Genomic DNA, 142,177 nt, shown 5'->3' on the forward strand with positions numbered 1-142,177 from the left:
GTTTTAGAGAACATTTTTGTTCATAGTTTGGAAGAAAAACTTTGAAATATATCTGAAGAGGGCTTCCTACTAGGTTTCTCTAGGGATTTTGTTTGGGTTTCTGTTGGAGTGTTTGGACACTTTTAAGGGATTTCCAGTCCATACATCACCAAAACAATATTCTCAACACAAAGTTGGTCTTGTTGCTAGTGTGGGTTGGGCTCTGCCAGAACCGCTCTTTGTCTCCAGTCCTGTTTGTGGTGAGCATGGACAGCTTTTAAAGGCATAAAGAAAAGTGTTGGGTTAAAGAAACCCAGGGTCTCCTTGTAGATGATGATGTCACTCTGTTGCCGTATTCCTATCATGACATTCAGTTTACATTGGATCGGTTTGGAGCTCAATCCGAAATGTTCTAACACCAGAGATTCCCTGTGAACTTTTGGCCTCTGGGAATCTCTCACTGTGATCATCAGTGTAATGTGACCCAAAAATCCAGTTTCGTGTCACAAAGAACTGAATGTGCTGACCAAGAAACGAGCCTCTGCTCCAAAATCAGCTCCTCAAGGATAGAAATCTAAACCAGCTGTTGACCATGTTGGTCTGATGGCTTGCTACCATGGTTACTGGTGCAGTACACAAAGAGGGACTTAACCTCAAATCAAGAGCTAGAAGGAAACTGGGACACAGTTGGACGTTTCAACAGGACAGACTGAAAATCTGCAGCTCTTATGCTGAAGCGACAGAAATTTGCTGTGTACAAACCCTGTTGAGACACATAAGTGTCGGGTTGAATGACTAGTGTGTAAGTTGCTTGCACACCTTTTTTCCTAGCCCGAATAATGGGCTAGGAAAAAAATGGGCTACATAGCTGCCATATGGGCTACATGGCCCTATGGCAGCTATGTAGGTTTAATGTGTGATGGCTTTAACGGGTATCTTAGACCAATATCTTTAGAAATGTTTGAGTTTATGTTGTGAGTAGCTATTTAAGACTTAACTGCTTAATTGCTTTTCCAATATTGGTGGTTAAGCATTTAATCGTAACGAAGTAGAATAAAGGGAACATGCTGCGGCCTAGTCCAATTGCTCATGCAGTGTATAGAAAATTCACACGACTTGGCACCAGCCAAATTGAGTTGGTTGGTCAGATTCAAAACGTTAAAAGTTTTAGTGAAACCCCAACTCTGGCCCTAATTCAAAGAGATTTGAGAACTTTTGGTCAAAACCGCACAAAAGGTAGGAGCGTATGACTTAGAGCAAGCTTTTTACATGTCAGGTTAAGTTCTCAAGACATAAACCGCCATTTATCGTTTAATAATTTCTTCCACAAACAATTTAAATAAAAAAACCTGAAACAGAAAAAACAACCTATTTAATGTGCCTGAGGCTCAGCGTGCATTATAAAACCAGAGCCCAGTTTTCTTAATGATTATGTCCGCTGTTTGTTCACTTTATGAACTAACATGTACAAACTGAATTTAATAACTCTATTACATGGTGGCTGCTGTTTTCCATGCTCATAAAGCGGTCATTATCTACCGCCAGTGTTTGCTGACTTAGCCCACTTTATTGGAAGGAGGCACGGCTTAAGGTCTGGCAGGAATGAACCACGGCTGTTAAAAGTGCGCCTTTTATTTCCCTGCTGAACAATAATCACAAACTGGACTCTCCTCGGCCGGAGTCCACGCTGGTGTTGATGACAACACACTGATTCACTCTCCGCATTTGGCTGAACCTCTTTAACCATCTTGTGATCTCTTAAATTGGGGAGCGTGATATAAATGTTACATTTCTGAGCTCTACATCATGTTATAATGTCACTACCTCATTAAACATGCCTGGAGTGTTGCTTTGACTCATTCATGCATGATTGAGAAATCCTTGAATTTGTCACCTTCGCGGCTGGTCATACGATGCACCACTTATTCCCGCAAAGCTCCGCCTTTGAGCTTCCGTCTCCAGCCGAGCTCCCCCAGACTAGCGGCAGCAGCAATTAGCAAACACCTGGTGGAGCTGTGCATCTTCTCAGCTTACCATACAAAACTACAACGTCCCTAAATGTGGTTGGAAACAGCATCAATGGACATCTTAGAGAAGCATCGTTGGGATGAAGCAATGAAGGGGGAATGTCGGAAATGGAGATGATTTTTTGACATAGCCACCAGCCACCATACGATCCTGCAAGGATAAGCGGATATAGACGACGGACAGATGGGCGGACTTTACAGTCAATGTTTTGAGGTGGAAAGGTATTGCGCATCATCCTAAAAATGCTTGGTGACTTTTCCAACAACGGAAGTGTTGATATTTCTATTCAAATCAGTTTATAGCTAGCAACAAGGACTCAAGGAGCAGCACAAAGCAAACAGGTCCGGATTATGTCCAGACATAAGTCCAGATTCAAAATTAGTGACATACACACAAATTCAGTCCTAATTATGGCAGTCTACAGTCAGGTAACTAAAGGAAGGACTAATGGATTAAAGTACAGCGACATTCTTCACAGTAATCTGAAGACGGAACCGAATTGGATTTTCCAGCAAAAGATTGGTGCCTAACACACAGAAGTGGAAACTCCGATCTGGTTTCAGAGAGCAAAAAGAAACCCATTAGGCTGACCCGGTCAGTCAACGGACTGGAACCCAAATGCAAATCTATGTAAAGAACTGACTAAAGAGCATGGAAGAGGCAACAGAACCTTCAGAACTTGAGAAGAGATTATGTGGACGAAAAGGTCAAAATCACACCCGACCAGATCAGCTTCTCTAAAATCTTGAAGTTGTTATCCACTAGTCAGAATGTTTAATAACTGATGCTACTTAGGATTGTCATGTATTACACATTAATTTCTGGACTAGATTGTGTGGATTTATTATATGAAATCCTTATATTTCTTAAATTGTTTTGCCGTTTCGGTCAGTCATATCGCAATAGGATAAATAGAAATATATGTGAAAAAGTTTACTGTTACAAACTGAAGATCAGCCTTTCCGCTCTTAAATTCATAATAATAACCAAATATACATAAGAAACTTTCTAGGAGAGTGACAGGTGAAAGGGGTGCCCCGTGCCCCCCACCGTCCCTGGTGTCTGTAGTTCTTTTTAAACGGCCCTGCTGAAACCTCACAGCTCCTCGTCGGGGGCGGGGGGCCTCGCGGTGACTGTGGGCCCCCACCCCCTCATCCCTCTCTCCCCCCGGCTCCTCCTGCGCTCGCCCCGGCACCAATTGTTGACAAAAGACGCTGCGAGACGGAGCCGTGGAAGGCCGGAGCCGGTGCTGGTGAGTCGGTCTCCCCGTTAACTCGATTCTCTGATGTTTTTTTTTTTTTGTTGTTTTTTTTTTGAGCTCCCTCCGAGCAGAGTGGGATCCCTGCGCGATGCAAACCCGCCGTGGAAGGAGGAGTCCGGGCGGGCTGCTTTGTGTCCACGGCGGAGGAGCCGACCGTTAGCCGGAGTGTTAATGCGGGGTCGGTCCCCTCCTCCCCGCCGCTTACCGCCCCCCCTCCCCTCCGTGTGATCCGGTATCATATGATGTTCATTTCAGTCTGCAGCCTGGGGCAGATTGTGACAGCTTTCCGTCTCTCTTTGTGCCTTTGTGTGTGTCCCCCCCTCTCCGGAAGGTGTGGCCGAGGTGATTCGGAGTCGGTCGGACCTCGCAGCAGCAGCAGCAGCGGCGGCGGCAGCAGCAGCAGCAGCAGGCCGGTGTGGAGCGGACTACCCCAGCACCTCCTTCACTTCTCATCACCGCCACCTTTTCCTCCCCGTGAAAACACTCCCGTGACCGGAATCGTGTAGACAAAAGCGGAGACCGGAGATGGATCAGCCGCTGTGAGTGGAAGCGCCGGAGGAAGCGGCGGCGGCGGCCTTGTGCGGGTCTATTCATCCCGGGAATGGTGTGAACTGAGACGGGAAGGCAGTCTGGATCTGACCGGGGACTCGTCGTTTCCCCGGAGCCTCCGCGGCTCCAAGCCGCGGCCCGAGCCCTCCAAAATGGGGAAGTGTGACGGCAGATGCACGCTGTTGGTGATCTGTTCACTGCAGCTGGTAAGTGAGCGTGCTTTGATACAGAGCCGGTCCAAGGCTGAATGGGGCCCTGGGCACATGTTATTGCCAACTCTAATCTCGACTAATGTTCCTTTACTTGCACTCGAGTTTAAATCCCTGCAGTTCTCCAAATTACATTTAATTTACACCAGATGTATTGACTCTTTAAACTCTCACAAAAAATAAACAATAGTAGGAAAATCTCATACTTTAAAAACAGTTTGTTCGATGCTTTGACAAAAATAGCTAAATATTGATATTGTTACTGTAATTTGTAAAATTTGATATTTTTACAGAAACTGTTCAACAATATAGAGTTTAAATTTTTGCTTTTACTATTTAATTTGATGTTAAATCAGGTATAAAACACATACTGACCCATATTATCATTTCATATTTACATTATTTACTGTATAACTCTGTTAGGCTGTTTTTTTTTTCAAGGACATGAAATTTTAAAAACGTTTCATGTTCCAAAATCATCCTAACATTAAGAGTTTGCATTTCACGAGGAAACTCTTTCTTGAAAGTTCACGCAGACGTCTTTGAATTTTGGGTAACAGTTGTACTTAAATCCTCCACTAGAGGGCATAAAACAAGTGCATCATTTGATGCAGAAGCTTTTTGAGGAAAATTACTTAAAAAGAAAAAGAAAAAAGAAACAGAGGTCTCAAATTCATCCATCAAAATGGATATATTTTTGTATTAATATTCTTTACTGTTGTCTTAGTTTAATTAGTCATAGTTTAATTAGGTTTTCTGTTTTCAAGGCAGAAAACATATAGAGTGAAACCAGCTGGTTTACTTCTGCTACATTAATAGGTTCCATGTGCATTTTAAAACTTGTCACGATGTAACTACACTGATTTACATGTAATATTTTACATTAAGGACCAGAAGTTTTGTTTTGCATAATTAGCACTGATATATCCCCCTCATTTGGGAGCCCTAAGCAGCTGCTCAGTTCACTTTTTGCCTTGGGTCGGCTCTGTTTTAATACATGCGTGTGTTTGTGTGTCCACAGCTGAGACTGCCTCTCTAACCACCAAGATATAATTAGAGCGGCGTGCTACAGACACACACATTGTAATCAGACATTTTTGTCTAGCCTCCCTGTACAGTCACACACACACACACACACACACACACACACACACACACACACACACACACACACACACACACACACACACACACACACACACACACACACACACACACACACACACACGGCTTTGAGCTGCAGCTGCTGGGGCGCCATCCCACATTACAGGCGAGGCTGTGGTTCCCTGAAGGAGAGGGAACAGGGTAACCTGTGCATGCTGGTGTCAGCAAAATCATGTGAATCTTTAGAAGGACTCGCACATGAATGTACGGGACCCTGAACGGAATATAATTAGGGGCCCGACTTCCTGTTAAGGTCACTCCATACCATAAAAAGTGTCCAAGATCTCATTTTTGTCTGTGTTGTCCATCTTAACACTAGTTTCACATTTCCTTAGTAGACCAATAACAAAACTGGTGGCGTTGACTTCAGAATTCATTCGATTTATTGTTCCTGTTGTTTTGTTGCTTTATTTTGGATATTTAGAATGTTTTCTAGTTCCAGTATTTAAATGTTCATTGAAATTTAAGATTTATTGATGTTTGAGAAAGTGTTGTATTATTCTTCCATTGTTACTATCGTATTAGTTGGAAATTGCCTCAAAACAACAGTATTATCTTTTATTGTTGTGGGAAAACGTATTGTTTGGCAAAATTTGTTGTTGTGACAGGCCTACTTGTTTGGCAAGTAAATATTCAATTTGGCAAGACGTTGCCATTTTAATTGGTCGTAATAGAAAACTGTCATTCATGGAAACAAATGCATGTATAAATGAAAAACGAAATTACTTGAAATATCATTAATATTTAAAGCTTGTTTAGAAATCAGCCTCATTCTTGATAAACATTCTACACATTTCAGGTCTTCAGAGCTCAGATATCTTCAGCGCCTCCTACTGGCCTGGGGCAGCAGTGTAGCTCGTCTACATGAACAATGGGCAAATTAAACTGGCTTATAGTCACAGTGACATATATACACTCCAGCGCCTGTTGATGCATAATCAACACATACCCTGCATCACTTTAGAAGCACTTTGATGCCATCTAGTGGTTGAAGTTGTGATAAATTCTGCCTAATTTAACTAATTTACACACTGCATAAACTTTTTGATGAATTTAGAATCTGTGTGACAGCAAAAGCGTTTTTTAGTTTTTATGCAATTCAGGTAGTAAAAAGTTAAGACATCCCTTTTATAATGTTTAATAAGTACGACATGGTGTGAGTGCGCCTAGCAGCCTCGTTAGAGCTGCTCATTGTGGCCATTGTTTGCTGTGCCGATGAGTTTTTGTGCAGCAGAGGGATTTGGCCCATAGATTCTCATTAGTTTGGCCCAGCTATTTCTTTTTTTTTTTTTTGTAAGGGGTGGTCCTTTTTACAGTCACTGGACTGGCTGGTGCTCCAGGCAGTTTCCATGGTAACAGCTGCGGCAGCCTCGAGTATGTGTGTCCCTGTCACTCAGTGCGTGTGTGATACCTTGATTAAGTGAGGACGCTTTATGTCCCTGCGTGCTTTTGATCATGCCTCCTCTGACAGGCCTTTGTGTGTGTGCATCTGAAACCTCCGTAGGTGGCGGCCCTCCAGAGGCAGGTGTTTGACTTTCTGGGCTACCAGTGGGCTCCCATCCTGGCCAACTTCCTGCACATTATGGCCGTCATCCTGGGCATGTTTGGCACTGTGCAGTTTCGCTTCAGATACCTCATTTTTGTGAGTGCCACGTACCCCCGACCCTGCCAGCATTCCACATTCCTGTCACTGAACTGATTTAATTTCATAAAAGCACTTTTGATTGGATCTTTCTGGCAGTATGCAGTATGGCTGGTCCTGTGGGTTGGATGGAACTCCTTCATTATTTGTTTCTACCTGGAAGTAGGAAACCTGTCACAGGTAAACATATTTGGTTCCATGTGTTACTCTAATAAAAACCTATTTTATTACTTTTTATATTAAAAAAATTGAGATTTACATCACTTGTTTTAAATCAGTTTTTCAGGTGAAAAAAAATCCTATAGAGTTCAGATTATGTGCTATGTCAAGAAACCGAAAGTCCTTTGAAAAAGCGAGATAATTAGGATAGAAAAAAATGAGCAGAGCTTGTGTTACAACTGTTTCACCATTCAGCATCACTGTCATGACACCAGAAAATAATCAGTATCAGTAATGCTTCGGTCCATAATGGATGAGTTGGGCCAGCCTCCAGCATCGCTGTTGTGATTTCCATAAATAATCGTTCATCTCAAAATTCAATATATTTTTTTAAATTTTTTATCTCCTCTAGAAATAGTTGCAATTCTACCAGGATAAATTTAATCAGTCTGCTATGAACATAAAACTCGATGAGAACTCATCCTGAATGACTAAAACCAGGATAGAAATTTCTGTCAACTAATGACACGAGACAAAAATGTAGTCGAAAATAATTTTAGTTGTTTTGAAAATCTGAACGAGTTGGAAAAAATAGCCAACAAGATTTAATCTTGGGCAGTAGATGGTGAATTATGTGATACCCATATGTCTTTAGCAGCAACATGATACTTGCCTAGACAGTATAAATTTGATAATTGCATTTATTTCATTCAGGTCAAACGATCCTACTGGTGATGCTCTATATCCACTTTTGAAATTTGGCAATTTCAGGTTTTGAATGGGCACAGTTTAACTTAAAATTTCAGAGTCGCTCCACTTTTACACTTTCTAATTTAATAAAGAACGTAGTCTGTCTTTTGTAAACGATGGTTTGCTGTGTAGCTTTAAGATTTCTTTCTCGCATAGAAATTGCGCCTAAGTAAATACGACTTAGAGCATGTTCAAAGGTGTCAGACCTCTTCTCCCGGTGTTTAAAAGTCTGTTACATCTGAAGACTGATTGATGCGCTTTATGTTGTGTGGCGAAACATCGCTGACCAATCAGATGCTTTCCAGGACAGGGACTTTCTCATGACTTTCAACACGTCCCTCCATCGTTCGTGGTGGATGGAGCACGGCCCCGGCTGCCTCGTGACGCCAGTGCTGGACTCTCGGATGGCCCCCGACGACCACCACGTCATCACGGTGTCCGGATGTCTCCTCGACTACCAGTACATCGAGGTGTTGAGCTCGGCCATCCAGATCCTTTTGGCTGTAAGTGCCTCGAAACGAAGAGTTTCTAATAAAGTTTGCCTCAGAACCCGTTATTGTTATTTTTCGAAGAACACCGCACCAAAACGTGCAATCTGACCGGAACGTTTTCGACTTCTCAACAGCTCTTCGGCTTCGTGTACGCCTGCTACGTGAGCAAAGTCTTCCAGGATGACGAGGACAGCTGTGAGTGCTCTCCGAGGGTCTGCCAGTGTCGGTTTTGGGTGTGAGAGATGCCGTCTAGTTGTCTTCTCTTGCGTGAGTCATGCTTAGAGATCTCAGTGTTCAGGATTCCCTCCGGGTGAGCTGAGCTCCCCGTCTGTGGGCAGCATTGTGTGGGCTGGAGTACTCCCACCGCCACAGCGGCTGTCTGTCGGGCCGCCCATCTGTGGTTCTGGCGGGCCTTTCTCATCAGAGTTTAATTCTCGCTCGTCCTCGATATTGCATTTTATATGGCTGTTGGTAAATGACCGCATTATCCTCATGAGCAATTATGACTCATTTATGAGTTGCAGTGCAATGAAAAACATTATATAGTCTGTTTGGTCAGGTTTAATGGTTCCTCTGGTAAATCACTTCAAAGGGGAACAGACCTAACTCTATTAGCTACTCTTGAATAAAGGAGAGAATGAAGAAAACACCTCTCGAGGAAAGCAAATGTGCGACGACCTGCTAATCTAATCGCCTTGTTTGAGTGGAATGCTCTCTCATCTTTCCCATTTTGATAAGTTACAGTTTCTCCGGGGACATAGAGGTCCATTTGTCTGAGACACTCTTAAAAATGGAAAAGGCTATAGAACATTCCGGTAATGTTGTGAGGCAGGTACCGATAGTTAGAGGGTCAATCAGCATGTTTCAAAATCTCTGGATCTTTGGCAAGCCAGGCTGGCGGTAGACCAAACGTCTTCCTGTCATCAGGGTCCCGAAGCAGGGTGGTAAAAGAGGTGAAAAACTCCTCAGCTGTAGAAAAACAAACAAACAAAAAAAGCATTTTCTGGTCACAAAATCAACAACCATCCATTTAAAGGCCTCTGTGCAACAACAGCAGATGTTGTTGTAAATCCAAGACACAGTCAGATGAATTCATAAACTCTTATTTTTATAGATTCGATTCAGATTAAACTAGAACACTTGATGATATTGATGTTATAGTTCTCTTCTTTTCATTATTTATCTTTTCTTGCCTTTTCAAGTTGATTTTATTGGTGGATTTGACTCGTACGGCTATCAGCCGCCCCAGAAGTCCTCTCATCTGCAGCTACAGCCTCTTTACACGTGAGTCACAAAGTATTCACACACGTTGAAGTTCACTCATGTTTTGTCACAGTACAACCAAAAACAGCAATGAATTTTATTGGCATTAATGAATAACTAACTATCACAATGGAGTCCATAATTGTGAAACAGAGGGAAAGATAAGAATGTATTGGTATTATTACGCCTCTTTTGTTCTGTTCTGCCTGAATAAGAGCTCAGTTCAATCAATCTCTTTCTGAATTCATTAACAGAGATGTGCAATCTCAGTATAAATCCAGTTGTACTGCGAAGGCATCAGTGATGTAATAGCGAACATTGGACAACGTCATGGGAATAAAGATGTGGAGAAGTTTCAGAACCATTTTAGCATATTCATTTATTAGAGTGGTCTAGTCAAAGTCCAGCCATCACTGCAGCAAAAGGTTGCTCTCCAACCTATTGACATAAAAAGGAAAAATGCAAATGAAGATTAGAGTTTAATGGATTCTATCAAATAAATTAAAAAACAATGTAATATTTTTCCTCCAGAAATAAGTTATGAACATATAAATAGAAAAAGTTGTATTTCTTATGTCAAAGGGAATTATTTCTAATTCTGACTATGATCTTATCCTCTCCTCCTCCCAGGGCTGGTTAAGTGTCAGTAGCGCCCCCTTGAGGCCCGAGCCTGAAGTTGTCACTGTGGATGGAAAGAAAGAAGCGGCAGGTTGCCCACCACCCCACCCCTGATTACACTCACTCGTTTGTGTCGCAGTTTACCCAAGGAGCGGACCTTTGACCCCAGAGAGGAGAGACAGTGTGAGCATGTTTGCGTGTGTGTTTTGTGTCCGAGGAAGGAAAACTGAAGTCAGCCCTGAAACGAACGTTGCAGAGCTCAGGGACGAACCAGCGGTTCCCGGTGGGAGTGGAGCGGGAGGGAATTCGGAGAAGATTCACTCAAAACTGCCAGCTCTGAGCGCTTCCTCTCGAGTCGACGTGTGCGCGTGTGCGTGCGTGTGTGATACGATTGCGCAGCTCCGAGCTGGTGCTTCGTGGTTGTACTCTGGACTCTGCAACCACGCTGCGCCCTTCTGCGTTTGTTTGACTTCTTTGTTGGGGTGAATGCTCCTCTGTGTGTGTGGATGTTTTTGGAGGGGCGGAGCCACGCGATAGACCGAGGCACAGCTCGTATCTGTTGTCGTTTTAGAGTGTGACGTTAAAGCTAGAGCAGTCCTGCAGTTTCCTCCTCCCAAAGCCGTCTCTCTTTCCTCCCATGCCGCTCCAGCTGCACACCTCAGGCCCGTAGGAGAGGCCATCGAAACCACGACTCCTTAAAGGATCAAGCTCGCATTAATCAGTGTTTGTTCTGGTGCAGAAGAACTAAACAAACAAGCAATTAGAGTGTTAAGTCTGTCGTGCAATAATCTCACACATTTTGGACCGTAATGCAGCTGTTGGACAGTAATCCCTCCATGCGATGTCCTGATAATAAAAAGGTGCCAATTTCTGTTTTGTTTCCAGGAATATCTGTGGGGCATGTGTTCAGATCAGATGGCTTTGGGATGAGGCATTAGTGTGTATTTTTATTTTTATTTGTTGGGGTGGGAAGTAGTACTGTGCATGTAAATAACCAGCCGATGATTGTTTTGTTGGTTCTATTTGCAGAAGAAGAAGAAGAAAAAAAGAGGGTCACATTATGGAGGGTGTGGGAGGGATGACAGCAAATTTGTTTTGCTTTGTACCTGTTTCTCTTCTTCTCTCTTTTTGTATATATCATGTTGCCTTGTTTTAGCCAGTTTGCAGTATTCCTCCTTGTTGCATCAGGAAGACATCGAGTCCGAGCAGCTCGCTCATCGACTCTCATCCGAACGTGAGGGCGAAGGAGACTTTAGAGTCTTTTTTTTTTTTCTTTTCGATAATAAATGTGACAGAAAGTGAGAATAAAGGAGACGGGTATGAGGTGCAGATCTCAACGGGTGTAAAGTAAAGTTTGAAATAATAAAAGTACACTTTCTATTTCAAATGTGACTTCTGTCGTCATCTGCAGACACGTTTGTCTCACTGAGAGTGTCTAAATTTTGAATAAACCGAGCGCTGTCACGACTGGCTTTGTTTCTCTGCATCCCGTTTCACTTCAGTTGTTTGTTCCTGTCGGCCTTGAAAATCTCCAGCGTTCAGGGGAATGGCTCTTAAAGAGACGGCGCACCGGGAAATGTGGGAGCCGTTCCTGCAAATACACTCAAGAATTTAAAGATTTTTTTTCACTTAACAACATCAACGGCTCAGTCCTTTCTCGTGTCCCAGTCTCTTAAAATTGGGATTACTTTAATATTATTAAGCACCACAAATTAGAAAATACTGTTTTCATAGCATAATTTTTTTTCACCCTCACAGACACTATTGTTTAATGTAGTTTCATAAATATCAGCATAAAACCCCCCAAAAATAAGTATAAGAAATGGGAGCAGGAGAATTTTTTGTTTCTTTTTTGCAATTTTATAACCATAAAAAGGTGGATTTTATTGAATTGTGGTTCCACATGCATGTTTTTGGACTTGGTTTGGATGTGTACCGACACATGCAAACATGCAAACAGCATGAAGGAGGCATCAAAGCTCTAAATCATCCTGCTGCACAGCAGTTGTGTTCCTGTTTCACTGCTCTCACAGAAAGACTATGCAAACATAAAAAAAAAGAAAAAATCCTAAAATATCTTGTCTGATGGATTACTCCAGTGGCACATAACTGTAATAAAATAACAAAATGTGCACGGTCTTGCAAAAGCTGTAAATGTCTTTTCAGATGAATCTACACATTTGATCCTGATTTCAGTTCTGAACTCTGATCAGACCAATGCACAACTTCAATTTTCCTCCAATTATGATGGGATGTTGACGGATTAAATCTCTTTATATCCAGTTTATTCAGTTTTCTAACTGAAGCCTCTACATGGCCTCTTCTCAAACCCTTCCTGTGATTATTGTGCCTCAGAGTCAACCACCTCCTGTCTTAACGACTTTGTTTTATGTCTGTCTCGACATGGCTCTCCACCAGACCTCCCTCCACAAAAAATGTTAATCTGTTTGAGTTTGTTGTTTTTTTCTGATGAAATACAAAAAGTAACTTAACATATTAAAAAAGAAAAATGAAACAGCTAGGTGGGTGGATGTTTCTGGGAGGTTATGACACTATAAATGTATGCATTGCAAAGAGAAACAAAGGAAAAATAATCATAATTAAAAAAAAAAAATCTCTAATCTTATTATCTCCATAAATTATAGAAGGTGGTCTCTGCCTGCCCCTCTTGCCCATTCCTCCTTTTTTTATGTTTATGTCCTCCATAAACATAAAGCTCATAGATAATAAATCTGGCCTTACGTTTTACCCTGTAATTACATAAATGTAATCTGGTGTGCAGTTCTTTCCACCACGAGTTAAGCCTGAACTGTTTACTTATTTATCGCCCACCAGAGTGTAGTAAATGATGTGTAATCTTCTGTTTCCACGCTATTTATATGACTCATTACTCTCGTTTTGACTATGTCTATCCATGGCGTAGAGCAAACAAGCTGACCCAAAAGTGCCCATGTTCCTCTAAAAGGTAACCCAATTAACGGGGAATGTTTTGCATCCGCATTACATCATCCACACACTGTCAGCACTCTGTCACTCTCTGCATGCGTATGTGTGTGTGTGTGTGTGTGTGTGTGTGTGTCTGGGTGGACGTTGGCACATTCCCAAATGCCCCGCCGGGGGTCTCTTTGTTTCATTATTTATTTATTCTCCGAGTCACTCCCGCTCTCTTTTCCCCGCCGTCCCTCCACATTCCCGGGATGTGGCGGGGACGGCCGTGCGGTGAGGCGCGGGTGCGGCGCGGTGCGGCGCGCCGCCGCCATGGGCTGCGCGCACCCCGTTGCCGTGGAGACCCGGTTGCTTTGTGTATCCGCCACATCGAGACGTTTTTCCGCCCAGCAAACCCGGGAATGACACCAACATCCTCTCCATAATTCTTATTGGTGATTCCCTGATATCAATGGCAAAATCTTAAGTCAGTATTTGCTACGGTATTTTCTATCGAATGAATTGGTGTTTATTAATTTTCTGGGATTTATTTATTTATTTTTTTTTTACCGGAACAGCAGCAAGTGGGGCAAATCTTTACCACGAGCAGCTTTGTGAATGGGGTTAAAAACAACACCTTAACAAAATACGGCAAACAATAGCAGCAGACAAGACAGTGGGGCTTAACAAAGGGACCGAGCGATGTGAACCCTCCCTCTCAACTCTGTGGGAGGCTATGGCAAGCTAATTTATCATATAAATGGGAAGACTTTTTTTCTTCTTTTTCTTTTTTCTTTTTTTTTTTTTTTTGCCAATATTCATCTTTTCCTGGACAAATGAAAGAAAATTTCAGGCATGCAGGATTTTTTTTTTTTACATTGAAGATAATTTACATGTTTGTCACAGACCAAATTGATTTCACTTTTTTTTTTTTTATTCTGTGTAATGCCAACACGTTCCTTGAAGTGCATTATTGTTATTTCGGATATCTAAAACAGAATCACCATCAGGAGAGATTAATGAACCCCTCTTCATGACTCAGTCGCATTGTTTTTTAACACATATAATGAAACACATTTAATATTCCGTTTACTTAATTTTGAATATAACATAGCAAAAGATTTTACTAAGGAATTTACACTACTGCAAAGCAGTGACGTGGTGCTATAAACTCTACCAAAAGGGGGCGGTAATGCGCCATGTTGGGAGATCCGCCACAGAGTCTGAGTGGATTCTTGTTTTAAACACATAAGGAAAAAGATAATAATAGTGATTATAGACTAAATAGTTCCGTCTGAAATGATATTTCCTTTTGAGAAACTTATTTCTTGTGTGAGTATTCTATAAACGGAGTGGGGATCATACTTATGGTATAAGAAATCACCTTTTCACCCTCATCAAATAGCAATTACTTAGACTTAGACTTGTACTTTATTGATCCCTTGGGAAGACTCCCTCAGGAAATTAAAGTTACCAGCAGCTTACAGGCAAAAAAGTGGCACACAGTGCGCAAAATACAAAAGAATACAAAAAATACAAATTAAATACAAAGGTACACAGTAAATGTAATGAGAATATAAATTCAAAACAAAGAATATAAATACAACACAAAAGAAAATATAGGAATTTGGCAGATAGATTGACCAGTGATATTGCACTGTATGGTTTGGCCTGATAAGTGTGAATATTTGCAGAAAAATATTCCACACCAACATCTGCCTGGTAGGCGAATTCAATTGCAGGCGAATTGAATAAGTCATTCAGCTCGCTGGGCCTGTTCTTCTTGGGCACTTCCCTTAGCTGCAGGCTGAGGTTGAAGATCCGCTGTAGTGGCTCTCCCAGTTCAGCAGCGCAGGTCTTCAGCAGCCTTGGACACACCTGGTCCGGCCCTGCTGCTTTCCTGGGCTTGCGCTTCCTCAGCTATTCTCTGACCTGGTCTGTGGTGATGTGGGGCGGAGATTGTGCTGAGGTGTGCGGGGGGTTGTCAGTGTTATGTTGCCTGGGGGGAGGTGTGTGGTAAGGAGCAAAGGTGGCTGCAGTGAGAGAGGGGGTTGGGGAGGCATGGACTGGTTGAACCTGTTGAAGAAGTTGTTCAGTTCGTTTGCCCTCTCCATTGTTCCCTCAACGACTCTGGTCTTTGTGTTGAGGCCAGTGATGGTCCTCACACCTTCCCAGACCTCCCTCATGTTGTTCTCTCTCAGCTTCTGCTCCACCTTTCTCCTGTAGCTGTCTTTTGCTTCCCTCACACACTTCTTCACCTCGTGCTGTGCTGCCTTCATGGCCTCCCTGTCTCCTCTCCTGAAGGCAGCCTTCTTCTTGTTGAGGACAGTTTTGACTTCCCGCGTTAGTGAAAAAATAAAAATAAAAACATGACATAAAAGCGGTATGTATGTCTGGAAAGCATGGATAGATGAAGCAGAACTGAAATAAGAAGAAACATTTTAGATATCTGTCATACATCTGCCATGGTAACTGAATAAACTGTATTTTTTAAATTCATTTATTTTATTTTATTTTATTTCATTCTTATTTATTTTATGCAAAAATGAAGAGCAAAACTTAACAATAATAGATGTTTCAACATTCAAAAAGACAACTACTGACACACTTGATCATTTAATACGGCCATCATATCCAAAGCTAATCGTTTTTCCAGGCACTTTGCTGCAATTTGATGCTGTGAATATTTCCACATCGGGCAGTAATGAGCCTGATTTGTTTGCCACTGTGAGGCTTTCAGAGGTTCATCGTTCTTACTAATAGTGACATAAGAAACAGCTTTCTGTTGTCCTCACGTTTTTTTTTCAGCCACATCACAAGCATAAAAATGACATTATGCTTTACCAGCCTGCTTGAAAGCTGTGTGTGCACTAATATGAAGCAAAACAAAACCAAACAAATTAGTAATATAACACAATTATTCAACAGTAGTTTTGTTTGAAATGCCTGTAGTTCAACTTTGAATAACTAAACATTTGACTGTCACTATCCGGTATACATTTATAACAGGTTAAATAAAAATGTCACACATCAGATGCCATAACAGAAAGAAAAACTATTTTTAAAACATACAAAGTGATATTATGGATTGTAAATAGATTTAATTTTTTTAAAAATAAATACATCTTTTATTTTTTATCAAACTCACAAAATTTTCTATGTGCCAGCTCTTTTGAAGCACAAATTGAGGTCACCGACTTTTCTTAAAGCCTTAAATTATTATTTTTTAAATTATGTTTTCCTCCAACTTCCTCAAATTTTTTCCCCCCATTTGCCATTAGTCATGTACTTTAAACCACAAAAGTATTATTAATTCATCATTCATATTTAAAGCACAATTTCAGACGTTTGATTAGATACTGCTATGGCTTGCCATACAGGCGCAATGAGCCGTACGCTCCCTCTCATCCCTTCCCGTCATGCGGCGCTGCTGCCTGCTCCTCCGTCGTGCCGCCATGTTGTCGGAGTGAAAGCCCGGGGTGTCAGAGAGAAACTGGGGCCGAAATCCGCGACCATCCACCCTCTCCGCCGGTAGGTATCGCTTTGACTCGCTCCCGCGTTTCTCCAGACTTTAGTTATCGACGCCCCGATGCCGATATTGCAGCTTTAGAGGGCCAGGAAGTGGCGAAATAAGAGGATTTTGTGAAGCTGGAGCGGCAGTGCACCTTTCTGCTGCCTGGCTCCTTCCTCCCCTTGTGTCGGTCTTCCGCTACAGTCAGTTTTCGGGCCTTTGTTAGCATCCGCGTCAGCTTTATCTACCCAGACAACTGGGTCGCCAGACACGTAAAGCCCCTCGGCTGTTTGTCTATAACAGCATTATGAAGCCGTGAGGCTGCCGAGGCTGCTAAAATCATCGGTAGAAGCCCGTGTTTGCAGCCGGTCGGAGCTTGCAACGGGAGGCCGTGTTATTGTTGGTAGGCACGGGCAGCGAACCCTCCGTACCTCGCGGATAACCGACGCGAGCGAAAGGCCAGTGCATGAAGAGGGAAACCCTGGAAAGCGTGAAGCTTTTTCAGCCTGCATCCACGGTTTCTGTTTGGTCGGAGTGTGTGCCGGGATGGCCTGTGTGTGGAGGTATCTGTTGTTAGCCGCAGGTCGGGATTGTCACACCCCTGTCTGTGCCCGGAATGCGGTGGATCGAGCCCCGGGTTATTGAGCGACCGACCCCGCTGCGCTCGGGGAGACTGCCCGTTTCCGGGCGCCGAGGTGAACCGAGAGCACAGCGAGCAGTGTGCGCTGGATTTCCGGGTGTTTAGAGAACTGGATTGAAGAGCTAGCATTTCCTTGTTGCTGAATGAAGAGTGCAACAGGAAAACAAAGGCTGCTCTCGGTTTGTGAATGACCGGTTGGCAGACTGGTTTTGTTTTTAGCTGCTGGAGGTGTTCAGCTGGTTTGCGGCTAGATGTGTGAGGGTGATTTTTAGGTTGTGTGAGCTGTTTAGAGGACCCACAGTGTCAGACAGGCTCACACAAAGGTAATTACTATATATGGATGAGTTTAAACAGGACTGCTCGCCACTTCTTCTTGGCCTGTTGGGACACTAATGTGAGATTAGAGCCTGTTGGATAAGGAGAGGCTGTAAAACACAAATTCTGCTCCTACTGGTGGACACGGCTAATGCTGTCATGACCTGTACAGCACCTTGCAAGAGTAGCCACACCGCTTCACCTTTTTCACATTTTGTTATAGTTCAAATATCAGTTTTATCTAATTTTATCGGGATTTTGTATGTCAGACCGACGCAAAGTAGTGCACAACTGCTAATTGACTTAGAACAGGCACTTAAAAATTGTGAATGATGTATCTTGCTTGTACAGTAGGGGATAAACAAGCAATGTACAGTGATGACATCACTTAGAATAAACACATAATGAATGTCACCAAATGCACTGCAATCGCAGTCACAGCTTGGCACTTAAACAGTAAGCGAACATTTACTGCAGTTCTGGCAGTTCTTCACTTGGGATAGCAAAGTATTATTTACAGTTGTGTGGCCGTACTGTGTCGAAGCAGTTTTCTGGGGTTTGTTTTGACCAGCTTAAAAACGTTTGACCGCTGTTCCACTCAAAAAAAATAAATAAAATACCTCCAGCTCAGTCATCTGTGAAGATGAATTTTCCAATCTTACCAAAAATTTTGGATTGGATTTGAGTCTTGGTTCGATCGGAGCCACTACGTCGTAACTCCGGCTCTATGTTTCGGATTTGGTGAACCTTTGCCCCCGACATCGAGTCTTTGAAGTCTCTTCCAGGTTTTATTGTTCATACTGTATTTAGCTACATCCATCTTCCCATCTGCCCTCGCCACTTTGCTTGTACTTGCTGAAAAACTACATCTCCACTAAGGCTGCACAGAACACCTCAGCTAAATCATAATAGGGATGTCAAACACAAAGTTTGAGTTACCTACTACTTTGTGTAGTAGGTAACTCAAGTCAGTCACATACAAATTCAACAAAAATCCATTACATTTTGTGGGTATGATGTAAGAAAATCAGAAAAGGGTTCAAGGCGTGCAGAAACAGTGCACGTCACTGTATCTGCAACCATAACTCGCGTGTGTGTCTTCAGGTTTAAAACCGCATTTAATCACCACACGGCCTTCACTCTTTCCCCTGATTAAGTAACCAGGCCACCTCTGACCTTTTCAAAATGACAGCCACCAGTTTGGCTCCGTATCTTCCAAAGAAAGCGAGTCGTCTCTCTCTCTCTCTCTCTCTCTCTCTCTCTCTCTTGTGTGCACACACATTCTTAGATAGCGTTATTTTTTTTCCAAATAGTTTCATTTGCGCAATATGCTGAGTGGCGAGTTTGTTTGGTACAAATAGATAAGGCGAACAGATTTAACAGTTCATCTGCTTGTGAGAGCTGCTCGCTGTACTTTGGAGGCACTGACCTTTGCTTTTCCTGCTATGCCCGTGCTGAAAGAAATAAACTGAAAAACGAACGACGCAAACGTTACTTTTAAACAAACGACGACAAAAAAAAACAAAAGTGTCACAATCTGACACGTGATTACTCTTGTGATGGCACTATTGATCACCAGCGGTTTCTCGCCACAAACTGTTCTTTGGATTAGTTTCACAACTAAAGCTTTTCAGCTGATAGCACGATGAGGACCAGAAAACTAATCGGGGCGTATCGTGCGTGACGCAAATAATCGCTGTGAATATGTAAATAATTGTATAACTGTAGACTCAGTCTGTTGTCTTAAGTCATGAGTTTTAGATCAGATGCAGTTAAGGCACTAGGTACCTACTGTGATCTTTTTAAATGAGTTTTTTTGTCATCTTGTGGCTAAAATGAATCTTCAGTGGCAGGCCGATCCCTTTAATCATTTGACTTTATTATCCTGTGACGCTAACGTTGTTGTCTTTGATATTAACTGGACTTCTGCGAGACCCCTGTGACTTGACCGCTAATTTATTTATTTTGAAAGTGCATTACTGGTCAAAGCGTAGACGAAATATGTCAAAACATGCAAAGGCCAAAGAAAAACATATTTCTAATAAGCGTCTTGAGGCCTCCAAGAACCTTTGGGAAGATATTCTGCCAGCTGCTGAGACAAGAATGAAACATTGTTAGTTTTTCTGGGATAAAATGAGAATGCTAGAAAAGGAGCAGCGTACTCACAGTGAAAAATGGTAGTGGCAGTGTTATGGTAGGGTTTTGGAGCAGCCTAGTCAAAGTTTGGACTTGCTGTTTTGTATTTAACGAGACTGCTCATTCTCTAAAACCCTCATTGTGGATGGATTAAAACCGTTCTGTGAAGAAGAGTGGGACTGTGGACTCTCACTTCCATTTCTTTCAGAAAATGCCTGGTGGCAGTTGTTCCTGCCAGTGGGATCACTGCCAGTTTGGTTTTGGGGGACCGTTTCCTTTTCATATAGAGACGTTAGATTCTACATCTGCTCTTTTTCTAACCCAGATGCTAAATGATTATTGTTGCATCTGGGTTCCTGAAGCCCTACGTTACTGCCGTAGCCGATGTTTGTGTTAGTGGTAGAATCAATGTCCAGGGTGGTCCTCCTCTGTCTGTCATTATTGTGCAGCTGTACTAGTAAAATTATTTTGGCAATGCTTTTATGCAAACACCTTTTAAATCAACTGTGTATCTGAAGCCCAATAAAATCAGTTTCTTTCCTCATTTTGGTTCTCCCTCAGTATCATGTTTTTTCATCGCACGTGGAAGAAATCCTAAATCATAAATTCACGAGCAAGTTTGACACTTAAATGAAACCTGAAAAAAATAAAATAAAAATTCTGGATTTTATAGGGCTTGGCTAATCTGGTTCACATTTGCCCAAATCTTCCTCTGGTCTGGAAAAATGTTCAAATAGTGATGATAATAGTAAAGTTGTCAGTTTTATGTCTCTAACCTTTTCATTATCATATTATTCTTTCATTTGCTATCATTGGGCCACGTTTCAAAGAATTAATCGTATATGGAAAACATTACTTTTTTTCCTTGATGGTATGAAGTGGCTTAAAAAACCCATCGGTCTCTTTAAACGGTAATTTATTCCTTTATTTCTCTGTGTGGACGTCTTTCCAACTAAACCCCCCAGGGCATCCTGTATTTATGGTGTCGAGCTGTAATAGTCTTCCAATTATTTCCGTTGTTCATGTTCCAGTCCTGATGTACATCATCAGTTCTTATCTGATTTGTAGCTTCCAATCTGAAATAAACCAAACAAGAATTTGACTGTTTAAGTCACCCCAACCGTATTTAATCCTCTCCACCCTCTAATCAAAATAACTCGGCCTGACCAAACCTGACCAATCCGAACTGTAAATTACATAAAACACAGAGAGAGTCTTTAACAAACACTTGGAGATTTGTGATGCACTCATTTGTGAAAATGATAAACAAGACTTTTATTCTCAATCCACCGAGATTTACCTATTTTATTGATAAATTATTTGAAATAGTTTTGTTATCCACCATTAGCACATTGTTTAATGAGTGCAAACTGTAACATAAGTAAAATAAATGAACAGTGCTTAGCCTGGCGGGGGCACCAGTAAAGCCTGGCGGCCCGCCAGGCTTAATAATACACCAGGGGAAACCCTGAGATACTTCAATACCTCCAAACTAGTGACGTAATCTTTGATGTTTCAATCATATTTTCCTCTTTGTGCTGCTGTTTTTATTTTCAAGCAGTTATGAGGCGCCGTGGTGAAACCTTAAGCTGCTGCTGTGCAACTTACTCAGCAGGTAGCTGCTAAGTAGCCACAAGTTACCCAACAGGTTGTCGCGAGGTAACCAAAGAGTGAGCGAGTTAGCTGAAGCCTTTCCCTCTGCCTACATCCCCCAGAATGCTGTGCGATTCTCAATCAGAGTTCAGTGAAATTATTAAATATTCTGTCGGTCGTTTTGCCTATTGATTTTGATCGTGTGTCTATTTGAGATGTATATCGTTTTTGACTGGCTGCTTTGCACACGTAACTGAAAAGTCTGTGAATTTTTGCAAATAACTAATAATGCACGCATAAATTGGAGTTACGGTCCACAGAAGTAATACCGAACTACTCATAGTTGGGGGTCTGCTCTACACCCTTTTATATAACTAAACTTGTGATATTGCTGATATGTCTTTCCAGCTGACTGCTGTACCTTTCAAACAGCGCTTTCAAGCCAAACCTAAAATTTGTGGAGCTGAAAGTAACCCCATGCTTAGGCTTATTTATTTATTTATTTATTTTTCATCGCTGCAGTTCCAGCTCTGGCTCCAGCCCTGAAGAAGCGAACAAGCCTCATTAAGAGCTGGAGGCAGACTCATATTGACCGACGACAAATAAAAATGTTGCCGGCATCAAATTGCAAATCTGTGTGATTTTCAATTTCAGTCTGACGAATCGACGATTTGAAAAAAATGCAGTTTTAACACTGAAATAATGAGCTTCTTTCCTCTGTGCTGTTTGTTTTAATGCAACCTGCCATGCAGTCATTTTTTAGCCAGAAAAGCACAGAAAACTGCTTTTCCCTGAAAATATGAATGCAGCTTTCAAATGCAGGTACAAAATTAGTCGACTCCTCTGGAGTCCCATTTATAGTCTGTTTATGATTATTGATCTGAGGTTGGAAATGCCAGTCTGCATTGTAAAGAACTTTGCCAGTACTTGTATTTTACAACATCTGTTTTAAAGTGACATTAATTGAAAATATATAGACTTACGTTGATAAACAGCCTTTAATCTCAGTTTCTTGATTAAAATACAGAATTACTAAATAAAATTTTAATAGTTTCACTTTGGGTTGAAGTACTACAGATGTTTTTTTCAGCCTGTAAATCAGTAGGACTCATCTTAAACTTGTCTGGATGGATCAAATGTGGGTTTTTACAGCCTATTGAACCAGTCGGCAGAAGTCGTCTTCTAATGTGTGTGTGTGTGTGTGTGTGTCTGTGTCTGAACAGGCTGTGGTGGAATGAGCAGTGTGTGTGTGTTGAAGAGGAAAGCAGTGCTCTGGCAGGATTCATTCAGCCCCCACCATAGAAGTACATCTCCCAGCATGCCTGTGGTGCTGAGTAGCGGAGGACATGCCCCCCCAACTGGACAGACCCCTCAGGCCACACCCCCCAGTCAGCAGGTAATACCCACCACTCTGATTCATGTCTGCTTCTGGCTCATTCATAAATCAATGGATGCATCTGATTAAAAAGAAAGCGGGAAAGTTGGTCTTATTTACCTCCTTGTGCATTTACATATTTGTTCAGAGTCCAGTTTAGGACTTAAAGGTGACCTATTATGCTTCCCTGAACAGGTTAGGATACGTCTATGGGCTAAACAAAACATGCTCTTTACATGTTTTGCACAAAATCATCTAAAATGAGACTAATGAGCTATTAGAATGAAATAATCTGCTGCCGGCCACACCCACCATCTCTACATTTACACTTGCAGGTGAAAATGCCTGAAAACAGATGCACAATTATACAACTGTACATCTTTGAAAAGCATTAGTAGAGCGTCCTGCACAACCAACAAGGACCCAGCTGAATTAGTTAAGACAACATCAAGACAATTTGTCTTTTCCAGCAGCCCAATGTGCTGGCGCTCTGCTGGGGTTGCTAGGTAACAGCGTAGTACACATCGATTTGACTCAAGTTTTTAAAAAAGCTAATTATCCAGATAAGGTGGTTTTTTTCTTGTTTTTTACTACTTGCTCTGTTTTTCGAAGCATTTGAGACTGTAATGTCAGTCATGACAGTTGAGAGACAAAACGCAAGTTTTTATGATTACTAAACCTGATAATGAATTATACCACACTACGCCACTTGATGAAAAAACAAATACATAAAGGTTTTCTCGAATGTAACTGAAAAATTATATTGCAACAAATGTGCTTCACTTCTTCTTTTTTTTTAATGTAAACCTAATTTGTTCTGTGTGTCTGTCATTTTAAGATGCGTCTTATCTTCACAAACCACTTGCATCTTCTGTAGTGCAATCAGCAATAAAATAAAAACATCTTTTGGAGACTTTTTTTGCAGTCAGTTTGTAAAAAAAAAAGTACTGAAAGTGTAGTTCATATTTTTTACAGTCTATATAATGAGCTGTGCTGTTACTTCACCTGTGATATTACTTCACGAATGGAGAAAGTAATTAATAGATTATAAACATTTAGTTCGAGGTGCTGCTGTGTAAGCAGCACAGTTTAATGGCTCTGACAACCACAGTGACTGATTTTCAGGCAAAACAGTCTACATGCCAAAAATGTGTAGTAAAAACATTTTAATACTTTTTGTAGTTGATGATCTGAGAAGTGATTTCCAGATCTGATTCTTATTGCCTTATTTGATCTGTTATGAGATTTTAGAAAATCTCATAACAAGGAGCCTACTTTCTTTTTTTAAAAATAATAATATTAAACAGCTGTCACTGTAAGCCAAATTTTGATAATATTCTTTGAGTGTAAGAAGATGATTAAGTCCATCTGTTTCCAGAGCTGTTTGGCCACTTGTGGTGGCAGACATGTTTTTCAGGGGAATTCAGTGTTTACACTCAGAATGAGTAAGCAGGCAAGTCATCTTTCCTGTTATTTGGAAAAGTACTCCTTTCTGTTAGAATGTATCTAACTCTGACGCATCAACATGCAGCCCTGGTCGGCTTCGGTGATGCAAGCCCAGAAAATGTCAGTCTGTGGGTGAATTTTTCCTCGGTTTGCCCCCGACTGATAATCACAGGCCAAGTAATGAGAAATCTGGGGGACAGGTTGTTCATTAAATGCATCAAAACTAAAAAGTCTCAATTTTTAAGCCTGTAAAACACAATAAAATCCTTTCCTGTTCTTTATTTTAACTTCAGTAAATCAGAGGAAGGTTAAAGTCATATGGTTTGATGCATAAGTGGAAATCGTTAATTCCTCCTTTGTGTCGTTTTCAAAATTTCTGCCTAGATCGAGGAACCATCTATGGTCGTCATTTATTGCAATCAATTGTTCAATGAGCACAAAGTTTACACAACGAAATGTGTGTTTTGTAGTTGACGGAAACCTGAACTGGTTATTGACCGTTAAATATTTTTTGTCCGCTTGTCCCATAAATAAGGTTTTGATCTTACAATGCATTTTAGGATTTGAATTTTGCTTAATTTATTTCCTCTGGAGGCATATTGCACATGTTTGTGCTCACAGAAGCTCAGATTTCTACCAGTTTTATCACAATATGGCGGTAATAACCTCTGTCTGTGTTTTAACCGAAGGGCGTGGCGGGCGCTGGACGTTCCCAGGACGATGCCATGGTTGATTATTTCTTCCAGCGGCAGCATGGCGAGCAGCCCGGCAAACATCGCTGGCCCACTGGAGACAACATCCATGACAGTCAGGTGTGAACATATCTGATTGAATTTGTCTGTTTCTTTTGTACAAAAAAAAAAGAAAAAAACATTTTTTTGTGTCTAGCTAACCAGCAGTGTACAGCAACAGGCGGTGGAGGGGCAAGCAGCGTTTGAATGTGTGCTTCAAACAGCTGGAAAATAGACAACTTGAGGAACATCATGAAGAAAATGCTAGCTTGCTGACCTAAAAGTGCTTATGTGGCATCTGTAGCTTGGCTGGATAATTGCATCAGGAGAAAGTTGCTTTTTTGGGACAAAGCATGGCGTTGTGGGTAGAGGCTTTAGTCTTAGTCATTGTTGTCTTCCTCCTCTTCTTTCTGCTCCCTTCCTCTCTACCTACTGGCAGAAAACTGGAAAAAGGTCACCATAGCCAGCCAAAAACATTTTATTAAAAAAAAAAGAAAAAACAGGCAGAAGAAAGTTATTTTTAGTAATGCAATTTGACTCCTAGAAGGTCTCTTCTATCAGAAACACTTCATGATTCTCCAGACAAAACAAAATCAACGATCAGTGTGGCAGAAGAGCTGCAAGCCGGGAACTTTTCATATGATTTCGTGCTTTAGGCTGAGAGTAGCTTTTTAAGAGGGAAGAACACATTTCTGTTGTTTTTATGACTCTATTTCTTTTTTTAAATTTACTTATTGTTTTGATGTTCAGGTGCGGTCCATGTACGAGCTGAATCAGGACTTCCAGGCACTGGCTTTAGAAGGACGAGCTATGGGAGAGGTAAGTTAGGTCCAGGTTTCTGTACCAGTCCTCAGGCAATACCAAACTGTCTGTGCGCCTTTTGATTTCTGAGAGATTCTCGAAGCAGAATTGTGGCTCGTGATTTACACACCTAGTCAAATGTTACCTGCAGTAAAAAAAGAAAAGAATTTCTGAAGTTTTTCTTATCGAACCTTCTTCACAATGAACAAAATTGTGGAGAAAAAAAAGATCTTGTGTGTCAAAACATTTTTTACGAAGCACACATCTGATTCTGTGGGGGTCAAAGGTCACGCCAAAGCTTAAATCTTATTGGTCAGTTTGCTTTTTTTTATTTGGCAGCTTGGCGCTTTTTCTGTAAGCAAAAAATGAATGAACAGAGTTTGAACCTCCCGTAGTTCTTAGAGCGGTCTTTTGGATCCTGTCGGAGCTTTTCGCAGTGTGCAGTTCTGGCGGGTCGCCGGTTTATGAGCTTCTTTGATGTTTCCCGAACCGGAGAGCTGGCGGGTCACCCGTTAGCGGACATCTGCCGCCCTTCCTGTGCGTCGGGTTAAGACGGTGGGTTAAACAATTTAATCTAGTCGAAACGTTCCCCAAAAGAGTAAAAATTAAGCAAACATTGGAATCAACATCCTCCTCTTTCCGTGGATCACACGGACAGGCTTCACTTCCATGTCTGTATTATTTAACATTGTTTGTGTAAAAAAAAGAATGCACTGCTTCAGTGGTTTAGGCTTGTGCTGGTTTTGCGTGATGATGCGCGTTAGAGAGGTGTGCTCCTGCAGGTCCGCTGCAGTGATAGTTTTCTGCGTACCTTCTGATCGGTCTGACATTTTTTTCCGACATCTGCTGGTGTCAGCAGGTGACCCGCCAGATTTTAAGTTGGCGAAACCACAAAAAATGCTAATAAACCGGTGACCCGCCAGAACCGCCACGCACACTGTAAAAAGCTCAGGCAGGACCTTAGAACAACGGGAGGTTCAAACTCCACTCATTCATTTTTAACTCACACAAAAAGCAAACTGACCAATGAGATTTAGGCTTTGGCGTGCCCTTTGACCCCCAGAGACTCGCACTGATTTGCGCTACATACAAGATGTTTTGGCACAAAAGAGCTTATCTATGATAACTATTGTAACTAGTCCTTAACATTAATATGATCAGGCAGCATGTAATCATATTTATACGTGTATATATACTATTGTTATAAAGGCTGAGCCAAGAAAATTTCTGTCTGTATCAAACAAGTAGCCCTTCGTGTTACTCTGTTCCCATGAAGTAGCTCCCAGTCTCAAAAAGGTTGGTGACCCCTGCTCTAGAAACACATTTGTTCTCCTCTAAACACAACATGTTTCACATATACAGGTCACAGAGTTTCTAAAAAAAAAAGTTTTTTCTCATGTAACTGAAATGTAGCAAAGATTTAATAACATAGAATATATCTAGGCTGCTGGTAAGATGCCAAAACCTAAATACTGTTTTTTTTTTTTTTTTAAAGTCTTTTTTCCCATAATAGTGAAAATCCAAGAAGATCAACCTGGATTTCTTTGACTCCTTCAGCCCTTCAGGCAGACTTTACCCTCTTTTTAAAATAAAAATTGTAATATCACGGGCTTTTTCTTTTACCTTTCTGCTCAAATGTTCCTTTATTTTTGACTCTGCGTAACGCTTTTTTCCCTGTGTCCCTACAGCAGCTCCTAACTGGGAAGAAATTCTGGGAAGTGGATGACTCTGGGAAGGATGGACCAAAAGGGATCTTCTTGGACCAATGGAGGGACAGTGCGTGGGGTGCCTCAGGTATTAAGCGGTCTGGTTGTTGGTTGTTGTTTTTTTTGATACAGTGAAGAACAAACCCATCGAAATTAAAGTAGAGAAACTGTCTTTGAAGACAGTTCTTTAATATCCAGAAACCACCGCTGACAGGGTTTTATTTTTAGATCCCTGTCTGAATCAAAAGATGATATCAAAGTGAAATCAAGCTAAATCCCACTGCCTCACTTCAGCTCAGCGTAGTTATTTCTGTAGACATGACTAAAGATTTTTCTGCTTTCTTTGAAGCTCTGTGGCGCCACACCAGAAAACATCCTCACTGTAGACGTTTCTGCAGGTTTTAACATGAGGCTGGGTGGATTTTTGGAAGTCTTCTGAAGATATTTTACAGGGTGTTCATGTTTTGAAAACAGAAAGGGGAAAAAAAAGAATGCATATATTAATTTCTTTTAAAATGATTCTATGTCCTTTTAAAAGCACACGATTAAAAGTCCTTCTCTGATTTGCGCTGTCCATCTTTGGGATCCCTTGGAGCGCTACGGAAGCACATTTTCCTTCATAATCCATTTTAATTATTGTTTTGGTTGTTTGTTTATGTTGGATATTTCAAATGTTTTCCAGTTCCGCTGTAAATGTTCTTTAGAAATTAAAGTCTTTTTTTTCTTTTTTATCTTTGAGAGTGTGTACTTCCATCAGTATCGTTATTGTCATATTAGTTGAAAATGGTTAGAATTTGGCATTATCATTTACCGCAATAATCTCTGGGACAATTTATCATCCAGCAGAAGTTATCGAGGCAGCCCTGCTTTAGTCCTATGTCTCTGTCCGTTTCATGGCAGATCACGCCGTGTCTCAGCCCATCATGGTGTCCCGTCGGCCGGGGCAGGGCTTCCACGGCGGGGGTGAAGTCGGGGTGGGATCGGTGATGTCTCCGCGCTCTGAAAGCGGTGGCCTGGGGGTGAGCATGGTGGAATACGTCCTGTCATCCTCACCGGCTGATAAGCTGGACCCCTGCCTCAGGAAAGGACCATATGTGAGCCCTTCAGCTTGATTACGCAAAACTCTTACAAATCTTGCATAGATATTCTATATTGCGTTTATTATTTTCTCGTTCGCGTTCCACGACGCAGGGACAGAGAGACGGAGAGGTGGAGGAAGAGAAGAGGGAGAAGCCGAAGACGACGTTCGAGGGAGAGAAGCTGAAAGAGTTAACGGAAAGTGAGAACGACGTGATCAACGACGTCATCAATCCAAACGGGCTGCCCGTACAGAACGGCCTGGATGTCGACGTGAAGGAGTTCGGGTGAGAGAGGCGGCGATCGATCTCTTTAGAGCAGCACTCCCTAGTCAGATGGGAAAACTGACCCAGTGGCGCTCTCTCGTCCCCGCAGTCGTCCGCCTGGCAACATGCCCCCGCCTGGCCCCGAGGGCGACCTGCTGGGGGGACCCGGAGGGGTCGGGGCCGAAGGCTTGACACCACTAGGGGGCGGTGGAGGCCCCAAGCCCCCCGACGACTTCTCCGGGGTGGACCAAGGAGGCGTCACCATGGACCCCATGGAGTCGGTGATGGAGCCGCTTCAGTTCGACTACAACTCTCAGATGCCCATGGACTCTGCACCCACTGTGGGCCTGTTTGACTACACTAACCAGCAGCAGGTAATGGCTGCAGGCAGAGAGAGCACCACGGCTTCTCCTGGCGCCTCAGTTGATGTTAAACTGCGATGTTGTTCTCAGCTTTTTCAGAGGAACAACGCTCTGGCTGTGCAGCAGTTAACGGCCGCTCAGCAGCAACAGTACGCGCTGGCAGCTGCACAGCAGCCTCACATCGGTAAGTCTCATTTTACCTATTCACACTGAAGCCGCACTGATTTTACCGCTTTTTTAACTGTTTATTTTGGTGATTAGATAAAAGAAATAAATGCAGTTCATCCAACACCTCCAATTTTTTTAAGACACTTAAATCAATGGAGATTCAGTTTAATAAAATACTGCTTTACCTTTTAAAATACTCTACCAGCGCTGAAACAATCGAGTGTGTAAGAAAGATGAATGTTCAGTTCATCTTTCAAAGAAATCTCTGTTTAGCTTGATCTCTCCAAGTCTTTGAGATTTTGATCCACACAGGTCTAACGGCGGCCCCAGCTGAATGAAACTGTGAGCTGTCCCTTTAACACGGCGGCGATACTCCCAGAAGCAGACGGCAAACTTGCTCATCATTAGCAGCTAGTTGGGCTGTTCCCACATTGCTTTGTGTCTTGTCTGGCACTCCACTGATGGTCGTTTTTTTTTTTGTTTTTTTTTCTAACAAGTTCCCACAATGCTGCCACACGAACAATTTAAAAGCAGAGGGAGCTCCTCCAGAGCTCTTTAGCACCTGGTGTTGTCTGAAAGCTTGAGGAATAGGAAGTCCTCTGCCACTAAAATATTGCCTCAATAGTGTTTCAGCTGGACTCACCGTGTTTCATATCCGTTTCTCTTAGTAATCACCTACTCTTACTTTTCCAGACACATGCAGATAGTATCTAGATACTGACAAAATTCAGGTTGACAAGAAATATTCTGGCTTTTCCAGTTTGACGATGTGGAGCACCAAGCAGCAGACACACAGCAATGTTACACTTTGTTCAGCTCGTCTTTGATGAAGACGTTCCCACATCGTCTGCACAGTTATAAAATGTTGGTGGCATAATGCTTGGTGAAAAGGTTGGGAGTTTTCTTAAAAAGGAACGAAAAACAATACAGTTTAAGGACTATTTTACAGTTATCCTTAAAATCATTCATATATTCTACTGTTTTTCCAAATAGGTCATAGAGAATTAGAAAAGGTGAGATTAATATAATAAATGTGCGGATATAGTTTTGAAAGAGAATAAATTGTGACATTAAAATTTAATATCTGTAAATATTTATAAAGTGAGACATATTTAGACCTTGCAATTGGGGACTAATTTAATAAACTACGTCGTCTTCCTACTCCTGTTTGAACTGAATTTGAAAGTTTTTGTGTTTGACTAATATTCTATTTTTTTCTTTTCTTCTTCTTTTTTCTGAGACATTTTGCATTTTCAAAATAAATACAAAGTTCAAGTGACCAATCAGTTTCACCTCCTGAGAGAATGTTATTTTATCCTAAGAAATTGAGTAAAACTCATTAATTCTTCAGCCTTTGCTTCCAAGTGTGTTTTATTACTTTGCGTTAGCTTGATAACCTCCGTATGCACGAAGCTTGAACATTGTGCTGAACACTTTGAGTTGGAAACCCTGGATTGTGATAAATATATTTGCGTTACCAGTCAAATCAAAACAGGGATGAAAGGGAAACGCTACCAATAAAACGTTTACTGGCTGGTGCTGATTTCTTTAAAGTCCGAGCTGCTTCATACTCACCGTTTCATTTTTCTGTTGTAGGTCTCGCCCCAGCATTTGTGCCCAATCCTTACATCATCAGCGCCGCTCCTCCAGGGACGGACCCCTACGCAGCGGGACTGGCAGCAGCGGCTACTCTCGGTACGAAGCGGCTCGCTGCACCGATCTTTAACCAGGAAGCACCTTGTTTAAATTTGTGTTTGTTCAGCTTCATAAGCAGAGCCACCGCTAACCTCTCTGCTCTCGCTTTTCCTGCAGGTCCTGCAGTGATGCCTCCCCAGTACTACGGTGTGACCCCCTGGGGGGTCTATCCTGCCAACCTTTTCCAGCAGCAGGCTGCTGCAGCCAACAGTTCGGCTAATCAACAGGCGGCAGGACAGGGTCAGCAGAACCAGCAGCAGGTCAGTTTTGTAACCTGGCAGAGAAAATGCTCCCCGCTGCAAGTGATTCTCCCAAAGCTCCTGTGTAGTGATTAAAATGCTTCACGAGATGGAAAATTGGAATTTTCACAGAATAAAATAAATGTTTCAATATCTTTTTTCAGTTCTAGCTCCATTCTCCCTTAACTGTTTCACTTACAGATTCATACTTTTCAACATCTTTACATTTTATAGACATTTATATTTATGCATCTTTATAGTGTACGCACGTAGCTTTTCTGAGCTTTTAGTATTTTACTTACTTCTTGAGTCCAGATCTTGCTTTTTTTTTTTCTGGTAACATTTTGTGTGTGATTTTTGTGAAGGTGATGCGAGCTGGAGGAAACCAGCGTCCGTTGACCCCCAGCCAGGGTCAGCAGGGTCAGCAGAACGATCAGCTGGTTGCCGCAGCAGCGGTAAATTCAGCGCTTGCCTTCGGGCAGGGGTTAGCAGCAGGCGTCCCCGGTTAGTACAACATTTCTCAAATGGCTTTTACTGCGGTGGAAGCGAGTTTCTGCAAATGTATTCACCCTTACAGTACTGTTATGCAAATGCAGTGATTAGGGATATTCAAACAAGGAGTTTTTTTCACTTCATATAACAAAGGAGCCATGCTGGGGTCTGTTCTCCATTTCTCAGGATACCCGGTCCTGGCACCAGCGGCCTACTATGACCAAACGGGGGCGCTGGTGGTCAACACCGGAGCCAGGAGCGGACCGGTCCGCCTCATGGCCCCTGCCTCCGTCATCATCTCCCCCTCTGCAGCACAAGCAGGTAGCGTGGAGTTTGACTGTAAGCGCATAAAAACGAGCTCAGCTCAAACACAAAACAACCGATCGCCCTTTGTGATCATAAACGCGTTGTGAACGTCAAACTCAACCTGAGGTTGCAATTAGGGGATTATGAGACTTTTTTCTTCTGGTGGGTTAGTAGATTTTTTTTTCCCCTATACGTCAGTTCTGTTCAGTCACAACGTGATTTGGTTTGTGTTTTGATGCACCAGCCACACAAATGAACCTCCTGGTACACATATAAGCTTTTAATTTATCATTAAATTCATTCTTTATCTACCCTGTGTGGCTTCTCTTCCAGTCGCAGCTGCAGCAGCTTCAGCCGGAGGTGCCAATGGTGGTTTGGGCGGCGGAGCGAACGGTCCGTTTCGTGCCATGACATCCCAGCAGCCTCAGCAGCAGGGCGGCCCTGGCGGTGCGCTGGGAGGAAGCTCCTTCTACGGCTCGTCGTCCCTCAGCTCCTCCTCCCAGAGCTCCTCTCTGTTCTCACAAGGCTCAGGCCAGCCGGGACCCGGGTCAGCCTCGCTGGGGTTCAGCCAGCCTGGCTCTTCCTCGCTCGGCGCCACTCTGGGAGCCACGCTGGGAGGTTTTGGCACCGCAGGTGAGGATAAATTGTCCACATTTACAGAGTCTTCCACGTGTATTGCTGCACCTTGACCTTTTTTCCAAATTTTTTCTTCACAAAAGCAACAAAGTGCTGAATAATTCAGGTTGAAGGGGAAAACATTCCTGGTTTTCACGTTTTTTTCCACATGCAAAATGGAAAAAGTGAGACAGACATTTATTTTATGACCTTTACGCTCCTAAATAAAATCCTGTCTACCAATTGCTTTTGAAAGTCATGTAATTAGTAAATGACATTATGTTGCTTTTAATTCAAACTCAGCATAGTAGCTAATAGAAATTCAGCTTAAAATTTAAAACTGTAGAAAACACAGCAAACAAACATTAGAAAGCACTTTGATCTGCACAATATAGCTAGCTTTTCAGATGATTCTGAGCATGGCGTTGATAGCACTGTGCTGTGGGAATGCTTTTTCTTACTAGATAAGGACACAATCCTGGAAGAAAAGCTTTTCTTATGGTGCAGCTTTTCTTTGGTTTTTCCTGCAGGAAAAACCAAAACTGAAGAAAAAGTTTTAAAAAAGTCACACAAAATTTTTTTTTGACCAATTCTCCTAATGAACATATTTTATTGTGTTTTTAAGGAGAAGTGTCACAGGTCACAATGGAGTGTCCAAGATTCTTAGGTACCCAAAAATTTCACTCAAGTTAGAGTATCACTACTTAAACATGTTTTTACTCAAGTGAAAGCAGCCAGCCAAGAAATTACTCAAGTAAGAGTAAAGAAGTATTTGGTAAAACGTTTAGTCAAGTACAGAGTAAGTGATCAAGTTATCAACCATTTAATATTTAAAAATGACATAATCATGCAACAAAATATAAAATGAGGTGGTTATTTTTAGGAATAACCTAACAAAACTAAGTAAGTAACAAAACTAGGCAAAATAGAATTTTTGAAAATCAGTTTCTTTAAAAAAAAACAAAAAAAAAACTTGTGAAACTTTAACAAAAGTTAAACAACTTTAACATCATGTTTAACTTTTGGTTGAAACATGATGGTTTTTCATTTAGTGGGAAGAGAATCCAGAAATTTAACTCAAGAGGAGCAATACTTTACAATAAAATTACTCAAGTAAAAGTAAAAAGTACTGCCTGGTAAAAATACTCCTTAAGGTTTTTTTGTTGTTTTTTTTCCCCCCAAAATAGTAACAGTAAATGTAATTACATGAGTTATTATATTAACTCTGCCACACTTGCTTCCCTTGCAGCTGTGAACAAACCACAGCTGATTGATGATCCCCGCTCAGATGGTAACGATAGATATTGTCTCCCTCTAGTGGCCAACTCTAGTGGTGGCAGTGGCTCCAGGCGGGACTCCCTGACGGGCAACAGCGAGCTGTACAAGCGCACCCCCTCCAGTCTCACTCCCATTGGTCATGGGGGCTTCTACAACGGCACCCTGGGCTTCAGCCCATCCCCCGGCCCGGTGGGCATGCCGCTCCCCAACCAGGGGCCGTCCCACTCCCTCACACCCCCACCCTCGCTGTCCAATCACAGCTCCTCATCCAATCTCAATCTCGGTAAGTGCCTTTTATTTTATTTACCTTAAACATTTACAAGCGAGCCTCCAAATGATCTGTTGCTTTGTTGACAATCTCCTCCAAACCAACTAATAAAAATATGGCCGCCTTTTCTTCTGTGATGTTTTGGTCTGATTGACGTCTGACAAAATTAAAACAGAACTCAGTCATCTACACTCTGGTGAAATGCCAGCCGAACTGACAGCTTCATTATGGTTCAATTATCACCCTGATTGATTACCTAACTTCATCATTTCTCAAGCGTTCGCCGCTGCTGCGTAGCAGCCAAATTAGCAGCATTAAAGGTCATGTTTTGCAGACAGTAAATAGCCCCATGTTTTGGGTGCGACTCATTTCCAAGCTTGAACCAAACCTTAAACATGTGGCGCAGATGTTTCTGAATGTTTGCACGTAAATTTAGACATGTGTACACAGTCCAATGTAGTCGCATAAATGTTTGTACAGTAAGGGAGAGTGCAGTTAATCTGCAGATGAACTGGTTTAATCAGCAGGGCTGTATGGGTTGCAACAGACCTTTGGTGTGTTTTGTTGTGATAGCCTGGGTTTTGAAGCGGATAAGAACTATGGAAATCCTCTTTTTATGAAGATTTTTCTTCCCCAGTCAAGGCATGTTTAAGGTTGTGCTGCCATCCAGTGCCCTGTTTCAGTGCTGCAGAGCTCAGGTTTGATTTGTATGATATAACGTCTAACAGTGCAATAAAATGAGATTAAAGAAATTAATTTGATCCAAATCTTGCTGTATGAAGTTGACGGTTTATTCTATCAAAGAGCCTTTCTTTGTGTACATTTTCTTGCTTTCATGGAGGATTTTACATTCCTGTAGATATTAATGACAATTTCCCGGCTTGCATGAAGCCCCGTCGTTGAAACCTTGACTGCGTCTGACCCACAGGAGGCCTGACTAACGGCAGCGGCCGCTTCATCTCGGCAGCTCCGGGAGCAGAGGCCAAGTACCGCAGCGCCGCCAGCTCCGGCTCGTCCCTCTTCTCGCCCAGCAGCCAGCTGTTCCCGTCGTCACGTTTACGCTACGGCATGTCGGACGTGATGCCTTCGGGCAGGAGCCGCCTGCTGGAGGACTTCAGGAACAACCGCTACCCGAACCTGCAGCTCCGAGACATCGCCGGGCACATCATGGAGTTCAGCCAGGACCAGCACGGCAGCAGGTACTCACCGTTTTAACGCCTCAGTTCTAATCTTAAGAAAGCACCGGACCCTGTGAGTCACAATAAGAAAAAAAACCCAAAACATTGAATTTATTCTGATTGCAAATATTTATATGAGCCACAAAATCTCTGTTCTGTCCGTGGAGAAAAGGCAGCTGCCATTGCAGGTCTTACAGACTGAAGTTGACGTCCAAAACTTCAGTGAAAGTTGATTTTGAAATGAATCCGGTGAAAATGAAGCAATTTTAAGCAATAAAATTATGACTGAATATACAATGTAACTTGTGCAATGTTGGAGCGTTTATTCTTTGACACAGAATTAAAATAAATACAAATTCTGGGAGACATTGCTTGTGTTTCAAAACCAGCAAACACATTTGAACGGCATACTTTAACATTTAAAATGTTCATAAATAGATGTTTTCAGCATCAGCTGTCTGTTTTAAGAATGTACCCTTCTTATATTTCTATTTGAAAAAACACGCTGCTGTTGTTCCTAATGCAGTGAGAGTTTAGTATGTCAGGGACTGCAGATAGAAATGAACTCTGAGAGCTTTAATCTGGTCTAAAACTTTCCTTTCCTGACCAACTGGTTAAACCGAGAAGATGTAACTAATCTAAAACGCTTTGTACTTTTAAACGACTCATTTACAACTAGTAGAAACGAATAAGACTGTAACACTGATGGACATATTTCAGGTGCAGTCAGTGTATGTCGTCGTAAATCCATAATAAAATTAGCAGCTGAATTATCTGGCATCCTCTCTTTTCAATCTGAGGGTTGTTTTAGGGTCAGTTTTAACCAGTGAGGCTGAGCTTTCTGAGATGAGCTGTTTATAACCCAAAGGTTCTGGAAAGGCTCATTCCAGAACCTTTCCTCTCCTCTGGATCGCTGCCTGTTTTTCATCCTTGCCTGGTATCCATCATTTCACCTCCCAGCCTGCTGCTCAGCTCCTTCATCTCCCTCTTTCCACTCTGAAATTCATCTCATATTGTCTGGCTGCTCCCTCAGGTTAAAGATATAGGAGCAGTTTCTGTCTCACTTTATTGCTCTGCCGCTTTTATTTGTTTTCGCCGCCAAGCAAACTTTTGTAAATCCTCCCGATGCACCGGGTGGATTTTCAGACAGCTGTCTTCTTCCGTCTTCCGAAGGCAAATTGAGAATTAAATATTGAGGAAGACAACGAGTACATCTGTGTTCATTTCCTTCTTCTTCTTTTAAAGGTTTATCCAGTTAAAATTGGAGCGAGCCAGTTCCGCCGAGCGCCAGCTCGTCTTCAGTGAGATCCTGCAGGCGGCCTATCAGCTCATGGTGGATGTCTTTGGAAACTACGTCATCCAGAAGTTCTTTGAGGTATGCAGAGTCTGAGTTGGTGTGAAAATCAGACTCCTTCATTTATTCACTCTGGGCTTTAAAGGGTACTTCAAATGTTTGAACAACACAATCTACTTTTGCGCAGTATGTTGTTTTTCCTGCAAATTGACATTTTTGACCTGACAATTAATCAAATCCGACATCGGCTGACAATTATTTCAACAATCGATTCACCCGATTAATCGCTTTAGCCTTATTTGAAAACTTACCTTGAAAACGCTTCGTTTGCTGTGGTGTGTTTGCGATAAAGAAAAGTTACGGGTTCGTTTTCGTTTCAGTTTGGGAGCCTGGACCAGAAGCTGGCTCTGGCCGAAAGAATCCGGGGTCACGTTCTGTCTCTGGCCCTGCAGATGTACGGCTGCAGGGTCATCCAGAAAGCCCTGGAGTTCATCCCCTCGGAGCAGCAGGTCATTGTAAGTACAACGTCTCACTGTGTTCCGCTGAAACCGGGATAATGATTAATTTCCTGGTGCGCCAGAGTACCCATCATCCCTGCGCTGCTTCGCAACGCGGCCGTAAAGTTGCGAGGGTTCCTCATAGATCTGTTAAAACGATGAAGAGGTGCGCCTCTCCCTTTGAACACGTATTTCATCTTCAGTGTGGGGTTCTTGTTGGTGGAACAGCAGGCTGCCAAATAATGGCTCTGTTTATATGTAAATGCAGGTCGGAAGATAAATAAGTCCAGGCAGAATGTACATTTGCTCAAATCTTGTGTTTTTAGAAAAATGTGTGTGAGGAGGAGGGGAAAAGCAACTATCAATCTTTCCTTAATGGACCCCAATAGATTTCCCAGTAGGGCATGTGTTAAAGTCCAGGGTTATTTGTTGGGCACTGAGCCACACAGAGAGAGTTTGCGAAATGCCTCCAGGACATATTTGATTACTAACAATTACACGTCCCTCCTCACACATTCTTCCTCGCTCTCCGCCCCCCTGCAGAGCGACATGGTGCGCGAGCTGGACGGCCACGTGCTGAAGTGCGTGAAGGACCAGAACGGGAACCACGTCGTGCAGAAGTGCATCGAATGCGTCCAGCCTCACGCGCTGCACTTCATCATCGAAGCCTTTAAGGGACAGGTGGGTCCCTGCCTCAAAGTCCTTCCTCGTTCAGTCAGTAAAGTCTGCCGAGGTTTGGCTGTCATCCAAACACACACACACACACACAAATCAAATCAAATTTTATTTGTATAGCACGTTTCAGCAGCAAGGCATTTCAAAGTGCTTTACATCCTAAGCACAAAAACACAAAGTCATGCAACATAGAATAAACAATACATTGTTAGATATTACATTTCAAGTACAATTCTAAACAGGTGTGTTTTTTGTTGAGATTTAAAGGAAGTCAGGGTTTCTGCTGTTTTACGGTTTTCTGGAAGTTTGTTCCAAATTTTTGGTGCACACACACTTGCTCGTTGTTGCTGCTATATCATCTGTCAAAACAAACATCAAGACGTTAATTGTTGTTTTATTAGAGACTGTTGGATTTCTTGCCACCCTTAAATAATTCTGACTTGAGAAGTTGCTTGATTTGAAAATAGAAACCGTCGTATGTGATTAAATCTGAGTAGATGCAGCTGCTCTGTTCATTTGAGGTTTATTGGAGAAGATTAAGAGAAAAGGGGGAAAGTAAGAGTAGCTTAGAGAACATTATCGCTTTTTATTTGGACATAGGGAAACTGGAACCATCTTAACCATTTTAGGGTCATTCAGGACCTAAACTAGAAACTAGAAAGTTTAAGAATGGTGCCGTCAAAGATAAAAGATGAATGTGAGGTGATTGTGGCAAGGCTTGACAATTTGACTTTGGCTTACAGATGCTCTCCAGTATGTTAAACTGTCCCAGAAATGATTGCAATAAAATATAATATTGTTGTTTTGAGACCATTTTCATAAATATATTGATAATTGGATAATCATAAGATCAATAAGCTAAAATTTTGCAAAGAACACCTAATACACTGGGAACTTGAAAATCTTTTAAATAACCCCAAAATAAGGAAACATAAGAAAAAGCAATAAATAAAAATAAAATAAAAAGAAATTACACACACACACACATCTGGAACCATTAATAAAAAAAATTAAGTCTTTCAACAAAATTGCTCCCAAAAAATATTATCACAAGGGAAATCAATTCATCAGGCAATTAACTGATTAATTGTTTAATTGGCTATTGTGACAGACTTAACCACGCATCACTTTTGTTCCCAATTATATCGGCAGCAGTCTGTTGCTGTAACCTCTCAAAATGTGCATAAATCTATGGGCTGTGAGTACTGTTGGACCAGTTCGTCCACCACATGGTGCAGGAGATGACCAGGAAGCGATTGAGTTCATATGAAAGCTTTCAGTCATGACAGCAAATGTCACTGATTTGTGTGGTGTCTCTTGCATGCGTCTGTCGTGTAACTGCATATTTTCCGCTTGGTTGCTGAGATTTGTTTACGTAGCTGGAAGCGGTGAAGGAATTTGTTTTCACCTTCCCCTGTGCAGGCCCGGGCTCGGCATGTGAAGGAACAGGCTCAGATAAATCTGTTGCTGCAGCTCCTTTCTGCGCCACGTGAAAATATTTTTAGAAAGAGAACATTAGTGCGGCGCTTACTCACCTCAGCCTTATCGTGTCTGCGTGCGTGTGTGTGTGCGTGTGTGTGTGTGTGAGTGTGTGTGAGTAAGGGAAATGACTAACGAAGAATAATTACTCCCGTCGCAGGTCTTCGCCCTCTCTACTCACCCATATGGCTGCCGAGTCATCCAACGTATTCTCGAACACTGCCTTCCCGAACAGACGCTGCCTATACTGGAGGAGCTCCATCAGCACACAGAGCAGCTAGTGCAGGTAAAACACACGCACGCACACACACACACATATATATACAAACAACAAATGCTGTTCAGGGTGACTCCTCTCCTCGCTCTGAGCCTCCGGATTTTCAGAATCTGGCAGCGTCCGACGTGACGTCGGATCCCCCAGCTGTCCGCCTCGCCTTTTGCTTGAAAGTATTTGCGGTTTGGTTTTGATTCAGGACCAGTATGGGAACTACGTCATCCAGCACGTTCTGGAGCACGGCCGGGCCGAGGATAAGAGCAAGATCGTGGCTGAAATAAGAGGCAACGTCCTGGGACTCAGCCAGCACAAGTTTGCCAGGTAAATTCCACTCCCAGCACGTTTCTCCACATTATTCCAGGTTTTTTTTTTTTTCCCCTTTCTTTTCTCTATAATGGCAGCCACACCTGAAAATGAGTTCTCTTTTCACCAGTGTGTTTTTGTTTTATTTTTTTATTTGGCCTGCAGGGTGTTGTGTTGCTCTGCTGGGGCCTGTTACTCTGAATCAAACATCCACACACAGTAGATCCTCTGCAGCACAAGTAGCACATTGAGTCAGCAGCTTTTAGTGTCTTTGTGTGTGTCTGCACATGACTGGATGTTTCCTTTGGCATGAGCTCAGCATGCATGTACGGGATAATAAATTAGAAGATTAAAGCACAAAAGTAAGTTTCTCATTACGGCTTACAACAGAAGAAAACTTTAAGTCTAGTCTAGAATAATAAATAAGAACATTTTTAAAGAGATTTTAATAGAGAAATGCTTTTTAGTCATCTGTCATTTCCTCTCGTGTGATTTTCAGCATTTAATAGTTTGTTGAATTCTATATCCAGACATAGTTATGGAAAATTAAGCGGAAGGAGGAACTGTGGTTTTAAAGATGAGTGCACACGTTTGTTGAAGAACTCACCACCTTTGTGCTTCTCTGCTAAAAGAGTTGATGTGAAAATACTGAAATAAACAAATATTCCCAGCATAGTCTTGTCTGTCTGTCTCATCCTGACGGGTCGCCCCGTCTCTCTGTTTCCCTCAGCAACGTGGTAGAGAAGTGTGTGACCCACGCGTCTCGGGCAGAACGGGCGCTGCTGATAGACGAGGTGTGCAGCCTGACTGAGGGTCCCCACAGTGCCTTATACACCATGATGAAGGACCAGTATGCCAACTACGTGGTGCAGAAGATGATCGACGTGGCCGAACCCACACAGCGCAAAATCGTCATGCATAAGGTCAGTGAAAGGATGCGTGTGTCATTTAGTCGGAGGTATTTGTGACGCGTTTCCTCTAAAGCCTTCCTGCATCGGCTTTATAAAACATTTGTTTCTACTCTTCTCCTCACTGTATTTTGTGTTAAAATGCAACATTATTAAACGTGTGCAAATGATGCATTTTGCATTTAAATGTAAAAATGAAACTAGAAAGCTTAAGTGGCTTACATCACGAGGAGCCAACAGTTAGTCTGAAGGCGCTTAGGAAATAGTTTTGTATAACACATTTTTGTCTTTTCTGCCGTCTATTTTTATTATTTTTTTCCTAAATTCCTAAAGCGCTACTAGGTAATTGTTTTAAAAGGTTGGCTTACTTATAGTAAGCCAACCAGATCTCCTTATACGCTGCAGAATTGAATTTTATTTTTTGAATTTAAATTTTTTAGTCTGATAAACAGAGAATGATTGTGGAAAAAGATTTTAATTTCCAGATTTTGTTTGCTGATTTTTTAAAAATAGGTTATTATTTAATTAGATAATTAGTCATTAATTTTCCACCTACAAGATAGATTTTTATCCTACTGATTAGTTGCTGACAGAAAACATTGATTAATTCACATTGTTTTCAAAAACAATGATGAAAAAAGCCCCTCTTCTTTTACCCTTCTCAGATAAAGCTTAAAACCTTGAAAACATTGGCACTTTATATTTTATTTGTGATCAGATCTCACAAATACTGTAAAGTATCTTTATTAATGAATTATAGGAAATTGTTCTGATCTGAAGTTGCAGCCTTGCAAAAAAAAAATCTAGAAAGTTACATTTGGACAGGTGGTGGGATCACTGTTATTGATTCTGTTAAAGGGTTATTGGCTTCAGTTTGCTGATGTTTTGTTCCAATGGCTGTTTTAATAGCAGCTGGTAAATCCTCCGTTTTATTTTCATCAAACTTTACCACCCTTTTTTGCTCTGACGTAAAGGAAGAAAAAGAAAGGCCAGTGTCTTTGCTGCAGGTCCTGGTTTGTCCATCAGAGTGTGACCTCCTTACTGCCGTGAATCGTTTCGCGGTAGAAACCCGGTGTGACTAACGGGCGTGTCTCTCCCTGTCGGCCCAGATCCGGCCCCACATCCAGACCCTGAGGAAGTACACGTACGGCAAACACATCCTCGCCAAGCTGGAGAAGTACTACATGAAGAACGGCGTCGACCTCGGCCCGATCTGTGGTCCTCCTAACGGCATCATGTGAGAGCCACCGTCTTTCCCCCACAACCAAACCCGAAATCATGTGCACCCCACCTCAGCTCCGCCCTGCCCTGCCCCACCTCTCAGCTCCCCTCTATCCACCTCAGCTGCCCCTTCTCAGATCCTTCAGAAAACTCCCCCTCCAGCCTCTGAAGACGGCAGGCAGCCTTGGATTTTGTTTTTTCTGTCACCCCTCCCCCATCGAGGCCCAACCTGCCGAAGTGGGCGACGCAGAGACAGAGAGGGGTGGAGATAAAAGAGACGATACCTGATCTACTCTTCTTTTTCTTTCTCCTTTTAAGCCCCACTTTTTTTGTTGTTGTTGTTGTTTCTGATGAACTTTAATCATTTCACTTTTTTTTTGCTACTGCTGCACACAATCCCGGTTCCCCCGTCCTCCTCCGCCTCGCCCCAGTGAAGATATTTACCACTATGAGATGGAGTATTTAATTTGTCCGACGTCACCGAATCATAGACAAATTCACACACGCCATCGGCTTAACCAGCAGACAGATCATTTAGCATGGGAGATTCGTTTTCTGGTCTTGCTTCTATAAATATAACGTGTATACTTGGTGTAGACCTTTGCATATATATATAAATATATATATATAAAACTTTGTAGTTTTTTCTGGTTTTTGATGTTGAATCTGTATCTATAATGTATCCTAGTAGTGACCACATACTTCTGACTGTATAATTGTACATTTGTAAACCCTTGTAATGTAAAAGTGCTTTACCACCCTTTTTTGGTATGAGAAGAAAAAAGACACAAAAAAAAAATCACTAGAAAAAAAAAAGAATCTGTGCATTTCAGTGTATATTCTCACCTCATTGGTTGTGACATATGAGTTGTTGTATATTGTAAATTGTAATATCAAATCTTTGTTTTGAAAAGCCCTTTCTATACAGCGTAGTACTTGTACAAAGATTCGCCACGCTTGGTTTTATCTTTATCATGTCACTGCTTAACTTAAAAAGACGTTGGTCTCCCACTGACTCCCAATTGGACACGTTCTGTTTGACTTGGTGGTGTCTTCTGGCTTACGTTGAAGATTCTTTTTGTCTTTTTTTTTTTTTTTTATGAAACGAAAAGAAAAAAAAAGATCTTTTTATAGGAGTGCTTTACCCCCCGCAAAACGTTTGTGTACAGGCACGCCGGTTGGCGTGGCTTTCTGAAGCTTCACTGATTCAAACCCACTCAGCTCCTGAGTTGACACCACAACCGGTTTCTGGGGGTAAATCCATGGATTGTACAGAGGAGATTCTTGTGTTTTTTGGCTTTTCTTTTCTTTTTTTTTCTTTTTCTCTCTCTAGTGCTGTAAGTGCTGTATCATACATGTCCTTTTGGGTGAGAGAGGCGGCCCGCCACGGCGGCGGTGTACATTTGGAGCAGCCTTGTGTATATTTACTACGAGCACACCTGTAACCATATGTGTATAGTTAACAGAACCTGTGTATGCTTATTGCCTGGGCAACTATTTTTTGTAACTCCTGTTGTAGATTGTCTCTAAACAATTGTGTGATCTTTATTTTGAAACCAAACAAAACAAAAAAAACTTTGAAAATTTAACAGTCTCACATGTGCTTCATTGTAAACACTTGCGAATGTGCGAATGTTTGTGTGTGTGTGTGTGTGCTTTAAGAGGTTTACGTAAAGTCGTGATTTGGTAGAAGTGTTGGAAATTTTGGGGCTTTTAATTGTTTTTAAGAAGAACGAGATGCATAAGCTGAAATTTATTGTCAATTTGACTGACCTATTAAAAAAAACACATTTTAGTAAAACTAGAGAAGTTCTTTTAACTCGGTGGGTTTTCTGGCACCAATCAGGTTTTCAATTACACTCGATTGCTTTCAACAGAGTTCAAGAAATGTGTGTGTGTTTTAATGAGTGTTTTGGATCTGTTTTGTACACCCCGTTCTAATTTCAAACGTCTGACTCTTAAAGAGAAGGAAATTGGTCATCACGTTAAAGAACCACTGTTGCACAGATCTGCCATAAAAACGGGCTCCGGAAACTCGGTGGTTTTGCGCCATTTGTCCCTCGGCGGGAAAATCGGGGCGCGGGTTTGGCGTGGCGGCGCCGTCCTGCAGGGTTTAACCCTGGATGCCCCCTTACCATCCACCGGCGAGAACCACGGACGTCTCCTTCAAACGTCACTGATGTCACAAAATCAGTTTGGTGCAGAGACAAAAATGTTTGTAATACTACTTGTGTGGAGCAGAAGTTTCTGTTTCGTAAATGATTTGATCAGGTTTTTATTTGTTACTGAGTTCACAGATATTTTGTAGATTAATTGCTGAGCTGCAACAGAATATCATCACTTCCAGGACGTTTGTAATAACTGTCTCGTTTCACATCATCAGCTGTTAATGACGGGATAAAATGTGTCTCAAACGCTTTGCTTTCCGTTTAATAAGAAAACTCCCCTCACCCGAGTCGACTCTCGGTGACGGTGAAGCGAGTTTACTGTCAGCTGAGATAAAACGCCAGCCAAGCAAAAAAGATTCCTGCTCCCAGATCTGCAGCTGAAATCTGCAGTGGCCCACCGTGGAAAAGCCGAAAAGTCTTCTGGAAAAATGAGACAGAATCTGCTGTTTGGCCACAATCACGTGAAGTTAGTTTGGAGAAACGGTGACATATTTTCAAGCGTTGCGGTGCCACCCTCATGCTGCTGTTTTGCACAAAGTGGATGGAGTTATGAAGAGAGATGGTTGAAATATGAATGCAACATTCAAAAAGAGCAATAACCTGATGCACACTTTATTTGTGTGCATAAGACACTGTCATAAACATGACATACCTGTTATGAACATGAAGGATTCTTCATGAACGTTCATGTCACGAAGTGTCTTTCTGCAAACAAAGGCACTTTTAAGAAAATTTGCATTGAAAGTCGCATCCAAAGTCTACCAAAAGTGTCAACTCAGCAATATTTTGGAAAACAAGGACTTTTCAATGCAAAAGTTCCATTCAAACTTACATTAAAAGCCAATTCAAAGAGCCGACTTCGCATTCATTTTCTACCGAATGACAAGAACGTCGTGGTTACGCCATGTCACTCTGACCTCTGACCCCCGCTGCCGTGCCTGCAGCGTTGTGACCCTGACAGGCAGCCGCTCTGACCGACCCCCCACCCCCTCCATCCCACTAAACAATCGTTTAACTGGTGCACCACCAACAGAGCAGATCGCCCGGATAATTCAATGATCATAACCGGAGGGATAATGGTGACACGAGGGATGAGACGACTCACGCTGGCTCCGGTTGGACTTGACTCATGGGCTTGCAGGAAGCGTGACGGTAAACATTTACGCTTTAAAAGGTAGTATGTGTCTAAACACGCCATCCTTCCTGTGGTCGCTCGGCGGCTCGTCATAAACCTGCTCCGACCCGCCTGGCTTTCGTCGAGAGCAGCAGCGCTGCTCCAGACACGATCCGGATGTGACCCTGAGCGTGAAGCCGGGGCACGACTCTGTTGTTCCAGTCAGGGATGAGTTTGTTTCCTTAAAAGATCAACTTAGCTGCGATAAATTAGAGCCAACAGCTGGTTTAGGTTTGAGCTGTCAAATTGGGCCTTTTCTTTTCTTTGTTTTCAGTCTCCTCAGCAGATAAAATGCTCTGTAAGGTCTGCAGCGTGTTTTGAGTTGGTATCCTCCTGCATAATGAAGGCTCTCTCTCTTATGGCCGTTCACTATTTATTGTGAAAAACTTCTTATCCTAATAATAATTTGAATTTCTCGTCTCACCAAATTTCAATCGCCGATGTTAAACAGAACCGACACTATTATAGATATTTTCCAAAACTGTCTTTTTCGTTTGACTTTTTTCTCCTCTTTTTGCTCCACAGGAGGATCTTTAAATATCGCCGCGTTTGAAAATATCACTTAAATTGCAGCTTCTGTTCGCAGTGTACTGGTATGAATAACACACACTGAAGCAATTTTCACCCTGAAGAAGCCAATTTTCAAATGGGAAGGTTTTTCAAGAACACTTTGTGTTTGAATGTCGTGCCACGCACGCACAGCCATATAGTTACCTCAAAAAAAAAAAAGAAAGAATAAACACACAATATCGTAGCACAATAGTTCCGCAAAACACTGCGATTAAATTCTAACTCCATATCACCGACTGTATTGTGTGCATCCCTTTTTTTTTAAGTGTCAAAGTTGTTTTTTCTGTTATTGCAGTTGCTGCCAGTCGGTTCAAATGAAAAAAAAAAAAAAAACAGAAGCCCAAATCATGATACTTCCTCCCTTTTGTGTTTGAGTTTGCAGGGATCGGGTCTTTCTCCAAGCTTTCCGTGACTTTAGCAAAAGTTTGTCGCATCTGTAAGACTTTACCGATTCGTTTCTGAGCCTCGCCTCTCTGAACGTTTTGGATAATTACACTCTGGCCTTCATGTTCCTCTTGCTAATTAGTGGCGCGGCGTCTTCTGGTGTGGCCCCAGCAGACTGCGCCGTCTTCACCCCCTGCCCTCTGGAGGTTGCTGCAGATGTCACAGATGTTTAGTGTTTTTTTTTTTTTTTTTTAAAGCTCTCACAATGTTTCTGTTGTTTTCTGCTGGATCTCTCTTTCTCGTGTCTCTGTTCTGTGGTTTCTGTTTTTGCCTTCAGGACATTCAGTTGTTACCCCCCCCCCCCCTTTAGCAACACATCTAAATATAAATGCAATGTGAACAGGCGGAACCCGACGGTGAGTAGACATTAAGGATGATTTATTGTTTGAATGATTGGTGGAAAATGACACACCTGGAGCATCAACAAATACCTGCCAGTCACGTGTTCCCGGTTCTTTTCTAATAACGCTGTCCTCTGAGCTGCGTGTCTGAAAATGAGAGCCAAGTGTTGATCTCTCAGTTCGAAGTTGTCAAATATTGCAAAGCCAACCTCACTGGTTTCATAGTTTGGTTGAATCATTTGTGATACGTTTTCAGTTTCCTAAAGAGAGCGTTTGAAACACATGAAGAAACTGTTGAAAAAATGAACATTTACAGGAGCCATCTGTCATAAAACACCTCAAAAACGTCAACGTCATGTCGAGGCCTGGCAAAAGTCTGAGAAACTGTTTTCGTTGTTTCTTTGTGGCATTTTCATTTCCATTGCATTTCATTGGAAACGCAGCTAAACGTTTCTCCGACTGGCAGACATAACCAAACCCCCCGCCAGCAGAAAACTGTTTCCCTAAAAGTTGCACCTTCAGAAAGAAAAAAACCAAACAAAAAAATCAAACAAATAAATAATAACTTTCCTGGAGTTACAGGCTTTCTAATCTTCAGTGAATCTTCTGGATGTCTTCCGCAAAGGTTCTCTAAAGGTTATAAGCCGTAATCTTTAGGTGAAGCTTTTTTTTTTTTTTTTATGTCGCATTGTGCAGGTTACAACAGGTTAAGACTAGTTATATGTCATGCTGGGATATTTGCTGCGTTTAGAGAATGCTCTACCGATTGTTCACTATGTATTCAAGGTAGACGTTGCAAGGATTTCCCAGGTTTTCCCAATGGTAGATGCACTTTTTTTTAGGACACTTTTAAATATAATTTCTTAAGATTTCATGCATGTCACACAGGAAAAGCTCCCACAAGCTGCTGAGGTGCAACTGGTCAACATTTAGCAAAGTTGCGTGCAAGGGAAACTTTGAAGGCTGCCACGGTTTCTCCAGGAACATTTTCCCAGAGTCTCTCGGGACACAGCTGGGAACGTTTCAGTCCTCTTCGTGTCACATTGTGAAGGTTGCTCAAGATTTTCAGGAACATTGAAAATCGTTGTACCGTTTCATCAATGCTCCCCAAGCTCCCAAAGTGAAGGTCTGTCTCAAAATTTCAGGAGGGTTTCCTGAGCGTTACCTGGTAAAAGTTGCTTCACACATTGAGCTCCTACAAAGAAAACACAACAGGTTTCAACTCTGACCTTTAGGAGGCATTTCCTTAATCCTTTCTGAGGGTGACATGGTAAAAAGCGGCAACCTTTCCCACAGTAGCCTTTAAGGGAGAGCTTCTGTAGAAGCTGTCCTCCAGAAAACTAAAGGGAAAAAAAAAATCTCAAGGGTTTCCAGAAGGTCAAGACATTAAAGTAGCAAAACAATCTTCCGCTGCCTCGGGAAACTAATGATGGCGTCGAGCGGAAACTTGGGAGCACAGCTGAGGAAATCAATTAAGATTGACAAAAATGCGATTTACAGCGATTTTTGTGAAGTGAAACTAAATCAGGTGCGCGCAGCAGGTGAACTGTGGAGAGGTTTAGCGCTCAGAACCGGGCGATACGGAGCAGCGGAGCCACGAGCTGGCGGAAGAAAAAAAAAGAAACGCTATCTCGGATCAGGTGGCCATTGTTACACGGGTGTGACATCACGGCGGCTCGACCAATCGCGGCAGCTGACCGTTAAAGGTGTGGAGAAGCGACACAAAAGACTCGGCGCAGGCTGGCGGCTCTGTGAACCCAGTCATCCTCTCCCCATGCTTCGTGTTGAGTTTCTATGTTTAAAGGCTGCTTGTGTTTTAAACCAGCTGCAGGGGGCAACATTGGCTTTGCCCGCGGAGGTTCCCTAATCTCTTCTTGAGCACACACGGGGCTTTACGTCCTCCAACCCCCTCCTCCTGCCAAACTCCAAGGCCGGGCAGCGTCGCCATACGGAACATCCTGCACTCAGCGGAGAGGGGGAGGAGAGAGGGCGCCTGAGCTGAGAGAGAAACGCACACTCTCTCACAGTGAACAGAGACGGCTCTGGCTTCTCCCCTGGCTCTCAAATTATCAGCTCCGCGCACTAAACATTCGGACCGGCTCGCGCGCGGAGACGAGCGGAGAGGAGGCGCTCTGCTGCCTCGCGGGAGACCAGCGGGATTAAAAAGAGCCGGACCGGGAGGACTGACGGTCGCGCTGACGCTCTGAAGTTGGACAGACTACGCCGAGGGTTCCCAGGAGCAAAAACAGCAGGAACAGCAGCCTTCGCGCTCTCTCTTTCCTCGCTCCCCTTTCCCCCTCACACCACCCCGAAACCCTCCCCTGGAAGGCAGCGGCGGCACCGGGAGGCTGCGCCCGCAGAAACACCGACCATGAAGCTGCCTTGGCTGCTTGCGCTAGCCGCGCTGCTCGCTCACACCGCCACGGTAAGCCGGAGCCTCGGCTCTTTTGTTAACCTCGTGTGCGTGTGTGTGTGTGTGCGTGTGCGTGTGCGTGTGTGTGTGTGTGTGTGTGTGTGTGTGTGTGTTTGCCATCAGTAACGAGACAGCGGTGATCGGTAGGAAATCCTGCACTCGACCTACATATTGGCAGCGCGCGGCTCCACCGTACCCCACCCCCCGCCTTTACGCACTCACCCACACCAGCCTTTGTGTCTCAGCGTCGGGGTTTATTGCGGCTTGTGTTCCCTTGGCTCCGGAGGGGTGTGCGCACATGAGTATGTGTCGGTAATTAGCGGGTTATCTCTAATTGGGGCTGATTACTGGTGTGCTGCGCTGTCTGGGTCTCCAGCTCGCATCCTGCTGTTAATTTTAGGGGGGCTCCAGTCACACTGCGGCTCTGACCACTTTATTCCCGTGAAGTCGCGCCGCGGGACGGACTGGGTGGGTGGGTGGGTGAGTGCACATCCGGAAGCCAGAACCCTTAGAAGGGGGGCACCCTCCCGTTTTGACCGTGTACTTGTGGAACATGGAGTGGGTAGGTGGGTGGGGTAACGGTGTAAGAACTTATCTGCGATGCGGCGCGCGAACCGGAGCTTGGATGGAATGATGTCATCGGGAACCGCGAGGACGGCAGCTGATTGGGGATGCGCGAGCACCGCCGCCTCCTCCTCCTCGTTCTTCTCCTTCTTCTCCTCGCCGAGCTTCACGCGCACCCCCTCACACACACCTTTCGTCACCGATTAATCCAGATATATCCCACGAGCAGTAGGAGGTGGTGGGTGCAGAGGAGCGAGCTGAATCATTGAGAGAAAAGGAAACGAGGACTAAAAATAATCGAAGCGCAGAGATATTTTGGACCGTGAAAAGCCTAGGAATACTTTTCACAGACTATAGCTGTGCGCTTCCTGGCTTATTCTGGATGTTGGTCTTCTGTATTTTCTGTATTTATAACTTCATTCATGCCTGCAGCAGCTATGAGGGGCCCCTCCACGTGCACCTCTAAGCAGAGGCGGTTCATTAATTAAGGGCCACCGGTGTGGCCCCCCTCCCTTGGAGCAGGAGAGGCTGCTGTTCTGTGGTAACCTCGTGGTAGGAAGCGCCAAAAGAACAACACAAAGTATTCCTTGCTTGTTCTCTTGAGTTCGAAAAGAGGCCTTCCTCCATGCAACCATCAGTACCAACCATACATCAGTTCATTCATTTTTGTATCTACTTTGAGAACATTTAATTTAGAGTATTCCTCTGCGTTCAATTAGAAATTTACTGTAAGGAAATATGGTTTGGGGGCCAACAAATGATGTCCATCCATAGTTCATCTGATTAGAGGTGCTATTGTGTCGTATTTCATAAGACTCAGCTTCCCCACTATGAAAGGAAATGTTATAATGTCAAATCATTTTGCATTGTGATGAGTATTTATTGACAATTCATTATTCGAATGCCGTAAACATTTACACATGTTCACCTGTGCTACAGTTTCCTTTAACAGAGATCAAATGTAAGGTCTTTAGTTAGTTGCTAAATGTCACATTTGCGAACATAAATCAAGGTTTTACAAATTCGCATTAAAAAAAATAGAGGTTTTCAAAGTTTCTGTTTTCAAAGAACTTGATCAGTTGCTGCCAAATCGATCACCTGACCGATCATCCCTTTCCCCGGTCTTTATCCATTACTTCATTAGAAGCAATATCGATGTCGATGCTTTATTTATCACTTTCTGGTCTAACGTTTACAACACTACAAACACTGATAACTTCTAGGTCAGTCGGCTGTAATCTTTGCCAAAGATCCTTGGCGTCCTGCCGACTTAATCTGCCTTTAAGTGAGCAGATGGAGGCAGGTGTGACACACATCCGCACTCCGACTGACATGCACTCTAAGTAAGGAATGTGGAGATGGGTGGAGGTGCTGCTCTAATAGGTGAATCACCCGCATGTCAACGGTCTGATATTCACCCGGAGTAACCCTGGCCTTCAACGCAGACCCACACACTCTGGCTTTTATCACGTGCATTCGCTGACAGGATCGTTCTTCCAGGGCCTCCTGGCTCTGAACCAGCTGCCTCTGTGAGTGGATGTCTCCTGAGTGATGTCTCTGTGGGTATTTCCTGTTCTCCAACTATTTACATCACATCCGGGATACTGTGATTTATATGGGAGGCCGATTTTTTCCCACAGACCTCTGTGTCCCACGGATGGCCATTATATTCATGTGTGCGAATCCGTTTGCCGTCATGAGAGCCTCGCCTGTCCATCTGTCTGTGTTTGTGCATGCGTTTGTGTGTGTGTGTGTGTGTGTGTGTGTGTGTGTGTGTGTGTGTGTGTGTGTGTGTGTGTGTGTGTGTGTGTGTGTGTGTGTGTGTGGGCTCAGAAGTAGTGACTATCCACTGCCAAAACTTTGTTCTCGCCAGCCCTCTCCCTCCTCGACAAGTGTGCGTTGTGGCGTGTTGCTGAGGATCATGTTTAGCTTGCCGAATGAATCAGTGGTTTGTGCCTCCGATAGCCAGACAAAGCCCCCCATAGAGAGATGAAGAAACCGAGAAGGATGAAGAAAGAAAGAGAAAAAATAGCCAGAGCGAGGCGGACCGAGGGAGAGTGTGGAATGTGAGAGGCAATTTGACGCAGGAAGTGGGTCCTTCTCGCTTTCCTGAAGCACAAAGTTCCCCCCCCACACACACGCACACACATACGTATATAAACACGGTTGGAGGTTAAAATGCAGCTTGGGTGAAGGCGTGTCTCAGGTGCTTGTGTGTGAAAGGGGTTTGATTTTCAGTGGGTACAGGAAATGAAAAGGATCACGATTCATATCCGGAGCCAGATTTGGAGTGGGCCGTCGTTTGCAGGTTTTGCTTGGACCCAGGGGTGTAAATAACTCTCCACTCTCCGCCTGTTTTCCTCCCTTTGGCTGTTTACATCTAGGGACGGGCACAGAGACCAGACCAGCCGGGATGGAGCGGCATTTGATTTAAATTAGTTTTTCTTGGTGGTAGATTGGCTGGAGGATTTAAAAATATTAAAGCACCGACAACTGCAGGCTTCAATATACTTTATTAGAATTTCATGTGGCATACCAACACAAAGTAGTTCGTAATTACAAAGTGAAAGAAAAAGGCGAGCCTCCATTTTGTCTGTTCTGTTTTTATTTTTTATACTGGAATCAGAAAAGTGTGATCTTGTGTCTAAGGGAGTCTGGAGTGTAGAACCACCGTTCACTTGCAGCTGCACATTGTTCTTTGCAAAATAACAGGTTCGATCAGACTGAATTGAGTCTCAAGCCTAGACTTTGACTGGGACATTATAAAACATGCATATGTTGTCCAGTGTTTCCCCCAGAAAACCTGCCAAGCCCGGAGCTCAGGGAGCCAAGTCAGTCATGCAGCCACCCGTCAAATAGAAAATGTCTCAAGTTGACGGGAAATTTGGAAATATCATTTGATAGTTTTGGAAGACTTGGAGATTAATACTTAAATGCAAACTGTAAAATCTTTTTTTTTTTTAAAAAGGCAATCATAAAAAAAAATAAATAAATTAACAATGCTAAGCCTGGTGGGGGCACAAGTAAAGCCTGGTGGCCCGCCAGGCTGGTAATATACAGAGGGAAACCCTGTTGTCCTACTGTAAGGTAAACTTTAACCCCAGATTTCAAGGCTTGCTCTGTCCATTCAGTCAGAGTTAAACAAAAGTGAAACAGTGTGTTTTTTTTTTTTTTTTTTTTTTTATTAGTTAAAAACACACACTGCTTCCCTTCAGCTTCCCAGCTATACACAACTTTGTGCTGGTCTATCAAAAGAGCTCCTGATGGAATAATCAAGGTTTGCGAATACTTGGCAATGTACGTTAGAGCTGCCTGTAACATAGCTGTTATTTGCTGAGAAAGCGATGTGTCTGCCGCACAGCAGGTGTTTCTACATGCAACAGCAGAAAAACGCACAGGTTGAGTAATGATGGCTGCGGCTCACATGGGAGAGGTCCCAGCGCTGTTCAACTCGCTGCTTTACAGGAGAAGCTGAAGGAAAGTGACTCGCTGGGATGTGGAGTTTGCCTGGATTGTGGTCGATGCTGCTACGACAAGTCAAAATGTCTGCAGTGAAAAATTGGAGCTGCAAATCTGGTGCCAAGTCTGGAGTTTTACTTTTTAATGAAAATTGTTGTATACAAGACTCGAGAGGGAGCCTAAAAGAGCCTGCAGTAATCTCAGAGCCGTGCCTACCCTGCTGCACACCCAGTAATTTAGAACCCACATCTGACCAGTTCTCATTTCACCACATCGTCTCACTCTTCAACTGTAAATAGTTCATGTATTTAGCTAAGGGAGTAAAAATCACTTTCTTCTTCTCCTTTATGTAAATTTAGACTGTTGCCCTTTAGCAAACACAAGAGCGTATTGTTCATTGACTGGATTGAGTTCTGAGAGCTTCCACAAAGTCCAGGTGAAAGTTACAGGTTTATCAATAATTAACATGCAAAATGTAATTTAATCTTTTATGAGTTTTCATATGGGCAATGTGGCTGTCTGCCCAGGGCGGCACAGCCATCGGGACAGAACCAAATCAGAGCTGAGAAGCCGTTTTGCTATTTTTAAAGACTTTAAGCTGCAGTTTGATCTCTAGAATGAAATCCAAAATACGTTTGTGGATTTGGTCTCACCTGTATAGTTGTAGAAATATTTATAAACCTTAATCAAGAGCTTGAGATGTGATGCGAGAATGAGACCTTCGCTCTACTCTTAAAATCACAGAAAAAAAGGTCTGGATTGTTGGAAAGTCTACCACTTTACAATGAATGGGAGTCCAAGTTGTTTTTCCAGCTGTGCGCTCTGAAATGTTTACCTTTTCAAAAAGAACATCCCATACCTCATCGAGGTTGACTAGGGGCAGATAATTTAGAGACCAAATCATCCACAGTCAATAGAAAGTCTGTCCATAATCCTTTTCTACATTTGCAACTATAGAGAAACAATTTCATCATTTTAACAAAAGGGCTCAAAGTGATCAAATGTTCACTGTGCAAATAATGCAACTTGTTTATTGCAGCAGAGTAATAAACAAGAGTAAGTGACACTCTGTGCAGGACTTTCCTTGGTGTGTACTTGGAATTTTTTTTTTACCTCCCTTGTAATCCTGCTCACTATGCATAGTGGCAAGATAAATATGGGTCCTTATCCTTCCCTATGGGCAGTAGCTAAAAGAAATGGCTCTCTTTGTCATATTTATACCCCCAGGAAACAGAAAGTTATGGATAACGGCTTTATAAAGGAAAAATAAGGTGAGTATAAACCCAGAAAATCCTCCAGTTAATCTATTAAACAGCTTTTTTGGGGGTGTTTACCTACAATTGTCATTTTATGAAAAATGTCTCTCTTACATACTAATGAAATGAACTCAGTGAAGTATGGATATATCTAAAATTGTGACACTACACTGACTCCATTTTTAGTTTTTCTTCACCTTTATCATTACTAATGTAATAGCAGTTTGGCGAGTGGGGGAAGGGGGACCATGCAAAAAGGTTAAATATTTGTCCAATCAGATGAAGCCTTTCTGCTGTACATTATTTACCAATTATGATGATAGCCTTGATGGATATTGGACATTTCCTCCTGTTGTTCAGCCTGAACATGCAGCGTCTTGCAACATCTCTCTTCTTTTTACACCAGTTTGGTTGTTTTTAGAGTGATGTAGCATGTTTATGTTGGGAATTGTCCATAGATGCTCTGATCAATGTTTTGTGTCCAACGTCCAACTTCAGATTTGTCAAAGGTTCACCTGTCTGTAAGGATTATTAGCCGGTTCTAGTTTCCGTTTAAGAGCTCTAATATAGAATAAAATATAAGTACAGCAGTAAGGTTTTCTGTTTCTTGCTGAAGGTTAGCTGGATTAGAAGTAGCGGTAACATTGCACCCATAGGAGTCATGGCAGTGGATGTTTTGGATTATAAATTAGCATTTTCTGGAATACAAATCCTTATATTGAATCTGAAACTTCTTCTAGGTTGCAAACAATTTGCACTGACGGCTCATGAAAATATTTTGCCTTCCTGTTATCTGCTGAACGTTTTGCTCTCTCTCTCTCTCGATGACTCAAAGCCTTAGCGGCTGGCATGGACATACTCCATATGTCACAGAAAAGACATTTGTTTCCTCTGACTTTGTTTTTAGAACCCGGCTTACTTTAAATCTTCACTCAGTAACAGCGTCCACACTAAGAATCGTTGCAACAGTCACTGATTGGAAAAAAGAGTAGCGGTGCAACATAAAATTTCCCTGGTGAGACATATCCTGGTCATCCTACATATTAAAATGAAGATCCGCCTTGAAGTCGTCCTGTCAGGGACGTCTCTCCTCATGACCTGAAATTACACGAGGCTCTGATTATCTCTCACACACACACACGCACACACACATGCACATTTGGAATGGGGTTTAACAGCGGTGGCGGCGTGCAGGAGTTTTGTTGATTCAGTGAGTCTGAGGGAGACGGAGAATGCTGGGAGGCGTTTTAGGTAGGTCAAAAAAGGCTAGAAACACAGTTGGTGTAGATATTAAACACACACAAGCAGAGACTCCCTTGCAGTAATTGGGCAGACATACGCGCACATATTCTCAGGAGTGGGGGGTTTAGATGAATATAGAGACAAGAGGAGGAAGAGAGGGGGTCGGGGGAAGGAATGGAAAAATGAGAGTCTGCTCAGACCACAAGATAATGAGGAAGGGTGAAGGAATGGGGGAGGTAAGAAGAAAAAAAAAAAGAGGAGAGTTAAGGAGGCTGCTAACGGTGGAAGAAAAGGATGGAAAAACAGAGCAAAATGGAACCAGGAATCACCTAAAGAGCAGGGAAAGGAGCAGGAATGTGTGAAACCGAGGGAAGCTCAGGGATCCAGAGGGGGACGGAGAAGTGGGAAGCAGGCAGGCGAGCGAGCGAGTGAGTAATGGAGGAAGAAAGACAGAATATGGGGCGATGCTGGGACGCGGCGAGGGGCTGGATGATGGTGGATGACATGCGACGGGATGGAGATGGAGGGACGACGGAGGGGATGTGGGGGAGGGAGGCGTGCGCCGCTCGCTCCCGGGGGACCGTGCTCTACCTGCTCTCTGCGGCCGTCGCCTTGACAACCATCGTGGCTGCCGCTGTCACGGCTTTATTGCCCTTCGCCTCCTCTCCATCCCCTCCCATTGCTCTTTTTTCCCCCCCTCCCTCCTCTCCATCTTTCACTCGCTCTTGTCCCCCACCCCATCCCTCACTCCCAGCTTTTTGTATCCGGTTCTCTTCTTCGTTTGACTTTTATTTCCTTGCTGTTGTCTTCTTCTTCTGCTCCTTCTCCTTGCTATCCCATCCGCTCGCTTGCAATGAATTTAGAAAACGACAAACCCGAGATGCAGACACCAGTAGGGTTTCACCATTTTTACTTTTTTTTTTTTTGTTGCAGCATGATGTTGGAGCAGCACATTCTTGTGTGCCTTTAGCACTGTTACTGGGACTCCAAATTAGAGAGCACAAACGTGGTGCCGTCTACCCCCCCAAAACCACAAAGCATTCTGGGATCTGTGAGCGGTACAGCTTTCGCTATAAATAAAAGCCCCAGAAAGAGGACGCCTCCTTCCCACTAACAAACCAGTGAAAGGGAGAGAGGGTCAGAGAATATCAGTTTTTACTGGAATATTTCTTGGCAGGATTTGCATCTGTAGGAACACCCCCCCCCCCACACACACACACAGTCGCCTTCCTCTTGGGTTTCCATAGCTGTCAGGTAATTGCATTAAAGCTGGGTGGGGTTATGCAGAGTTGTCCAGCAGAGCTGCTGGGATGGATCTTTACTGGCAGGCTGCTGATAAGAGCAGCCTGAGGCCACGATAAGGTCGGCCTTCACACCAGCGACGAGAGTCTCTGTAATATCCCCAAGAGGACGGCCGGAGTCTGACCTCCTTTAACCCGACACGGCATTCATCTTCTCTTCGCAATGTGTTGCTCAGCTTTGTTGCAGATTCATGTCGGAGGCAAAAATAATTCTGAGTTAGAGTTATCTTTGCAGGAAATGCATCCCGGTTTATTCTTGATGCTGGTATGAATGGTTTGGTAAAACTCCAGCTGGTGGCTTGTTCGTAAAACCTCACCAGTCTTGAGGTGAATCCAGATTTCTACTATTGAAACTCTCCTCTGTTTATGGATCCAAGTGTTGCACTGGCTCTTAATTGGGAGTGACGCGTAAAAAGTGCAGCCAATCACAAACGCCACCAATCACAGCCGCTTAACTCGAGCAGTACAAGCTTTTCAGTCTGCATTCATATCTGGCATAAACAAGCAATCCCACCAGCTGTCTCATGCACCCAGATAGAATATATAATGCATATTTAATGTTTGCTTTCAGTCTCCTCCTATATAATTTGCCATACCGTCAATCCTCTGCAACAATAGCCGTTTGGCAGCCTCCTCTCAGCACAAAAACCTCTGTGGTGAAGGTTTTGAGAGAAACAAAACTGTGTTGTTGTCTCTGCATTGACCAGTTTCATTCACCTGTATTTTAAAGTTATGTTTTTGTTTTTTTAAAGCTTAATATTTTCTTTAAGGCTAGAGCTTTACTTTGCACAGCTGCGCTGTCGGCTGTCCGTTATATCTGGTCAAAGATGTTTCTTTTCTTTCCCGGAAGCAGGACCAGCACCACGTACTGACAAACTGTGATTTTTGTTTCTTTTCTGAGAACAACTGAGTAAAGGTTTGAGGAAACGTTAAAGTTGTTGACAGATTTGGTCTTTTCACTGCAGCCCCTTAAAGACGCCTCTGGTGTTGCTTAAAAAGCCGCCAGCGCTTGTTGTCAAATCTTCACCAGTTTATCCAGGGGGTCTTAAAAGAGATCCCTTCTGCACGTCTGAGTCCAAGAGTTTCCACTTTAGGACTGAGGTCCTAATATTCTTGAACGACTTGTTTTATTAGCTGTATCTGGTTTTGATCTTTCCAATAAACTTAGCATAAACTAGTTCGTTATCATCTTCAGTTTGGAAAACGTTGATTACCTCCCTGCAGTTTGAGGTATGAGAGATTATACAACAAAGCTTGCATGTATGTGTTAGATTTTAAAGCTTGTTTTTTTATTTTAGGTTGACCATTTCTTTGGACTTTTCTCTCTTTTTAGAAAGAAAAAGTCAAGTTGTTTTGCTTGCAAAGACTAAAAATGGAGTCAACCCCAGCATATTTACTGTCCTAGGGCAACAACCCTCACAGAGTCAGAGACCGATGTCCTCTAACCTCGTCCTCTGATAAGACGAGCTGTTTTCAGCAACAAATTCAAGGGATGGCATTTTCCATTGTCTACTGGCTGCTTTTGCACCATGTTCTCTCAAACTTGCAATTGTTTGACTGGTGCTTGGATTGTAGCCCCACACAGTGGAATGGAGGCCCGAGATGGCAGCTGAAAAAAAAAAAAAAAAAAAAAAAAAGGACTGCAAACCGGTCTGCTAATGTTACAGTTGATCATCATCCCACCTAAAACCTGCCAGATTGTTCCAGTACAGGACACTTGATTGCACAGCGCCAAACCCTTAGCTTGAAGGCTGACAAGATTTATTCTCCAGGGACTGTCCTCCTGTGAGAAAGTATGATTTGTTGTACAGCAAGTCGGTCAGGAAATGAAAAATAACAAAATTACTACCCCAGTCTCATAGTGATGCTGGAATTAGACAGGCGGAGGGAATGTTTGCTTGGACTTTTATCCAAGTTTAGCATCTTTTGCAGATGTGAGAAGAAGCTGATTTGCAGCCACTGGTGTCAAACAAACCAAAGTCTCCTTTCACACTGGATCCAGACAGGATCTACTAGATCAACACTGGATCAAAGTAGATATGAAAAACTTCAGAGTGAAGGAGAAAATGACTCCACCGTTTTCTTTGCAAAAACTGCATAACTTTTTCTTATGGGTAGAATTTGTGGAATTTTGCTGTCATACTGGAGGTTTTGTCACCTCCACCACCAGTTTCAGCTTTGCACAATTGTGCATTTTTATCAGCTTGTCATCTAAATGAGGAGATGCAGGAGAGACGACGTCCTCTACAAGGAGCAGGGCAACGCCAACCTAGATATTTTTGCAATCATTGTAATTTGACAAAATATTCTATGTGCAGTTCCTGCTCAGTCCAATCACACAGAATTTAAACTCTGTGTTGTATTTGTTGATTCTGGCCTCTTTATTTAACCCGGTGTTTCTCTTCTCTTTCTGTTGGGTTTATTTTGTTCCCCAACCTGCAAGAATCAACCGAAAACACAAATTACTTTTCCGCAGAAAAGGGGAGAAGAGCTCGACGCGGAGAGAACCGCTGCCAAACGCTGTCTGAGGTCAACTCCGTTGGTTCTCAGTCCCCAACTGCCTTTTATTATTATGTGAATACACGAAGAGGTTGGCTTTTGCACTCAGACATGCAAACAATTGACCAAGAGGCTATCCTACAAGATGTTCTGGTAGTCTTCCGTTGATGTCCCATCGTTGGGACACAAAGATGACCACTCTCAGGATACAGACAAAGATCATTGTGGCTCGTTAACACAGAAATGTGTGGGACATTTCCAACCCTCAAGAGAAAACTCTAAAAGACAGTTGAGAATATGCAATAAAAGAAAGGGAAAGAAAACAACACACGAAATAATATGAAAACATAACCATTCAAATAAAAGTAAATGAACTAAGATAATAATTTTCCTAACACTTTCCTGCTGTGACAAATTTTTTTTCCCCATTCGACCTATAAGCTCCATGGACCCATTGAATCTACAATCCAGCAAGATTGTGCAAAGTCCAGTCTTTGTCTGGCAGTCTTGTGTTTGTTCTGGTCTGACTGGTCTAAATGCGAGGAGGTCATTTTTAAATCGACAGCTACAGTTTTAGCAGTTGGTGGGGAGAAAACAAGTTCGACAACTGCAAAGGGTGGCGAGTTGTTTGTGAATCCATGCAATAGCAATACCAGCCTACCTGTAACAGAGACGGCAAATAAAAATAGTTCTGTTTTTTTTTCCGTAAGGAATTACCATAACATTTTGTCTTCTGCTGCTTGTGTTTTGCAGAAGAGCACACTTTGTCATTTTAAACTTGTTTCCTGACTCGCACTTAGCAGAAACGCTATCGCCGGTCTCCTTGGAGGCCATCTTTTAAAATCACAGCTCATAGCTCTGTAAGGATGTTTCCACTGTATATTTATGGAGCCGCCGACGTAAATGAAGACGGAGTCGGGCTTTTCCCCGTGGGAACATCTCCACGGGCTTATACAAGAGAAAACTGGATCGAGTAAATTCAGAATGCATACTTTATATTCATGAGGAATTGAGTATAGACTCTAGTTTGACCTTAAATTTGTTCATGAATTAAAGGAATTAACATGCTGCATTTGCAGCATGCTGTACAATAGGTGCATTTTATTAGCATCGTTCTCTTTTTTCATTCCTTTTTTGTCTTTGGGATGCATGTTTTCCAAATTAGCCAAACCCATCGGTGGGTTGTGTCACAAATTTTAGGGATCTCTTGTTACTGACGGCGCATCGGGACGTTGTACCGGCTACAGGATGTGCATATTTATAGCTGAGAAGCTTCAAATCAAGAGGGGAGCTTCCTGAGCGACGCACAACGGGGGTTTTTCACACAGGTGTTCGCTTACATGAGAAGCAGTGGCTGGAGGGGGTGGGGGTGACGGCAGAGGCACGTGGAGGCAGTTTGAGTGAGAAACACTGTGTGGGAAAGGCATGTGACTGTGTGTGCGTTTTAAATAATTCAGCCACACGTCCCGACAGAGGAGCGAATGAGGTCAGGAGCTCATTGCTGCAACGCTTTCCCCCCTTTCTCCATCTATCCATCTGTCTTCACACCCACATCTCTGCCTCCGTCTTCTCCTCGCCGCAGAGCGCTCCCTCCTGCCTTGATAAACAGGAACTAAATAACAAAAGGGCTTCCCTCGTGTTCCTCACGTCCCTCCAATTATCAGCGAGCCACGAGGGAAGAGCATCGATCCAATTAAATACCGACTCTGGAACCTGCTGTGTGTGTGCGTGTTCCCCTCCTCTGTGTATGGATCTTCTAAAGTGAACCTTTGAACCGGGTTCTTTTAAGGATCCCTTCAAAGATGTTTGCAGTCTGAGCGAACCCCTAGAGCTAATGAGCTGCGTGTTCAGTAGCTGCTACAGGTTTTTCTTTCCCGATAAACGCCTCCATATGCACACGCACACACACATACCCACACACACACACATGCACATGCACAAACACGCACGCGTACGCTTATATATGCGGCAGCAGGTGATTCATTCTTAATCTTTCATTCCAACAGTTGTGGATTAGCCCTAATCTTCCCCACAGAGACTCTGGCCTGAAAGGCTGACTGACACTGAGACTGCGGGCGCATGTGTGTGAGAGCATTGTTTGTTTAGCTGTGTGGGATGTGATAATTGTTTCCCTTGTTGGACTCCGAACGGAGTCTGTATGACAGGACATGATCTGACTGAGGCAGATAAATAACTCAGACTGGCAGGTCACACGACATGGAAACATTATACACAGCAGGGGCAGGAAGAGGAGGGTCTCCTCCTTTATTGCAAGGCTTTCTTTCTGTCTTTTGTTTTTTGCATTTGAAGGTTATCTGCAGTTGCACTTTCATGAGCAATTAATCAAGAAACTTCCTCCTTAATCAGGTTTCAGCTATATTTACGTACATAATTAGTCAGAATCGGTCTTCTAATCTGTCAAAAAGGAAACATTTTTTATCTCCTCATTGGATGAGCTTTATTAGAAATCTAAAGAAGGGAGAAGTTTGTTGGTTTCCATCAGATTAGCATGCTAAAATTGATGCAGAAAGCATTTGGAAGTGATAAAATAATGTGATTAGGAGTTAGTTTGATTGCTAATCAAACTAAAGTCCTCATTCTAATTATTTAATTAAATGGCAAGAAAATGACACCAAAAGAGAGAGAGATTTTCTGTTTTGATAAACATCCACAATGAGTGAAGTTTTAACTTCTCTCAAAAGTTTACTTGTCTCTCAGGAGTTCACTGAAAATCTGGAGGAAAATCAAATGAAATGGCGTTTAAAAAAAAAGACAAACGTAGCAAGACGTGCAACTAAAACCACCCGGTTTGGAGAGGCTGATCAGAGAGATTTCTTCCCCTTTGTTTAGTCCTGACATGTAACGTCACATTTAGTGTAATGCTTCGGTGGATTGCTGGAAAGAAATTGCGTCCCAGGACACAACTGCAGAGCGCCGAGTCAAAGGGAGAACAAAACAACAAGGTGTGGTGGCAGAAATGATTGCACGCTGTGCCGAGGTGCTGGGAGCGAAATGAAAGCTAAAGGAGGTCAGAGGCAATCCCAGAGAAACGATGATGTGAAAGGACGGGGCGACGACTCCGAGAAGCAGATTGGTTGGAAAAGGGGCGCATCGGAAGGAAGGTTCGAGGCAGGATTTGAAAGTTGGCGGCCGCCAGCGACGTCAACCCAGCAGAGGAGCAGATTAGATGAACAAGAGAGACGTGGACTGGGAGGATTGGTGTCCTGGTAGCAGCAGACACACAGAAAGACTGGCGGCTAACGCTGTAAAGAGCTTAGGACAGCTGAGGCGGATTGAACGGAGGAACAACCTGGACGGGATTACACCGAGGCAGAGCAAGACGGGAAAGATAACCCACATAGTCCCGTCTCTGACCGCTCTCCGACTGCGCTTTTTAATTAACAGGAAGCCTTTAATGCCGAACATTTACACCAGATCCTCGCGTTTGTTCCTCAAGTGTTCCCCTTCATTAATTAGCGAGAGTAATGTTGTCCACAGAGAGACGGGGATATTTTTAAGAATTTGAAATCATCAAAAAATCGAGTAAACGTGCCCCCACCTGGGGGTTTTAATCATGTTTATAAAGGATTCAACAGAGACTGAAAGGAAGTAACAGTTATTGGCAATAAAGAACACCTAACAAAACATTACTGGGTGCTGAAGCACAATTTGAAGGATTATGTGCTGGTTTAATAGGCTGGAGTTATTGAATAATATTTTGAATACCTGCTGTTTTACCGTAACATTAAGACTGCATTAGTTTAAATCTAATACACTATAGAAAGTAAAACGTATTGCAGTTTTAAAAACATCTTGTTCTGGCATGAGCTCAGTAACGGGTCAACCTGTTGAAGAGCGCAATGATGTTCACTCATTCAGATACCGACTTCCTTTAGATCTACAGTTCTGGGAAAAAGTTAAGAGACCACTTGAAATGATCTTCTCAGATTTTTCCTCTAAAAAAGGGAAAATTGTTCTTTTAATTTAATGAACTACTGACAGGTCTCCAAAATTCCAAGCAAAAATTTAGCATTTATTTGCAGAAAATGAGAAATGGTCAAAATAATGAAAAAGAAGTAGTGCTTTCAGACCTCATAATGCAAAGACAACAAGTTAATGTTCATTTGGAAACAACAATACAAATGTTAACTCGGGAAGAGTTCAGAAATCAACATGTGGTAGAATAACCAGGAGGTTTCAGTGCAGTGGGCTCTTCATTTCTTTCCAGAGCTGTATGTATAATTGCCTCTTTGAAAAGCCATTCAGACTCAATTCAGTAGATGGAGAACATCTGTGAACATTAGTTTCAAGTCTTCTCACTGATTTCCAAATGTATTTAATTCTGGGCTTTGACTGGGCCGTTACATGACTAGCTCTGGCTGTCTCTTTAGGGTTGCTGTTTGCCTCAAAGGTGCACCGTTATCGCAGTTTTTTTTTCACCTTTCTGTTTAGCTTCCTGGATCCTCCGCTGCTCTGATCAGCTTCCTTTTGCCTAGCAATAAAATCGGCAACATGCTTGTTCTTTCACAAAAACGATAATGTTCCTTCCACTTTAGCTCCTTTTATGTTGATCTGCACATACACTGACCTTTACTTGTAGTTCAGCAGATTGCAGAAACGTTCGAGTGATGTGAATATATTTGCACAGCACTGTAACCGTACTGCACAGCAAAGTTAACGGTTGTGAAGCTGAAAAAATAATTGGAGTTCAAACCCTCTTGAGAAGATAATTTTCTGCTGTTCAGAGACAAATGCTACGTCTCTCTGACTTAGATCTACACTCCATGGCATTTTCCTGTCATAACAGCAGTAAATCTGAGAAGGTAAAGATATTGGTTTATGTAATCAGAGAGAAGCTGCAGCTGCAATTTTAGCACTTTTAATGAAGCCTGTCGGTGTTCAGAGCAATAAAACAACCGCATGTAGCAGATAAAACCATGAAGGAGGAAACGGTTCAACAGAAACCAGTTAAACCCTCTAATATTCATGTTCATCCAGTAATGGGCCTTCTGCTGCTCTGACTTGTTCTGTGCTTAAAATGACATGACTACATTACAAGCCTCTTGCCAAGTTGGAAGGTTGTCAGAAAGTATTATGTAAAAGCGTCTTTCAGTTGAAGTCTGTTCAATTTCCCGCAGTTTGTGCTCGAAAGATACCAGAGACGGGAAATAATCGTGTCTGTAGTTGGTCTAACTTTGTGTTAAACTAGGATTTTGCTGGTTGGCTACTTTAATGGAAACAATCCGCACCAATACAACCATTTTTCGAAGTCAACACTACAAAAAAGCTGACAGTAGGAAGATGCTAGAGTGAGTTTATAGATTCAGAATTTAATCATACATCTGGTTTACGTCTTCATTAAATAATGAAGATAGTTACTTATTTGATTTAGAAATGAGTGAACAAAATAATTGTTGAATTCTGCATGTGCACAAGAATAAAATACAATTTCTAATAAGTACAGTAAATAAGTTGTGACATGCATCTGAAATTATGGCACAAATATAAATACATTTGATGAATTTAAAACACTGGGCTTCAGTTTTAGCCATCCGAAACACCTGATTGGTTAATTTATATACCTTTAGTATCAGTCCTGCCGACTGATTTATTTATTTATTTTTTGGCTTCCATAAATTTTCTAGTACACATTAAAGGTTCAGTGTGTTTATTAACCAAGATACTCCAGTAAGAAAAAATAAAAGACTGGGCAATTGGTTGGATGATTTTGTTTGTTCGATTTGTTATAATGCTATAAAACCAGTCACAATCTGATTTAATCGTATCAGATGTTGTTAATTTAAATCAACATCTGAAAAGACAACAACGAAGCCATTCATCGGCTAACTCTTTGCCAGTTTGTGGGGTTGGCTCATGAGTTGAAGTCTTCTGACCTCGGTTTATCAGAGTTAATCAGTATCTCATGAGAACTGTCTGATGAGGTCACAAGGTTTTAGCATTTAGTCAGTGCTGCTCGTTAGCGGCCATGTGCTGCGGTTGGTTTACCAAGAACTTCCTCTGCTGCCAGATCGTCCAACACGTGTGCTTTTGAGTTCTATACACAAAAAACAAAACCCCGAATGATGCACAGCCAAACAGCCTTGACATTGCTGCATGTGCTTGGTTTGTCTGTCGCCTCGCCAAAGTCCCTTAGCCGATGGAGGTAGGAGAGTGTAGCAAGGTCAGGATGTCCAGAGAACAGCCATTTGTCTGCCTCATTTATCCGCGTGTGTTGCAGGGAAATCGGCAGTCGTTCTCCACCGCGCAGCCCCCTGCAAAGGTGCATCTTTCAGTTTTTGCAGATTGAATTTGACCGAGTTGATTGAATTTTTCCCCAAGCACTAAGCGCAAAAATCACTTCTTTGTTTGTTTTCCACCCCTCTGCCCACTGGCTCCATCCGTCCCTTCATTCCTCACTGCTGCTTTTCTCCTCCACTCTGTTCTGTTGAACCTTTTCCTCTCGCTTAACTCTTCCTCCCGTCGATTGATTTTTCTCTGTCTCATTCCTTCCTCGGGGTTTTTGTGCAGTTGCATGACAGTCATTAGCCTGATTAAACAAACTATAATTACATAAACAGACACACACACTCTCTCTCACACACACAGACAGATGTTTCCTTGTGATTCTCATCACTGTACAGCCACAGAAATGTGACTCTCATCATTTATTTGTGCGTGTCTGTTCGATTTAGGGGCTGTGAGGAGACCATTGATTACCGTGTGTGTAGTCTTGAGTGCCCTCTCACAAAAGTTTTGTGGTCTGTGAGATGCTCTACCACACACACACACACACACACACACACACACACACACACACACACACACACACACACACACACACACACACACACACACACACACACACACACACACACACACACGCAGCCGCATTTCTGGGCCCTTTTCAAAAGTTCCTTAGAAACACAAGAAAAGTTCCAGCCACAGGCGCCACGCCCTCCCACTGGCCTGCAGAAATAGGCCCATTGAGCTAGTCTGTAATCACACTCATGCACGCACACTTGCACGGACACACACACGAATCGGCATTCATCCGCTCTCCTCTTCTCTCTCTCCGGCACTTCATAGACGAAGCCACAAAAACGCAGCCATTGACCCACCAGTTAACCAGTAGCAATCGCAGCAACTAAACATCAATACACACCAACACACACACGCACTCTCTGGGCAACAAAAGTTGCGATACACACACAGGGACTCTTTTAGGCAAAGTAATTAGTCTGTGGATGACTGCAGAGAACCGATACTTTCATAGAAAGTGGCATGTAGCGATGCATCGATCTGCTTGTTCTACTGGTACCAATTTTTGCTGATTCACATCTTTGTTTTCTTAAGCAGTGGCATTAGGTGCAAAATCGGCAAAAACAATATTTTATATCAGTCCAGTTGTTGACTAATCATTTAATGTGAACCACCAAGTGCAACTTTTCATTTGTTTATTGGTTTCACATGTATGTTTAGCACTCGGCAAAGCTAATTTCAGCTTCCTTTTTAACACTTTTTAACTGTTTTATATTCATTTACTAGGCTTCTTAAACTGGAATCTGAGTCAAAATGTTTACATCATAAACATGTAAATGTGAGCTGGTATGACAATGAAACTTCTTGAATATTTATAGAAGCAGTGATGTTGTTTCACTATTTAACGTGAACCTTACCAGGTTCACATGTTAAACTGTCAGTAGCTTTTTATATTGCCGTTTAGAGCAATATAAACGGCAATACTGTCTTTACTAAAGCAGCAGGTGAATGCGGATGCTTACTTTTCTTTGAAAATCTCCAAATGGTTTTGATTCCATGAAAACCAAGGAAGGAATCAAACGAAGCAACTCTGCTCTATTGTGTTCAGCCTTCTTGCTATCTGCTAAAAGTCTTGCTTTCTCCCACTTTCTTGCAGCATCAAATAATCATGTTTTGACAAACTGTTTCCCCTTACTAAAGAGAAACAGTTTGTCAAAACTAAAGAGTCTTTAGTCTGTTGCACATATGTTTTTGAAGAATGGGTTGTGTTCAATTAAATGAAAAATCCCCGCTGCTCTGACTGAGTCGGTCTGATCATGATGCGTCTTCTTGGGCATTCTGTCTGGATCTCAGACAGAATGAACTTTATTTGTATAGCACAAGGCATTTCAAAGTGCTTTACATCATAACAGACACAAGGTCCTGCAACATGGAATCAACAATCAAAACATTGCATTAAGACAAGTGCTGTCATTAAATTCGTAATCTGTTACGTTTCAAATATAGCTCTAAACAGATGGGTTTTTAGTCAAGATTTAAAGGAAGTCGATGTTTCAGCTGTTAAGTCTTCTGGTTTGGAGTCAATTTTGGTTGTCAGTCAGCAAGAGAGCGTCCTTGGAAAATTTGAAAAAAAAAAAAAAATGTTTTAAATGGAAATCACTTGACTCTCCAGAATACTGTCAAGAAAACAGTGAAGGAGTTTCAGAACATTTTCGTCTAGGTATCCCCAGCAAGAAGGGGTTATGTGCTTTGGATTTGTGAGCGTGTGTTTAATCCCTCTTGATTGTCAGATTACTATAACATCTGGGTGCTCCACATCGATAATCATCTCTTTACCTCGCTGCCTCACAGCGCATCGCTCTTCCTCGCCCTGCGTCGAGCTGCGCCTCACCCTGAGAGACTGTCTCACAGGTCCAGTCTGACACGGAGCCTCCGGCCTCCTGACTCGTCTCCGCTCGGTCACCGGACCTTACAGCGACGAGCGTCTGAGTCAGCTTCCTGCTTCGTCTCAAATGTTACGGGTCGGACGGGCCGAGTTAAGCTCTTCCCAGCTGATTCTATTCAGAGACCAATAAATGCAGGATATGACATGCGCTGTTTCTTGTTTTTCTTAGAGAAACCTCATTAAACACTCTTAGGAAGTGCAGCTGGTTCGTCTGTCAGTAGCTCAGCCAAACCAACATTGAAGTGTGTGGCTATACTGTTCACATCCCAGGAGAGATTTCTTATTTTGTCATAACTACAAGTTTTAACGTATCATAATGGGAGTTTTTGTATTGGACCAAGTGATAATTGTGACAGTGTGTAAACCAGCCCCAAGTAGCTCTGGCTGCATGTTTAAGGTTGTTTGATTTGTAGGATTACCCTCGATTTACCTCCATAAACTCTGGGCAGCTTCCCTGACTTTGCTGAGTAAAACGCTCCCCACAGCATGATGCAGCCACCACCACGCTTCACCAAGTGTTTCCCCCTAGAAAACCTGCTAACCCCAGTGGTAGTGGTGCTACAGCAGCCCACCGGCATTTCATGTTAAGAAATGTTAAAAGTTACAATAATTCAAAGGTGCGCCAGCAGGCATCATAATAACTTGGAAATAATAGCATGAAAGGGCAACAGGCATGTGCAAGGACAGCATGATTAATGCACAGCCCCTTGCTTAACCCGTCTTTCCTATCAATTTAAATAGGGTTTAATCTAAAACCCTATTTAAATTAAAGAAACCACGCTTAGCCTGGTGGGGAGGCAAGTAAAGCCTGGTGGCCCGCCAGGCTTATAATTCACTGGGGAAAACCTTGTTCAGGGGCATTAAATTCAGGGAAAATGGTTTATTGTTGTTCTCATCTGATTTGAGTAAATATTTGCACATATTTACTGATTAACGTTTACTCAGAAAACTTTTGAAAAGTACAATGGCAAAACTTTAATTTTATTACAAAAATATGAGCACATCTTGCTTTAATATGGATCACTGCCCCCTCCCGACCCCACTAGTCAACATCATTAACTTCTTCTGGATAGCGTCCTTATCATCAGTACTTTCCTGAATGCAAATTAGGTGTAACGTTACGTATTTTTTATTTGGTTGGATTTCAAGTATCATTCTCCACCTATTTTTTATTTTTTTTTAGTCCAAGTAAGATCACTTCTGGCCCCAAAACCATCAAGATAAAGCTCAAGGCTTCACAAGCCGACGGATCCATTCGTCTCTTACTCGCAGGCTGTTGTTGCCTCCATTATTCTTTTCAAACCCACCTCTCTTCTTGGAATTCGGCTCGTAACGTGTGCACTCATGTTGACGAACGCACAGGCAGACAGAGTTGGTATGACAAATGCTTTCACATAAAACTGTCTATTTTTTTTATTTTCTTTCTTTTTTTTCTTACTATTATCGGCTCTGCCAGGGAGAGCATCAAACAGGGAGGCTTACATCAATGAGATAAAGTTATGCAATTCTGGATCACTTGCGTGCCTCATTTCCTGTGCATCTCTTGCTGTTTATGCAGAAAATCCGACGCGTGTCTGGAAATGACTGGAAATTACAAAATGGAAAGATGATGCATACACAAAAGGACGCTTTTGATTTTCAAATTAGGATATAAAGTGAGCTCTACTTTTTCTACTCCTATAAAAATCAACTCAGTGATTTACCTAATTGGAATTAAATGTCAGCCCAACAATACAAAAAAAAAGCACTTCCCTGAACAGAGGTACAGCTCGCATCGCTATAAATGAACCGATTTTCTTTGGAGTGACTGTGTGAGGTAAATACTGTTCATCTGCATGAAAGTGGAGTCAAGATTGTGTATGAAGGATGTTCCTCCATTCTGCACCTGCTCTGTCTGCCCAAGCCACTCACTGTACCACCATATAGGCTGCAATGCTTAGCAGATGCATGCCGTTTCATCGCTAACGTCATCTTTCTCTTTTCTAACTAGGAGCAGAGAGGTAATATTAGAAGGATAATATTAGAGCTTGGATGATATTCAGCTGTGGTTTGGAGCTGAGACACATTTAGGCCCTAATCAAGCTGGAATAACAAACCAAAGCCCATGTAATGCCATCCTCCCAGTTTGTTTTATGTGTGCCTCGGTTTTGGTTTAGCCGCTGTTAAAATATCAGAAATCTGCCCGGGACTAAAAATGGTGGGAGGGGAAAGTGTTTCACTCCATTTCCTGGCTGTTGCACATCAACATGTTTAGGGTTTTTTCGCCCGTTGGTTCACAGCGTGCACTCATGTGTGAAAAAGTTAGACAAACATGTAGGAGAAGATCAGAGATATGTTTGGCAGACGTTTCCCCGCTTCCCACGCGAGCGTTACAGCTAATCGGTTACGAGGATCCGTCTAGAGTTGAGTCGCAAGAGTCGCGTTATTTAAAAGAACAACAAAAAACAAGGTTAATGGCTTTGAATTTATTTTAAAGAGTCACTCATGTAAGCTAATTGAACCCAAGGCGTCTCATCTTTAAAATCTCTAACGAGTATAAAATAACTCAGTGGGAATCGAGGAGAAATGACTTCACTCAACCCCCCCCCCTCCCGCCCGCTGCTGCTGCTAATAACGCGAAGCGTCTCTCAATATAAAGTCGTTTCTTTTTAAATCTGAAACCGTTTTACTCAGTTTATTCCCAGAGAAGAAAATCTGTGGAGAACAAATATAGGATTCTTCTTTTCACACCCTGATCCCCCGAAAGCATATGTACAACAGTTTTTTTTAAAGATGTATTTTATTCTTTTCTTTACTTTGCTGACATTTCTTGGCTTTGAATTTTGCTACTAAATTATTCTTGGAATCAAATCTTCTAAAAGCCACGGAGATGTCTCAGGATTTCAGCTGATTTTGACTGGACAACGTGACATGAGCAGAAAAATTCAATTTGTGAACGCATCGAACTTCAGACCTTCCAAGGTGCATCAACGACAACCTTCAGTGTTGGAAAAAGACGTTTATTTCACAGTTGCTTCTCCTTTCTTAACAATTTGCTTTCCAGGAACCCGACTTTTCTTAACCGTTTCCCAATGTTTTCCCTTTTAAAGGTCTTTCAAAGGTTTTGTTTGAACCTCGGCTGCTTTGTCGAGCTATCTGCCCATTAAAAGATTATGAGAAAGTCGAGCTCCTTGGAAGTACAATAATCCTTGCGACTAGCCTATAATCACATTTTGTTCCCCCTTTCAACTGTTTGGAAAACAACAGAAATAATGGATGAATACCATTCACAAACAAGCAAATGATAATAAATCATGTTCGAAAACCAATTATTATAGAGTCATAAACCACTATCAAAGACTGAGTCGGGATCCGTTTGATTCTTGTGGGTGTGCAGGTGTTTGCTGTGTTAATGCTGACGTCATCGGCACGGGATGGATCCTGCACATCCGTCCACCTGTGCGTATGTGTTGTACGGTGCCAGAAAACGCGAGCAGCATGACTGTGCAGAGGCTTTCTGTGCTAATCTCTGCTCAAGGTGGCAGGTGTCTTAACCAGGCCATCACCTGGTAACCTCCCCCCCCCGACATAAACACGCCGCCCGGCCTCTATATCTCCCTCACATCTTGTCCTACCGAACAGTGTTAGCGCCTAGCTTGGCCGCCTGCCCAGCTGGTTAGAGAGACACGAAGCAGGGAAAAAAAAAACCTTAGAAGATGGAGGGAGATTAGAGGTCGTTGCTGACGGGGTCAGGGATCCACTCTGGAAAGAAAAGATGGGCGTGGAACAAGACAAACAGTAAATAGGCTGCATGGCTTCCTGTAAGCGTTCGAGTGGCTGCGGGGAGCTTGTGCCAAAGAGTTCAAGCGTTTCCAGGTAAAGAGATGGGCAAACTCTGTGTCTCTTATCAGCGTGGCTCAGACCGCTCTGGAGAGGAGCAGCCACAGAGACGGCTGTGAATCAGCAGCTGCTTTACGGAGCCTGTTCTCTCCTCCGACAGCGAATTAAGCTGCTGGGATGCTCGGAATATGAATCCCCTCCACCCCCAGCCATCATTTCACCCCCCTCTTTATGCACTTCTCTTTTCTAAATGTTCAGCCGCATGATAATTATTGTTTTAAGCAGGTCCGTCAGCTGCGTCTGTGGAAAAAGTTTGACATTCAGCGTCGGCCTTCAGACAGGACGTTCACAAGGACGTAGAACACTTTTATTGCAGCAGCAATACAGATCAGCTTTGCTCGCAGGAGTCTCTAGAGACAACCTGAACAAACTCGACACAGACTCTCAATAGGCGGACGTAAATTATTCATTTTTACACACATACTGGGAAATATTAGCTGGGAGAAAATGGCTGAATGGGAAAGGGAATTTGGGGGATCTTATAGTAATAAAGCTGTGTCGTCAGCATATTTGATTACACACAAAGCCAAAAGGTTCTGTGATTCCACCTTCTGTAAATATGAACATTAAACTTTAATAAGAAGTTTATTAAGTTTTCTGCTTTTCTCCCTCTGAAATGCTGCGTAGTTTCATCTTTACTAGAAACAAAACAAATGCAGTTAAAACAGAAACTGCTCAAGTTTTCTTGGTCAGTCAGCAAAATAAGATCTTTTGCAAAAGATTAAGATACACTAAGTTGTATTTCTATGCTTACTTTTACATATGAATTATCAGAAATGGCGTCCTATCGTTAATGAATTGGGTTTAATTTGGACCTGTTCTAAATCTTTACCTGTTCATAAAGTTTGTCTTTATGGGAATATTAAATCATATTTCCAGAAACGCATTATTGAGATCAGGCACTGATGTTGACCAGTGTGAAGTCAAATTTAAATTGGAGGGGCCAATTTAGATTTGAGAAGTAAATGTACATGCTTTGGGCTCCATAAATCTCCTGGCAGTGAAATAAACATATCTGATTTATTCATCATATCGCATCGTAACTTTTATTTCTCCTCCTGACCAATGCACATCAGCTCTCAAAAAGGAAATCTGCAACTTTTGGTTTCATTTGATGCAACAGTTTAACCACTCGGTTTTTAAACTCTTGCAACAAAATCATTCTTTGACTTCTGCGCCATCTGGGAGTCTCTTTGCTTCTGTGGTTATTTATTTTAGAAACAGACTCGCTCTCAAACTTGTGCCTCCTGTTAGTCCACTTTGCAAATCTAAGCCTTGATGCCGCACAAGTCAAAAACCGAGCGAGCGCACAAGAAGCGGCACAGTCAACACGAGCGCCTGGTGGGGCCACCTGCAGTCGTGACACATCAGACAATCATATTTGTACTGAATATACAAGTGTATTCAGTACAAATACAAATATAGATTGGCTTTGATTGGGGAAAAACATTTCATCCCAGTAGCTTCAATGCAAGCACATGTTTTTTCTACAAATCAATTAGGATGAAAAACTTTGCAGTAAATCTGAGGAAAGTGTCAAGAGTGGGTCATGACTTCTTGCACCGTGAGAATCCCATCCTGACCCATGTCTGGTCCAGACTGATATTTGTCCGTTTTCCGCAGGGAGGTGTGTGTGTGTGTGGGGGGGTATGAATGGACGTGACCTCGGTGTCTTTCACCGTCTTTGTCTCGCTTGTTTCCTTTTACTGCTGTGGCTGCAGTAAATAGAGGGATAGATTGAGGAGTCACAGATGGTGGCGTAGAGAAGAGGGAGTGTTTAAATTATTCTTCACAGCTTGAATGCTCAAACGTGCCGTGGCAGTCAGAAAAACTCATTCCAGTGCAATCTCGCATATTAAAAACCACATTTAGTGATTATTTCTCCAGTGAAGGAGCAGAATCGACTGCGTTTTTGTCGGGTTACAGTCCAGCCTCTCGGGTTACGGAGGAACGCATTTGAAGTCGATCACACTGAAGCTACCTTTCTGAGCCGCTGCAGCCTGGAGATCTGAGCTGAAGTTAGGCAGACTGAGCAGAAATACAAGCAAAGAAATCATTTTTGGGTCATGCTGATCTGCCAGCTGCTCCTTTACCAGCGCAAGGATTTCAGTCTGAGTGTGTCTCTCTCTGAATGCACATAAATACTGTAGCTCTGCCGCCTATTCTTATCTCACTTCCTGATATCACAGAAATAGTTGTGCAGCACAGACACCCTTATTGTTTTCCACAGACAAAACGCACCTTGATCTCTCTCTCTCTCTCTATTTCCCCCCTCCTTTGATTCTTTAGTTGTGGAGCATATTGGGTCCTGTGAATAATAATGTGTGTGAAAATGCAGAAATGTCAGCCCAGGTATGTAATCCAGCCTCTGCAGCTGTAAAACAAGCTGACAAACACTATCTGTCGGATCAATTTTGCAGTGAAGTGCCTGATGTCGGCTTCAGATCATGTTTCCATCTGAGTCACTGCAAATGTTGCGACGTTCATGTGGAGGGCAAACAGGAGCGCCTCAAATCAGAAAGTTAAAAGACGGAAAAACGAAACCCCAAAACTGAACTAAGCTCAGAAATTTAATCTAAAAGCTGAAACTCTTTTCACTTTTGAAATGTTATGCATTGAAAGTATTTTGGTCAGTTTTGACTTTCATAAGCTGTGAGCTATAAACATAAAAAATTAAGGTGATAGTAAATTTGATTCATAAAAAAAAAATTTAAAATTAAATATTGTGGTTGACAAAATCATGAGAGAGTGGAAAGCCATAAAAGGTCATTGCTGAAGAAGTTGTCTGTTTTATAGAGTGCCATATCCAATCATATTAATGGAAAGTTGGGTGGAAGGAAAAAGTGTGGTAACAAAAGGATTAAAAGCAAACGGAATAACCACAGCCTTGAAGTGATGAAACAAATACATCCTCTCAAAGTTCAATAAGCTTTAATTTCCGAAAAATATTCAATACTGAAACTGGAAAGATATTTTAAATATTAAAAATAACAAAAAAAGTGAAAATATATAAGATGGATTATGAAGTTGCCCTTCAAAACATGTTAATCGATAGGCTCAGACAAGAAAAACAAAACAAACAAAAAAACCTTTCTATTGAGTCAAGCATTTGATAAAATGCTGACTTTTCAATAAAAGTAAAGGGAAGCATCCGTTTAGAGATTACACAAACTACACAAACAAGCATGCGAATGGAAAACAGTGCGCTCATTTTAGTTTACCATGCGATCAATTGATTTATTGCTCATTGTGACAGACTTCAGGTCCATTTCATCCAGTTCCTCTTTTATACTGTGGCTGTTGCTGCAGCTGAAATCAGCTTTAACACTCAGTCTCTGAAAATGAATCTAGTGGACGTGCATTACTAATATGCAACTATGCGGGTTGATGTTGCAGGTGTTACTTTTATGTGTTTTTAGAAGTGTAAGTAATGTTCTCCAATAAATCTCCCCTCTGTGTGTTTATTAAACCATGTAAAGATTCTGCCTTGTTGCTCCGTTTGGTCGGCGCCATTCACTCTGCACGAATGGGACGTTTACAGCTGGTCTGAACAACAGACGGCAAGTACGAACCAGATGCTACCTCGTCGACGGTACAGCTGGACTGTTGCTCATTGTTTGAGGTCTAGCGTAAAGTTTCCCGCCGCCTATGACGATTTAGTGAGTCATGTCATCCGTTGTTGTTGATTCATTCAAGTCAAAGCCAGAACAATCGGTTGTCTGGACATTCGGGTCGAGCTTTATGGAGGTTCTTCCTGCATTTTCCACTTGGGACAGTCTTCCAAATATATCTGCTTCAATGACTTTGGTCTCATTGTTTTTGACAGGACAGGAAATTAACTGTTGTCAAGACGAAGATTAGAGAAATCAGAATCAACAATTCGGACGAACTGAAGACTGTTATGAAAGAAAAATTTGTTTCCGCAACACCTCAGCAGAATCACAAGATGATCACCCCTGTGTCTTGCAGCGTGGCAGCAGGAAAGCACGCAAAAGCAGCCCTGATCAGACAGCTTCTCTTGCCTTCTCTTCACGGGAAAAAATATAAACATAATTAGAAATTCCAAGATCCCCAGATTGTTTAAAACTGACTCCAGCTGGCAACGCACGCCTTACAGTGGCGCTGCCTCAAACGACGCCAGAAAAGCGGGATTACATCCATCCGCTCCCCCAAACACAGCTGAATACGGTTGTCATCTTACAGCATCCTTTTATAACCAGTGGGGAAGAAAACGCGGCGGCGGCAGCAGAGCGAGAATCGAGGGCAACGTTGGGAGGGTTTTGGCTCTGGGTCATAAGGAGCTCGTCGAGTCTTGTTGCGGTTAGTGAGCTTTGAGGACCCAGGCTGAATGAGGCAGCCTCTGCAGGCCGAGGAAGGATGGAAACGCCGAGCTGGAGCCCCTGAATTTCACATCTGATTGTAAATACATGACGAGCAAAACCTGTGATTATTCCCATGCAGGGACACACACAGGCAGGCACACTCTCACACACTGTAATTACATACAGTGACGCACTCCTTCCCGCCATGCCATGAGTTCACACATACTGACGCATAAATTAAACGTGTCCATGCACAGACTGTGATTATAATTTACTATTAACTGTTGAGATAAACATAGCAAACTCTAGCTATAGCTGCAGTTGGTGCTAGAGGGGACTTGAGCATAAATGGGGCCCCTAGGGTTGAGCCGCAGAGCCACTCTGTGGGCGGGGTGTGTTTATTTAACCATGAGTGTTTTTTTTTTGTTTGTTTTTTCTTTTTTTTTTTTGTAGTCACACTGAATTTAGTGGGCTACCCTTGAGATAAGAAACAGAGTTTAAGATGAAAGAAAAACGGGGCGAGGACAGGCATACGCTGGCACGGAGTTTCCGGATCCAAGGAGAAGGCGACGTTGGGGCCCGGGGGGCAGGAACAGGCAGAAAGCGGGGGGCTGAAAGCAGCTATGGTGGTTTTTCTTTTTAGGTTGTTTATTTGATGTTGCATAACACCTTTTTCTAGTGTGGTTAATACTCCTATATAAGTGTGAGAGAGAGTGAGTCTCCTGCTCCGCTTGTGCGCGTCTGCGAGCTTCTCACGGGAAGATGGGGAAATTCTGTGAAAGGCAAAGGTTGCCCATAGCAACGGTCTTCATTGTAAAACCTTGGAATACGGCGCTCGCTCGCCGCGCTCGCTCGCTCGCACCGAGACGTCTTTTCACCGCCTTTCTCCACTTTTTCAGGGTCTGACATCAGCGGACCTTCAGACAACACGCATGCAAACTCACTCTCAGCCTTCATGCTCTGTCCGCGTGCCAAACAACTCCAAGTCAATTTCATTTTCATGAGGTACATATAGCGTCTCATCTTTACCTCACGCTGCGATGTGATGGACTGAGATGCTCTGGTTTCCAGATTCCATTATGCTTTTATTGGCTTTTAAGGGCATTGAGTTTCCTGTGTCTGGAGCCGGGGAGGAGCTTGTGAGTGTGTGTGTGTGTGTGGGGGTGTGTGTGTGTGTGTGTGTGTGTGTGTGTGTGTGTGTGTGTGTGTGTGTGTGTGTGTGTGTGTGTGTGTGTGTTGGTACAATTAGTATCACACAGGCTGGAGAAAACAGCTCTGTGGGGCCTCAGGATGGGCTTAAGATTGCTGAGGAGATACGTTTGCTACGGTCAGATTTATAGGCTTTTTTCCCCTCCCAATGCCAGCAGCAAAAACTGAGACTTCAGATTTGTCTCTTTCAGTCCTGGAGCAATGTACCACTTAAAGTTTATTGAGATAAATCACAAGGAGAATTTCCAGATTGCAGTAGCAGGAAGCAAAAGTGATCATGCTCCTTATATTTTATGCTGTGTTACAGTCCATATATTATGCACCTCTAATGTAAAACTAAACATATTCATGTGAAGCTGTAATTTCAGAAAAAGAGGATCTGCAGGGCATCAACTCACATGGACTCACAGTTTTCAGATTATTTGTAAAAAGAATTTCATAAGACTTTGTTTCATGTGTCTTATTATCCAATTCAACAGCATATTTCACACCAAAATTTCACACGATGCCGTGCTGAGTCCCGCTCCTGCAGCATGTCACACAGCTCGCGGTTTCCTGCCGGACATTTCGGGAATACATTGCAGTCATTTTGTTTGATTTTGGAGAACACAGAGACCAAAAAAACAAGCGAGGGACGGACGTCAGCATGGCCGCAGCGCAGAACTTCCCTCTGCCAGCACAGTTCCTCCTGTGTTTAAAGTGTGAATCAGCCAAGATTTGGAGGCAGGCTGAGGATAATGCATTCAAAGATGAAAGAACGGTGGTGAGGCTGATCGCTTGTTCAGCTGCATTCTTCAAACAGAATAGCTCCTTTCTAACCACGGACTTCTGATATAAAATGGGCCTGGCTTTATTTATTTAATTTTTCTTGATGTTTCGCATTGTTTGTGGATTACAGTTGAAGAGCTTCAGGTATATTATTATTTTCTTAGAAACCAGGTAGGCGATCATTTGTGCATTTAAACTGAAATGTACAGAGAAACCAAAGCCAGAAATGAAAGCCCTCTGATGGACTGTTTGGATCGCCATTGAACTGATCCAAAAGCTGATTTAATCAAGTTTAAAGATGCATCTGGAATCTACCAGGTTTCCACCGGAAAACTTGCTAAGCCCAGTGGTTGGGCACTAGGGCAAAAAATGGCCAACATTTTCAAAAATACTTCAGCAGGCCTGGTGGGGGCACAAGCCTGGTGGGGGCACAAGCCTGGTGACCTGCCAGGCTTATAAAACACTGACTGTGCGTGGGGAACACGTGTCCTCTTTTACTGACTAAAGATGAAGTTTGACCATGAATTAAAATGGCGGCTCAAGTTCACTGGTGAAAGAGGCTTAGAGTCTGACATCGGAACAAGTCTGGTGTGTTTTAACGCTTTGTGATAAACCAGCATGATGTACTCAAGGTGCTGTTGGAGCCATTATCTAGTAACCACTAGATGTCCTCTTTACTTAAAGGACTTTGATATGTTGCACCTGGTTTCTAGTTTTACACATTATATATCTGAAAGTGGAGTCATAGATGATCCTTATAAGCATCCAAAACCTAACCTGATGTCCAAGAGGTTTTAAAATGTGGGAGTAACTAAGTTTACCTATAATTCAACAGCCTGTCGAAGAAAAGCAGCTTTAGCAGAAAAAGTTTGAAGTAGTTGTTTTCTGAATGACTTTTATCTGCGACATCACTGTGAATGCAGCCTCCAGCTTTGTCCCAATTCATTTGGTTTTGCAGAAAAGATTATTTTTGCTTATTGTCAGGTTTGTTTACTCTGCTGTAAATCAAAGTGTCTGAAAAACTACATCAGAGACTCTGACCTCTCCTGACCAAACTACGTCATGATCTCTCCGGCGTTGCTCTCCACAGTTTGTTTCGGATTTGCCTGCTAAAGGACGTTGTTTCTACGTCAAATGAAACGCGCTCCTGTGTTTAAAGAGGCGCTCACACTTTCTGATGATCAATTTCATTTCATTATCAGCGTCTGGCTTGAATCCATGGGAAGCAAGAAGGGTGTACTTTCTTTTCCCTTTGTGCCGCAGATTTCTGACTTTGCTCACAGTGTTTGTCGTCTATGAGAAAGTTAGCTCCCTGATATTATTCTGAAAACATTTGAGGTAGAAAAATATATATGTATTCACAGTTAGTCTACTAACCTTTATAGTACGGATGGAAAACTCAGGCGTTTTTCTTGTTCAAAGTTAATTTAAAAGTTTTGATTCAGAAAGTTTGAAAGCCGGGACAATCCTCATTTCCATAAAGCTCCTCTCTGCAAACTCAGCACTACAAGAACACGTTGGCGGGGATAATAAATAAGAAGATGCATGAGTTTAACTCTTTTGTAATTATAATCGCACTGTTTTCTGTGTTCGACCAGAATGTATAGAAACCAGAAACCCTGTTTTTAAAAAACGTTTGGGTATAATAGAAACGTGGAGGTGCTTCTGCAGAGTTCAAGTGCTTGAAAGCTGTAGCTCAGAGCGATTTGATGGCAGACGCCTTCCTGCATACCGATACAAATCTGCTAATGACAATCTTTTTGACGCTGAAAACAACTCGACACAGACTGCTACGTTTTGCTGTCATGTGAGGTTTCTCTTTTGCACCGCGGCGGGTATTGTGACAAAGTGCACGCATGCGACGGCGGTATCAGTTTGACCCTCTGTGATGAGAAAAGCCCCTGAGCGCTGAAGGGTGTGTTAAATATCGCAGGGATCTGGGATTAAGGTCATGAGAAAGAGAGGGAGATGAGTGATGGAGGGAGGAGGGGATCGACCTCGTACTGTTTGGAAATACGAGGTTGTTCGCGTCAGAGATTCAGCTATCTGAGCGATCCTCGATTACACCCTGCGTGACCCCCGGCGGGGCTCCAGCTTCGCCCCCATCGGCTCCGACAAACGAACCTGGATTAAGGTGGAGGGGTAGAAAGAGGTGCAGGGGAATCGGTGAAATGATTCAGACTGAATGTAATCTCCAATGTACAGCAGGTTTTTTATTTTTCTACATTCTTCAGCTGAGCATCGACAAAGCAAAGAATATGTCATGTTTTACAGCTTATGGAGTAAAAACATCTGTTGGTTTTTAGTTTGCTGACCCCATAAATTGGTATGAAATTGTGCCTTTTTCTGTTGGTCTTATTCTCCTTTTGACAAATTGCTGTAAACTCTTGCTAAAAATGACCAAATTATTTTAGCAATAATTAATCTTTTATCATTGGACACCCTTTTATTCCCGGTTTTGTATCTACTGTGAAGGGGCTAAACACTCTCATCTTGCTCAATTAGTTGGTTGATTAACTTATTGATTACTTGTGTAGCAAGAAAATATGGTCTTTTTGCTGCTGTTCCCTATTTTAAGGGGATTTACTGCAAGCACAGCCGATTCCCCTCCAAACACCCTCACAAATCTTTTTCATGCATATTTCAGGTCAGCCAGTACTTTTTTTAAATTTAGCCCAGAAAAAATATGTTGAACACTGACCTTTCTTATCCCGTTGGAAATTAGCCCCATTAGATCAGCACCAACAAACTATCAGCCATATTTTATACCTGCTCAGAAAATTTATGATTAATTTTCAATATTGTACCCATAGGTTCCTGTTATAAAATTTTGCTATGCAATAACTACCAACAGGAGGTCACTTGCGGTTTCTTTTTACTTTAATTAGGTGTCATAATTTCTCATCTTGACCAAGTCACTGAAATGTAAAGTGAAATGAACTGGTATGTGTGAGATTTAAGCAATTTTATGACTATAAAACTAGAAATAATGACCTGTAACAAACATACATGCAGTTATTTGGTAAATGGGAATGAAAGCTTGTTTGTTTGAGTGAAATAAGCTCAGACTGGGACAAAATGATGTCGTGCTGTGATGAAAAGGAGATTAAAAAAAGAGGGGCAAATTGATCCAATGCATTTCCAGACTAAAATACAGTTATTCCCATAAAATATCCTTCATATAGACATCTTTTTAATGAATTTGAACATTCTGCTAAAAGTACCAGTAACTTTGAGCCAGATTTCTCTGGCAACTGTGTGCATTTTGATAATGCACAGATCAGAAATGGAAATGTTCAATATTGCAATTTGACAGAAAACAAACCCTACATCCTCTAACATTTTACCCTCTAAAAAAAAATTATTCAAAACATCCTCCTGTCCCCATTAATGTATATTGAAAAATTGCCAACCTCAGAAGTTAATTGCAGTGCTGTCCTTTCGGTGCTTTGCAGTCTGAGCATCACTTACAAGCAGAGACTAACTAAACCCCCCGACTGCCCTCCTCCCCCCAACCCCCAGAAACCCCTTTGATGTTTCCCTGCCAGAATCCCAGCTTTAGATCAACTCATTAACTATGCTCCTCCAGAGAGCCACAGACTGACAGATGTTGCCCCGTCCAGCATAATGCAGCCTGCACCTCCTCTCAGACAGCTGCACGCATGTCTGTGTGTGGACGCAATCTGCCAGAGTGGTTCCTCTTTCGAGTGAACTGACGAGCGGCTCGGCCCTCCGTGACGAACAGCTCTAATCTCTGCCATTTGCACCTCCCTCTCTCTGTCCCTCCGACAGGCGCAGAAGTGGTCTCAACCCGCTGATGACGAAGGCTCGACGAGAGATGACTTTTACGACGACGAGGACCTCTACTCGGGCTCCGGCTCTGGCTGTAAGTGTGTCTGCGTTGGCGGTGTTGCGGGTTACGCACTCACGCCCTGGCTCTTTCAAACCCCGACAGCTGCTTCGTTTCAATCTGCTGACCCCGAAGCCTCCAGCCCACCCCCAACCCAAATCCCCCTCGCCGCCTCCGCTCCACACAGACAGGCCTCCTCATAAACATGCATTCCTTCCTCTGGAACTGTTTCACATTCGAATGCTGTGTATTTATGGAGATTTTACGTGATAAAATCAACACAAAGTGGTGCATAATTGTGAAGATTAAAGGGAATTCTGGTTTTGATCAACTCGATTGGCTTTAGAAGTCGCCTAATTAGTAAGTAAAGTCCAGCCATGCTTTATGTAGAGAGGAAAAAAAAAAAGAAACTTGACAGACTAGCGGAGGGGTCGGGTGTTTGGGTACCTGGTAATGAGGATAATAAACGCTGCCCAGGGTCATTCTGCTTCACTTCTGTGCATTCAGCTGCAAATATTTGCAAATATTTGTTCCTGATTCTAAATAGGAAAGGCAGCTCTCAAAAGATCATAAAACTACACAAAAGAAATATTGATTTAAAAGAAAAACAGCTGTTCCTGAGATTTTATTGAAAAACTAAGTTACAAAATAACAAACGTAAAACTCTTTGAAGACTTTCCAGCAGTCACACCATTCTTACAGTAGCTGAGCAGTTTTGTTTCCACGTTGCCACTGGTAAATTGAACATTGATGTTGGAAAGCCTCCTTGCCATCACCCTGACCTTTGGCTCTCTCCTCAGATTACCTGTCAGATTTAAGACCCAGGACTCTTGCTGGGTCACTCCAACATAGTCCAACAAACCATGTGGGTCAAATTAAGAGTACTTCAAACCCAAATCTGCTAGAGATATGAATCATTTTTGGGTTTTTGCACAGATGCAAACGAAGATGACATTAAGAGGATTTTCAAAAGCCTGTCTTTGCTGATTACCTCGGCAGCCTGGAAGTAAAAGACCGACGGACCAATAGTGTTCTTTGAATCGATAATTGGAGACAAAGAATAATGTTTTGGTCAGATGAGAACAAAACTAAATTGATCAAACTTACAGTTACCGATCAATCCCAATCATCCCATAAAGGAAGCAGCATCGTGCTTCGAAGACGCTTTTCTTCAGAAAATCTGTTAAAGGCTACGAAAGACTTCAGATTGAATTTGAGGTTCACTTCCTAGCAAGACAAAAACACTAAACCTTCAGTTATAATCAAAATAAAAACTCATTCACAGAATCTCTGGCAATCTTTGGATAGTCAGGCGCTCTCCTTCTCGTCAGATTGAGGTTGACTTGTTTTGAGAAGAAGAATAGAGAGAAATGACAGTCTTTAGATGTGCAAAGCTGGTTGAGACGTACCCCAAAGGACCTGCAGTTGAAGCTACAGCGCAAGCTGCTTCTACAAGATATCGACTCAGGGGGCTGAATACAAATGCACCGCACCCTTCCCGACGCTGAAGTTTTTGATCCCAACGTGAAAAAACTGGGTTAGGATGCAGGAGGGGGAAAAAAACTCAAACCACCACTGACCCGGGGTCCATTACCAGAGATCTTCTTTGCTCTAATCAGATTACAGTCCACACAGATTAGACAATCACACGCAACTATCTGCCAGCGCGTGCCGTCCCCAGCGCTGCTAGCTTGCGTGTTTGGGAATTACCTGCTTAACGTGAATCACGTTGGTGTAACTCAGCCTGATTCTCTGATCTGGCCTTCGAAGCTTCTTCGCATCGAGTGTGACTCATTGAGGGCCGCCCTCAGTTAAGGCACTGCGCTGGCGGGTGAGCGTGAAATAAATTACAATTCGGGGCAGCGGAGAATGGCAGAGGCACCCCCCCGCGGTTGAAACAGCAGCCCGGCAAATTGCTTTATCTAAAACCGTGATATAGAGTTGAACCTTTCCAAAGAAAGGGGCTCGCTTTTAACAGACAGAAACGCGTTTATTGTCTGCTTCTGCTGCTTCAGTGGAGGTATTTTGTGGCTTCTGATACATTAAACATAAGACGCATTGTCGGAGTCCGTTTTCCGATATCCTCTGCAGCTCCTCTGACAGCCTTCGTGTCTTTGTGTCTGCAAATTCAATTTGCTTCTCTTTCAACCCAAGGAGCTTCACTGCTATAACCGAATGAAAGGCAGAGTAATGGTATTATGAGCCACAGCTCTGCTCATCTCCTCTCCTTCTGAAAATGCACTTTATGTATATAAACGGCATACACCGCAGTAACTCTCTTTAGAGCTCTCCATCCGCACCAGCTGACCAAAACAAATGTTCTTAGCAACAAAACCTCATCCTTTACAGTTTCTGATCAGGATGACAAAAGGAAAGTTTGTTTTTTTTCAATCTATTTCTCTCAGCACCTTCGGCTCTGCAGCCGTTTACCCCGGCTGAACTTACTGTAGTCGATCCAATTTGCACTCCTCTCACTTGCTCCTGACAGGCAGCCACATAATAGGGAGGGGGGGAACAATGACACCGAGGCTGTGATTGCTGTGTCAAAGTCATCATTTTACTCTTAAGTGATTTGTACAGATTTATATTTTATAAATATCAAACGCCTCTCCATGGAGCTCGTGGCGTCAAGTGCGGCGACGTTTTAAATGACCGAAAGCAGAAAGGCAAACGCACTTCTATTCTCAATGAAAAGGAGGAAAGTTTGCTGGAAACATGCCTATAAAAAGTATTTCCTTGGATGTTTTACCTCTCTGGTTGCTTTTTACTTTCAAAAAATAAAAAAGTGCTCTCATATGTAGATTTTGTTGGATGTGAGAACGCGATATGAATCGAAAACTGAAACGGTATGCACTGTCGGAGATATATTAGGTACTGCTGTTGATTAGATCTTTTTTTTTTTTAAGCTTGCTTGCACTTGAAACCTGTGGCAAATTTCATTTCCATGTTTGTCCAAAATGTGTGCAAGTGGAATTTGAGATGCAAACGCAGCATCCTTTACAATTATTTTACTTCCATAGTTTCCAAGTCACTATGTTTCAAACAAAAAGTGAGAATAAAAGATGCGTATTTGTAAAGTGCGAGGAAAATGAAATGTTTTTAAACTTTAAACGACAGGAATATTTGATTTCTGAGGTTATGTTTCAAATTTACATGCAGCTGCTTCCCTCCATAAACCTGAGTAGAGGAAGTGGATTCATTTGCATGTCTGTCACTAATTCTTCTGTTTCCTCTTTTCGCCTCATCTAGCCTCTGACATCGGCGTGAAGCCGACGACATCCGGCGTGACCTTCACCACAGAGGAGCCCATCCTCTTCTCCACCACCCAGGCGACAAGCCCCGCCCCCTCAGCCTCACCTGCGGCCGAGCCCAGCCCCAGCCCGGAGGACGTCGTCTCCACCGTGTTCCCCACCGAGGCTGATGGAGAGAGCGGCATCTACATGGAGATAGAGAGGGAGAGGGAAAAAGACAGGGAACTGGAGAGAGAGAGACAGATGGAAAGGGAAAGAGAAAGAGAGCAGATCAGAGAGATAGAAAGACAGAGGGAGCGAGAGAGGGAGCAGGAAAGAGAGAAGGAGCGGGAGAGAGAGAGGGAGAGGCAGAGAGAGCGGGAGCTGGAGAGGCAGAGGGAGCTGGAGAGAATCCGGGCGGCTCAGACCACCGCCGCCCCCCGCTCGCCCGCCGTCTTCCCCGTGTCCACCACCGGCCTGACCACCAGCGCCGTGGAGAGCGCAGGGCCCTCTGCTGGCTCAGACGACCCGCTCAGCCCGGACGAAGGCGAGGAGGACGTGTACCTGTCGCCGGAGCCCACCTCGGTCGACCCCGGCTCCGACGTGGAAACCACCGCAGATTACGATTACGACGCGTCCACCACGGCGGAGACCACGCCCGAGCCCACGACAGCCGCACCCACCACCACACCTGCGACCACCACCAAGACCAGAATCCCCTTCAGGCCCCGGGTCCCGGCGTCCAGGACCACTCAGGGCGTCCCGACGGAGAGAACGACCCGCCCACAGCCGCCCGCAGCCACACAGGTGAGGAAAAGTTCAGATTATTCATCTGTAATCATCTAGATTGCAGTTGTGCTACCAAATGTGTTCAATTTGTACGTTTTGTCAGAGTATAGCCACTAATTTTTGTTTTATTTGTATTTTGTGTGTTTTGGATCCAACATAAAGTAGTTCATAAATGTTTAAAGAAAAGGATTAATTTGTACAGATTTATATTTTATAAATATCAACATTTTAAGTGCTAACTCTACTTAGAGTTAGCACTGAACTACAGACATTACCGCCAGTTTAAAGGAGAAAAATTGTATTTTCAAGTAATTTTCTGAAATAACTACAAGTGATGGTTATTTATACTATAATTGTGTGTTTGCCATTACTGGTGAGTAGTTCCAATGTAACATCTTCAGTTATATTCTTATCAAATTGTTGTAAGAAAACGTATCTATTGCCAGACTTTAACTATTACTTTGTGATCTTCTTAGAAACTAATAAACCTTCTTAGACTTTAGGCTTTTTATTTTATTGGCTAGATTTTAATATGCTCAGTTTTAAAATTCAGTTTTATGGTGCAAGTTAAAGCATGCAGTAAAACGTTCGTTCTCCCCTAAATGATGCTGCTTTTACGTTCCTGCTCATGCATCCGGCCGCTGTGGTTCACTTTACAACTTCTGGATCTGTTAATCGGTGCCTCTAATGTAATGAGAGCTCAACAGTGGTTGCATTGGTGCGGCTTGATGAGCTGGGAGGGAGGAAAATGCAACCGCAACTCCAGTCTGAGGGCCTTCAAATCACCAAAGTGTTGGTCGGGCTGTGCAGGCTGCTGGTTTCAATGATTACCAACCCTTATCGTTCACTCTCCTCACTCTCCTGGGGAGTCAGCCACGCTGGAGGAACATTTCTGATCACTGATAAACGACAACAAAAGTCTCAAAATGTAGAGAAACTGAAGCTGAACACAGATATTTCTGCAAGCGGCCAGGAGAAGGACAGAGTGACTCAATAAGTCGGCTGACAATGGCAGGGATCAGAGCAGAGATCCCACAACCAGCAGCTGAACTTTGCGGAGCGAGTAAAGGCCAAATGATCGCAACCCTGAACATGGAAATGAAACGGAAAAACCATTGAATCCATACAGAAACGCAGACGTTTCCGACCATTTCAAGATATACATCGATAAAAAAAAAAAGAAGCAACATGAGATAATTAAGAAGAAATGGGTTAATGATACTTGTTCAACCGAGAAGAGAATAATTGCTAGCACATTTGCCCGTCTTTGATAACAAGTTTCTTAGTTCTGTTGATAGACATCAAAGATTCACCTGCATCCACAAGCAATGTTTTTACTTCTCCTCCTACTTCAAAATGATGTGCTCCTTTATGTTGCTCTAACATTTAAAATAAATACGCTGGAGTTTGTATTTTGCTGTAACATAGCAAAATGTAAAAAAACATGGAATATTTTTTGCGAGGCTCTGTGTGTAACCGTGTAGGAATGTGTTCAGCAGTAGGACCGTGTGAGTTTGTGATTGACAAAAAGCCCTGCAGTGCTAATGGTTGTAGTGACAGATGAACATGTGGCTCATTTAGAAGTGTCAGAAGATAATTTATCCAGATCAGGCTTTGGGTAAACAGCCAATATCTGTTAATGAGATCTCTTCATTGGTTTTGACAGTGATCAAATAGCCCTCATCTCTGGTTCTTATTGAGCCGTTTCCCAGTGAACATCATTAAATAAAGTTTAAGAACAAGCGATGGATTCAAAGCAGTTTTGATCTGTGTTTCTGTTGTCCACTCTGTGCAAAGATCTGGGTGCAGATTCGATCTATGCGTCTCCAGCAGCACCACGCATTTATACTCGACGGCTTCTCCGCGTCGCGATTAAGCTGCCACGTTTTATGAAGTGTGTGTGCATTTGTTTGACAAGAAGTCACTTTTTCTCCTGTTCCAGACACACAGAGACTCCTGTCATGGAAAAACTCTCGCTGCGGATCGGTTTCCGGGCAGCGACTCTGTGGAACAACTTTAATTACATCAAATTCAAAATGTCCTGTTGAGGTTTTCCTTCTCTGTCTTCGACTTAGGAGGGAAGCAACGAGGTGGGCGCCGCAGGCCCGACCGGCGACTCTGAGATCGGCAAGGACCGCAGGAATAATCTCGGCTTAATGCCCGACTTCAGTGGGAACACGGTGGACAGTGGCAGCTCTGCTGCCCAGCTGCCACAGAAGAACATCCTGGAGAGGAAAGAGGTCCTAATAGGTGAGTAAGAGACAAATCACCTGTTTAGAAGAGCAGAAAACATTCCCACGTTGCCTCCTGGATTCTTTTTCTGCTTCTTTCCGGGGGGCTGCTAAGAAGAAGTAGCATCACCATAACTTTCACATAGATCAAATTGATCACCATGCTGCTTAGCCCCATTTGATCCAACAAAAAATTCTCCTGTTGGGTTCAGCGACCTCTTTTCATCCTCCCCCCCCCCCCACTCTTTTTCTCACCTTCTGTTTCCTTTGGGCAAATCTAATTGTTTTTCCAAGCATCCCTCCTCTTCTTCTTCTTATTTTTCATTATTATTATTATTTTTTACTTCTTCTTACCCCAAAGAGATGCTGTAGAAAATGAGGGAGCAGCCATCTTGCCTGACCTGACTGGCTCTCTGTCTCTCCTTCAGCTCTTCTGATTGGTGGACTGCTGGCGGTGGTTTTTGCTGATTTCCTGGTCGTTGGTAAAGAGCAGGAGGCAACAGATTTTAGATTAGACTTGTGCGCTAGACGTAGAGCTGTGTTTATGATTAGTTTTCTGGCTTTTTTGTAGTGAAAGGGAAATTGATGCTGCTTTATCTGGGCGCATCCATCCTGTTGGGACTTGTTCCTGAGATGGTCCCGGTGCCACCGCTGAACTTATTGCTCCAACTAATGAAACCCAGGCTGGTTCCTCGTTGCCGTTTAAAATCAGGCATTAATACTGCTTGGGAGCTCAGTGGATAAATTATTGTGGTGGGGGTCTTATGTTCAGCGTTAGCCAAAGTTTGGATTAAAAACCACAAAATGTTTCACTCCAGAAACGGATAAATGTCTTTATATTTGTAAGATAAATATTTCATTTAAATGGTCTCTGTTTTAACATCTGCAGCAAAGTTAGAGTTGAATTATTCTCTATCTTGTACGCAGTCCTGCTTCTAAAAAGATCTAAAAAGTTAATCCTACATAAGAAAAAGTTAATTTATGTAACACTTTTTACAGATAAGAATCAAAGTGCTTCAGGGAATAAAACGTCACAGCGAAACAATTCAACTAACATAAACAAATGAAATTACTGAAAAGAGAGGGATGAAAACAAACATGGCAAGGAAACTACGGAAAACAGTCAAATCGAAGGTTTTCATTAATAAAAGGGCCTTCAGGTGTTTTTCCATAATAAGATAATAGTGTTTATGCGGCGAATCGACACAGGATGTTTGTTTCACAGTCCTGAGGGCATCGATTCTCAGACATTGGATATCTAGTGCGTGGGACAGGCAGTAGCCTTTGACTTGTCGGCGTTAGTTTCAGCAGAGCAAACGCATAGGAGCTCAGCCATCCTAGCAGGGTTCAGATGTATACATACACCCACACTAATGGTTGACCCTTGACAAGTTCCACTTTAACCACAGCCGAGAAGCTTGCGGTGTAGTTCTGGCTGAATAGCTGACCACTTCTCTTCTGTGGTAGAGTTTATTTAAACTGGTTGGTTTCCAGGCACTGACAACGTGGTGTAGGTTAGAAGTTTAATGCTGGCCCGTTTTATCCCTTCATAAACAAGTTTTGATGCGTTTGGGATTGTTATCCTGTTGGACGCGGCACTGTGTTTACGTTTTTCTTGTCGGTATCAGACAGTAAACGGGTTAGCATTTTTGACAACGACACAGGAATCACCAAATGCTCAAACCCATCATAACGCCACCTCAAGAGTTGAAGTATTAGCTTCCCACAAGGAGAGGCCCAAAGTCAGAGAAGTGCAAGAACCAGAGAGGTATTTCATCAAAAGACAAAGATTAGGCTTTGAGAACTCTGTGCCAGCTGTTAGCCATGTTGGTAGCATCATGCTAATGGTGTCTTTCACCACTACAGCTGTGTGATGCTTCTCCAACTGCAGGCTTCATTCATTTGACTCAGATGTTTTGGAGCAGGGATGCCTCTAGAAACTGCAGGACAGGGGCTCTTTAGACCACCGAGGAACATGGTGGAAACCGAGACACAGCTAGTCATTTTAACGGGACAATGACCCCAAGCAAATATCAGAACTGGTGTTGAAATGGATAAAGAAGGCAAATGTTACACTTCTGAAATTGCTCTGACTTTAATCCTGTTGAAAATTTGTGGACTACACTTAAAAGCTTCATGTGTGGCAGGAAACCAACCAGTTTACATGAGCTCTGGAATTTCTGATGATAAGAGAAACTTGCTGATGTCCAACTGACTGAGAGACATTTATCCAAGATAAATGAGGGTGTTCAATCCAGATTTAACACTTCTGGATGAGAGGGGATCAAATATGGTCCAGATTTTAAAAACCCCCACCTTGGACATAAAACTGGATTATAAGCTGTTAGTCACATACCACCTAAATCTGATCAGCCACCCCTGGTATACAACAATCGTTTGTTACGACCATAAGTAGATGATAAAGAGAGCTAGTTTTGGTGCAATTGACAATTGCATTTTTATTTTTCTAAGTCTTGTGACTCCCACTAAGTCGTGCCGCCCTCGGCAGAAAGCCATCTACATAAACGATTTCAGATATAATCTTGACTTTACAAGGTTTCGCAGAGACCTGACCTTACTAGCAACAACATAAGAGTGACTGGATATCAGATAGATTCTCTTTCCTTTTCCTTCAAAATAACAAATTATTTTCAGCTTTGGCCTGGACTCAAACCATTAATGACAAGAAAGTTCCTGATTGCTGTCGACCAGGAACTGATTTGTCGCTCTCAGTAGCAGCTCGGTGACGTGAGGCGCTACAGGTGGAGAAATTAACACCAGCCCCATTAAGTTCAGCTACTCCTTGCAGCTCTGAAGAGATGCAATTTAGCACAGAGCTGTTGCAGCGGAGTGTGTCTGCTGGCACACCCGGGCTCATCAGTTTCCACTTAGCAGAAGGTGATTGTGATGCTACGGTAGATCTGCTGTGCTGTCAGAGCAGCGTAGGCTCAGATAGGTGCAGCTTTCAAGACTGAAATTACAGATCTGTTTCTTTTCTTCTCCTTTTTTCTTTTTCTTTTTGGTTTAGCCGTGATCGTGGGAGGCGTGGTGGGCGCCTTGTTCGCCGCCTTCCTGGTGATGCTGCTGGTGTACAGGATGAAGAAGAAGGACGAGGGCAGCTACACGCTGGAGGAGCCCAAACAAGCCACGGTCACCTACCAGAAACCCGACAAGCAGGAGGAGTTTTACGCATAACCCCTGGATGCTGGGGCGTCGCACCTCACACCGGGCTGGGGGTGGGGGGAGAAAGAGTGAGAGAAAAGTGAAAGATACTCTAAAGCGCTCCCCCTCCTCCTCTTCCTTCTTTTTCTTCTTCTACTACTACTACTATTACTCCCCCCTTCATCCCGCTCCTCCCCTCTTATCTCCAAAGCGTTTGAGAGCACCTTCTCTCTGGGGACTTTCTTTTCGATGAAAACGACAAAATAAGGACAAAAAAAGGACAAAAAATTCAAATATATTCAGAAAAAAAAGCAACATACACACAAGATGTTTTTAAAGTAACTGTTGTTAATATTCTGCAGATTCTCTTGTTCTGTATGTGAGGATATGATAATTTTGTAAGAAAAACAAAAAAAAAAGACATTCTCCTAATCTGTGTTTTCCAGCACAAGGAAACAACCGTCCCCCCCTCTTTCTGTTTTTATGGAGCAAATAAAAGAGAGAGGAGAGGAGGGGGGCGCTGAGAAGAGGAAGCCACGACTTCACAGAAGGTGGGGCGTAACTTTGCCCCTCGTTTCCCCCTCCCATAAAACAAAAAATAAAAACCCCAAACACCGAGCGTCTGGTTGGCCGGGCAGAGTCCAGGGTCAAAGGTGAGAGGAAAGGTCTCTTTTGTGCCTTCCGTCCTTTTTTTTTTTTTTTTTTTTCCTTCGGTGCTCAGATATTCACACACTGACATGAACACAGGCATATGCACACACACGTCTGCACACAGACACCGGAGTCTGCTGGAAAGTGGCTCTGACCTCTTCGCTCGGCTCGGCCAACCAGAAAACGCCGCGCCGTGTTTCAGTCGCATCGAGCTGGTAGCCCTTCTGCTCCTCTGGGCTGTACAAAGACTAGTTATTGATAGTAGTAATAATAATAATAATCAATAATATATCAATGCTTCAGGGCTGGATGGTGAGGAATTATTGTGATAATTATAATAATAATAATAATAAAGTGGTAACAATAATGATGATGATAAAACTTAAACAGGAGGATGTTGTATTTAGCATTTAATAAAAAAAGAAAAAAAAAGTATATATGTAAATATAAACGTATCCTTTCTGGCATCACTAATCATCTGCATGATCTATTTTTCTTTTGTTTTTTTTTAATCCATCACGTTCATCATCACCGTAGACGAGCTGTGCTCTTGTCATGTGCACGCACACACTCTGCACACACAGATAGAAACTAGCTGCGCATTAGAAACAGGCCACACAGACTTCTAATCATATCATCCGAACACACGTCGCAGCCGCCGTCGTCGTGACCGAGCGAGGTCAGGTGGTGTTACTGATCAGTTATCAATCGGTTTGGTTCGTTTTGTGTACAAGCACAATTACGGCGCCTTGCAAGAGTATTCATACCCCATTCGATATTTTCCTCTTTTTGTCATTTTACACAGGCGAACGTCTCTGTAACCTTACTAGGATTTTAATTCCAGAGTACTTTCTTTCTTTTTTTAACTCTTCCTTCAGCAGTAGCTTTTTTGCTTGTCACTTTTCCATAAAAGCTTTGTGAGAAGCTCCACTAATTCTTTATTTTTGACACATTCTCCTGTAGATTCGCCACAAGCCTCTTGGCTGCTTCCCTGATTAATGTTCCCGGCCAGTTGTGGTTGACCTTCCACTCATAAAATACATGAAAGTTTATGGCAGGCAAGCTGTAAAAGTTTGATGGGTGTGAATATTCTTACAAGGCGCTGTACATGTACAGTCTTTGTGTCATCCGGAAAACATCCGCCCTCTCAAGCCGTCTGCATGCCTCGCTTTTTTTCTTTTGTTTTTGTCCCATCCACCGCTGATCGGCTCTCGGTTTGAGGACCGGAGATGTTCAGAAGTTGCTCCCATGTGCACTGAGTCAAAAAAATAATGAGAATAATAATAAAATAATTAAAAAAAAATCACTACATTTGTTGGTAAATTTTTGTTAAGTGATCAACCTTCACCCGCCGTGGGACCATTTTGAGGGGCAGACGATCGGGGATCCCGACTTCGATCTAAGAGATTGTAACAATAACCACACACCAGTGCGTCTGGGCCAGTAGCTTCTCTTATACTCAGTACTGTAGATTAAAAAAAAATGCATGGGAGTCAAAATTATACTTGTCTGACTGTACGTGTGGATTCCTGTGTGCGCGTGTGTATATTAAAAATGAAAGAGGGGTGCGTTAAAGTTGGAATGTACTGTGGTCGAGAGTGTGTTTACCTACTCCAGCAGTTCTCACGCTCTTCCACAGATGGGTAGCACACCTCCTCCACTCCTGTGCGTTAAGTCACCTCCCGCCCCCCTTCACCAGTGTGTGTGTGTGTGTGTGTGTCTGCACCTAATCTGAACCCGCCACCTCGCCTGTAAGCGTGCGTCACCTTGGTATTTCACAGCAGCTCTTGTGTACATGACACTAGCCTGTCCGGGTGTGTATGTGTGTGTGGGGGTGATTTGCATGCGTTTCATCTGCTCATTGCTGAATTTGGGGCCACTCGTCCCTCAAAGTGGCTCTCGCACATGCTGACTGTGTCTTCTCACTGTCTGTCTGGCTCGTCTACCCGTCTGTCCGCCGTGGGACGGATGGACAGACGAGGCGCCACTTTGTCACAGGCAGGAATGATCTAAACACGTACTGTCTTTTCTAAAGTGACTGTCAAAAAAAGTCGTGCGTTTGTACCCATCTAAGCCTGCGTAGCCAAATAATATGAGTGTATGTGTGTGAGGGTGAGACTGGAGATATTTGTGTACGTGTGAGTCTGGGTGTAGATGTGTGCGTGTCTGTGTGAAGCCCAGTGGAGGCTACACTCCTCTATGTTTGCTGTTCCCATTCCTGTTTTTATACATTTGCATTTTTTTAAGGCTGAGTTTCTGTCATTGGCTGAGTGAGCGAGAGGAGGCGGATCCTCCACGCCACCGCCCTGTCACTAATCTGCCACTCTGTTCCAAATAAAAAAAACGACCTGATTGGGTAAACGTGTCCTCTCTCGTCTTTTTACTGTTGCTCCTTACTGAGTCACGTTTCAGTTTTAGTATGCAACTTTTATAAAGAATATATTTTTTCATATTTCTTCAAATTGTCTTGACAGAATGGAATAAGTCTGATAATCTGGGGAAACATTTGCCCAGTGCTAACTAGAAGCAATCAATCAAAGCCATGAGGCGGGCCTTAGCGCTGTCAATCACAAATCCCTCTCATCCCCTCTGCTGCTGCTACAGTTGCTCCGCATCTGCAGATTCTGTTGTGAACAAGTTGTTTCTTCGCTAATAGCACATTGAGCAGCGGGTACAATAGTCGATCGACAGCCCTAAGCCCCTCCTCCTGGCTCTTATTGGTTGTTTTATGTCGGGAGTGGTGCATTTCTTCAGAGGCAATAATAGTTCAGAGAAGAGGTGAGGAAGGTCAATCTTTTCACAGATTAGTCTCATAGCTTATCATCATGACACAGTGATGGTTTTAATAAATGTGTAAAAACATATTAATTATAAAAGTTACATACTGGAGTTTTGAAGGTGGATCTATAATCTACCCAAAAACCCCACTGGTTTAATCTCTGACTCAAAAATCACAGAGGTTCAAAATCATCTGATGTATTTACTTACAGTGGCTTTCAAAACTATATCCCTCTTTTTTTTTCTTCAAATTTCTCACATTAAAACCAGTAACGTAATTATTATTTTTTTTGACAGACGAAACTGTCAAAAAAGTTTCGTCTGTCATAACATAACATTAAAAACATAAAATATTAAAAAATGTATGTTATATTTCTATAACATAAATTATAGAAATATAAAGTGGAAGACAAAAGACACTTTTTCTCTAATTACAGCTGATGGTTTTCGTCCAAGAGAAGATTTTTTTGTAAAATGGCTCCAGCTCAGTCGGACTTATTCCTTTTAAATCTTAGAGGTTTATCAAAAAGAGAAGTTTTTTCTGATTAGCAGACTTTGATATAATCTTCCGACATTGTCTGAAGCGACAGTTCCCCAGGTTTCAAATGATTCTTGGAATGCTGACAGTTTTCTGCTCATTTACAGGAAACGGGTTTAATTTTAAACGGTTTCGTTCAAACCTGATCTTGTTTCAACCAAGTTTAACAGAAAACTTGGCGTTTGCTTTAATAATACCTAATTTGATGGTTTAGGAGGAGTTTTTTCTTTCCACAGCAGAAAAGGAATATTTAAAACATCATATCCTTAGGATGAAGAAGAAAATCCAGCAGCGGTCCGACACAACCTGAGAGCTGGGTCATCCTTCAGTTCATCCATCTTCAGACTGCCAAAGCCTCATCATAAATGGTCTCACTGGACGATTAGCTGTCAAAAAGTGATTCTAAAGGAACGGGACGGATGGCGGAGGTGGAGGGGTTGGAGGTGGAGTATGTCGACTTACACAAGGACTTTCTGTCATGAATTGGGCCGCATTTCAGTCGGCGTTAGGGATCGTGTCAGAAATGATGGACTCGTGAGCACAGATAAGTTCTGTCACATGTTGATCCAGCATGATATGGAATATATTTGAATGGCAGCAGTCTCCCTTTCCAGAGCAAATATGCCGTGGAAATGGGGAAAATGAATCCCCTGGCGTGACCTGGTCAGTTTGAGAGAACTAAAAATGAAAGGCAGCCAAAGTATTAAAAACTTCAAGATCTGTCCACGACATCTCGGAGAAACTACATTATCCCTCGAGTTATTGAAGAAATTCCACGGAGAAAAAGCTGAGAGAATTGTTCGAGAGAGAAAGACTCTGTTTTACCTTATTCTGGAAATGCATAAAAACCAAACGCTCTCCAATAATTGCGAAACCCAATGAGAGAGAAGTTTAAGAACGCCACAACAATTTATTTGTGCAAAGCTGTGTATAAAATCATACAAAATGTTGAGAAAACCATCAAAATTTACAAAGAAATGTGACAGCAGGCCTGTAGAAGTTCATCCTGGAGCTTCGGCTGATGATTTTTTACATATATATATATATATATATATATATATATATGTTTTTTTTTTTTTTACCACAAATTGGGATCAAGCCCTTTTTGTTCCATGTGCAGCCAGCATCTTAATCAAAAACATCAGGCTGCAAGATTATGCAAAAAAAAAAAAACTTTTCATACTAAACACAACTTCAGACAGACTTCATTTGTGCCTCTGCTGAGCTAATTCCCTCACAAATGCACCATTAATCAGAATGCCCAAACTAATTACAATGTAATTAACCTCGGGGTGTTTGAGCCTCTTAAGGTCACCCCAATCAACCCTTGCTTATTGTTACATCTTTTTTTTTGTTTCATTAGATAAAAACTATTTATGTACATTCTGTAATCACCAACACAGCTTCTTTTTTAATGAGAAATTTTTGCTATGAGTGCCTTTCAAACTCAAATAGCGCCGTGCTGCAAAAACCTGCAAATGGGTGAAATAAGTTTTGTGCATGAACGCTGCTGTTATTGAAGCGCCATCCTAACAACTCGGAAATTTGGGGAAATTTTGCTCCATTTCATTCAGATGGCAGAAAGAAAGAAATGGTTTCACACAATCTCACTCTTCACATTCTTTCTTATTTCTTGCGAATCCTATCATATAAGTGTAAACATATTTTTACTTTATGCTTCTTAAAGTTGATTTTATTTTATTTTTTTTATTAACCTAATTGTAATATGCATGCCCTTTTTGGTTGACATGCTGCATTGATATGATACAGAGGCTGATATTTCTCTTCAAAATGGGAAAGATAAGAAAACATGGCCTCTCAGGTGAGGGATATGATGCATCTTCTTTCTTTAAAATAGTCCTGGAAGCTTGGACATCATGGATCCTTTTAGATACCTGCTGGACTGTCTCTCATCGTGTCTGGAGAGACCAACATGACAATGGATTACCAGACACTAAAGTGACCTTTCTTAGATCTTTTCCTACTGGACTAAGTGTAACCAATGACTTTTGATCAGACTTTTGATAGCGTTAGCTCTGCAGCTGATCTGTTCATGTTTCACATCAACATCTGCATCTCTTCTGCACCAGCGGAAGTTGTTACAATCCCGGATAATTCTGAGTAATTATTTTTAAAAAAATGTTCCAACAATTTGGTCTAGGAACTCACAGATGTTCTTTGTCATATAGTGGTATCAAATTTCAGTGCTAAGCAGTCGAAATGAAAGGAGACGCCGCGCAAGATCAAAACTACCGAAACAAGAAAAACTCAAAATGAAATGAACCCCATGCAGAAAGTTTACTTGCAACGTGAAGGCAAGTAAAATCCAACTGTCCTGACCTCACTGCTACGTCGGTGTTTTTGGTAGCGCATTCTTCCTCGACAAGTCTGAAAACCAACATGTTTCGATTCCTTGCATCTCCGCTTCCATCTGACAACATGTTCCGCTCGCTGAGATCAGGAGAGTCTCCCAGAAACGCCTCCAACATCTCTTAAGTCCATGTAATCGAGAGAACAAGCTATCAACATCACAGCTCCTCCTGGTTCCAGTGGAGGCTGCTGTCAGTGAGCTCTGCGGCTTATCCACCAGGACATTGTTACTGGAAAGACATGCAACTGCTGAATTATTTAAATGTCATGTCTTCCCGTGCTGACAGCATTACAAAGGAAACTCCATTTGTATTCATTTTGCTTTCGTGGAGAAATACAGTGGGAAACCTGAAGCGAAGAGCTAAAACTGCAGCGCGTCTTGCAGAGCTTCGTGGAGTCAACGGTGCCTCGCAAAAGTGTCCACACCCCTTCAACTTTTCCACATTTTTATCATGCAATGACCGAAAATGATCAATGTGTTTTCCTGAGGTTTTGTGTAATGGACCAAAGCAAAGGAGTGCAAACGTTGTGATGCATTGTGTTCAACTATTTTTACAAGCAAAAATCTGAAATGCGAGACGTACATTTGTATTCGGCTTCCTTCCTTCGCTCCGAATCCAAGCGTGTTCAGTCCATCATCTGAAAGTGAAGAGTGCGTTACAACAGCAAATCTATCAAAACATGGCCGTCCGCCTGAACCGGCAGGCGATGCCGAACAGATCATTAATCAGAAAAGCAGCTAAAAAAAACCCGCGCTGGCAAAATCTAGAGGAATAAAGGGATTGTGAACACTTTTGGAGGTTATAATCCTGATCGAACATGCGTTAGTTGAAGGAAGTGAGTTTCTCCTTTGTATTCTCAGACTCTTTGAGTCCCGCTCAAACTTTATGCTGTGAAACATCAGATAAACAGGTTCTGGAAAGATACAATCAAAACAAACTGCCTGCCGATACAGTTCTCCCCCGAACCTCCCTGTAAATTCACACGCCAGCATTAACTTAGCCTCTAAACCTCTTTCAGTTCACTGATAAGTCCCTCAGCTTGTGTTTCTCTGCAACAACATGCAGGGCGATACATCTGAATGTGGGCCATCACAGTCTCTTTACGCCAGACTTAAACACATTTAACTGTGTGTTGTTTCAAAGCAAGGAAATCATTCCTTATATCTCTCACTCAGAAAGTCCATGGGAATGTGTGAAAACACTGGAAAGAAAATCAGTCTTTTAGTATTCACGTTTTAAATGTTCATGACCACAACTGATTGTGGCATAGAGGATTTGAGGAAGACGAACTGTGCTGGTTTAGGTAGGCGGGCTGCTCATATTTGAACATGGCTCCAGAAAACCCTGACAGGATGCATCATATATGAGCCGGTCCTGTTAGTGAGACGCCATGGCTCTAATCGGTGCCCCATCTGGTGGGTAAGAGAGGAACAACTACAATGTGAGGAGGGAAAATAGCCCAAAGCTGGCTTTTTTGGCTGCATCTATTAATAACTTAGATGCAGGATTGTTGAACATAGAAATGCTCTCCACTATGCTGAGACACTCTGCAGGTACCGTTCTGTTTTTTGGGGGGTCGCCATTTGACATTCTGGGTCGGGGGAGGAGAAGATTTGGTTTTACTATCAGATCTGTTGAGTGTTTGTATCATTTCCGATTTCTACAATGGGTTAGATCATTGGTTGGTGCAAATGTAGACCAAGCAACATAAGAGAAACATTTTTTTTTTTTTAACGTAGATGGTTCATTGAGCAAAGAGTAAAACCAAACAAAAAGAGAAATCTTTTAGATTTTCACATTTTCTGACTGTATGGTGATGAATAGAAATACCTAGATGGATTTTCTCCCAAAATATTTGTGCATATGTTCTGGTGAGCAAATGAAAGACTGTAATAATAAATCCTACAAAGACTTGAATGACACTAAACTCTCAACTCTTCCTCCACCTGGAACCATGAGTTTCAGATTAAATGCAAAGTTAACGTTGGGCTGAATAAAGGAGGCCTCCAGACCACAGAGTAACATTCTGGGTTATTTTCACTTCTGACACTTTCTGAGGATCTGCAGTGATTCCACACAGAAAACGCTGCAGTTGTAGTCCTGTTCGTCTGTGTGTGGCTCTGGCTTCAGCTGCTGTCCACACCTTTTGTGAATCATCCCCAGACTGTTCAACCGATTCACTTCGCAATCCTTTCACTGGTACACTTATTGCTCTTGCTCATTTTTTTTTCTGCCACACTTTTTCCTTTCACCCAATCTTCCATTGATCAGTTTGCGTACAGCCTTCCATGAACAAGCAGCTTCTTCAGCAGTGATGACTTTTTGAAGCTCAGCCTCTTCCTGGAGGAGGGTGTGAGAGACGAGTCAGGTCTTTGATTATGTAGGCCGTCACATAATGTTGTTTTTTTTCTTCTTTTTTGCTGGCCTGATGTAAATTTTAAATTTCCAAGAATCTAGAATTTTTCATAAGTCAAATTCATTAAAGGAAAATTAGTAGAAAATAAACACTTGAAATATACAAGCATGTGATTAATCTAGTAAAGAGTTCACTCAAGTCAACATGAAAGGCTTGTGACGTAAACAAACTACAGCAGCAGCGTACAGGACTTATTTAATCTCTAAACAAATTAAACTAGTAATATATCATCCAGATGCAAAGACAGTGGTACAAAAAAAAAAAAAAGATAAAAAAAAAACAGAAAATCTGTGTTTCATTTCTTTTTTTCTTATCTGTTTTTTGCTAAATATATTTTTGCAATTCAATTTTAGAAAACTTTTTTTTTTTTTAATGGTGTCTAACTTTGTTATATTAAAATATAGCAATTACACAAAGAGCTGTTGTCAATTAGACCAAGAGCTCTGGTTACTCTCTGATATCGATACTTTTATTTATTATCTTTTTTTCCTAAATCGTTCCAAATGTCATAAAAACATTTTTTTTTTGTGTTTCCGAACAAACCATCTCGCCTCAACCATAAACAAAGTTCATGGGCGGTGAATCATTTCCTCCATGATTGGCTGCATCGGCTTCGCCTTCACCTTTCATGTGACCACTTCCTGTTCCCCCCAGCGGAGGCCTAATCAATCAATCAGGCTCGTTAAGGCGGACCCTCGTTTCCTCTTCAGCTGAACTCCGTGGACTTGACCTGCAGCGCGTGACGATATGGACAAGGACGGCGACTTCACTGAAGGTTTCGGTAAGGACAATCAGCCCGGCGTTTAATTGTTTTATTGTTTAATTGGCTCGTTTGTGGCGTTTTTTTTTTTTGGGGCTCGTCGTCGTCACTTTCCACGGCTGGTTTTTGAACTTATTTAAACCCACAGCGTCTCCTGTGATGGTGTTGCTCCCAGAGACACTTTAAAAGCCGCGTTATTAACATTCCCGACCCGATGTTTGGACACGGGGACAGGGTCGGAGGTTTTAGCAGCGGGAGCTAGCAGCGTGGAGTTAATTAACCGACAGGTGAGGCGGCGCGAGGCGCGCCACACCTGGGACACTAATTGGGTCACTGCAGCCTGCGGTTTCTCCTGAGGAACATCAGTCATGTGTAACGCTGCCCGCAGAACGACACGTGACCAGTCAGGCTGGATTTCATTTGAACTGTATAATATTTTCATGTAACACATGAAGGTGGGCTGAATATTAATGCTTTTGGCCTTTCCTACACCTGTAGTGGCTCTCAAAAGTGTGCACACCTCTCTTAAGACACCATAACAAGTTATTGTCCACTTTTAACGTGTTCAACAAACATCAGTTGTAGTCATAAATAATGTGATCCTGTGACCCTTTGTAGCCTGTAAATTTAGCAAATTAATAAATGTCAGGAAAGTCTTGAAAGTGTGTTTTTTTTTTTTGGAGTCATAAGGATTAATGGAGGGACTCTTAAGACTGAAAGCTGAAATTAAATCAGAAAGTGTTAAGAGTACTTGGGTGGACTCACTTATTTAACCTGCTTTGTTTTTAGACATTAAAGAAATCTATATTTTTCTTTCTGATAGATTTGTTTTTAACTTAGGTTGTACAGCATTTATGCCACATTAGCTCTGTAAAAGTGTTACAAAACTGGAAAATCCAGGATTTTAAAAGAGGCCCTACCTTCGACAACCATCTTTCCTATTGTTAAGTGAACACAATGCGATTTAAAAAAAAATGTTGCGTAAATTATCTTGAGGCATGAAACATGTTGGATATCCTTAGTTTTTGTATATAAACAAACCTTATTTCTCTTTTTACATCAATAGTGATCATCCATATCTATATATTTTTAATTTTTTTTATCAGGTGAAGGACTAATTGTGAGTTAAGCTGTAGATATGTCTATGTAGTTAAAAACTGTTGGCAAACCATTCGATCCAGTGTATAGAAGACACATTTTTACCAAAGTGAACAAAATTTCTCAACCCCAAATTATGTACAAATATATTTAATGAATCCTCACGCCAAAAACCTGAACAATAATCTTGCTTAATGTAGCTCAACTGCTTAAATGTAGGATGGATTAAACTTTGATTAGATCAGAAACATTTTTTAGGTTCTGCTTTTATCTAGAAGAGGCGCTAGATCTTCCATTGCAATGACCTCTCTGAAGAAGATAAGTGAACTAATCATCTTTATTTAGACATTTTAGCGGCTCTGTACTTCAGACAAAAAAGAAAGAGGTTGAATGATCTTACTTTACCCTGTTTCAGACGGTTCAAGCCTGCTGTGTGAGGACCTGGAAGATCTGGAAACAAAGGACACTAAGGAGAAGACGAGCAGAGGAAGGGAAGAAGAAGATGAGAATGCGTTAAATCAGAGAGATAATGAAGAGACGAGAGGGGAGACGGTGCATGGCAAGAGGAACGAGGGGGAGGAAAAAGGAGAAAATGAAGTTGTTGTGTCAGAGAAGGAACTGATGGAGACGGAGGAAGCGGAGCAGGTGAAGTCTGAGAGGAGCCTGCAAGCGGAGGATGAGGCGGCAGCACAGAATGTTCAGATGCAAGATAAAGAGACCGAGATTAGCAGCGAAACAATTGTTGATAAGCGAGCGAGTAAAAATAAAAAAGTCGCAGAAAAGAAAATTGCACAGAAAAAGAGCAGGAAGAGGCGAGGCAAGAAGCAAAACGAGCAAGCGAAAACGAGAAAAGGTGGAAAGGAGGATGTCGGTGTGATGTTGGAGGAGGAAAAGAAAAGCGAGACGCAGGAAGTCTCGGTGACGGCCTCAGAGGAGAGCTCAATTCAGTTTGATCCCTCTGTAGGCCTGATTAGTAGCTGTGAGCTGTCTGATCCCGTTTATCTGGGTATGGAGGCGACTGGGCTGTACTGCCCCCCGGCCCCTGTTCCAGTGCTGTACCCGGCCCAGCCACCAGTCCCCATCCAGTCTGCAGCGCCGCCATCACACGGTGGGACAAAACGACCCCACAGCCCCTCTCAGCCTCACTGTCTCCCCCAGAAGAGCTCCCAGCCGCTCCAGGTGAAGTATTGCTGCTGTCACCTCTCCTCCATCTTTTAAAACAAACCTTTTACAGATTTCTTTTATTGGGGCCTGCCATAGAAGAGCATAGGAGAGCCCTGAAATGCCTTCCAAAGCAAGGCATTTCAGTGCCTACATGCAATGCATGGAATGCCCCCATTACTCTACACCTCAAGATAACTGCCCCTTCTTTTCACTGTTAATGCGGCTCGTACTGCTGCGTGCACCCCCACAATATATACATCAAAAGATGCGGCTGCATCTCATGTGTGCGAGCCATTACTTCTATTGGCATTTCAAATAACCATGGTGACGTAAGTAGCAACAAAAACAAACAAAAACAAACCAAATTCAAATCAAAACAAATTCTAACTTGCACTGTTTTGTGTCAGTGACTCACACATGAGCATGTTTTCTGCTAACCAGGAGCCACAAAGTAAACATCTGATTTTTATTTTAGCAAAATTTACCAACTGTAAATTTCTTGTCTAAGCTGATAAGAGATTATGTTTCATAAACAATAATATTACTTGTTTTTAATTTGCTGTTAAGAGATTAGCAGTTTTTTTTCTGGTAGTGAACTGCCGTGAAGTATAAATAAAATGTTTACTTTTGCGTTGAATGTTGGTTTCATAATATATTTATCACCAATGACAAAAGTTTTTTCCCTTTTCTGAAAAATTTACCAACTGCACAATTCTTGTGAAGTAGTAACAACAATTGTTACCACTTAAGATAAATAGTATTTCAAAAGAGCAAAAGAAATCATGTTTTTTTTTCAACAATAATAATATTTGTTGTTAATATGTAGTTAAGCGATGTGAGTGTTTTCTGGTAACCAACTGCTGCAAAGATCATCTCAGTTTTAATTTAGCAAAATTTACCATGTGTAAATTTCTTGTGTCTAAGTAGATAAGCAGATGTCAAAAGAGCTTATGTTTTATGAATGATAATATTACTTACTATTAATTTGGTGTTAAGAGATGAGTGTTTTTTTCTTTTAACGAACTTACACAAAGTATAAATCAGGTTTTTACTTTTGCGTTTTGCATTTAGATTAACATTAGCATTTTGGCTAATTTTAGCTTATAGACTCATTTTAACATACTGAATGGAGAAAGTCCATGATGCTCAACATGCTTGTGACTCTCCACATGCTATTGAGAACATTGTAGCTTACTTTAGCATTGATGCTCATTTTTAGCATCAGATCGCTGGGTTCCAACCGATGGACACTTTGGCAGGCCCCGGTTAAATTTCTTCAGTCATTTTTTAGTTTATATTTAAGTTCTTCTGGTTTGACAGACCAAGTTCTGCTGAGTCTGATTTTAAATGTATTTTTTTTTATTTACCACACTCAGTTTTAATAATACTTCTGCATATTTTGGGGAAACTAACAGGTGTTTAATAACTCATTTGCCAGATATAATTACAGCCTAATGTGCATGAAATGATGCACACCTACAAATGTCTGTGTTATTAATGAAGCACCAGTGAAAATGCCATTTGGATATTAAAGCTTAATTTGAGGTGTGAAGTTATCATTTGGTAATGGAGCCTCTCTAAAGCTTACAGCGAGCTTGAGCAAACTCAGACTGTGTTCCCATTATATTCCAGTCAAAAGCAGCACCTTCACCATGAAATCTGTTTTCTTTTTGTTGTTCATACTTTGAGTTGCAAGAGTTAAGTTGCAAGAGTTAAAGTTCTTTTATTTCAGGATTCAACAGCTCTTTCCTAAGTTGAAGAGCAACACAAAGTACTGAAACTTAAAATTTTATCCCTCTGGCAATGATTATAAAATATAGCAAAAATTTCAGTTTTTTTCATCTTTAAATATAACACTGTCTTATAAACATGTCCCAGAAAAAATACACATTCGCTAGTCTATTTTATAAGTAGAAATAAAAAGAAGAAATAAAAACCTGTACCGCTAAGCAATTTATTCAATTCAGTATCCTAATATAGCGCCATTTCACAAACGTCAAATCAAAGTACTTTACAAAAGAATAATTTTAATTTTTGATTCTTGTTATCAAACCGTGCATACAGATAAATTTGCTCTTATTTTGTTTCAATAGGAATTTTAACTGTGACTTTTGACAATAAAGTATCATATTTTTAGACATAAAAGAGATAATGATTCAAAAAACACACTGAACATGTTTTTGTATGTGGCGTTTCTGCATTTCATTTATGTTAAAATACCTACGATGAGGATATTTTTAAGTGGCTGCAGACGAAGAACCGTCGATGTTGGCTAATTAAGCTAGTTTATTTTTGACTGGACTCTGGACATCAGCCAGGCAAAGAGGGATTAAATGATTGTTGTTGTATCCATCAATCCTCCCTCTTTGTCTATTTCAAGTTGACTTTAATGTGCTTTTCTGGAAAGAAAGACATAGCTGTGCACAATGAAGATCTGCTTAAGTGTGAGTGGCCGTCTGTCACAAAGCCTAATGTGTAAAGAGCTGGTCTAATGAAGGAGATTTTCAGTGCCTAACGAAATGCTGAAACTTGTCACAACTCGCCCATTTCCAATCACTAGCCAAACTACCAGTGCATCTCTAATTGATTATACCAGTATTTTAAATGTCAAATGTCCAAAACTTGTTTTGATCTGTTCATTTAGTGATTATTTCAGTCAAATTATGCCTTTTAAATGTTTGTCATCCTGGGTGAGCATGATGTTTATACAGATTAGGGAGAATGGTGGGGCTCAGTCAGGTAATTTATAACTTTATTTACTAATATCCTCCCATTTTGGATACGTTTTGTAGAAAAACAAATATATTTTCACACTTTAATAAATGTCTTGCAGTGGCAATTTTATACATAAATGATAAAGATAAATGCCTTATTAAGAAATGCGTTCTAGATGATATAATCAACTTAAAAACAAGTCTTACGTAATTGCAGGTCTCTTTTTTCTTTTAATGGACGAAGCAATTAACACAAAACTGAGGAAATCATTATCTGCTTCCTGCAGCCCCTGTGTAGACATATAAGTTGTGCATAAGAAACATAATCAGCTAACACTGGGAATTAATAGCTTGGTCCTTAAAGTCCAAAGCCAGCTTCTATTGTTAGGAAATCACAGCAGCATCACTTTAAGATGGTTGTAATGTTCAAAAGACAGGATATCATGTTGATATCAGTAGGTTGCCTCTATAGGCTAGATGAGCCTTAAATGTGATTTAAGCATTTTCCAAGTATGACAAACGCTTTTATATTCCTGTACATTTATCCCTGCTCCCTTGTGTGTGCGTGTTTTTTGTTTTTGTTTTTGGCTCTATATTTCAAGGATTTCCACTGTAGATTTATCTGCCACAAATTCATAGTTAGACTTTAAAATTGTCTTCTGAAAAAAAAAAAAAGATTAATTTTGTTTTCTTAAAAAGAAGCCATACAGGTAAATAAATGGTAATAACCAATGATTTGACAGGAGATCGTGCTTGAGTTGATGCTGATTTGGATCGTTGCAGATAGAGATAAGTCAAGTGTGCTCCACCCGACGCTCCATCCGATGCAGCAACAGAGGCCGAGGCCGGGCGCTCAGCTGTCCTGTGCCGCCAGGGTCCGAATTGTTGGACTGCATCCCACTACCACCTGCCCCACGGAAGAAGACACGGACGCTCTACAGTACAGGTAGAGGGTGTCTGCTTCATACACACACCATTATTTAGCTTCATTACAAAGACAATCATCTCAACAATGTGACACATGTGCAAGAAAATATCTGAATAACAAGGTATGTTTAAAATGATAGAAAACAAAGAAGGTGCAATCACCTGGAAAGACAAGAGATCCCACCGTTAAAACAAAGCTGTTGTCGCAGCTTTTGATTCAGCTTTAGGAGTCGCCGTTCTTTGGCAGAAGTCTATCAGCAGACCACATCAAGCCAATACTTGCTGGTCTTTTACAAGCACGTAAAAGTTCCCAAAATGATCAGATTGACACGAAACACTGACGTTTAACAGAGCATGCATGTTGTGGCACGACGACATCCCACGTTTTGAACATCTCAGAGCTCTGACCATCTGGAATGGAAAAAATATGAGGCAAAATGCAAACCTATCAAGATGTGGCCATCTACTTATAGTGACACGGGTAGCGTCAGCCAAGAGGCTGGCTCTTACTCTGAATATTTAATTCCTAGAGTGCAAAATGGTGGGAACAGCATCATGCCGCGGGTGACAGGAAGCTGTTACTGTTTACACAAAATGAGTAAAACTAAATAGAAAAGGCAGCAGTGAAACAAAAGTGGTTGGATATTGCAAAGACATTAGGTGTCCCTTTCTCATGCATCAAGAACTACCATTCAGTAGTTTAGATTAGCCTATGTATCTGTCTAAAGTCAAACTTGGCACATGGCATGACTTGAAAAATTGACGTTTACAAACACGCTTTATGTAATTGGACTGAGTTTGAGCTTTTTTTGCAAAGCTAGTGGAGATGCACTCCAAAACGCTTAAAACTGTAATTTTGCAAAATAAAGGAAGAATAAGAATCTTATCAATGGGTTTTTTTTCCCTGAGAAATTTTTAAAATCATGTATAATAGTTGTAGTGTTTCACAATTAGACACATCTTTGTCACATGAAATCCTTCTTAGATGAAATGTGTGATTGTAATTCAAAAATGCTACAGTGTTCAAAGTGTTTTTTCAAGTAGTTGATGTGTGTATTTGGGTGTTTCAGACCAGCTGGAGCATTTAGAGGCGTTGTTCCAGGAGGATCATTATCCTGACGCAGAGAAGAGGAAGATTATTGCTGCGTCAGTCGGTGTCACCCCTCAGAGGATTATGGTCAGATCATCCTTCTGCTCTTATGATCTCCACAACTAATTAATTATTTGGTCATTTCCTTTCTACAACAAAGAATTTCATTATTGAATTTAATTTTGCTAGTTATTTTTCATCCGTTTAAAATCAGTTTCTTTGTTCACTCACTGTAGTTTTTAAACTGAAATTGATTTAATCCTGTTCTTCTCCGTGTTGCTGTTTATCAGGTTTGGTTTCAGAACCGCAGGGCGAAGTGGAGGAAAGTGCGTTCCATTACAGCTAAGGCTGAAAGTGCACTGAGCAGAGTTGAACACAGTATGAATAGTCCAAATCATAAAATCAATCCTCATTTAGCTATGCTGACGTCCAGCAGGTACTTCAGGAAGAACCTAATATTCACTGATTGCATTTTAGGTAACATTTCAAATTTACCATTTGTAGTTCATCTTTTTTTTTAACTGTTTAGGAAAGGACTGCCTCCTTTTCCTGGTCATATCGCAGCTTCAGTACCTCAGATTGCCTCTGCAACTGCTTTTCCCACACTGTCCACTCAGACGCCATCCTCCTTCAGCAGCCTGTTGGAGAGTTTTAACAGCCCAGGTACGTAAACAGCTATTAATAGAACTGATATGTCCCAGTGCCTTTAGTTACAATGCATTTGTGTTGTATTCACGCTATCCTTCTTTCTTTACTCTTCTTTCAGGTCTTCTCTTCCATCTTTCTTGCATTTTCCCCCCTTTCTTTTCTGTCTCCATGCCCTTTACATTTGAAATAAACCCAAAGCAAATTCTACTAAAGTTTTATATACATAACGAGTGGGGTGTCATAGTGACAGCAATAATCCTACACTTGTGAGTGTAAACTTGTTGGCCCCAACTTGATACTCAGACAAGTCTGAGTGCCACAATGTTAAACAGGATCTTTTAGAAAGAAGGAAAGCATTTTTTTTTTCTGATTCGATACAAGCTGCAGTTTTTGAAAGTTAATTAGCTGTGAAGTAATTAGTTTGTGATCAGTTGCAAACCCAGCTCTGACTGATTGTGTTATTAAATAAAATTCGTTCATGCTTTTCATAAGGATAACTATCCAAACACCAGTTTAACAGTTGGGTGCATCCACATCAGTCCTGTTTAATTGAACTCTAATTTCTTTTCTTAGAAAGTCCGGTTTGTTTTGGGAGGTGTGAATGTGTAATCGAATTCTGATGTGGACCCAAAAAGCAAAGTCTGATCTGCCTAAAAACCTAGGTCTTGGTTCAGTTGAAATTAAGTCTTGTGTGATTTGAATTCACATGTGAACGCCAAGTGAACTGGAAACCTCTCCAAAAGCAGGAAGCTGACTAAAGCAAATGGCTTTCTGGTTAAATGCAACCAAAACGAACATGCGAGTTGAACGCTGGACGGCGAAATAGCTTGTGGTCTTTAGCCAAAGACAAAAGGAAAATCCTGCAAACGCTAAAATCTGATGCCATTCAAATTTTGTTTGCATTTCACGAAGCAGGATGTTGCGTTCAATGTCTTCTTCAGAAGTTTTTAGATCATTTCCTTCAGTTGATCGAAGCTGAAGGAAAAGGTTTGGGTCGTTTGACGCAGAGTGAAAACAAATCGCCCCAGCTGAAAATGGAACAAATGTTGTACTTTGGTCCCCAATTGGCCAGAGTCCACTGGACTACATGATGCCTCAGCTTCATCTGTTTATTTCTGGTCTGGTCTTTTGAGAGAACATACATCTACTTCTACGACATCATCTGCAGCCCACTCTCTTGGGGATGAATGAAGGAATACATTTTCAGCTCTTTCACAAGGTGCTTTGTCTTAGCTCGACAGAATTTAACTGTGGCTCTGTTTTGACCTTATTGTTTGTATTTCTAAGTGTCAGCAGAAGGTAGTGGTCAGACAAGTGATGCTTTGAATTGCTTCCTTCAACTACTGCTATGTTTTAACAAACAGTTTATTCTTTAGTATATTGTGATAAGTTGTTCTTGATGTATGGGATTTTTTTTACACATTTGTTTTGTCTTGAAGGTCAGAGTAGAGGGAGAGAAATGAGCTCGGGGAATTTGCCAGAGTATCATCCCCCCCGTCCCATGCACAGCCCTCCCCCCCTGCGACGAGCCAGCCTCCCTCTTTTTCCTCCCGTGTTTAACTCCGTCACACCGACTCCGTCTCTCCTCAACACCCCAGCCCAAACCCCACCTCTGTTTCTCGATGCTCTTGAGAGCGGCGCCTCCTTGGCTCATTTCGATACCCAGAATGACACCAGGTAAGTTTAAAACTCAGTAAACTGCGTTGTGAGTACTAGAGAATAGTTCAAACATGAAGAAGTGCAACAACTGACAGGGAGACTGAGCGTAGGCAGAGAGGGATCCTGTGAAATGATGACGGCTCACACAGAGACGGTTGTACGAGAGAGTGGGTGACAGCTGGTGGTCTGAAATATTTCAGACGTCACACTGCGAGACTGTTGTAGTTAATGAATTGATTTGAATAAAGTCAGCTTTGTTTTACAGCGTCTTGAGTTTCCACCAATGAAATGGGAGACTCAAAATGCAACACAGAGCAAGACCTACTTTGAAAAATATGTAAGCAATCAGTTGACCCAAATTACATTTATATATGTTGGAACTAGAAAAAGATAGGATTTTGAAAGGCTGTATTGGGTTTTATTTTCACTTTAAGTTAACATATAAAGAATATGTTGTTGCTGCTTTGGGGTATTGAGGGAAAAAAAATATTGGAACAAATCTGAGAACCTCCAACCTTTACCACAAACATTACCTGTGAACACTGTAGCTGCTGAGCTGACAGTTTCTTGGACTGATGGTACTGGAAGCTTAAACCTAGTAGTGCTTTGTCAGCAGCATCCAGTTAAACCTCTGGTGGAGCTCAGTGGATATATACCCATATTTGTTAATGTGTCTTTTGTGATCCTGCAGCTCACTCTTTGACTTTGCGGAGAAGCTGAGCCAGCAGAGCAGCTCCTTGTCTTACCAGCTTCAAAACTCCTTTCCCACCAGCCAGCATCAGCCTCAAACATCTGTACCTCACATGACCTACCTTACTCCATCGCCCTACCTCACCCCCAACCCTCCAGATTCCAACCCTACCTCCTACCTTACGTTTGGACCTGGAGGAAGCTCGGCTGGACTGGTCACATACTCAGCAGGTGGTCACACCTACTTTCCGTCCCAGAGGACCGGACAGATCCTGCTGCAGCAAATCGGCCACCATGGTGAGATGCTGGGTTGAGACCAAAGCTGTTTGGAAACTCATTAAATGTGTAGCAGAGAATAAGCATGCAGTTAGTTGTCTACAGCCTCTGAATCCTTGCTGAATTTAAAGCAGCATTACAGAAATCTCACTCAATTAAATGCAGTAATTGCTCAGAGCTGCAGATTGTGTTTGCTGTTCATCGCTGCAAACAATCTTTTCAAATTCTTGCTGCTGAGAAGGGCTGGTGCCCGCATGACGGATAATCTGCACATCTGTGAAAGCACTGAGATACGGGCTGTAAAGCAACATATGGTCCTACACCTGTAACTAATATAAATGAGCTGAGATGGGTCAAAAATGTGCCTGACAAAGCTTTGATTATGTGAGCAGCTGAATAACAATAATAATGTCAGTATATTTTGTAAGTTTGTCTTCATTTTCCTCATTCTTGCAGAATTCAAATATTTCAGCTAGAAAATCAAAAAAATCTGAGAAAGAGAAACCACATACTCGCATACATAATCAGTGTTTTGTCAAAATCACAAGATCTGCATTCAGATGTTTCTGTCTGCAAGTTATTCAATCAAAATTTAATCATGTTCAAAGACTATATATTTATTATATATTCCAAGAATTATGCTCAGTGAATTCAAAGCCCTTTTTCTGACTGTTCATATAATTGGCATTAATAACAATAGCACATTCAGATATTGTATACATTATAATTTTCATACATTTGTTGTACATATTGGTGAACTGATGCAGAAATGGTTTATAAATGAATGGCACTTGATTTTTAAAGAATCTGTAATTATGTAACATAATTAAATTCAGGTTGATTACTTTATGTATTTTTCTCATTGGAAACCGGTTCTAATGCCAAAGAACATAGGAAATGATCCTGTTCTGTGTTTTAAGAAATGTAAGCTATTTCTGAAAAGTTGTTTCTCCTCATTGACTAAATTCAAATTTGCTGCTCCCTGACTGCATGGCGCTCTGAGCATGGAGCCGGAATGAACTGCTTAATTTATAATCGGACACATTTTGTGTTGGTCTTTGGGATCTGTGTGTACATCACCACGGAGGATAAAATGTATGACAAGACTGGCAGATGAGAATGAAGAAGCTGGCTGACAGCTGCAGTGCAGTAAGACGTTTGTGAGAACCAGCAGCAGCTGTTGGGCTTAATGAGAGATTCGGGACGAGAAAGAGAAAAAGATATGATGGGAACTGAATAAGGAATAGCATCCAGATGAAATCGGTTCATCTGAGCTGCTTTTCAGGGCTCGACTCTTTATCTTTTGGAGTTTCCATAGTGGTGAAATGATGGCCGCTCCTTACTGGACATAGTTTCAATCAATCAAAAGTTTGGACACTTTCTCAATCACTTGTAATGGGAGGTTGTCCAAACCTTTTCAGCCAACATAGGAAACAATTATTGCTATTCTGTTTATAATTTTTTTTTTTACTTTATTGAAATAATTGTGCTACTTCTAAGCCTCATTTCTCATTTTTAGTGTACATTGAGAGTCTCCTCCAGGTTCATAACCCACAGGGAATGCTGATACTTCAGCGATGAACTCTTCCTCAGAAAGCGCTTACACTGCAACTGTTTCCCATAATATAGCATGTTGTGGGTGTCATGACAGCAGCACTGGATGGTGAAATGTTCCATAAAAAAAAGTTCAGTCGAAATTCCTGCTCTTGGTGTTTTTTTTTCTCAATTAAAAGCTTATTTGCTGTAGTTTTCGTTTTTAATTGTTTTCTTTTTCCTTTGCCAGGTGGGGTGGCATCGTACCAGTCGTATCCATGGAGTAACTTGTACAGTCAGCCGGGCATCCATCAGCGCACCCAGTGTCCCTCCGCCTTCTCAGCCAGCTTGGGATCCGGTCAAGACCACCAGACCCCCTCTACCTCCAGCCTGCCTGTCCATCCTGGCTTTCAGGTCGGGGAGCATAACCTTTCACATACAAACTTGCACCAAGCAGCAGAAACCCAGTCACACATTCCCACCAGCACCGCCGTCCTCCCACCAGTGTCCACTCTGCGACCCTCCTGTCTCAGAGCTGAGACTACTCCGACCTGTTCTTCATCGCTGCTTCCCCCTCAGGTCCGCTCCACATCTCCTCAAAGCCCTTCAGCTCCCTCTTGTGTTAAATTGGAGTATGACAGCCCTCAAGAGATTCACAGCCACTTCCACTGTGATTTCTCCCCAATACAGTTTTGAATCCATGTTTGAGTTTGCCATGTGTGTAAATAGTGTAACATTTTTGTATATTTTGTATTATTAATATAGTCTTCTCAGTGGAAATGTTTGTATCTTAATACTCTGTAGGGCTGCATAAAGCTCAGCTCCAATAAAAGCAAATGGAAAGGTTCATTTTATTTGCTTAAATTGCATTTCAAACAGATCTGCTAACAAATCGTATACATTTTTATTCAAGACACTTTTGTTTTGGACCTTAAGTGCACAACTTGGTTCTTATCCTGTAAAACTTAACAAGCATGCACATGTTTTCGAATTAATCTTGGGTATCATAAAGGCGAATTGGTACTGAGCAAGGACATGCTAAAAATAGAAAGGTGTAAACAAATACAAAAGTAAAACCTTAGTCAGTTCTGTTTTCATTTTATTCAAATTTACAATAAGATGTAGGATTGTTCGATGCCCATTTTTGAAAATTTATATAATCTACTGTGGCGTGAGGCAAAGTGGTTGCACAAGAATTAGAAACACAACCATGTCACTTTCAGTTTAAATGTTCTTAAAAAAAGAAATCAGGAAATTTGTTCCCTTCTTTTATATAATCACAATAATTTTAGCTAATGAAACACTACCATGATTCACTTGACTGGAAGTCTGGAGGTTTTGGGAAGTGGGATCAGGTTTCTCAGGAACATTGACAGAAACTGGTTTCTGGTTATGAAACACATTTTCAGTTGGTTAAACATCCATAGGGAGATTTAAGTACTAACTATGCTTTTCATAAAGTGCTGGTATTTTGGAGAAACCCCTTGTAATAACTGTTTTAATTGTTAGAATTGTTCTTATTTGAATAGTTTTTACTGCAAACAGCTGCTAGTTTGTAATTTTTTTCTGAGTGCCTACTTTGCAGTAAGAGTTGAATAATTTTAGATGCATCTGTTTTTGAAATGCTAAAACATGAACAGGTGCTAAAAATGTTGCTTTGAGTTCAGAACTGTGGAGATTCTGGTCAAGTTAAATATCCACAAGTTCTGGCTTATAAATGGCAAGTCAGTGTTTGCTGTTGCCTTAAAAAATGTTGAACATTTAACCAGCCCTTTTAGTTTCTGCCACCTGGATATTTCAGGACATTACACCCAGTCAGAAACCCTGATAAAACTTTCCAGCCCATCCAAAGTGTTTCCTTCCAACATCCAGATGCCAGACATAAATAAGTATATTTTCTCCTGAGGGCGAGAATGAAAAACAGATCTGGTGCAAGATCAGTATAATACCTAATTCTGGGTGCTAGACAAACTAATAAAATATGAGTTAGAAAACTAATTTCATCAACTTATTTAAAAAAATAATAATAAAAAAATGCTTTTAAGGTAATTATAACAAAGGAGGTCTATTAGAAGGTTTAAAAACTACATGGTTGTTTATTATGAAGATTGATCAGGTCAGGCAGGAGAGCATAGTGTGTTTAGAAATACTTGCATGTTATAAAATGTGAAAATCTGGATATTTGTTTCAGACCTCGGAGCTTCATCTTGACTACAACCTAACCCCACCAGTGGGCACTGTTTAGTCATGTGCAAAGATCCTGGACTCTCGGTTAGCAGGGTGTGTTTGAGACGTCTCCCCACTGGAGAAGAGAAGTTGGTGGATATGCGACTAATCCGATGCAGTGAAATATGGGTGGATCCGTCGTTGGAACTCAGGCATCCCAGACATTCGTAGATATACAGGCCTGATCCTTAATCTGTGTTGCCATCTGCTGTGTTTGCACACTAACTGCACTTTCTGCTCTGTTTAATCTTAGTATGCAAGGCAGTAACAGGAGCATGTGGAAACCAAATCCCTGTATGAATCTCTGCCTCTGAAACAGCTGAAAACATTTTCCCTCAGACTAGAATTAAAAAAGAAAAAAAAAAAAAAAAAAAAAACCTTTGAGGAACAGAGTGCCAGGTTTTCTCCCAACAGTGCGAGTAAAACAAAAAACTTTCTTGTTGGAACTCCACTTAATATTCTATGCCCATAGCTCTCCAATAACACAGAGCTTAGATGATAGAGGAGGAAAGAGAAAGGACTATTTGATGATGAGGTGGAGGTGGTGGTAGGGACCAAAGGGGGAGTTCGTAAAGGAGATAACAGGAGCAAAGGCAGCGAGTTGGCCTGGGAACAAGGGAGGAGAACAGGGATGAGCTGTTGCTGAGGGACGAGAGGAGGATATTGGGTAGTCTCTGCCAGCCGGCGTGGGAGGGAGACAACGGTGGAGGGGATGAAGAGAGAGAGAGTGTGCGTCGGTGGAACAGGGAGGTTTGGGGATGAACAGAACTGTTGGTTATGTAAGAAATGAACCTCTCTCTTTCTTCCTGCATGCTGGCTGCGGAGCTGTTATAGTTGGCAGGGGAAGAGCAGCATAAACACGCAAATTCGCACACGCATAAAAATTTCTCCTGTACAAACACACACTCACTCTCTCTCTCTCTGTTTCTCTCTCTCTCTCTCTCTCACACACACACACACTGCTTCTCTTCCAGAAGGAAGAGTGAGAGCTCTGTTCAGACGTTCTGCAGCGATGTTTTCACTCGGGATCGTATTTTACTTCAAGGTGAAGTTTGACACACTACACGTCTTCTTTTGGTGCGCGCCGACTCAAAACTGCTTCATATTCATGTGTCATGTGACTGAGGCCAGCTTCATGTCATTAATTTTTCCAGGACTTCCCTCGTATGAACAAAGGAAGCTCAGAAGCACAGCTGCCTTTGAGGATGTGTGTGTGTGTGTGTGGGAGCGCAGGTATGGGATGCTTCAGTCCAGCCCGCTCCCCAGCTTGTCAATATTTGCTCAGTACTCTGAGATTTGAAGAAAGGCAACTTGTTTCAATATTTATGGATGTGGTCAAAAACATGAAATCCTCCCAGTCTTTCCAAACCTTGTGACAGTGCAAACGGGCACACGGCCTGACCGAGCGGCCTTGGACTGCTCTGTTAAATCAAATATTGCTGTATATTGAAAGCGGTGAACAGGGTTTATTAATATAACAGACTGAAAGCAAGGAGGTCGGTTACAGAATAAGGAGACAAACACTGATCAATTTAAAAATGAAGGCAAACAGCACAAAATATCTCACCTCGCTGCTGATGGTAAATATTTCTGTTTTGCTGTGGACAAAACATGCGCGATGCCACACAGCGAGGCTCTGATGGAGTCGTTTGATTCACACTGGTTTCCACTCAGATGCAAATAAAGCGGCAGAGCTATTGTGAGGAATACTTTCTGAAATCAAACAGGCCAGCACGGTTTGCTTTGGCAGAGAAAAGAGGAGTTCCAGGAACATTTACTTTCTCTGGAAAAAAAAACAAAACAAAAAAACCCCCCAGCAAACACGCCAAATATGCATGCTAGATAAATAAACAGGTGAAAAAGTGAGTTCCAGTAAGGACTGGTTTTGAAATCATTTTATATTCCGTAGAAAAATACCTAAATGCATTTATCACATCAACATATCTCGCTATATTTTACATTTATATATTTTTTGTGAACCAACAAAAAGTAGTACATACATGAAGACAGAAAATGAGTTAACATTTTCTTAAAATCTGAAAAGCGTTGTGTGCATTTGTACATTATTCACTTTTAGTACAATATCTCTAAAACGGGCAAGTGCAGCAAATTTCCTTGCTGATTAGGAAAGCCTATGATGACAACCCAGGAAAACAGCCAATGGGTCAGAAAGGGCAGCTCGTCAAGTACCACTTCATGGAGCACTATTCAATATCTTTACTAAAAATGTAGCGCGTTAAAAACCTCAAAACCTGATAAAACAGCTGTCAACTCAGCAAAGGAGAAGGTTTAGTTTTTCTTTCAATGTCCCTTCAGGAGCTCCGTACAAAACGCATCGATTTTATAGAAATAAACTGGAAGCCAGTAACTGATGCTGATGGATTTATATATATATATATTTAAAACAATCATTTCTTGATTTCCCTAATGAAAAACCGGATGTGTGGACTGAAGTCATGTGAATGAAGTTGGACTCGAGTCACAAATATAACAATAGTGGAAAAAGTGACACAAGTGCTGCCAACGGTCATTATGTGTTAAAAATGTTTAGGTATTGTACCAGAAATTAAATCAGTACGTCCACAACAAATCTTTCAAAGGTCTTTGAATTAAAATATGATTTTGAAACAGGTCTGTGTTTATTTTGCTTACCATAGCCCAAGTTGGGTTTCTTTCTGATGTCCATACCAATTATATCCATTATACAGTGGAGCACAAGGATGAAAACTGTCCAACAGATGATCTTTGATTAAAAAAAGCACTTATAAACAAATTCAACATGGAATGAACTGTTAAGAATCATTTGGTGAACTGGTCATTGGATATGAAATTTCAAATACTCAAATGTCTCTAAATTGAAACTCTTTAGTGTTGATTGTTTTATAAGATACTGATGGATGGAGGTAGAACTTCTTGTTTGGGTTCAGTTCAATCTGCCAAGATGACAAAATTACATAACCACAGGTGTGTGTGTGTTTTTTCCTATCCCCTTCAATACACTAATACAAATAACTGTGTGTTATTCCGACGAAGGCATAAAAAACCCCCCTTCGCCCCAGAGATGACATGAAGTCCCAGAAAAAGATGTTGCCCATTTCATCCTGAACCCATCATCATGCTTAACACGTAGCGTTTCCAGTTAGCTGCTCTGCTGCTCATTGAGGAGAAAATCTGTTCAGGTAGTTTCTGTACTGTACAGGTCGCTCCCCTCAATTGCGGCTTGTCTGTGGTGTGTGTGTGAGGTGTGTGTGAGGTGGTGATGGTCGGGGGAAGGGGGAAGCGTTACGGAGGAATGCAGAGTAGAGAGGGTGGGGAGGAGCGGGACGTTGAAGGGAAAAGAGGGGTCTCTGTTTTAGTTTAGAAAGATTAAAGAAGTGTATAGGAGCTTCTTGATGAAAGTGTGTTTTTACAGTGTGTTTGCTCCGCTGGGGCCCTTGCCCTGCTGACACGAGACAGAAGTCAACGCAGGGCTCAAAGAAAAAGTCTCATTAGTTTCATTAGAAATATTAAATTTTTACAATTCTTTTTTTGCATGTTTTAGGGGTACAACAGATTTAACTTGGGACAAAGTTTATTGAAAATGTTTTTGACCAATGGATAAATGACAGAAGTTCACAAAATGGTGGTTATTACATACTGTACTCAGCAGTCAGGAAGTAGCTTGTACTTTTGAATTTGAACAGAAACTCACACACACGCACACCCGTCATGCAGAACACTGTAGGCTGTGTATGATGGCTCTCGTTCACTTCCGTCCCACAAACGTGTGTTTGCCATACGAGTGGACATGGGGAGAAAAGAGGAATTCATGTTGGTGTTTATTTGAGCTTTGGCCAAATCCAACCTGAAGCTGCAGAGCTGGCGCTCACGCTGTGCACCGAGCCCCAGTTGGTCCTGCACCCCCAGCGAGACGCACACATACACACACACACACACACACATCTCCTGCTGCACACACGTTCACCTGGACGTCCTAGTCATATCAAGTGTTTGTATTTCCTTGCCCACCATTTAGGTCCTTCCCTGGCAGGTATTTCCCTTCCTTTCCCGCACACACACACACACACACACACACACACACACACACACACACACACACACACACACACACACACACACACACACACACACATGCACACCCACGCACACACAGGTACCCACACTGTAGGTCTGGAGAGAGGGGGGTGCGGGGGGGTTCTGTATGTGGGCAGAGTGCATGAAGCTCTTGCATTGATAACCTGCAGCTCAGCCTCACTCGGTCTCACTTTGTGGCTGTCCCCATCACCTGGAGCGTCCTCCGGCCCGTTCTATCTCCTTTCTGCTTCTCACTGCTGGACCGTCTGTGACCGCGCTCGGACCCCCTACCTTTAGCTGTCACCATGACGCCCACCGTGCCGCTTTTCCTGCTGCTGCTCGGCCTTATCGGCGCTCAGGCCACCTTTGATCAGCGTATGGCCGCCGCTATGGGTAAGAATGACCTTTTAACCCCTAAAGCCTGACTCAAAAACCCAGATGAGTCCAAACACTGGACTCTAATGATGAAAAGATCTGAAGGAATTTGCATGTCATACTTTCTTACACTCAAAACCATAGATAATATAGTTTGAAAAAAAAAGTGTGTCAAAATATAAACCTACAGAATAATTACTTTTAAAAGAAAATAAATTCCGTTATTGCGATTGAAATGAGATTGAATAAAATAAATTATGTCAATATGCTGATTCTGTTGTGGTTGGTTTTTAAATTCAGGGTTTCTTCAGGTTTCACTAATTTTGATTTAAGAGCTTTAGAGAAGCATCGTTATTTATTTAGCCTAAGTAAATTAACCTCATATAATTACGTTCCTCAAATACTTACGCTAGTCAAATTCAACTTTGTTTACCAAAGGTGACATTTTTTCAACTCTGACATGCAATTCTAGTGCTGTTACACATAATCTGCCCAATTTCTTCACCTCGGTATGCAGCTTTGTAACAGGTACACATCGGTTTTTCACCAGCTATCAAAACTCCTAAATTAGAGCCTTGGTAGACATAGACTTTATTATAAATTAGTTGTTGTATTATTAAATATTCAAATCAGTTTCAACACAAGCTGACCTATGGCACTATAGAGAAAAGTTAGAATTTCTAATGAGTAAATATAAAAATTTAGGCAAAAGTATTTGGGATTTAGCTCAAAGATTGAAAATCTGGATGCATTTATTATATTTTTCAGGCCTAAAATTTTGATTATTAAAGGTGTATAAGCAGTTTAAGTTTAAACATCCATATTTTCTGGTGCCATTTGCTCATGCAAATCATCTCTGGTGCTTGGAAGTTGTATAAAATTTGGATAAAGTGTGAACACAGTCTGGCACTTGAAGGTAGAGTGCATCTGTCTATTTTTAGGGAGAAAGCTTGGTAGATTTAAAAGAAAAAAAAAACTGTATAAAAGCTGCAACAGAAGGAAACGTGAAAGTTGAGATTGAAAAATAGAGTGAGTCTGTGTTTAGTTTAGACCCACCCAGTGTTTACTTTTGAGGTCCATTTAGATAGGAAATTGGCAGCAAAAGATTGGATTATTATATAACAGCTCCGAGTTATTTGCCTACATAGATTTGATGCTGGACGACTTTGGGTAAAAAGTGGGACCCACATAAATGTGCATCTTTAGCAGAATTTCTTAATACCCATTTGAGTCAGAGTTAAGACCTACGTAGAGAGTCCAATTGGCTCTTCTGGAATGGGCCATACTTTGTCAGCCCAAATGGACACCATGTACAAAACCCCATTGTGAGCCCAGACCCAATTAGTATGTATCCAAACGGAGCACATGCTGGCTGGAGAAAGCCCCAAAATCTCTCTTGGAAAAAAGATAAGCTGTGTTTAATACAGACAATTATGAATCACCTTTTAGTTTAAACAAAGGAAGGGAAATGTTTTCATTTTTAATAACTAATAGTAGATATCTTGCTGTTTTTCACATTAGACATGATTTATTGAGCTTTTATATGGAATGTGCATGAGTTTTTCTGCCCAGACTTTCCTCTATTTCTGCCTCTGTCTTTCCATCTCTGAAGCTGAGTCGTGTCTTTTTCCACCCCCTTCCTCATATCTACGTTTTGAGCCTCCGTCCCCTCTCCCATCCGTTCTCACTGCCTTCTTTCTCCTCCCACAATCCCCCAGCCCTCTTCGCTTTTTAATCTGACAGCCCTTTATGACGAAAAGCTGTGATTATGTTTTCTTTTTCTTAGAAATGTCACAAATGTAAACATGTAGCACATGAAAAATAATCCTGGTTGCTTCCCTGTGCAGCGTCAGGTCTGTGCAAAACCCGTCCCACAGACCTCGTGTTCATCATAGACAGCAGTCGTAGCGTTCGCCCTTCAGAGTTTGAGCAAGTGAAGGAATTTCTGACAAACGTCATCAACGGGCTGAACGTCGGACCCAACATCACCCGGGTCGGAGTCGTCAACTACGCCAGCCGTGTCAAGAATGAGGTAGAGATCAAGCCCCAACAGCTCGACAAATCTTGCGTAGTGTGGAAGTTGATTATTTATCAAGTATGGAAAAATGGGTATGGAGAAGTGTTTGCGTTTTCTTACTTTGGATGTTTTTAAGTTATTTGGAAGACACAAATCTGATTTTTATTTAGAAGATGGTATTAATATTTTGCTGCATGGGCACATGGGCAAAAATGTCATTTCCTTTTTGGCTCTTGCACTTTTACTATTGTCCAAGTCTGGAAAAGTTAAGGCACATAAAAATTGAGTTTAGAGATTATGAAGTCTAAGCTTACACTGGACCTAAATTGTTGTTTTGGTTTAGCCTTGTGCATAATTTGAAGAAAACACATATTCTCAAATGTTTATGATGTCATAAGAATGTTTACAGAAAAATCTTGATTCTTGAGTCATGGAAATTTCTAAAAGGGAAATGTCGCCCTCAACCCTTGTTGTCATTGCCGATCTGTAGGTGTCTTTGAAGACTCACCATACCAAAACTGCTCTGGTCAAGGCTGTGAGCAAAATCGAGCCTCTTTCCACTGGAACGATGACTGGATTGGCCATCCAGTTCGCCCAGAACGTGGCCTTCAGTGAGGCTGAGGGCGCTCGGGCCAAACCTGATGTCAGCAAGGTCCGAAGTAGATCTCAGAACCTTTACACAACCAGTTCAGTCCATTCTCCAGTCCTGGTGGACAGTTTACACATATTAAACAAACTTGCTTTCACAGGTTGCTATCATCGTGACAGACGGGCGTCCACAGGACAACGTGAAGGACGTGGCTCAGCGTGCGCGTGACGCCGGCATTAAAATTTTCGCCATCGGTGTGGGACGTGTGGACATAACCACCCTGAAGCAGATGGCCAGCGAGCCTCTGGATGACCATGTGGACTATGTAAAGAGCTACAGCGTCATTGAGAAGCTCACCAAGAAGTTTAAGGAGGTCTTTTGTGGTAAGATGAGAGAGCCACCCATGTTTACTGTAAGAGGAGGGAGCAGAAAGGAGAGATTAGTCAAGCACAAGAGAAAGAGAAGTTAGACGGCTATTATTCATGTCTTCATCACAGTGGAGAAGTTTCTGCTGGCCCCTTTGCACAGAGGGTAAGATGTCAGGACTGTCATCTTTTATTCCAATCTATTGCGTCGTCCCTTTTGTCCTCTGTGCCTCCTCACCAAGACTCAAACAATGTATGGAGTGATTTCATCCATTCGCGTCAAACCTCCTTAAAATACCCGCTTCATGAGGACATTAGGGCAGAAACAATCTTTTGGAAGGAGATTTGTTCCTCTCTCAATTCTCTCATAATCGAGGAGCGAGACTGATCCATCTGTAATTACCGATTTATTAGTGACAATCATTAAAACTGAATTAACGACGCCCTTCGGCGGTCTCCGCCTGCGATGGTATTCAGGGCTTTGTGCTGCTCGCTCTGTAGCAGCCCGTCTTATTGCAGACGTTTCTTCCAAGGGCAGAGCTGCATGACGGCACTTTCACTTCAGAATGGAGACAAATGTGTACAACATAAAGAAATTAGCACAACATATATAAAAAGTCATGCTGTGCCAGCCTTTTCCATCTATTTGTTTTCAAGATCCACTGGAGATATGCATAATCCTTCACATATTAAAGGGATGGTTTGTTCTTTTTGAAGAGGAGTTATGTGGTGTACGTACATGAGCAGTTACTGAGTTATCTGTAACAGGCAACAATCTGTCTGGCCTCAAAAATGAATCTCCGTCAAGAGTTAGCTTGTGAGAGATGGAGAGATGTTCAAAGAAAATCACTCATGGGACAAAATAACTCAGTTTTATGAGTCATGGTTTATATTTGGGTACGACATTAAAGTACAAAGTGGCAAAAGAGCAAAGTAATAGTAAATGTCATAGAAAGACAACCGTCAGTGTCTCTCTATGTTTACCACTTTTGAATGAGAGTTTCATCATCACTGTTGGAGCAAACACTCTCCATATTAGTATTTGCAGAAAAACTAAGTCAACTTTCGTGAGCAAGTACATATGATGGCATGTATGCCACACACATTTCACAGTTGAGAGGATCATAAACTAAATAGGGCACTATGAACACTTAAGTCTTAGATGTAACTTAAAGGTTTCTGGTAAGAACTCACCTTGTTTAAAAAAAACAAAAAAACAATTTCCCACCTCTTTGATACTGAGCATTCACCATTTTTTCTAGTGATTGTCCAGCCTGCAGACATTTTATTTGACAAATGCCCTATAACAACATATCTTCTTGAAACCATTGTCTACAGCACCAACTTCACCAATGCTAAGTATAGTTGGCTTTGCTAAGTATGCTGAAACTGTCTAACCAGATTGACAAGGCTATTTTTAGATTTTTTGCAAAGACCATTCATCTTGCAATATTTTTGACTTTCCATAAGAGACCACTCTGGTGTCTCTTGCAGTAAAGACATTGACTACTCATGGACACTCTTCAAAACCTTGCTTAAGAACAAATGCACAAATGACGGCTTTTGAATGACGGCAGATTGCAGTGGATCATTAAAAGGCTTGTTGAAATTCAAACTGACATAGTTTTTGTTTTTTTTACCTCCTAACCCTAATCAACAACCCCTGTGTGTGTGCTTGCATCTTTCCGTATGGTGATGTTTGCACTGTGTCCTGTGCACACACAGACCCAGACCCAGTGTCAGACCTGTGTGCCACTGGGGATCACGACTGTCAGCAGGTATGCATCAGCACTCCAGGATCATACAAGTGTGCCTGCAAAGATGGCTTTACCCTAATGGATGATGGTCGCACTTGCAGTGGTGAGTGTGTGTGTCTGAACGTATTTGTGCCAGATTAATCATAGTGCAATTCGATTCAGATTATCCCCTCGATGTACTTTCTGCTATCAACAGCTTGCGGCAATGCTGCGATAGATGCCGTATTTGTGATTGATGGCTCAAAAAGCGTGCGTCCCGAGAATTTCGAACTGGTCAAGAAGTGGATCAACCAGATCATCGACAAACTGGATGTCTCTGATAAAAATGCTCATGTTGGTCTCGTGCAGTACTCCAGCACTGTCAGAACGGTGAGTTTTAGTTTTTACTCTTGGTGCTGCCACAATAAGCCATTAATTTCCCTCTCATTTCGAGACCCTGCTTTTGTTAACACACAGGAGTTTCCCCTGGGCCGACACAGCAACAAGAAAGACCTGAAAGAGGCTGTGAAGAAGATGGTCTACATGGAGAGGGGAACCATGACAGGCATGGCTATACACCACACAGTTGATAATGTCTTTAACATCGCTCAGGGAGCTCGGCCTGGAGTGCAAAAGGTTGCCATTGTCTTTACCGACGGACGCAGCCAGGACTACATTGGAGATGCAGCTAAAAAGGCAAAGGAACTTGGTAAGATGGAGGGAAAAGAAGTCCACTTAATAAATTAGTGTTGAAAGGTAAATGCCAAAATATGCTAGAATGTGTTTGTGCCTCACAGGTTTGAAGATGTACGCTGTTGGAGTGGGCAATGCATTGGAGAGTGAGCTGAAACAGATTGCCTCTGAGCCAATTGGAGAGCATTATTTCTACACAGCTGACTTCAAGGCAATGAGCCAAATTGCCAAGAAGCTACAAATTAACGTTTGCAATGGTAGTTACCAAAAATGACAAACTGAACAACTACATATATTACAAGAAAAGCAAAGATTAACCCTGTGCTTTAATGCCACAGATGACCCTTGTGAGTGCGACACTCTTGTAAAATTCCAGAAGAAAGTAGAGGATGCCCTACAAGCACTAAACAAAAAATATATCCTTTATGGTGATTGAGAGTGTAACAATCTATGTTGTGTGTTTGGGATCAATTTTAGTAGTAATGCACCAAGAACTTCACTGTTTGTTGAAAAACCCAGAATCTTGTCTTTTTCCCGTAAGTGAATGGACCGAACCAAGTACTATTGTAGTAACATCAATAATCTTTAGTGTGGCAGCTGTTACTGAGGAAAAGAAAATGTAAATGAGCAATTTTTATTATGGAGTGAGATATTTGAAAGCAACTGTAGTGTCATGTTGAAACATGTTTGCTGTACATCCCGGTTGTAAGAGAAAGTACGAGTGCAACACTATCAGTGGATAACAGGAAGGCTGAACATATTACATACAACAAACTTGCAGTTTTATCCTTTTGAAATTTCACTATCTGCTTGGTATTAACCATAGTGGATTTTGTGGCCTTTTGGAAGTCTCCAGGTTTAGGCAAGAGTTTACTGTCTTCAGGTAATACTCATCATAACTGTTGTTCAAAAGAAGCTAGCAGTGCTAACAGTTCTAATCTCTAATGTAAGATGCTAAAAACAGTGTGTGAACTCCATAAACATGTTGTTACTTTGTTTCAAAGTACTAAAACCCTGTTTTACGAAACGTACTCTCTCACTTAATAGTCTGACATCACTCCAACTCCTATTAGTGATTATAATAATGAGTCGGATGTCTGTGTTATTGATTGTCTCTGTTTCTGCCCTTAACAACATCTTACTAGAGACTATGTCGAAGAGGATTGCCTTGCTGGAGAACAAAATTGTTTGAAGACTCCCTTGCAACTCATCTCTTATGGCTCTGCACACTCACCATGTCGCATTCAGTAAAATACTCAAGTATATGAATCCAAACTTGTGCTTGTGCCCTGAACTCTCCAGATTCTTCCATCCAACTCCTGCCAACTCTATCCGATTTTTCTCCAACTCTCCTGGGGCACAAACCTCAAATTACCATGGGGGACAAGCCTTTATATGCGCATGTTCTCTGTAGGCTGCTCTCCAAAGCCGGCCTGTGTGCTAATAAAAGTCTTCCCTCATAGGGAAACAGTGATGGTTAACTAAATGTTTTTTTTTTCTTTCTCACTGCCGGAAACAACCTCTGCCAAGTCAAATGATGCAGCTTCATCACCTTTGGTTTTGTTTTTACTTTTTGCGACCTGTCTCTCTTTTCTTGTCTATTTAAAAGGCGGCTTTATAAGTATACCGGTAAATTAATATAAGATTTATGCCTGACAGGAAGAATACAAAGGTGATGTTTATTTTGCTAAATAAAGGTGATTCAGGAAGTTAACAAGGCTGTGGTCTTTATGGGTCAGAAAAATTTAGCAAGCAAAGCACGAATACACATAGTTCAACGTAGTTTCAGATTATTTTAATGTAAAATGGGTTAAATTAATATTGCTACAGTGTGTGTTTGTAAAATATGTAGAGGGCTCATGAGGACCAAAAACGCTGGATGTCTTTGGGTTACCTGCTGCAGCTTAGCTTAATTGCACTTTAAATTTGGATAATAGTCTTTAAGTGCTAAAGTGCTCCTCCAGGGGCAAAGATCTGTGTGAAAACAACACAGAACACTTAGCTGATTTCCCCTTTTTATGAAAGGACTCACAAAACTCTGACAGTGAAATGCCTTTATGAAAAACTAAATGAAAAGATCAAAGTAGAAATACAGCAGCAAAAACAGTTTATTTTCTTACCATTTAATATTGAAAGACAATTTAAAATCATTCTGGATTGGGGCAAAAATTAGCAAATCGGCTGCATGAATGACTGAAGTAAATACAATTTGACACAAAATAAAATAATATGAAACTATAAAGCAGAAAAGATTGTCACAAGAAGATACCAAACAAGAGAGAAGTCAAAGAACCATAGGTGAGTTTTCATGTAGACAATATGGGTCATTGCCCAGAGCGGCATATCATCCAGGAGTGGGCGGTACTTGGGACCATCTGATATATATAAAAAAGTTCTGTTGTACCTTGGATTAAATTAGATTAAATGCAATTCACATCAGTTCAATTCAGTTAGGCTAAAAATAGTTTAATGATCCCAAAAAGAAGTTAAATGTTGTGACTCATCCGAGTTTCTTCAGAATTGTTGTATAGATGCTGATGGTTGTAGAAGAAACGGCTGACTGAAGACATGCTGTTGTTAAATATTAGTCTCTAAAGAAGATGCGTAGAGTTGTCTGAAATGCTCTTATTTTATGAAGAATCCAACTTATTTGAATAGCGCTATTCATTCATATTGAGAGTAAATATCTGAAACATTTTAATGTAAAAAGAGAAACACTACAAATCAGTAAATTAACTCCAGAATCATGACCTGTCTTCTTTCAGAGGCTACTTCAGTCACTGTGAAACAGACAGCTACTGGAGAGCCTTTCTGTCCACAGCCATCAATCAGCATTTACAAAACCTCTTAGAAGAAAATTGGCTAAAATAATGAGGTACAAAACATTGGTTCCTGAATGTAATTTAAACTGAAGTGAACGCTAGTTTATAAGAGACATGACATAACCAAGTAAAAAAGTAAAATTGCTTACATACACAACGTATATGCCTTTCCTTAAGCTAAAAAATATATCGTTGGATGTTATGTAAAGCTTTGTAGCGTGTCAAACTAAGAAATGAAGTATTTATGAAAGGTTTCACCACAATGAGGTAACAAAACGGGCTCTCCAGCATCTGAACACAAACAGCCAGGAATATCAGAAAGCTCCTTGGCTCCTGCGATTTAATTAAATCATCATACGTTGTATTAAATGTGTACTTCCGTCGCCGCCATGTTTAAAAATAAACGAGTATTCCACTTTTAAAAGCGTCGTTAGCGCCGTCCGCAGCATTGCTAGCTGACGCTACGAGCTAGCTAGTAGCTAGCTTGCTACGCTACGAGCTAGCTAACCGGAAACTACAAATTCAGGCTGCCGGGTATGAAGAAGGACGGGCAGGGGGAGGCTTTGGCTGCTCATTCGTCCCTGTGTGTGTTCATGCGGAGTGAACGAGGATATTGCTCAAGTATTTTGACATTGACCTCAACTAATGTTTGATTCAAAACTCCCTCAGAGTTACCTTTACTTTCGGCTGAGCTAGCTTGAGAACAACAAGTAGCCTCAGCTCAGCTCAGGTGTACCAGAGAGGTACCGGGACATGGCCAGCGGTTCCACACCAAGTTTCACCTTCCAGGCTAACGGAGACGAAACCCCGAGGCAGGTGTCAGGCTCCGGGAGCTCACGTCGTCACGATTCAGAGTCCGAAATCTGCCCGGCCACCAAGAGCTTAGCTCGGCTGTGCAGCAGGGACAAAGATGAGCGGGCTACGGCTCTGGAGAAGCTGAGCCAGGAGATTCTAGTGTGTTTAGAATTGGACCGGGCCGGTTCGGCTCGCCTCAGCAAACAGACGCTTCTTCATCTCCTCCGGCTGTCCAGGACGTGTCCCCTTCAGGAGGTTCGGATGAGGGCCACAGAGCTGCTGAGTGTTGCACAGGTAATGTTGGGGCTGTTCAAAAGCATTTTTTTTTAAAATTTGTGTTTGTGTGTGTGTGCTTCATATTGCAACAACAGAGAACCTGGAGCTCACTGGTGTAGCTATTATGCAAATAAGAGCAGCTTATAAGTTGGGTTCGCACGGATTTTATTTTTAAGAACTCCAGAGTCACAAACTCTGGAGTTCTAGAAACCATAAACCTGGACCTGATAATCACTTATCAGCTGGAAATGGTCCAGATTACCTCCAGACTGCGGGATATTTCATCAGACACTGAAGCGAAGGTGATGCAAGCTCCTGCTGCTGTGAGCACAAACAAGCACGCAGGCAGACACACCCCCAGCCCCAAAGCAGCGCTCTAAAGTGACAAAGTCACACCGGCTTGACGCATTTTTACCATTCTTTTTAAAAAAAAAAAAACCTAACTCATGGTGCTAGAAGCAACAAGGAGCCTCACTTGAAGTAATTATCTCCCGTGTTCAGATGTCGGTGAGTTTTTCTTTGACTTGCTTTCTTTTAAGAACTGCTCTTTATAAAACAGGTGTCCGGTTGGAGCTCGGCTGCTGCTGTCTGATTGTGGTTTTAGATTTCATGCGGGTATTTTTTTTTTATTATTTATTGCTTTACCAAAAGTATGCTTTGTGCTGAAAATGTATGAAAAGAAAAGTTCGTTCAACGGCAAATAAGTGGTATTTGTGGTCGCCTGCTAACAGTTGCACAATGGTTTAACCCAGATCCAAGACTTTCTGGGACTGGGACTGGCGGGACAGATGTTGTCAATAGATAACTAATAATCAGCTGTTTGTGATGTAATTTTACTGAAAGCAAAAGTATATATCGTCCCTTATTTATGGGAATTGGCCGTTTTTATTTTTTTATTTTTTAGGAAAAGGAGAAGAAAGTTGTCATTTTTCTTTCAATAGAATAATTATCAGATTATTTGACAGAAATGTGTTATTCTTTATTTCCAGGAGGAGGGGATTGAAGTACCTCGAGCCTTGGCTTCTGGTCCAAGTGCTTTCATTCCTGCAAAAGAGGTACCCAGCTGCAGACATTTCTGACGCTCTAATCCTTTAAATGTTAAGATTTGGTAGATTGGAACAATTTCTTGGCTCACTATTCACTAAACTACCACTAGAGCTTTATATTAGTTTTTCATCTCTGATTTGTATTGCTGTTACTGAGCACCCATTGCCACCTTTCTGGATTAAGACCAACTGATCACCTCTTCTATACTGGGTTTCCTACTTGATTGGAGTTAAATTCTACAGTATGCCAATCATTGTTGTTGTGTGTTTGCACATTGTTGATGTCTATTGATGCAAATCCAAAGACAGAATACCAGATGTCAAGCACCTTTGTGCAGAACCAGAATAGAATAGAAAATGGAAAACAATATGGACTGATTTTCAACTTTCTTTGAGGTCTGAACTGTTGATTCCATTTTTTTTTTCATTCTAAGGTGTCTTACACTTAAAATCAACACAAGTTTTAAAACCATCAGAACATTGAGGAATTACAAAAATATTCATATTTATGCTTGTCAGATTTGTTCCTAACCCTTATTTTTTTATTCAACTGAAAAAAAGCATCTATAAACCAAAACTTAATTTTGATGCATTTATTGAAAATTAATTTTCAAATCATGTCTCCATGTGTTTGGTCTGGCTTTGATCGTATCCTGTCAGAAAAGCGCTTTATGTTTTAAGTTTTCTGAGTTTTCAATAAATGTCAGAAATTACTTTTCTACCTTTGTTTGCAGTGAACAACTTGTACATTCAATAAACAGCTACATATACTTTCTGATAAAGTGACAATACTTATGGTATTTGTTTTTCCTTTTTAGATTTTCTATCTTTAATGTTCAGACATTTATGTTTTTATGACAGAACGGCTGGGTAAAGAAACGCTCAGAAACAGTTTCTGATGCAACATTGCCGGACGAGCTGCACTAGCCTGTAAAAGATGCAATACTCGAGTTTTGTTGCCAAAGCTCCTGCTAAATGAGACTCATGAAGCTTAGTTTCCGCAACAGAAATTATTGCGTTATTAGCTAGATGTTATTAAAAACATTTAGATGAAATTTTGGATTATCTACTGTAGGAAAAAGTGAAAATTTTCTTGACAAGGTTTGAACTTGAATCTCTTTTGACTTTTCAGATGTTGATAGAAGGGCTAAACCAAGACATCCTTATTGAGTCTTTTCTTTCACTGGGTCGAGTCGATCATCTCACCATGGTCATGGCGCTCCACCCGACTTACCTGAGCTGCTTTTTGAGGACCCAGCATGCTTTGTTTGAACTGGACGGCCCTTTGCCCCGTGACTGGAGACATTACGTTTCCGTCATGGTAAGAAAGTCTCCTTTAATTACTATTGTTATTTAGGAGGAACTGTTGTTATTATTTGTCTGGAAAAACAAATAAATCAGTTATCAGTGAATTATGAGCTCACTCTGTTCAGAAATAATACAACAGACCTGCCACTTAATATGTTGCACTAACTAGCATATTTCCCTAAGGTTACAACTTGATGATTTAAGATTTTTATTTCAATGTTATTTTCCCCTAGCTTTGCTAAAGCTATATGTTGACATTGCTTTTGTTTGTGTAAATACAGAAGTTCATATTTATGCAATCATTTTGTCAAAATGATGCCAAGAAATACAATGAAGGAGAACTTGCACTTAAAATGTAATGTTTCAAAGTATTTGCTTAAAATTATTTCTGTAAAAAGCAAAAGTACATTGACCTCAACGTTACACTACTGTGTAGTTTTCTGACCGAGCTTTGGAGATGTATTTTAATTTACCTGGCTTATTCTCATCCAGTTGTTTTTAGCAAACTTTTTTCCCCCGTTGGTTCCTTGGGAGCATCAATAAATGTTGTTTCCAATTTTAACTATTGAATTATTGTGAAACATTTAACAGCAGTGTTGTTAAACCTAACTTAACTGCAGCAATGCCAACTACAGAGCGCTCCAGGGAAAAAACACATTTGTAGTGTTTTTGAGGGATCTTAAGTTGTCATAACAAGTCACGAACTGGTTTGCCAACTTGCTTTTTCATAATGATGCTGTGACTCGTTTCTCATTTGTGCAACTGCTCCACCTATCACAGATGTTTACTGTTGTTTACAACCACAAAACACCTGATATCATTGTTTGACTTTGATGAGTACCTCAAATATAAGGCCAATGTTTTCAATGGAAATACTGCCGTGTTTATTTTTAGTTTACCTTCCTGGTGTGTTTCAGGCTGCAGCCCGACACCACTGTTCATACATGGTACAGCAGCACAGCAAGGCTTTCCTGGAGGCCGGAGGGGAAGAGAGCTGGCTCAGCGGCATCAGGCATGCGCACGTCAAACTCCGCAGCCTGCATACCCTCAACAAGCTGCTGGCTCACCGACCCTGGCTCATCACACAGCAGCACATCCAGGTCAGACATACTGGCTGCTCGCCCACTCACTTCCTGTCTGAAGTCAACTTTATGTTTTGCCATTTTTTGTTAGTAGTAATAGTTAATCGCAGATTCCTGATTTGTATCCAAACTCACATCCACGGTGAATCACCCGGTGAAATATTCTGGAAACTGCATTCTTGCATTGGATAGCAATAGCTTCTCTGAAATGCTACATTTTTCACAGTCAAATCTTGCCAACGTTTTCATAAAAGAAAAATGTATAGTACTTAAGCCTGCCACAAAGAGCAAATAATCAGTTAATTGCACTATAAATTAAAATAAGTTTGATAATTTTCGTCTTGACAGTTCATTTTTTTTTGTTCAGAGACTTTCATAATCCATTTCATTTGTGGTTTCGGTTTTGTGTGGGTTTTATTTCTGCTTTATTTATTGTTTTTGGAGTGTTTTAATTTTGAATATTGAAAATGTGTTCCAGTTCCAGTGTGGAGTGTTCTGCCCAAAATTTAAGTTTATTGTTCATTGCAAGTTCGCATAGTAACATTACTATGTGATCAATATATTATTTGGAAATGGCCTCAAAACAACAATATCGTTTTTCACAATCATTTCTGGGACAATTTATTGTCAAGGAAAAATTGTTATTGTAACAGGCCTAATAGTGCTTTGTGTGAAAGATTTAACGGGATGCAAATTTCAGAAGACCAAACAAATCATTTTACTGCAGTTGTCACCAATTTTAGGCAGCCATGATGGATTTTCAGGTTGGCTTTGGTGAGAATCATCAGTACGTCTCAATCAAAATTCTCATATAATCTGTCTGGTCTTTTAAAAAAATTTAAAATATGATCCTGTACAACTTTATTAATTGAAAGTATACTAACCTTACCGGTTTTTCATGACAAACTGTGGCCGTCCTCCTTAAAATAGTCTTGAAATCTGTTGGTTTATATCATGAGCATATTATTTAACCGTATCTCTAATTTTTAACCCAACAAAAGTATTGATCAAGCTCTTTCTGACCAATCTTTGCAGGAGTTGGTGTGTGCTGGGGCAGAGCCGCGTTGGTCCCTGGCCGAACTGATCCATGCCGTGATTCTGATGGCACACACTCACTCGCTCTGCTCCTTTGTGTGGGGCTGTGGGTTAAACCCAGAACCGGACCACATTGGGGGCTACGCCTTCCATCCTCTGTCTCCTGGTCACATTCCTCACAGCCCAGCTCCTGAGGATAGCAGGCAGGAGGCGAGTCAGTCACTCCCATCAGCAGTCCGACAGGTTAGCGTTTTTTTTTTTTTTTTTTGTCATTTATGTGTATATAAACACCATAATTTTGATGGTTTGCAGACGGTGGACGGCGCGGTGGAGGTGGAGGTACTGATGAAGAGAATGGTGGAGCTGCAGCAGCAGCAGGAGGAGGAGGAGTGCACACAGGAGGAGATGGTCACTCGGTTTGAAAGGGAGAGGAGCGAGAGTATACCGACAGGTAAAAATATGCCCGTTCACTGCCGGTCACTCCATCGGCCGCTTGGATATTTACTCACTCGACTTCTTTGACTGTGTTTGTTTAGCGGTGGTAAGAGGAGCTCCACCTGAGCTGGTGTTGTGTCTAGTTGAGGAACCTGAGTTCAGATATGAGGACTTTGCCCCAAGAGGAGAACAGTCCCCACCCATCATGAGAGCACAGGTAGTTCACCGTTTTATCTGTTCAAATATTTCCCAAATGTTACATTTTAACTGTTAACACAAAAGTTGTTGAATTATTTCCGAAAGAAAAAGTCGAGTAGGGCTGGACCGATCAATCAAATCAATTGTGATGAATTGATTAATGAGTAATTGTCAACTTGTATAGTAATGCAGACTAAAAGAGGTCAGAATATGTTTCCTCAAAAAACAAATTCTGACCAGTGATTAAGCCAAATTACTTACTTAATTACTTATTTGCATCTCTTATTGAAGTTCCAATACTGTATAAAATGAAGACTAAAGTGGAAAAATGAAAAATCTGCAGAAATGTGCCATTTTTGAATCATGTTAATCATCAGAATAATAGATAGAATAACGGATTACAATAATAATCGTTAATGGTGGGCCTGAAGTCGAGTCTTCACTCGGTAACAGCTTCCTCACTACTGTCAATCACTGATCATGGCCTTTCCAGAGTAAAGTCACTAATTTCAGTTGTTAGCTGATTTGTTTGTGCACCTCATTTGTTCCTACGATGATCTTAAACATCTCAACATCTGATCTGCAGGATTATTCCTGGGAAGATCACGGATTCTCTGTGGTGCAGAGGCTGCTTCCCGACATGGGTCAGTTCCTGGATGAGGAATTTCAGGTACTTTTGCCTTTAATCGCTTAAAAACAACGGGGATAAAAATGACCCAAGAGCAAAAACACACTCCATATGAATCATTTGTAGATTCAAGAGCACACTGCCTTTTTGACTTGATTTCCTTAAGAGATAAAGAACTAAAATCTCAAAGGTCACTTTTTTTTCGTTCATCGCTCAAAGTAACTTTAAGACACCTGAAACAAGACAGTGGGCAGTAGTGTTTGTTTGCTGGGACTCTAACTTCCTCTTTGTCAGGTTTCACTGTTGTAAATGATCAGAAAAAGTCTCTCAATTCTTGTTTCATGGACTTTATTAATTTTCTGTTTCTTGGCAACATCACATGTTTGAAATGAAATGCATACAGCCAAGTAGTTAACCTTTGCAAGGATGCTTTGTTCAGCAGATGATATGAACACTTTTTAAAATATATTTAAAACTGTGATCTGTTTGTGTGTAAAAAGATTTTAAAAAATGTTGACGATGGTGATGCAACTTTGCAGGTTGTGAGCAACTTGACTTATAACAGGATGGCCATGCATGAAGACGTGGACACTTACACTCTGAGGAAAGCTCTGTGGAACTACATCCACTGCCTCTACGGCATACGGTTGGTGTAGCGCTCTCTACTCTCACACCTCCTACACAAAACGTCCACCATATTCCCGCCGTCTTAAGTCTCTTCTGCACCTGCAGGTACGACGATTACGACTACGGCAGTGTCAATGTTTTATTGGAGCGCTCTCTGAAGGTCTTTGTTAAAACCATGGCCTGTCACCCGGAGCAGACCACTGCGCGCATTTACCACGCCTTCTGGAGACACTTCAGACACTCCGAAAAGGTGCGGACTGGTTCAGACACACACCGAACCCAACTTCTGTCATCACAAATCACTTGACATTTCAACTCCTCTCTGGTATCTTCTCAACAAAGAATGAATCACTGGCATTTCAGACTTTTACCGTCGTTTCCGTCTCTTAAATGTCATAAGAAAACGAAGCTTTACAGATAGGGGTTGAAAATATTTCAGCCTTTTACCCAGAGGTAGATGACATGGCATTTTGACTTTTTTTTTTTTCTTTCCCTTTTGTCCTGCAGGTTCACGCCAATCTAATAGTGATGGAAGCTCGTCAACAAGCGGCGCTCCTATACACACTCAGATCTATCACGGCTTACATTAAATGACTTTGTTGCACATGAGCCGCTATGATGGAAAACCTTATTCTCACACACTACAGTGAATGTTTGCAAATTCATATCGTATGTTTCAGTGTTAAATGTTTTCGATGCTGCTTTGCAATGTGGATGTATTTAAAAAAAATGTTACCTGTTTTTTGCACTGAATATGTGAGGATGAAAATCCCCAATGGAGCCTTGAGCGTTCTGATTTATCTTGCACACGTCTGTAAAATCTACATGCTACACTCCTGGTGATGTCAGGTCAGTTTGTTACCGCATTAGTAAATCACTGATTGAAAAAAAGTTTATTTTTGATTTTTAATTAACACTCTACTCAGCAAAAATCATAAAGATTCTAGTTACTGTCTGCAGGTACAACAAGGTTAAGCTGAAACTTGAAATATCTTGTATTTTTATAAGCAATAAAGTTTCTTTGTTAATGGTGAACTGATTTTGCCTTTTTTTCCTCCTCTGTCTTGGTTCCAAAGTCTGGAAAAGTCTGGGCACTTATTTTGTGAAAAATGTAAATTGAACACGGAAATAAGTTATAATATTTTCCATAACTTTAACTTAAAGGATAGAAATCCGATTTTTCTGAAAATGGCTTCCAGAAGATCACATCTTTCATCATTGCTTTGCCACAACGTCTAGACAAGTTTAAACCACACCTGTACTTTTGCTTAGGTGCCAAAACATTGGCAGTTGTTTTTAATATTGGCAAAAAGTAAGTTATCTTTGATCACAAACTGATCTTTAAAGAATCTATTTGGTGAAATCCACTTTTGCTTTCTGAAATATGCCACATTTGATACAAGGGCATTTCAAATATCACCAGGCACCACAGCTCACCTAACAATTCCTTTGGTGTTTGTTTTAAGACCATGAAAATATATACTTTTGGAAACGTGCCTGTGGCTTCCAGAGTTCTGCAGTACCAGCTGAGAAGATGAAAATGATCTGCTGCTTTATTCAGTTATGATTAAACCCTCCCAGATAACATGTTTTAAGATCAGTGGGCTGGGTTTCCATAGTTTAAAGCCACTTCCTTTATGACAAACTGAATTTAAATTTCTAAACTCGAAGACTAGGTTTGAAAAAAAAGAGGATTTTGACATATTTAAGCTGTGACAAACCTGAACAGAAGAGCTCATCTACATTGGTACATGTCGTACCCCTTTTACGCCACAAGGTGGCAGCAAGCTTCCTTACATTAACTTGTTCAGCGGGTGTCTTTTAACCCAAGGCCGCAGTTAATTGTGAACGTGTATCCATGCTGCAGTTACCAGAGGTCAATTTTGCCACAGTTGAAATATGCGTGGAAGCACAAAGGGTCAAGAAACGTACCGCACACTAAGTAGCTACGTAAATGTTTCATGCATGCATGCAGTTTTTGACGCGGATGTCACACATCTCCTCCGGTCTTCTTCCTGTCTTTCGCACCACTCCGTCAAAGTGTCACATCTGAGCTGCAGCTGCACATCACCCAGGAACCGAGGCTGATTCAGCTCGGCTGGCGGCTTGTAAGAGAAATGTAAGTTACTCGCTAAAAGTAAAGGCAGACCTTGTTTTTGTTTCCATTCGGAAAGTGAAAACTTTGGCCTAGATAAGCTTTATTAATCTAAAAATCGACACATCGAAGCCATTCCTCTTCCATATCCGGTGTGCAATTTTTCAGCCGGGTCTGCTGTCCGCTAATAGTTATTTCAGGTGCGTTACGTCACTCCTACGGTACAAATAACTGACCGCTTTCGTTGGAAATAGTGTTAAAAGTCATTGTTTCCGCTGAATGAAGCGTCCACGGGTCCGCTCCACGCGCGCGCCGCCCTCTGGGCTGGTCCTTTTAGTGCACGCGCGCTCCTTTTTTCTCTTTTACTTACTCTCACTTATCTCGCTCTCTGAAGCAGCGCGCGCGTCTCTCCTCCAGCAACCCACACCTGGATTCACCGCTTGAACGTCCGCGTCTTTCTCTGGTATGTACACACCGAGTTAATTCAGGGGCTTATTTCTGAAGGGTAAACTCCACTGCAACAAAAGTTACATCTATTCTTGAAGTGTTCAAAGGGGTCCTGTGTGTCAAAAAATAGACACACACGGTAAAGTATTTCAATGATAACAGAAATACTCTGGTATATACACCTGTGTGTGTGTCTGTCTGTCTATCTATCTATCTATCTATCTATCTATCTATCTATCTATCTATCTATCTATCTATCTATCTATCTATCTATCTATCTATCTATCTATCTATCTATCTATCTATCTATCTATCTATCTATCTATCTATCTATCTATCTATCTATCTATCTATCTATCTATCTATCTATCTATCTATCTATAGGCTATATATATAGATATATATATCTATATGCACACATATATATGTGTAGATATAGATATATGTATGTATATGTAGCCTAATTTGATTTTAACGCTGCTTTTCTAATATCAATTTGTCAAATTTCTGACAGCTGAGAAGCGACTTTCTGTCTGTTAAATAAAGGGAAGTTTGGCTATAGTTGCCTACGAGAAGTTGACGAGGTGCGGTTGTGCACTTGTTCTTGCACTTTTCATGGTGGACAGATGGCCTGCGACAGAGGATGTTTAGAAATCATGCTGCAATGGTTAAAAAAACCCCCAAAACAAAACAAAAAAAATCGGAATTTAAAGAGTTTTGTCATAACCTGTGTTGCCACCAAGAGGGCTGGCGATGTCTCCTCTCAAGAAGGAAATTTAGTGAAGAGCAGACTTTCAAGAGACGCAGTATTTATTTGTTCAGTATTCCATTTGTTTATGCTGATCTTTTTTTTTGTTTTTGTCCCGGATGAACGTCCGACATTCAGTCCAGAGAAGCTAATCTTGAAAAGTTGCTGTTTCTATGACAAGTGACAAGACTTTTCTATGACTTTATGAAGTATAAACCCACACAGCCCAGCCCTGTCTCTTGTCTGTTGCTGCACACTGACAGCGAGCTGTCTGAAAGGCAACAAATTTGCTGGAAATATTTTGGCTCCCAAAAGTTGCCAGACCACCTCGATTTCCCTGCAAATATCCGCTTGGTGAACTTACTCTTATCTGTTGAGGGCAGAATGGCAAAAATGGCTCCATTGGCATTTAAAGCAGGCCAAATTATATATAATATATATTTATTTATTATAAATGATATATTGTTTGGATTTGTGATGGGTACACCCATATACATTTTTCCAGAAAGATTGTATTTCTGTCAGTGTGTTAGATATTCCTTTAGTGTATTATTGATAGTACATGCCTGCAGTAAACCACCTAGAGGAAAAGGCTGGGCTGCCTGTTTCCTTAACATTCCCAGCTATCAAAAAATGTTTTTATGGTTTTAACATTAAGCTCAGGCAGGTTGTTAATCCTTGTCGATTCCTTTTTGTAATCTCTGAACGCATAGGTTTCACAACTTTAAAAAGTTTAAAGGTGATGAAGAAATTGCGAGAGTTTTGATGGGTAAAACCGCTGTTAGGCCGGACTCCATCACTTCCTGTTTCTTTACGGAGTCCGTTCCTGTCTATAGCCTGGGAGCTACATACAGGCAGGAAGGAAAAGGACTTGTGTATATTTTCTTCTGTAGGAGGAATTGCACATTGCAAGAGTCCTAAACACCTGGATACGAGCTGAACATGACACAAGGCAGTGAGCTTCCTCTTGTTGGACAAAGTCTCAATCCTAATGTGTAGAAAACCGGGGAAACCTCTGAGAGCTACAAACATCAATCCGGGTCTGGCCTCTGTGTCTCAAGGATGTGATGACATCATGTAGAAACAGGACATCCCGATGGCTGAGACGCCTTACTTTTCCACTGTTCCCCCTCTAACTCCGTCTCCCTCTCCCCTCTGCTGGAGTGTGTGCGAGAGGGTTCAGTGACAGTTTGCTTCCCATTGTCCTATCATTCCTGCCCCACTCACATTCTGCATCCTGTTGAGTTTCCTGCAGAATCAGAAAAAAAAGGCCTGAGCACAAAAAGGTGAAAATAATAGACCAACAGGACAGGGTGGTAAAAGTAATGACTCCCGTCTTTAAGGAGAAATCAGTAAAACAGGACAGATTTAGGACCAAGTGTGTGTGTGTGTGCGTGTTTGACTGCAGTGAATTTTCCCGCTGGGAGCAGCTTATCTGCAGTCCACTGAGCAGGAAAGGGTGTGTCACTTGGATATGGATGTTGGCGGGAGTGACGGTGTTGATGGAGGGGTTGATGTTATTGTGATTTTTAGAAGAATGCACAGAATGTTCGGTAGTAGTTTCTAGGTCAAAGTTTTGTTGTTTCCTTACATTGTTTAAACTGGACAAATCCAGCGTTATACCGAAATGTTCTCGAGTGCGGAAGTGGAAAGTGACATTTCCACAGTTCTTCTTCAGTACCGTTTTTCTGAACTTCTGCATCACGGATGGAGAGCAGTCTCCATCTGTGACCAAACGGTTCACCTTCCAGTACCTATTACATTTGGGAGTAGGTGGCTGTGTCATGCAGAGTGTAAATATCTAAAAAAAAAAAAAAGCTTTTTCTTGATGTTTATTAAGATGTATCTGCTTCGTAGTAGAACTTGAGTTATTTTACAGCTTTAACTGAAGACGTATTGATCCTAAAACATCATTTCGAACGGAAATGGATTGTCCTATCATGCTGAAAAATTATATAATATGCACTTTCAAAGTTATCAAAAACTTTTTTCTTTCCTTTGTACACACACACACACACACACACACACACACACACACACACACACACACACACACACACACACACACACACACACACACACACACACACTGTATATTTCACATGATCATAATGTGAAGTAGATAAGGACATGAATAAAAAAATCTGTCAGTTTTTATTGATAATTTATAAAACAAAATGTTGAAAGATATCTATAGCCTTCTTAATAAAAAATGAAAAAAATTGTATATTAACAATACTGCATTTATGCCCTTCTGGTAATTAATGCCCTGTAGTTTACATGCTTTCACTGGTACTTTGACACTTTATGTGTGATCTGGAAGGCCTTCTTGCCATCACTCCGATTCTTTATCTTTTTTTTTTTCAGCAGCCTTTATTGACGGGCAGGAAATGTTGGATGTCAAATCAAGGACAGCTGCACTGATGGTTTAAATAGTTTTTTTATGAGATAATGAAAAAGTGCAAAACTTTTGTCTTTTCTGCTTGAAGCATGGAGCAACATAATGTTGCCGTTCTCCCATTTTGTTGCTGTCCCCTGCTGGTCAGCTGGCTAAAAGAAGCTATCATGTACCCCATTTACAAGAAATGCAAGTTTGCGAGTTTGGAAATATTTGGGTTGCAGAAAATAAAGATGGTCGTAGTGTTGAAACTAACATGAAAATTAAACTGTTTTAAAACTACAGGCTTCAAACTACAAACACCATGTCTGTCTAATCTAATTACTGAACCTGCAAATCAGTAAAATCAGCAAAAAAGCTACATCCACAGCCTCTGGTTGATATCATTCACAGCCTCTGGTTGATATCATTCAATACTATAGTATAGATGTGGTTAATTTTTTTAAACAAATTAACAAAAAAAAAAGTAAACAGGAACTATTTCACAAAGGTGGTTTTGGGACAAAAACTAGGAACTGACAGATTTCCATTCGACAAACAGGTTAGAGGTTCTCACAGAAAAAGTGAAGTTAAAATGTCTAAATTCAGACTAAAGAGTAATGATGCACACTTCCATTCTTCAAGAGAATCAGTCCGGCTGGCCTGACAAAAACAAAACAAAACAAGTTTAACACTTGATTTTACTTTTCTCAAAAGTAAAATCATCTCCTATCAACTCGTCTTTCAAGAACCTGATAATAATCAATTTTTTAAAAATCAAGTATCCTTGGACCAGGAGTTATCAGTCAGAAACCAACAAAAATGTTGTTCTCTTGTTACCAATTTAGCAGAAATGAATACGCAACTTAATTATGTGAAGCATTAATAATAAATAATACACCTATGTACAGCATGAGCATTATATCACTGTCTCTAATGAAAAGTTGCGTTTGAAAAGTTGCTTTATGAAATAAAAAAAAGAAACATGCAGCTGCTGCAATTATCTTTGATTCTGACCTCTACATAAAAGTTTATTACAACTTTAACTCCAGAGCATGACCATGCAGAGCAACGGAGAGCTCACATTTTATATAGTCAACTTCTTTTGTATTTCCGCTAAAGCATTTTATGGTCAGCCAGCTGGGAAACGGTGTTTGTCTTCAAACAGACAAACACGAGTATAGGTATTTAGGTGAGATGACAGCCCACGAAAAAGGTCACATGTGAAGCCTGAGTAAAGTTCTTTGATGTCTGGTGAATATTACCAGTGGTGCAGCCAGACTTATCAGAGACAAGCATCACACTTCTCCTCCAACAGAGGAAGCAGGGTTTGTTTCGCAGGGTAGTCTAATTATTACTTTGTATTAGCTTGCTGCTATAAAAATCTCCTATGACATTTATCAACAA

The 142,177-nt window shown here is 41.7% G+C and overlaps 8 protein-coding genes across 12 annotated transcripts in view; all 8 read left to right on the forward strand.

The window, feature by feature from the left end:
• Positions 1-3,067: 3,067 nt before the first annotated feature.
• nkain1 (sodium/potassium transporting ATPase interacting 1) lies at positions 3,068-11,577 on the forward strand. Of its 2 annotated transcripts, none has more exons than XM_055054049.1 (8): positions 3,068-3,259; positions 3,600-4,023; positions 6,695-6,832; positions 6,932-7,012; positions 8,047-8,244; positions 8,367-8,427; positions 9,435-9,516; positions 10,126-11,577. In XM_055054049.1, the coding sequence occupies exons 2-8, from the start codon at positions 3,970-3,972 to the stop codon at positions 10,133-10,135; spliced, it is 624 nt and encodes a 207-aa protein (XP_054910024.1). In that variant the 5' UTR covers positions 3,068-3,259; positions 3,600-3,969; the 3' UTR covers positions 10,136-11,577. The 2 variants fall into 2 exon arrangements, with proteins under 2 accessions (XP_054910024.1, XP_054910025.1); XM_055054050.1 differs by lacking the exon at positions 3,068-3,259 and adding an exon at positions 3,315-3,446.
• A 4,848-nt stretch (positions 11,578-16,425) lies between these two features.
• pum1 (pumilio RNA-binding family member 1) lies at positions 16,426-43,476 on the forward strand. Its single transcript, XM_055053815.1, has 23 exons — positions 16,426-16,569; positions 22,457-22,629; positions 24,744-24,866; positions 25,536-25,604; positions 27,275-27,380; positions 28,193-28,386; positions 28,484-28,656; positions 28,745-29,009; positions 29,088-29,181; positions 30,762-30,860; positions 30,978-31,120; positions 31,465-31,603; positions 31,778-31,912; positions 32,231-32,530; positions 33,831-34,073; positions 34,987-35,257; positions 36,482-36,611; positions 36,911-37,045; positions 37,571-37,708; positions 39,342-39,467; positions 39,655-39,776; positions 40,489-40,681; positions 41,776-43,476. The coding sequence occupies exons 2-23, from the start codon at positions 22,468-22,470 to the stop codon at positions 41,905-41,907; spliced, it is 3,492 nt and encodes a 1,163-aa protein (XP_054909790.1). The 5' UTR covers positions 16,426-16,569; positions 22,457-22,467; the 3' UTR covers positions 41,908-43,476.
• Positions 43,477-48,312: 4,836 nt separating this feature from the next.
• Positions 48,313-94,478, forward strand: sdc3 (syndecan 3). Its single transcript, XM_055053804.1, has 5 exons — positions 48,313-49,009; positions 81,993-82,086; positions 85,300-86,087; positions 88,145-88,319; positions 91,329-94,478. Exons 1-5 carry the CDS (start codon positions 48,956-48,958, stop codon positions 91,493-91,495), a joined length of 1,278 nt encoding a protein of 425 aa, XP_054909779.1. The 5' UTR covers positions 48,313-48,955; the 3' UTR covers positions 91,496-94,478.
• An 8,136-nt stretch (positions 94,479-102,614) lies between these two features.
• Positions 102,615-108,343, forward strand: nobox (NOBOX oogenesis homeobox). The gene is made up of 5 exons (XM_055053672.1): positions 102,615-103,254; positions 106,737-106,899; positions 107,951-108,057; positions 108,261-108,296; positions 108,338-108,343. Exons 1-5 carry the CDS (start codon positions 102,697-102,699, stop codon positions 108,341-108,343), a joined length of 870 nt encoding a protein of 289 aa, XP_054909647.1. The 5' UTR covers positions 102,615-102,696.
• LOC129375135 (homeobox protein NOBOX) lies at positions 108,336-115,032 on the forward strand. The gene is made up of 6 exons (XM_055054021.1): positions 108,336-108,406; positions 108,500-108,633; positions 110,058-110,295; positions 110,969-111,264; positions 113,027-113,190; positions 114,968-115,032. The coding sequence occupies exons 1-6, from the start codon at positions 108,351-108,353 to the stop codon at positions 115,019-115,021; spliced, it is 942 nt and encodes a 313-aa protein (XP_054909996.1). The 5' UTR covers positions 108,336-108,350; the 3' UTR covers positions 115,022-115,032.
• A 4,224-nt stretch (positions 115,033-119,256) lies between these two features.
• Positions 119,257-126,568, forward strand: matn1 (matrilin 1). Its single transcript, XM_055053921.1, has 10 exons — positions 119,257-119,469; positions 121,299-121,483; positions 121,959-122,120; positions 122,218-122,440; positions 124,148-124,282; positions 124,376-124,548; positions 124,636-124,867; positions 124,956-125,108; positions 125,190-125,267; positions 125,994-126,568. The coding sequence occupies exons 1-10, from the start codon at positions 119,382-119,384 to the stop codon at positions 126,041-126,043; spliced, it is 1,479 nt and encodes a 492-aa protein (XP_054909896.1). The 5' UTR covers positions 119,257-119,381; the 3' UTR covers positions 126,044-126,568.
• Positions 126,569-128,131: 1,563 nt separating this feature from the next.
• Positions 128,132-136,138, forward strand: sesn2 (sestrin 2). 2 transcript variants are annotated; one of them, XM_055053919.1, is made up of 11 exons: positions 128,132-128,762; positions 129,734-129,799; positions 130,923-131,111; positions 132,016-132,198; positions 133,216-133,458; positions 133,528-133,666; positions 133,752-133,867; positions 134,435-134,518; positions 135,016-135,122; positions 135,209-135,353; positions 135,611-136,138. In XM_055053919.1, exons 1-11 carry the CDS (start codon positions 128,427-128,429, stop codon positions 135,695-135,697), a joined length of 1,695 nt encoding a protein of 564 aa, XP_054909894.1. In that variant the 5' UTR covers positions 128,132-128,426; the 3' UTR covers positions 135,698-136,138. The 2 variants fall into 2 exon arrangements, with proteins under 2 accessions (XP_054909894.1, XP_054909895.1); XM_055053920.1 differs by lacking the exon at positions 128,132-128,762 and adding an exon at positions 128,852-129,251.
• A 995-nt stretch (positions 136,139-137,133) lies between these two features.
• The window catches only part of yrk (Yes-related kinase), a 21,128-nt gene continuing 16,084 nt past the window's right edge, over positions 137,134-142,177 (forward strand). For 2 of the 3 annotated variants that reach the window (XM_055053861.1, XM_055053863.1), the window contains exon 1: positions 137,573-137,661. The gene's annotated coding sequence lies outside the window, so the exon portion shown is untranslated. Of the gene's footprint in view, positions 137,223-137,572; positions 137,662-142,177 lie in introns of those variants that run through there. The other variant, XM_055053862.1, reaches the window with a different exon arrangement.

The sequence above is a fragment of the Poeciliopsis prolifica genome, unplaced genomic scaffold (genome assembly GCF_027474105.1).
Source record: "Poeciliopsis prolifica strain line A6 unplaced genomic scaffold, Auburn_PproV2 SCAFFOLD038, whole genome shotgun sequence".
In the NCBI taxonomy this organism is placed as follows: domain Eukaryota; kingdom Metazoa; phylum Chordata; class Actinopteri; order Cyprinodontiformes; family Poeciliidae; genus Poeciliopsis; species Poeciliopsis prolifica.

Excerpts from the sequence above, each read along its gene's own strand:
- nkain1 (XM_055054049.1), top strand. The coding sequence starts at position 3,970 with ATGGGGAAGTGTGACGGCAGATGCACGCTGTTGGTGATCTGTTCACTG. Across the intron at positions 4,024-6,694 it reads TGATCTGTTCACTGCAGCTG|GTGGCGGCCCTCCAGAGGCA; the intron begins GTAAGTGAGCGT and ends AAACCTCCGTAG. Across the intron at positions 8,245-8,366 it reads CCATCCAGATCCTTTTGGCT|CTCTTCGGCTTCGTGTACGC; the intron begins GTAAGTGCCTCG and ends ACTTCTCAACAG.
- pum1 (XM_055053815.1), top strand. The coding sequence starts at position 22,468 with ATGAGCAGTGTGTGTGTGTTGAAGAGGAAAGCAGTGCTCTGGCAGGAT. Across the intron at positions 24,867-25,535 it reads ACAACATCCATGACAGTCAG|GTGCGGTCCATGTACGAGCT; the intron begins GTGTGAACATAT and ends TTTGATGTTCAG. Across the intron at positions 32,531-33,830 it reads GGGAGGTTTTGGCACCGCAG|TGGCCAACTCTAGTGGTGGC; the intron begins GTGAGGATAAAT and ends GTCTCCCTCTAG.
- sdc3 (XM_055053804.1), top strand. The coding sequence starts at position 48,956 with ATGAAGCTGCCTTGGCTGCTTGCGCTAGCCGCGCTGCTCGCTCACACC. Across the intron at positions 86,088-88,144 it reads AGCCGCCCGCAGCCACACAG|GAGGGAAGCAACGAGGTGGG; the intron begins GTGAGGAAAAGT and ends TCTTCGACTTAG. Across the intron at positions 88,320-91,328 it reads GAGGAAAGAGGTCCTAATAG|CCGTGATCGTGGGAGGCGTG; the intron begins GTGAGTAAGAGA and ends TTTTTGGTTTAG.
- nobox (XM_055053672.1), top strand. The coding sequence starts at position 102,697 with ATGGAGACGGAGGAAGCGGAGCAGGTGAAGTCTGAGAGGAGCCTGCAA. Across the intron at positions 103,255-106,736 it reads AGAGCTCCCAGCCGCTCCAG|ATAGAGATAAGTCAAGTGTG; the intron begins GTGAAGTATTGC and ends GGATCGTTGCAG. Across the intron at positions 106,900-107,950 it reads ACGGACGCTCTACAGTACAG|ACCAGCTGGAGCATTTAGAG; the intron begins GTAGAGGGTGTC and ends TGGGTGTTTCAG.
- LOC129375135 (XM_055054021.1), top strand. The coding sequence starts at position 108,351 with ATGAATAGTCCAAATCATAAAATCAATCCTCATTTAGCTATGCTGACG. Across the intron at positions 110,296-110,968 it reads GATACCCAGAATGACACCAG|CTCACTCTTTGACTTTGCGG; the intron begins GTAAGTTTAAAA and ends GTGATCCTGCAG. Across the intron at positions 113,191-114,967 it reads CTGTCCATCCTGGCTTTCAG|ACCTCGGAGCTTCATCTTGA; the intron begins GTCGGGGAGCAT and ends TATTTGTTTCAG.
- matn1 (XM_055053921.1), top strand. The coding sequence starts at position 119,382 with ATGACGCCCACCGTGCCGCTTTTCCTGCTGCTGCTCGGCCTTATCGGC. Across the intron at positions 122,121-122,217 it reads CCAAACCTGATGTCAGCAAG|GTTGCTATCATCGTGACAGA; the intron begins GTCCGAAGTAGA and ends TTGCTTTCACAG. Across the intron at positions 124,549-124,635 it reads ACTCCAGCACTGTCAGAACG|GAGTTTCCCCTGGGCCGACA; the intron begins GTGAGTTTTAGT and ends GTTAACACACAG.
- sesn2 (XM_055053919.1), top strand. The coding sequence starts at position 128,427 with ATGGCCAGCGGTTCCACACCAAGTTTCACCTTCCAGGCTAACGGAGAC. Across the intron at positions 131,112-132,015 it reads GACATTACGTTTCCGTCATG|GCTGCAGCCCGACACCACTG; the intron begins GTAAGAAAGTCT and ends GGTGTGTTTCAG. Across the intron at positions 134,519-135,015 it reads TCCTGGATGAGGAATTTCAG|GTTGTGAGCAACTTGACTTA; the intron begins GTACTTTTGCCT and ends GCAACTTTGCAG.